Here is a 144,179-nt window from a genome sequence, read left to right on the forward strand (position 1 = left end):
GCTCAAGTACCACTTCACATTTTTCCCTTAAAGAGGTTCCAGATACTAGGCCCATTTCCTCTTTTAATTTTCTTTAAATTAGGACATATTTCAGACCTCGACAAAGGTCTGAAAATGCGACACCCATGCAACCATCAGCCGTCTTAAGAAACATAAGCTTACAAATAAAATTGAAACCCAGTATACCTCTCCCCAACTGAATTCTCCGTCTTTTTCTATAGATTTAACCACTGTCTTAAGTAAGTTTATTGTTCTCATACACACCTTTCTGCATACTACATATGTATGCATTACTCCTATGTATGCCTTTTACTACAAATAGATGTATCTATAATCAACCTAGTAATTTTGCATGTCTTTAAACTTCATATGTGCATGGTATCATAATGCTTTTATCGTTTTGGAACTAGGTTTCTCCTTTATCTATTCGTCCCTTCCACTACTGAATCTTTGCCCCTTGTTATAAGCTGAATTGTGTCCCCGCAAAAGACATGTTGAGGTGTTGACCCCCGCAACCTGTAAATGTGACCTTATTTGGAAAGAGGGTATTTGCAGGTGTAATAAAGATCAGATGAGGTCATACTGGATTAGGGTGGGCCCTTAATCCAATATGACTGGTGTCCTTATAAGAAGAGAAAGAACACAGAAACAGAGACACAGGGGAAAACACTATGTAAAGATGAAGAAAGAGAGTGGAATCGTGCATATACAAGCCAAATGAGGCCAAGGATTGACAGCAACCACCAGCAACTAGGAGAGAGGCATGGAACAGATCCTTCCTCCGAGCCTCCAGAAGGAACCAACCCTGCCGACACCTTGACCTCAGACTTCTGGCCTCCAGAACGGTGAGAGAATAAATTTCGGTTGTTTTAAGCCACCTGCTTTGTGGTAGTTTGTTACGGTAACCCTAGGAAACTAACACATCCCTCCCGGAGGCCTTTGTGTCTCAGGCCCCTGAGAATTCTAGTGTCTTCCTCAGTGCAGATCTCACCATCCTGTTCAGTTTACCTGCAATAGTACCAAGTCAGTGAATTAAGGCTGGTCCTACTGTGGGTGTAGTTAAACGTTTCCCCCATTGCTCTAAAGCAGCAGTTCTGAAACTTTAGTGTGCTTCAGTAGCACTTGGAGGACTTGTAAAAACCTGATGGCTAGCAGCCTACCTTCAGAATATCCAATTCAGCAGGTCTGGAGCAGGGTCTGAGAATTTGCATTTCAAACACGTTCCCAGCAGACGCTGATGCTGCTGCTCCATGGCAGGCCACTAGCACCATCTGGTCTCCAGGCAAGCTAGGTCATCCATCAGTTTCTTTCAGTAACATATACTAGAGGCTGGGCCACCATCTCTATTGCCACACAAGTTGTTTATAATCTAATATTTCAATTTATTTGAGGCTGCTATAAAGGGATGTCAAACAGGCTTACCAAATAGTTGAAAGAAATCCCTTTCAATGACAGTAAGGTGGGCCGAAATAAATAGAACCAAGATACACTGGAGTCTGTATTATTTATATAAAAAAAACCCAACTCTGCAGCTTATTCATGTCAAACAAGCTTTTATTTTCAATGTGAACAATACTGTCAAATTTATCTGTCAAAGGTAAGAATAAAGTCAGATGTCAGTTAATATCATTTTGGGATGTTGAATTTTGAAACAACATTTGTATTGTGGGCTAATGAAAACTAGAATATCCGTGAAGAACAAATTCATCTTTTCTTTCGCTGTCCACTTCTTTTTATGCCTTCCAACTGTAGGGTGGGAGAAGAGTCAATTAACAACTGTACACCAATAACATGCACCAGGGACTTTCTAAATAGGAGTCAATACTATGAACATCTATTGGCTCTCCAAGGAGAAAACAAAACGTTTTCTTCTTGTAACCCAGACCCTTGGTTGTCAGGGTGCACATCATTTCATCACACCAACCTCATCTCTCTCTTGCCCACCACTATAAATGCTAGCTTTTGTTCTTGAAAGGCCACTCTGTGATTTAAATGTCTTTCCCCCTTAAGGGCCTATGCTCCTTACACAAATCATAAATCCCTTATATTCCCAGACCTCTGGTTTCCGTATCTGTAAAATGAGAAAGAGGCTGTTATCAAACATCCGCAGGTGTAAAAATTAAGAAAGGGAGAAAGAAAGAGTGTGATACTGTGAGAGAGAGAGAGAGATGAGAGAGAGAAAGGAAAAGATGAATGGGTAGAGGAAAAAGAAATTTAGATTGAATTACCAACTCAGTGATAGCCAATAATCTTACTATGGCTAATTTTCTTTTCTTTTGAATAAAAAATCTAAATTGAAGTAATATTTGTGAATTACTCATGAAATGCAGTCTTATTTGAAATCCTTAAATTTTTACTACTTTGTAAGTCAAATCCTTGACTTTTTACTTTCACTTTCTCAAAGGCATTGTTATTCCAAGAGACTCCATTTCTGTGGCCACGTGATGAAGGTACAGCTAGAGCACAGCTTGGTCGCTTTAGCTGCTTCTCCTCGTGGCCACTCTCTAAAAATATAGGTCTCTATATTTTAGACCTCTAAAAAAATATAGGTCTCTATTTCCAGGTCTGATAAATTTCCCATCAGTAGTAGTTTTAAGGCTACAGGACAAAGGACTTGTGGCTGTAAATGAAACACATGTCAGAACACACTTCCTTCTATACCATCAAGAATACAAGTACATTAAACTGTATTTCCAAAATTAAACTTCACCAATTTTTTCTTATTTACTTTACAAAAATTATTAAAAACATGATAGATAGCTAGTGAGAAGCAGCTGCATAGCACAGGGAGATCAGCTCGGACCTCTGTGACCACCTAGAGTGGTGGGATAGGGAGGGTGGGAGGGAGATGCAAGAGGGAAGAGAAATGGGGATATAGGTATACTAGAGCTGATTCACTTTGTTATAAAGCAGAAACTAACACACCACTGTAAAGCAATTATACTCCAATAAAGATGTTAAAAAGATAAAAAGTAGATTAAGGATGTAAACAAAACAAAACATAAAGCTGTTAGTAACAGGTATATGTCAGGAATGCTTGCACTATTCAATAATACCTGTATTCTCCAGAGCTGCCCTCTGCTGAGACCATATCCAGTTTGGGTCCTTCTTCTGGTTTCTCATTTCCATCCTCTTTCTCTTCATCAGCGTTTTCATACTGATGTTCACTCTCTCCTTTAGTGTCGAATGATACAGACTTTGGCATCACAAGGTGGTGGACAACATTTCCCGATTTAACATCAGCAGCAGAATCTAGTTCTCTGCCCTCGGGAGGATCTGGAAAAGACAAATATGTCAGAAAATAAATAAAGAAGTAAAAAGAATAGCTGGTCATGTTTCTACTGGTTGATACAACACTTCCATGGCCCTCATACTTCTGCTGCTTGACAGTTTTCACAACATTTTCCCCCTCTTTCCAGTAGATCTCACACACTGTGCTGCTGATTACTTCTGGCCCTTTGGAGAAGGGATCGAAATCATCTGATCCTGAGAGCATGTTTGTATGTTTCTGCCAGAACGTCACTGGAAAATGTTCGCCCGATTTAAAGACAAATTCTACCGCGAAGCTCATTGATTCCTCAACCACTGAAAAGTGCCCCTGTGCCATTTCATCATTTTCTCAGGTCATCCTACTGAGAATCTTTACGTTTTTAGAAGCCCGTCAGCCAAAAGTGAGGTATGCCATTTGTTTGCCCCTCGGGTGGTAGAAGGCAGCATACTTTTTCTCAAGATCCTAAAGGTCTTTAGAGAATTGGGCTTCTACTTGTGCATATCTTGCCTGAAGGTTTTTGAGAGCTTTGACCCGCTGCCTAACCGCCAGAGGCCAGCGCTGAGCTCGGCCTGCCTTTGAGGCCCATGCCCCAGCAGGGGCTGCAAGGGCCTGAGGTCTGGGCCGCCCCTCGCCCGCTTCGGCCCCGTCGTCGGGTCCACATGCCCCAGCCTCCCGGGACTCGGAGGCATCAGCCAGGACCTCGCCCAACCAGAACTCGGCCTCCGCTGCCGCCGCCGCTGGTTCCTCTGCCTTCTGGGATGCCGCCCCCTCTGCAGGTTCCCGCGGCTCCCAGGGCGGGTTGCCCTCTGCCTGGCACTCGCCTTCCAGCATCTGGTCCCCTCTCTCTCCCGCCTCCCTGGGCTCCCAAGAGCAGCGCCTAACCACCGCGTGGCCGGCGTGCGGCCGGCCAGGACTCGGTCGTTATAACGAATACGGGGTCTAGAAGGGAAGGGACCGAAACCGCGCGGTGGGGAACTCACAGATACCGCGACCACTTCTGCGCCCTCCTCACCGTCCTCCTCCTCCTCTTTGTCCACATAATTCTCGTCCTCTTCCTTGTCTCTGTCTCCCTCCTCCGCCTCTTCGTTCTTCTCCTCGTCTTCTTCAGCCTCCTCCGCCTCCTCCACTTTCTCCTTCTCTTCTTCTGCCTCTTCCTGCTCTTCTACCAGCTTTACATCCCAGTCCTCCTGGACTATGGGCTGGGCGCCCTGCTCTTCCCACAGGGCTCGCACTTCCGCCAGTAAAACCCTACGGGCGGCGACCCTGCGACCCCGTTCTGCCGGCACCGCTCCTCCTGGGACTGATCCAGGGATGCTGGCCATCCCACTGCCTGCTCTGTTCTGACCACGTGTGGCTGAGCCCCGCTTTTCTGTGGCAGAGATGGCAGGAAAGACGCACCAGTCCGTGCCTCAACCAGAGAAGCGATCCGGCTGCTAGACCTAGTTGGCAAAAATGGCTGCTGCCGAGCTAAGTCTCGCTGCTGGCAGCAGAGCCTGCTGGGACGGGGCGGGTGAGGGGGGCGGGGGTGGTGGGAGGCAGAGAAGATGGCGGCAGACAGCGGAACAGTCTGTGATGGTGGCCTTTGGAGGACTCGTGAAAGGAAGGGTGGGGGGGTGGGGCCCGAGGAGCAGCCAACCATAAGTGTGCCTGGGAGGCCGTTGGACAAGGCGGGAAAGAATCTGATAGGCAGTTGACAGGAGCCAGAACTTCAAAGGGTCAACAGAGAACTGCTTCCACCCCACCCCCCCATCTCCCCCCCCCTCCGTAGGGAGCTCTAAACTCATTGGCTGTAAGGCGAGGATTGACATGTCTGCGATTCAATGAAGTTTCAAGACCCAGCTTCTAGAGTTTGAGACCTTCCTCCCTTTCCTTCCAGGACCTTGGAGTCCCCAATTACCCTTTATGTCCAAGCATATCCGATACTTTTAATTTTACCACTGCCAGCAAAACTGAAGTGTCCCCATATAGAGGCACTCTGCTGCACAGGGTGAATTGTTCCCTGATTTCCATCTGGAGGTGGCTGGTGCCAATAGGGGCAGAGTCATTAAAAACTGTATAGTTAATATGTCAGCAATAGTAAAAAACCTACCAGAAGAAAGAGAAAAAAAGAATTTGGACATTTTAACATTATTAAAGCTAGTTAGGAAAAAGGTGAGGTGAAATGGATGCACTCAGAACAGAAAGTTGCAGAAGTGTTAACAACAGGAGCTGGAAAGAATTTAATGAACTGCTGCTAAATTAGAAAGGAACAGGACCCTGTAGTTACAGACACCCTTCCACTCCCCACCCCACCTCTTGTTTGTAGAAGAGCTATAGCCTCCCAAGCCTTCCCTGAGTTCCAAAGAGCAAATTTAATCAGAGAATTGAGAAAATGCAGAAAAAAAGGAAAACAGTCAAGCAAGACAAAATAATAATAGTTTGGCCATATGACAAAGTCATGGACCCATAGTTCCTTCTCAAGGGCTATAGATAATAATCTGAGCCATATCCTTGAATTGTTTTGCAGATACTAAAACCTCCACCAGGTGGAAGAAGTTAACTGTGTGCTGAGCACAAGCGAGTAGATCCCAGACAGGTTGAAATCAGAATACTGATGATGTTAATTCCCCAAATACCACCCTGTTACCTCATCACAAACTAATGACAAGGATATCATGTAGGATATCATCACTACCCTCTCCCTCACCCTGCCTTTAAAAATCCTTCCCTGAAAGCCATTTGGGAGTTTGGGACTTTTGAGCATAAGTTGCCCACACTCCTTGCTTGGCACCTTGCAGAAAGTGCTGTACGTTCCTTAACCACAACTGGCTGTCAGATTAGCTTTGCTGCACGTTGGGTGAACAGACCCAAGTTTGGTTCAGTAACATATTCACTTCAACGCTCCAAAGAATGAACAAAGAAAGTGAGAGACTTATTTTAAAGGACCAAGATAAGCATGATAGCCGTGGAAAGGCAGGCTTTCTAGAATGATTTCTGAGTCAACAGTCCAAGACTTTTTGTTGCATTCAGCCCTACTTAGCCAAGATCTCAAGCGTAAACCATTCTTAAGATTATGAAGGAGTCATTAGCTCTTTTATACTGATTCCATTTCCTGTTGTTACTGGGCAAGCACCAAAACAATTCCTGATGAATCCTCTCGGTTCAGACATACTCCTCCCTGTCCCCATTATGTAGGAACAACTCATATCTCTTCATGGTAATCAGGGTCAGCTTGCCCCCTCCAATATAGAAATCTGCTTTATTTGCCTGCTGATCCACTGCCACGAGGAGACTGAAGTGACCAGATGGTCGCTGTAGCTTCAAGTTCAGTAGAATCCAACCTGTATGCCTTACCAGAAACAGTCTGTCTTGAGATCCAGAACATTGAATACGGCAGACCCTGAAGTTTCAGGGATGGGAAGCACACATTCTGCAAGTGTGCTACAGGGAATGATGGTGAGAAGAACTGTTGTAGACACTCCAGAAAGAAAGGATGGACCCCATCCTCCCAGCTAAAATTTGCTTCAGATGTCAAGAGTGCTGACACCAAACATAACACATACTAAGACGGTAGGACAAGGTTTATTCTTTACATAATAAGGCTTTCAGGGAAGAGCAGGGAAGCCTTCCCAGACTGCTCTGAAAACTGCTTGAAAGAGTGGGAAAGGAGACTGATTTCAGGTTTTTGTTTCGGTTAGGGGTGGGGCCAGGGTGAGTGTTCTGGTGCAGAGGTAGGGGCTTGCATGGCTTGAACCTCCTGCTGGCTTCCAAGAAGAGATTACCTGGGATTTCGTGTCAGCTTACCCAGCTGTGGGGTGGAGGGGTAGAGGGAAGGCTGAGTCCTAAAAGTCCTCAGCACTCAAACATCATAAAGGAATCAGACTCATTTTTACGTGAGCCAATCTGATTTTCACTCCTTGGTTCCCAGATTCATATACAGTAGATTTGGCGACATAGTGTCAAATATCAGTTTTTGATTCAGTGCATATACCAGATCCTTGAGGAATGTGTCCCAACTATGCAGAGTGTCGTACCTGCACTGCTGCAATAGCTGAGCTGCTCCACCTGGTGGAATTAAGCCAACCAGAAAGGAGATGTTGTTGATCGGATATACTCCTCCCCCTTGAGCCTGAATGTACCCTAAGGCCAGTCTGTCATCCATTACAAGAGTACAAGGAAGTTTAGACTGATTCTCTTATCTTCCAGACCTTGTGCCACCTCATTGGCTATGAGAGCTAAAGTTACAGGTATGTTTCTGCCATTGTCTCCAGGGCCTGGACACTGATGCCAGGGCTATGGAACCAGGTATCTCCCCAGGTAGAACAGCCCTCTTTGCCTGGTGTCTCTAAAGGTGCTCCAAAGGGTTGCGTCACTTCCAATAACTACAGGGGACAGTGCAGGATTTAAAACATTACCCCTCCTCCCAATGGAAAGACGTTCTGTGGCCCACTCTCCAACACAGACAAGCATATAACCTAAAGGGTCTTCTTACACTTGATTTGGATCACCTTTATATTGGTTTGGTAAAGCCACATGGGCAGTGTTGCTGAATAAATGCAGCTTCAATATCCATACATGCCTCTGGTGCCATGGATGCATCAGGAGAACCATGTGGACTTGTATCAGTAATAATGAAACCAGGTTGTCCTGGTCAGAGTGTTTCTATGAGGGGGTTCGAATTTAATAGCCATGGCCATGGAAGATTTTCTGTTCCCATCTATGTGGATGGAAGGACAAACCTCAGACAATTCAGTCAGCTGCTACCGCCACTTGACTCAAGTGGGCCGTGGGGATATTTGCCAAGCCGTGGTGCTGGATTTAGGGGACACAAACCCGATCCCCATCTCTGCACCTGCCAGCTTACAAGGAGTTCCACTCCAGATACTGAGATTGTTGTTTTCCTTCCATGGCCCCATAGTCTGCCTGTCCTAATTCAGTAGTCAGTACTTCTCCCGTTGACCCAGCCATTTCCCACGTGCATCCAGACCTATCTGGATGTTCCAGGAGTGACATAGGCTGTGGCACAATGGTAGAACTTTCAATGGTCTATTGACCATCACCTACTGCTGCCTGAGGGAGCCACCACAAGGATAATCTAGGTTTCACAGATTCCACCAGTGGATCACTATCCCTGTGATCTGTGACCCACAATGTCCAATGACTGGAGCCAGGTAATAGTAGAAGCAATAAGCTGGAGTCACTTTCACCTCGTTCTCTGACTAAGGTCAGTGAAGGAAGAAAAAAGAAAGAAAGAGGAATGGTTGGGGATTGTCGGTGTGGAATCACTGATAGAGTGAAGTGATCTCCCTGTCCTGACATCCCCCAAGCAACCATTCCCTTTAGAAAGGGAATATTCCTGGGGAATTCCCTGGCAGTCCAGTGGTTAGGACTCAGCGCTTTCACTGCCCAGGCCTGGGTTCCATCCCTGGTTGGGGAACTAAGATCGCACAAGCGTCAAGGCGCAGCCAAAATACAAAAAGAAAGGAAGAAAGAACGAACGAAAGGGAATATTCCCTTGCTGGGAACAGCCTCATATAGTGACCCTATAGTCTGACTGTGATGTCTAGTCTGGCAGTGATTATTCTGGCAGCACGGCCTGTCCAGCAATCTTTTATAGTCAAAGCTTTGAAAATCCACTCTACTTCTTGATCATGCCAGCCACCAGAGCATGAAAAGGGGCGTGGAATACCTATGAGTGTCATGCCCATCTCTGCCTGTTTTTTTAGTCCTTGAAATTTCAGCCGTTATTATTTGATTTATCCTAGAGGTTTTGCTTCCATCCAATATGCTCTTGAGAATGTTGACCAAGGCTGTAAATCGTGAACAGCTCTTGTCTCTCTAACTGTGCTCCTCCAGTTCTGTCTGGCTGCTGGTTCTCTCCATGGAATCAGCTTCTCTCAAGTCATTACGGAGAATAACGGGTTGGTCAAAAAGAGCTGTACTCTGTTTGGAGTGAGAACCAGAAAGGTATTCTTCATTGGCACACACCACGGCACTTCCGGGGTGCTCTGGCGGTCTTGCTTGAGTCTCCTTCATCATGAATGGCTCGCACTGAAAGATTACAAGTGGCCAAAAGCGTGGCGGAACTTAGATTCAAGTGTCGCCCTGGTGCTGCCAGAATCTGCTGCTCACACAGGAATGGCAACTGCGTAGCCAGAATAGGTTTCAAAGGTTATTTGACACCAGAAGTAGCCACCGGATGGCAGCAGAGGGTGGAAGTAGTCTCTTTGCCAGGCGTGGGCAGAGCTCAAAGTCCTGTCACCTGCTGGCAGGTAACCCAGATGGAGGCCTTTTGAGCTCATTCGATTCTGGTAGCAGGGCCACTTGCCCAGTCTGACAATCAATCATCCCCCATGAACTCCAAGAGACAACTAGGCTGTTAGCTAGAGCCCAAGAGCCAGTGAAAATACAGCATGCCTGCCCCTTAGGAGCATTGTCTAGGGCAAGGAGGGCAGCTTTTAATTTAGCCCATGGTGCTGACTGGTCCTCACTGCAGTGGGTCCTTTATGATTGTCATTGAGGCTAAAGGAGTGCTGAAGCCCGGGGACACTGTAAGCTTTTATTGTGGCCAAGACACCAGTAAGCCAACACCAAGCATCCTTGGGGACTTCTTGGAAGTGTGGTCACCAGGTAGCAAAAGACTTCCCTTGTAGTTGAGCAAACAGAGGTGAAATGGCCCCTAAATAGGTAGCCACAGCCTTTTCAAATAAGCAAGACACAGCTATAGGACCAGACCTGCCCCTCTCTCAAATACAACATTTCATTTAATAAGAAAAGATTGTTGTACCTTTCCAACCTTGTTGTGAGGATCTGAGTGGAACAAACTCAAGGTAGGGATGTCTGGACGTGCTGTTCCCTGGCAGTCCTGACTAAGGCTCTCATTCTCCACAAATGTCCAGTAGCAGGTTAGCAGCTGTTGCTCAGAAAGGGTGCAGTGGATGGCCCTCTCAGGGAGGCATCAAGTTCAGGACTCCAAGAGGCACTGCCAGGTGGAGGTGGTCTCCCTTGCTAGAAGCTCAAAATAGCCTAGTTATCAGTAGCAGACACCTACAATTCCAGGGGACCCTTGGGGTTTTACAGGCATCAAACGTAGGGCTGCTGAGATAGCCTGTTGCACTATCCCAGCTGCCTGCTACTCCTGTACCAAGCTACATTTGCTAGATTTTCTCTTCAACATAGACGTAGGGTACAACAAACTGTCTAGGTGAGACATATTGTCTCTTAATAGTCAAACACTCAAATTAAGCGCTGGACTTCTTTTTAGGGAGTAGTGAGCCATAGAGTGAATGACACTTCCTTTCCTATCTTGGAGATTGGTCAGCCCACGTGGATCTCAAGAATTTGACTTGAGTGGCTGGTCTCTATATCTTATCAGGATTAAGGAGCCACCCCTTGGCTTTCATGCAAGTGAGCAAACAACCATTGCCAACTCTTCTTTATTGGGGCCTACCATTATGATAGGATCAACAGAGTGACTTGTTCCATATGTCAGCCTACCCACTGGTGGCAAGTAGCAGGAAAATCTGAGTCCCCCAGGTGCAACATGGTAATTGTGCATTTAAGCCCAAGGTCTGGAATAGCCAGAGCTACAGTGTCAACAGCTAAATTCAGTTGGCAATAATAATTACACCATAAGTCTCCAGATCTCATTAGCCTTTTCCCCTGGATACTCAATACTGTAGTCTTGAGACACAGATGCTCTCAGACCCCTACTACCCTTAAGTCCCTCATCAAGGTTTTGATTACTTTTCCCCCTGGAATTATATATTGCTTCTGCAGTATAATATGGGGAAAAACTGGAAGTCTGTGGGTGGTTTTGGTGTCATCTTCCTACTGTTACAACTCTACAAAGGGCTCTTCACAATTGGGAGAGTCTCTTTTGAGTCTTATGAGCACTCACAACCTGAACACACCCATATAATAGCCCTCAGAATAGGAAGCAGCACATTGCCACATCCTAAAATCCCCTCGTGTCTGCTTCAAGTCACTACATGTCCCGAGAGTGAACACTAATCTGACTTCTATCCTCACAGATTAGTTTTCCCTGTTTTTGAGCTTTACACAAAAGGGCTTTTACTATACACTCTTTTGGGACTGACTTCTTTTGCTTTTGAAAGACTCATCTAATTTTTTGTGTGAGTGGTTGTAGATTGTTCATTTTCATTGCTCCATGTTATTCTCTGATATGAATATACCACCATTTATCTAGCAACTCTAGTTTTCATATGCGTTTGGGGAGTTAAAAAACATTTTGCCTACTGTGAAGAGTGCTGCTGTGAACACTCTTATACAGGTGTTCTGGTGCACATATGTATATAATTCTCTTGGGTAAATAGCTAGGAGTGAAATTGTTGCATCATAGGTTATGCATAAATTCACATATATTGAAGTTGGCAAATAAATTTCCAAAGTGGATGTACCAGTTTTCACTTGCATCAGTTGCTCCACGTCCTCACAAAGACATGATGTTTCTATCAGTTTTCATTTTACCTATTCAGGTGTGAAAGTAAAAGCATCACAATATGGCTTCAATGTTCATTTCCCTGACCTTCATGAATTACGAGGTTGAGACCCCTTCATTTGTTTATTAGTCATTGGTATTAGCCAGTTTTTCTGAAGTACCTGTTTGTCTTTTCCCATTTTTTCTGTTGGGTTGTTTGCCTTTACTTCTTGATTTGTAGGAATTTTTAATGTATTCTGGATACAATTCCTTTACTGGATACATGTATGGCAAACAAATAGTCCCAATCTGTGGACTGCCTTTTCTCTTTCTTAATGGTGCCTTTGGATGAACAAATGCTCTTAAGTTTTACATAGTCTTTTTTCTTTATTGTTAGTATTTTATTTCTGGTGTGACCTGTTAAAAAGAAAATGTTGCCTACTTCAAAATCATGAAGACGTTCCCTATGTTTGCTTTAAATTATTTTTTACCTTTCACATTTATATCTGCAAACCATATCCAATTGATTTTTGTTCCTAGTTTGAAAAAAGGTCGATTCATTTTTTTCAAGTGGATATCCAACTGACAAAAAAAGACCATTGTCTCCTCACTGTACTTAAGTGTCACATTTGTCATAAATCAGGTGACTTATCATATATGTATATGCACACACACACATTTTTTGCCCTGTGTGATGAACCAGTATGTGTATAGATTGATAGATAGATAGATAGATAGATTCTATATTCTCTGTAATATTCCATTGGTTAATTAGTCTCTCCTTGACCAGTACCCCATGGCTTAATTCCTAGAATTTCATAATAAGTTCGAAGTGTGGTAACCTATGTCTTCCTTTTTCAAGATTACTTTTGTATTCTTGCCATTCTGCATTTCCTATACCTGCACTGTCCAGTACGGTGGTGACCTGCCACGAGTAGCTATTTATTTGTTTATTTGCTTGGTTGGTATTTTGGGTTTTTTTCTTTTTTTATTGCAGTATAGTTGATTTACAATATTGTGTTAATTACTGCTGTACTGCAAAGTGATACCGTTATACATATATATGCATTCTTTTTTATATATTCTTTTCCATTATGGTTTATCACAGGATACTGAATATAGTTCTCTGTGCTGTAGAGTAGGACCTTGTTGTGTATCCATTCTATATATAAAAGCTCACATCTGCTCACCCCAACCTCCCACGCCATCCCTCTCCCAATCCCCACCCCCTTGGTAACCACCAATCTGTTCTCTATGTCCGTGATTCTGTTTCAGTTTCTCAGATAGGTTCATTTGTGTCATATTTTAGATTCCACATACAAGTCATATCATATGCTATTTGTCTTTCTGTGTCTGACTTACTTCACTTAGTATGATAATCTCTGGTTGCTTCCACGTTGCTGCAAATGGCATCATTTCGTTCTATTTTATGGCTGAGTAGTATTCCATTGTATATATGTACCATACCTTCTTTATCCATTCATCTGTCGACGGACATTTAGGCTGTTTCAATGTCTTGGCTCTTGTGAATAGTGCTGCTGTGAACGTAAGGTGCATGTATCACAAGTAGCTACTTAATTTGAAATTTAAAATAATTAAAAATTTAGTTTCTCAGTCACTGTAGCCACATTTCAAGTGCTCAATAGCCACATAGTGACTACTGTATTGGGCAGCACAGATACAGAACATTTTCATTATCACAGAAATTGGTATTGTATAATGCTACTACTCAGATCAGTTTATCACTTTCCACACACACTCACACACAAAACCTACTGGGATTGGGATTTGGTTTGGTTTCGATCGCCAGACCAGTTTGGGGAAACCAAACATCTTTATGATAGTGAAACTTCCAATCCCTGTGAAAAGTCCCAATCCCAATTAGTAGCTAAGCTGTGTATGATTAATACTGCGTAATTAAATCCTAATGGAAAGCTCAAATGTGCAAGCACCTCACTATATTGCATCCGTGGAAAACAGAAGTAGCTAGAGCGTGGAGGTCTGAGGTCTGATTGCTACTGCTCCCTTTATGAATTCAATTTGGCTACAGGTTTAATTCTAGTCTATCCTGGACCTTTTCTTATGCATTTCATGGGGTTCGAGATAGCTTCCTCTTGCTGCAGGTTCCCTCAGTATAGATCCTGTATCTACACCCTTTGCCTAAGGACTCAGTAGACGTTCCCACTGAGAGAGGGACTATATTTTCTCATTCACTGACTTTGAGTTTGTCCATTTGATTGCATGGGCCAATGAAATATTAGTGGGGGCGGCACAATCAGAGGCATGAAAAAGCACTTTTGCATTTCAGCCTTAGGTTCTTGTACTTGGGCATCATCATAAGTATATGCGAAGACAACATGGAGTATAAAAGGCAAGTGGACCAGAGTTAAGTAACCCTCAGTTTCTGAAGTGAGGCCTGTCCAATCAGTCAACAGCCAAACAACACACATGCATGCAAGTAAGCCTAGCCAAAATCAGGAAAACTGCCCAGCTCAATCCGGACTAAAATGCTCACCTGAACACTCATGTTCTATATGGTTACTGACATATGCAAAGGAAGCAAATAGAAGAGGAATAAAATGAAAGACAGACAACTAGGCATGCCCATATAGAGGCAGCACTCTCCAGCCTATGGAAAGTTCCATCCTCACCTAAACGTGTGTGTGTGTGTGTGTGTGTGTGTGTGTGTGTAATAAAATAGGATTGGCTATTTTCAGATCCATTTTAGTTAAAAAAACATTGATCAGGACTTCCCTGGTGGTGCAGTGGTTAAGAATCGGCCTGCCCATGCAGGGGACACGGGTTCGAGCCCTGGTCCAGAAAGATCCCACATTCCATGGAGCAACTAAGCCCGTGTGCCACAAATACTGAGCCTGTGCTCTAGAGCCCACAAGCCACAACTACTGAGCCCGTGTGCCACAGCTACTGAAGCCCAGGTGCCTAGAGCCCGTGTTCCACAGCAAGAGAAGCCACTGCAATGAGAAGCCCACGTGCCACAACAAAGAATAGCCCCTGCTCGCCACAACTAGAGAAAGCCTGCGCACAGCAATGAAGACCCAAAATTAAATAAAAATAAAATAAATTTATTAAAAAAACCATTGATCAATAAATAATTTTAAAAGATGTTAAAACTTAAGAAAATACACATCATCAGTGATCACACAAGATAATATTTGGATCTATAAACTTCCAAATTTCAATTTTGAAAGGAAAAATTGTTATTCTTTTAAGCTTAACTCTCTATTTTATAGATTCACCATAATTTGAGTCTCATTTAATAGACTACCTCATGTACTTGGAATCTGCTCTGAAGATAGGAAAGCAGGGAAATGTGTAAAATGAGAATTTTAAATTATCAGGTCTCTTCACTTTATACCCAGCCCAAGGTATCGTCTTTTTTTTTTTTTTTTTTTGCGGTACACGGGCCTCTCACTGTTGTGGCCTCTCCCGTTGTGGAGCACAGGCTCCAGACGCAGAGGCCCAGCAGCCATGGCTCATGGGCCCAGCTGCTCCGCGGCATGTGGAATCTTCCCGGACTGAAGCATGAACCCGTGTCCCCTGCATCGGCAGGCAGACTCTCAACCACTGCGCCACCAGGGAAGCCCCCCAAGGTATCATCTTTATGTACGTTGTACAAATTCTTGTAAACATTGTTCATTTTATATTTTGTACCAACGTGAAAGAAAAAAATTCTCTCTTACTCTCTTTAAATTAATCTCAATGTAGGCATTGATAGATAAAAACCACCAATGACAAAATAACATGTTTATTGAGATGCAATTAACATAAAATTTACATACTTTAGTTGGAAAGTTCAGTGATTTTTGTATTAAAGTTACAACGTTATGCAACCATCACCACAATCTATAACTTCTATTCAATTTCAGAAAATTTCCAACACCTCAAAAAGATCCTCCGGGCCCATTTGCAGTCCATCCCTGCTTCCTACTTCAGACCCAGGCAAACACTAATCTACATTCCATTTCTATGGATTCTCCTTCTCTGGCTATTTCATATCATATGAAGCAAACAATACATGGCCTTTTTCACTAGCTTGTTTTACTTAGCAAAATGTGTTTCATATATATCTATATATAGAGAGATACGTATATATCTACACGTATCTATATATATAGATATATACGTATAGATATAGATATATATGTAAGACCATGTCTTGTGAAAATACAAATAGTTTTATTTCTTCCTTTTCAATATGCATGCCTTTTATTTCTTTTTCTTGGCTAATTGTCCTGACTAAAACCCCCAGTACATTATTAAATAGAAGTGGAAAGAGCAGGCATCCTTGTCTGCTTTCGATTTTTAAGAGGAAAGCTTTCAGTCTTTCAATAGTAAGTATGATGCTAGCTTTGACTTGATTCCAATCTCTCATTTATCATTGTCCTTTGTAGCTTTTTGTCCAGTGTGTTGAAAATCATTGTTTCATAGTCTTTTTTCTGATTATTTTGGTGTTTCACAGGAACTTGTGGTAGGCTGAATTACAGACACCAAAAGACCTCCACATCCTAACCCTCAGAATCTGGGAATATATTACCTTATAATGCGAAAAGGACTTTAAAGATGTGATTAAGTTAAGGGTCTTGAGTGGGGAGATTTTGCGGCATATTGCAGATATCACGCAATATCTGGGTTGGCCCAGTGTAATCAGAAGTGTCCTTGTAAGAGAGAAGGCGATGTGAAGATTGAAATAGAGATTTGAAGATGCTTCCTGGCTGGCTTTAAAGATGGAAGAAGAGGCTCCGAGGAAAGGAAGGTAAAACATGCAGTGCTAGGAGCTAGAAAAGACAAGGAAACAGATTTTTCCTAGAGCCTCTGTAAGGGCATGGCCACCACTGACACCTTGGTTTCATCCCAGAGAAACCCATTTCACACTTGTGACCTCCGGAACTGTGAGACAATAAATGTGTGTGGTTTTAAACCACTGAATTTGTGCTTGTGTTTTATAGCAGCAACAGGACGCTAATAGGTCCTTGTTCCTCCATCATATGTGGACACAGAAGGAAGTTCAATAGTCATTCTACATAAGCTATTCCTGGGGCAAAAGAAGAGGTGGGAACAATTCTCAACTTTTTTTTTTTCCAAGCCACGGCGCGTGGCTGGTGGGATCTTAGTTCCCTGATGAGGGATTGAACCCACACCCCTGGCAATGAAAGCACAGAGTCCTAACAACTGGACTGCCAGGGAATTCCCTGGGGTTTCTCCTCTTTCCCTGCTCACACTCAGGCATACTTAGTGGTCAGTACATCTATCACCGCTTATTCATCTATGCTTATAACACCTTCTGTATCTCCACATCCAGTTATCACCCATAGCCAATCAACTGTTGACTTTCAGTTCTATACACTTCTTCATGTGTTTCCAATACCCCTACCTTAGTCTAGGACTTCAGCATCTCTCACATAAATCACTGCTTTAATGAGCACTCCATTCTTGCTCCTCTCTGATCCTTTCTTCACATTGCTTTCAGAGTGACATGTCTAAAACACAAATTACTTCCCAAATTAGAGCCCCTTGATGGCTTCTTGTAGCCTTAAGAATGAAGTCTCCACTGCAGTCTCTGGGGAAATGCAAATGGCCAATAGACACATGCAAACATGTTCAACATCACTAATCATCAGGGAAATGCAAATCAAAATCACAATGAGACATCACCTCACAAAAGGACACACGTAACAAATTTTGGCGAGGATGTGTAGAAAAGGGAACCATCCCACACAGATTCGCAGGAGTGTAAAGAGTTGCAGCCACTGTGGAAAACAGTATGGATATTTCTCAGGAAACTAAAAATAGTTTTAGTTTGTAGTTGTTAGAACTACCATACGACCCAACAATTCCACTCCTGGGCATCTATCTGTAGAAAACAAAAACATGAATTCAAAAAGATGCATGCACCCCAATGTTCATAGCTGTGTCATTTACAGTTGCCAGTGTATGGAAGCAATCTGTGTCCATCAACAGATGAATGGAGAAAGAAGATGTGATGTATATATAGAATACTAATCAGCCATAAAAAAGGAATTTTGCCATTGGCAGCAACATGGATGGACTTGGAGGGTATTATGTTAAGGGAACTAAGTGAGACAGAGAGAGACAAATACTCAGTAAATTAAAAAGAATTAATAACTGGCTGAATTAATGGACATAGAAATGAATGTAGAAGAGACTTAAGAAAGGGTAAGTCTTCAACAACAGACATGCTGCAGAGAGCAGAGAAAGGGCAGGGCTTATTTGAATACCACCTAATAAGTTGGTATTACTAGGTCTACAGAGCTAGTGGGCCCTTTTGTGTGCGTCTTAAATACCAAGTTTACTGTGTAAGCAGTAGAGACATAAAAATTTTCTTACAGGAATTTGGCATGGCCAGAGTTGGGTTTCAGGAAGGTTGACTTAGCAAGTACATGAAGCATGTATCTGTGGGGAAAAATATGGAGGTAGGAGAAGGTTAGGAGACTAGCGCAAAGTTCAGGCAAGAAGTAATGAAGGTAATGATACTAAGAGTTGGCAAGAATGTGGAACAAATAGAAATCTCATCCTCTGCTGTGGGGAATATGAACTAGTACAACCGTTTTGAAAGATAATTGGTGTTACCTAGTAAGGTTGAACATGGGCAGACCCTATGACCCAGGAATTTCATGTTTAGGCCTATACTGTAGATCAGGGTTTCTCAACTGTTGACATTTTGGAAAAGATAATTCTGGGTTGTAGAGAACTGTCCTGTGCATTGTAGGATGTTTAGCAGTATCCTTGTCCTCCACCCACTATATGTCAGTAGCACACCCTCAGTTACGACAACCAAAAGGTTTCCAGAGGTTATCAAATGTCTCCCTGGTTGAGGCGGAGGGGTAGTGCGTAAAATTGCCCTCAACTGAGAAAGTAGAGAAACTCTTGTATGTGGGCATACGGGGATATAATGAGAAAGTTCGTCGCAAAATAATTTGCAAAAGCATAAACCTGGAAACAAGCCACATGTCCATCAACAGGAAAGAGACACACTGTGGAATTTTCATATGGTGGATAAGTATACAGCAATGAAAAGTGATTACTACAGTTGCACACATCAACATGGATAAAGATCACAAACACAAATTGGGGGGATAGAGAAAGAGTAAGACAAGTAATACATCTAGTAAAACTAGATCTACATGAAGTCCAAAATGGACAAGAAATAACATTATTTAAAGGAACATTCCTCTGCAGTGAATGTATAAAAATGTGAATTATTAACAAAGTTCAGGATCGTGGTTACCTCTGGGAAGGAATGAGGGGAGGAATCTGGAAGGGCACAGGTGGACTTCCAAGGCATTAGCCGTGTTCTAGTTCACAAGCTTGGTGCTGGGTACACAGGTTTCTATATTATTATGATATACCTTACATATATGCTGAATTATCTTCTGTATACATGAAACAGTTCATAATTTGTCAGAAAGTGATGAGGTCTAAAATAAGGCAAGAAAACGGAGAGAAAGGCAGCACAGTAAATAATTGGATGAGAGAAAGAGAAAGACAGGGAGAGAGAGGGAAGAGTCAACTTTTAGGTACCTCTTCGAAACGTTTTAAACTCATTTTCTTCATAGATTTGGGGATGAAATCAATTCCTTATCTATAAACACACATAATTCATTGCTCAGACTTCTAAGAAATGTACATTTTATGCCTCAAAGCCGATCCTACTATATGATGTGATTCACGGGACTGGATAATACCACATTTCACAAAACACCATTGTCTGAGAATCCTGCCCTGTTAGACTTGTAAACGTGTTCTCATTTGTATTCCTTGGAGTTATAAGCATCTGAAACTAGGCGGCTTAGAGTAAAAGTGATTCTTCATCACTAACTTTAGTGTCATTAGCATATCCCTAACTGGGACAGAACACTGTTTCCAACTCCGGCACCCACCCTACCCCTCTGTTTTTCTCCCAATGGTCACCTCTCAGGTAGTGGAATAAAAGGAGAGTTTTTGGATCAAATCCTTTCAGAAGATGGGGCCATAACCAAGGAAAATATCAGAATACCCTAAGCTTTCCTGGACGAGGCAGAGAGGGACAAGACAGGTCTTTTCCTAGAAGAAGCACAAAGTTTTCAAGGCAGAAGGACTCACTGAAAACATATTTTATACATGAGGATACAGGAAAACCCACAAACACCCAGAGAAGCAGGAAATGCAGGATTTGTCCCTGATTGATTTAGGGACCGTCTGTCAGAGACTCAGAGAAGCCTGATATGTTAGAGCTACAGCAAACCCTCAGAGCAGCAAGCCTGAGCTTCCTCCCTCAACATGAGAGGCTTCAGGTGCATCCATGTGGATAACGTAGCCCACTTGTCCTGTTACCTGAATACGCAGCCTTCACCTCGTAGATACCTCTCAGCCCTGAGTATAACACTGACAGTGCCACTCAGCCCTCAGAAGCACAGACGCAGTGAAGAGGAACACACATGTCTCTTGGGGCTTGGGACATGGGGCCACCTGGGGAGTAAATTCAGGGCCCTAGGTAACTGGAGCTCGGTAAGGGCCAGGGACATGGACTCCGAGCATGCACCAAAACAGGCTTATCTCAAAAAGAGGTGTGCATGCGTTTGTCTAAAGTGAACCTCCCGGGACTTCCCTGGCAGTCCAGTGGTTAACACTCTGCTCCCAATGCAGGGGACACGGGTTCCAACCGTGTTCGGGGATCTAATACCCTGCATGCCACACGACGTGGCCAAAAAATAATAATAAATAAATAAAGTGAGCCTCCGAAAATTCTTCAGCCCAGGTAAAGGCCTTTAATATTCACTATTAACTATAGTTAATACGCTAACTATATTAACACAGAAATACACACACACACTCCCTGCTGGCATGGCATGAACCATAAGGAACCAAACCAATTTGAGGACTTTCCAGGGACCCTACATGGATAAATATCTACTTGGACTGTTCTTTCATTAAACAATGGTGACAAAAGGCCTTGTGCCTTTGTTGTTGTTGTTCTAGCCATGAGGAATACTCTGTGTTACTACATGATAACGCATTTTTAAATGTCAACACCAGTGACAGGGGAAAGGGTTGTGGATACCTTACACTCACTTCACTTTAACAGACCTTTATCAAGCATCTACGAAGAAGAAAACACAGTGCTTTAGGAGAGAGAAATCAATAAAAGCCTTTACGTTCCGAACAAGTCAGAAGCTCACACTTTAGGGAGCTGGGGGATACACGCATAAATAAATAATGTTAATCTACTCTCCATACGCGAGGAACTAGCATAGAAAACAGAAAGCGGTATTGATGCTAACTAGCAAGCTCTCAAGCAGCCTTAACTGAATGTAGAAATAAGGCCTTCTACCCTCAAACCCCTGGTCCTCCCCTTCTCTGATCCTCTGCTCTGCTCAAGTACCACTTCACATTTTTCCCTTAAAGAGGTTCCAGATACTAGGCCCATTTCCTCTTTTAATTTTCTTTAAATTAGGACATATTTCAGATCTCGACAAAGGTCTGAAAATGCGACACCCATGCAACCATCAGCCGTCTTAAGAAACATAAGCTTACAAATAAAATTGAAACCCAGTGTACCTCTCCCCAACTGAATTCTCCGTCTTTTTCCATAGATTTAACCACTGTCTTAAATAAGTTTATTGGTCTCATACACACCTTTCTGCATACTACATATGTATGCATTACTCCTATGTATGCCTTTTACTGCAAATAGATGTATCTATAAACAACCTAGTAATTTTGCATGTCTTTAAACTTCATATGTGCATGGTATCATAATGCTTTTATCATTTTAGAATTAGGTTTCTCTTTTACCAATTCGTCCCTTCCACTACTGAATCTTTGCCCCTTGTTATAAGCTGAATTGTGTCCCCGCAAAAGACATGTTGAGGTGTTGACCCCCGCAACCTGTAAATGTGACCTTATTTGGAAAGAGGGTATTTGCAGGTGTAATAAAGATCAGATGAGGTCATACTGGATTAGGGTGGGCCCTTAATCCAATATGACTGGTGTCCTTATAAGAAGAGAAAGAACACAGAAACAGAGACACAGGGGAAAACACTATGTAAAGATGAAGAAAGAGAGTGGAATCGTGCATATACAAGCCAAATGAGGCCAAGGATTGACAGCAACCACCAGCAACTAGGAGAGAGGCATGGAACAGATCCTTCCTCCGAGCCTCCAGAAGGAACCAACCCTGCCGACACCTTGACCTCAGACTTCTGGCCTCCAGAACGGTGAGAGAATAAATTTCGGTTGTTTTAAGCCACCTGCTTTGTGGTAGTTTGTTACGGTAACCCTAGGAAACTAACACATCCCTCCGGGAGGTCTTTGTGTCTCAGGCCCCGGAGAATTCTAGTGTCTTCCTCAGTCCAGATCTCACCATCCTGTTCAGTTTACCTGCAATAGTACCAAGTCAGTGAATTAAGGCTGGTCCTACTGTGGGTGTAGTTAAACGTTTCCCCCATTGCTCTAAAGCAGCAGTTCTGAAACTTTAGTGTGCTTCCGTAGCACTTGGAGGACTTGTAAAAACCTGATGGCTAGCAGCCTACCTTCAGAATATCCAATTCAGCAGGTCTGGAGCAGGGTCTGAGAATTTGCATTTCAAACACGTTCCCAGCAGATGCTGATGCTGCTGCTCCATGGCAGGCCACTAGCACCATCTGGTCTCCAGGCAAGCTAGGTCATCCATCAGTTTCTTTCAGTAACATATACTAGAGGCTGGGCCACCATCTCTATTGCCACACAACTTGTTTATAATCTAATATTTCAATTTATTTGAGGCTGCTATAAAGGGATGTCAAACAGGCTTACCAAATAGTTGAAACAAATCCCTTTCAATGACAGTAAGGTGGGCCGAAATAAATAGAACCAAGATACACTGGAGTCAGTATTATTTAGGTAAAAAAATCCCAACTCTGCAGCTTATCCATGTCAAACAAGCTTTTATTTTCAATGTGAACAATACTGTCAAATTTATCTGTCAAAGGTAAGAATAAAGTCAGATGTCAGTTAATATCATTTTGGGATGTTGAACTTTGAAACAACATTTGTATTGTGGGCTAATGAAAACTAGAATATCCGTGAAGAACAATTTCTTCTTTTCTTTCGCTGTCCACTTCTTTTTATGCCTTCCAACTGTAGGGTGGGAGAAGAGTCAATTAACAATTGAACACCAATAACATGCACCAGGGACTTTCTAACTGGGAGTCAATACTATGAACATCTGTTGGCTCTCCAAGGAGAAAACAAAACGTTTTCTTCATGTAACCCAGACCCTTGGTTGTCAGGGTGCACATCATTTCATCACACCAACCTCATCTCTCTCTTGCCCACCACTATAAATGCTAGCTTTTGTTCTTGAAAGGCCACTCTGTGATTTAAATGTCTTTCCACCTTAAGAGCCTATGCTCCTTACACAAATCATAAATCCCTTATATTCCCAGACCTCTGGTTTCCGTATCTGTAAAATGAGAAAGAGGCTGTTATCAAACATCCGCAGGTGTAAAAATTAAGAAAGGGAGAAAGAAAGAGTGTGATACTGTGAGAGAGAGAGAGATGAGAGAGAGAAAGGAAAAGATGAATGGGTAGAGGAAAGAGAAACTAAGACTGAATTACCAATCAGATAGCCAATAACCTTACTATGGCTAATTTTCTTTTCTTTTGAATAAAAAATCTAAATTGAAGTAATATTTGTGAAATACTCATGAAATGCAGTCTTATTTGAAATCCTTGACTTTTTACTACTTTGTAAGGAGTCACCTTCTCAAAGGCATTGTTATTCCAAGAGACTCCATTTCTGTGGCCAGGTGATGAAGGTACAGCTAGTGCACAGCTTGGTCGCTTTAGCTGCTTCTCCTCGTGGCCACTCTCTAAAAATATAGGTCTCTATATTTTAGACCTCTAAAAAAATATCGGTCTCTATTTCCAGGTCTGATAAATTTCCCATCTGTAGTAGTCTTAAAGCTACAGGACAAAGGACTTGCGCCTGTAAATGAAATACATTTCAGAACACACTGCCTTCTATACCATCTAGAATACAAGTACATTATTAACATTAAACTGTTTTTCCAAAACTAAATTTCATCAATTTTTTCTTATTTACTTTACAAAAATTATTAAAAACATGATAGATAGCTAGTGGGAAGCAGCTGCATAGCACAGGGAGATCAGCTCGGACCTCTGTGACCACCTAGAGTGGTGGGATAGGGAGGGTGGGAGGGAGATGCAAGAGGGAAGAGAAATGGGGATATAGGTATACTAGAGCTGATTCACTTTGTTATAAAGCAGAAACTAACACACCACTGTAAGGCAATTATACTCCAATAAAGATGTTAAAAAGATAAAAAGTAGATTAAGGATGTAAACAAAACAAAACATAAAGCTGTTAGTAACAGGTATATGTCAGGAATGCTTGCACTATTCAATAATACCTGCATTCTCCAGAGCTGCCCTCTGCTGAGACCATATCCAGCTTGGGTCCTTCTTCTGGTTTCTCATTTCCATCATCTTTCTCTTCATCAGCGTTTCCATACTGATGTTCACTCTCTTCTTTAGTGTCGAATGATACGGACTTTGGCATCACAAGGTGGTGGATAACATTTCCCGGTATAAAATCAGCAGCAGAATCTAGTTCTCTGCCCTCGGGAGGATCTGGAGAAGAGAAATATGTCAGAAAATAAAGAAAGAAATGAAAAGAACAGCTGGCCATGCTCCTACTGGTTGATACAACACTTCCATGGCCCTCACACTTCTGCTGCTTGACAGTTTTCACAACATTTTCCCCCTCTTCCCAGTAGATCTCACACACTGTGCTGCTGATTACTTCTGGCCCTTTGGAGAAGGGATCGAAATCATCTGATCCTGAGAGCTTTTTTGTATGTTTCTGCCAGAACGTCACTGGAAAACGTTCACCTGATTTAAAGACAAATTCTACGGCGAAGCTCATTGATTCCTCAACCACTGAAAAGTGCCCCTGTGCCGTTTCATCATTTTCTCAGGTCATCCTACTGAGAATCTTTACGTTTTTAGAAGCCCGTCAGCCAAAAGTGAGGTATGCCATTTGTTTGCCCCTCGGGTGGTAGAAGGCAGCATACTTTTTCTCAAGATCCTAAAGGTCTTTAGAGAATTGGGCTTCTACTTGTGCATATCTTGCCTGAAGGTTTTTGAGAGCTTTGACCCGCTGCCTAACCGCCAGAGGCCAGCGCTGAGCGCGGCCTGCCTTTGAGGCCGATGCCCCAGCAGGGGCTGCAAGGGCCTGAGGCCTGGGCCGCCCCTCGCCAGCTTCGGCCCTGTCGTCAGGTCCACAGGCCCCAGCCTCCCAGGACTTGGAGGCATCAGCCAGGACCTCGCCCAACCAGAACTCGGCCTCCACTGCTGCCGCCGCTGGTTCCTATGCCTTCTGGGATGCCGCCCCCTCTGCAGGTTCCCACGGCTCCCAGATGGGTCGCCCTCTGCCTCGCACTCGCCTTCCAGCATCTGGTCCCCTCTCTCTCCCGCCTCCCTGGGCTCCCAAGAGCAGCGCGTGACCACCGCGTGGGCGGCGTGCGGCCGGGCCAGGACTCGGACGTTATAATGAATACGGGGTCTAGAAGGGACCGAACCCGCGCAGTGGGGAACTCACAGATACCCGCGACCACTTCTGCGCCCTCCTCACCATCCTCCTCCTCCTCTTTGTCCACATAGTTCTCGTCCTCTTCCTTGTCTCTGTCTCCCTCCTTCACCTCTTCGTTCTTCTCGTCCTCTTTAGCCTCCTCTGCCTCCTCCACTCCCTCCTCTTCATCCTCCTCCGCCTCCTCCACTTCCACCTCTTCAGCCTCCTCCACCTCCTCCGCTTCCTCCTCTTCAGCCTCCTCCGCCTCGTCCACTTCCTCCTCTTTAGCCTCCTCTGCCTCCTCCACTTCCTCCTCTTCAGCCTCCTCCACTTCCACCTCTTCAGCCTCCTCCGCCTCCTCCGCTTCCTCCTCTTCAGCCTCCTCCGCCTCGTCCACTTCCTCCTCTTTAGCCTCCTCTGCCTCCTCCACTTCCTCCTCTTCAGCCTCCTCCACTTCCTCCTCTTTAGCCTCCTCCGCCTCCTCCACTTCCACCTCTTCAGCCTCCTCCGCTTCCTCCTCTTCAGCCTCCTCCGCCTCATCCACTTCCTCCTCTTTAGCCTCCTCTGCCTCCTCCACTTCCTCCTCTTCAGCCTCCTCCACTTCCTCCTCTTCAGCCTCCTCCACTTCCTCCTCTTTAGCCTCCTCTGCCTCCTCCACTTCCTCCTCCTCTTCTGCCTCTTCCTCCCCTTCTACCAGCTGTACATCCCAGTACTCCTCGACTATGGGCTGGGCGACCTCCTGCCCACCCTGCTCTTCCCAAAGGGCTCGCACCACCACCTGTAAGTCCCTAGCGGTGGCGACCCCACGGGCCCTGACGTGCCGTTCTGCAAGCACAACTCGTCCTGGGACTGATACAGGGATGTTGCCCATCCCACTGCCTGCTCTGTTCTGACCACCTGTGGCTGAGCCTTGCTTTTCTGTGGCAGAGATGGCAGGAAAGATGCACCAGTCAGTGCCTCAACCAGAGAAGTGATCCAGCTGCTAGACCTAGTTGGCAGAAATGGCTGCTGATGAGCTAAGTGTCGCTGCCGGCAGCAGAGCCTGTTGGGAGGGGGCGGGGGAGAGGGGCCGGGTGGTGGAAAGCAGACAAGATGGCGGCAGACAACGAAACAGTCTGTGATGGTGGCCTGTGGAGGCCTCGTGACAGGAAGGGTGGGGGGAGGGGCCCGAGGAGCAGCCAACCATAACTGTGCCTGGGAGGCCATTGGACAAGGCGGGAAAGAATCTGATAGGCAGTTGACGGGAGCCAGAACTTCGAAGGGTCAACAGAGAACTGCTTCCCCCCCATCTCCCCCCCCCCCTCGTAGGGAGCTCTAAACTCATTGGCTGAAAGGCGAGGATTGACATGCCTGGGATTCAATGAATTTTCAAGACCCAGCTTCTAGAGTTTGAGACCTTCCTCCCTTTCCTTCCAGGACTTTGGAGTCCCCAATTACCCTTTAAGCCCATGCATATCTGGTCCTTTTAATTTTACCAGTGCCAGCAAAACTGAAGTGTCCTCATATAGAGGCACTCTGCTGCACAGGGTGAATTGTTCCCTGATTTCCACCTGGAGATGGCTGGTGCCAATAGGGGCAGAGTCATTAAAAACTGTATAGTTAATATGTCAGCAATAGTAAAAAACCTACCAGAGGAGAAAGAAAAAAGAATTTGGGCATTTTAACATTATTAAAGCTACTTAGAAAAAAGGCAAAGTTGAAATGGATGCAGACAGAACAGAAAGTTGCAGAAGTGTTAACAACAGGAGCTGTAAAGTATTTAATGAACTGCTGCCAAATTTCAAAGGAACAGGACCCTGTGGTTACAGACACCCTACCAATCCCCACGCCACCTCTTGTTTGTAGAAAAGCTGTAGCCTCCTAAGCCTTCTCTGAGTTCCAAAGAGCAAATTTAATCAGAGAATTGAGAAAATGCAGAAAAAAAGGAAAACAGTCAAGCAAGACAAAATAATAATAGTTTGGCCATACGACAAAGTCATGGACCCATAGTTCCTTCTCAAGGGCTATAGATAATAATCTGAGCCATATCCTTGAATTGCTTTGCAGATACTAAAACCTCCACCGGGTGGAAGAAGTTAACTGTGTGCTGAGCACAAGCGAGTAGATCCCAGACAGGTTGAAATCAGAATATTGATGATGTTAATTCCCCAAATACCACCCTGTTACCTCATCACAAACTAATGACAAGGATATCATGTAGGATATCATCACTACCCTCTCCCTCACCCTGCCTTTAAAAATCCTTCCCTGAAAGCCATTTGGGAGTTTGGGACTTTTGAGCATAAGTTGCCCACACTCCTTGCTTGGCACCTTGCAGAAAATGCTGTACGTTCCTTAACCACAACTGGCTGTCAGATTAGCTTTGCTGCACGTTGCGTGAGCAGACCCAAGTTTGGTTCAGTAACATATTCACTTCAACGCTTCAAAGAATGAATAAAGAAAGAGAGGGACTTATTTTAAAGAACCAAGATAAGCATGATAGACGTGAAAAGGCAGGCTTCCTAGAATGATTTCTGAGTCAACAGTCCAAGACTTTTTGTTGCATTCAGCCCTACTTAGCCAAGATCTCAAGCGTAAACCATTCTTAAGATTATGAAGGAGTCATTAGCTCTTTTATACTGATTCAATTTCCTGTTGTTACTGGGCAAGCACCAAAACAATTGCTGATGAATCCTCTCGGTTCAGACATACTCCTCCCTGTCCCCATTATGTAGGAACAACTCATATCTCTTCATGGTAATCAGGGTCAGCTTGCCCCCTCCAATATAGAAATCTGCTTTATTTGCCTGCTGATCCACTGCCACGAGGAGACTGAAGTGACCAGATGGTCGCTGTAGCTTCAAGTTCAGTAGAATCCAACCTGTATGCCTTACCAGAAACAGTCTGTCTTGAGATCCAGAACATTGAATACGGCAGACCCTGAAGTTTCAGGGATGGGAAGCACACATTCTGCAAGTGTGCTACAGGGAATGATGGTGAGAAGAACTGTTGTAGACACTCCAGAAAGAAAGGATGGACCCCATCCTCCCAGCTAAAATTTGCTTCAGATGTCAAGAGTGCTGACACCAAACATAACACATACTAAGACGGTAGGACAAGGTTTATTCTTTACATAATAAGGCTTTCAGGGAAGAGCAAGGAAGCCTTCCCAGACTGCTCTGAAAACTGCTTGAAAGAGTGGGAAAGGAGACTGATTTCAGGTTTTTGTTTCGGTTAGGGGTGGGGCCAGGGTGAGTGTTCTGGTGCAGAGGTAGGGGCTTGCATGGCTTGAACCTCCTGCTGGCTTCCAAGAAGAGATTACCTGGGATTTCGTGTCAGCTTACCCAGCTGTGGGGTGGAGGGGTAGAGGGAAGGCTGAGTCCTAAAAGTCCTCAGCACTCAAACATCATAAAGGAATCAGACTCATTTTTACGTGAGCCAATCTGATTTTCACTCCTTGGTTCCCAGATTCATATACAGTAGATTTGGCGACATAGTGTCAAATATCAGTTTTTGATTCAGTGCATATACCAGATCCTTGAGGAATGTGTCCCAACTATGCAGAGTGTCGTACCTGCACTGCTGCAATAGCTGAGCTGCTCCACCTGGTGGAATTAAGCCAACCAGAAAGGAGATGTTGTTGATCGGATATACTCCTCCCCCTTGAGCCTGAATGTACCCTAAGGCCAGTCTGTCATCCATTACAAGAGTACAAGGAAGTTTAGACTGATTCTCTTATCTTCCAGACCTTGTGCCACCTCATTGGCTATGAGAGCTAAAGTTACAGGTATGTTTCTGCCATTGTCTCCAGGGCCTGGACACTGATGCCAGGGCTATGGAACCAGGTATCTCCCCAGGTAGAACAGCCCTCTTTGCCTGGTGTCTCTAAAGGTGCTCCAAAGGGTTGCGTCACTTCCAATAACTACAGGGGACAGTGCAGGATTTAAAACATTACCCCTCCTCCCAATGGAAAGACGTTCTGTGGCCCACTCTCCAACACAGACAAGCATATAACCTAAAGGGTCTTCTTACACTTGATTTGGATCACCTTTATATTGGTTTGGTAAAGCCACATGGGCAGTGTTGCTGAATAAATGCAGCTTCAATATCCATACATGCCTCTGGTGCCATGGATGCATCAGGAGAACCATGTGGACTTGTATCAGTAATAATGAAACCAGGTTGTCCTGGTCAGAGTGTTTCTATGAGGGGGTTCGAATTTAATAGCCATGGCCATGGAAGATTTTCTGTTCCCATCTATGTGGATGGAAGGACAAACCTCAGACAATTCAGTCAGCTGCTACCGCCACTTGACTCAAGTGGGCCGTGGGGATATTTGCCAAGCTGTGGTGCTGGATTTAGGGGACACAAACCCGATCCCCATCTCTGCACCTGCCAGCTTACAAGGAGTTCCACTCCAGATACTGAGATTGTTGTTTTCCTTCCATGGCCCCATAGTCTGCCTGTCCTAATTCAGTAGTCAGTACTTCTCCCGTTGACCCAGCCATTTCCCACGTGCATCCAGACCTATCTGGATGTTCCAGGAGTGACATAGGCTGTGGCACAATGGTAGAACTTTCAATGGTCTATTGACCATCACCTACTGCTGCCTGAGGGAGCCACCACAAGGGTAATCTAGGTTTCACAGATTCCACCAGTGGATCACTATCCCTGTGATCTGTGACCCACAATGTCCAATGACTGGAGCCAGGTAATAGTAGAAGCAATAAGCTGGAGTCACTTTCACCTCGTTCTCTGACTAAGGTCAGTGAAGGAAGAAAAAAGAAAGAAAGAGGAATGGTTGGGGATTGTCGGTGTGGAATCACTGATAGAGTGAAGTGATCTCCCTGTCCTGACATCCCCCAAGCAACCATTCCCTTTAGAAAGGGAATATTCCTGGGGAATTCCCTGGCAGTCCAGTGGTTAGGACTCAGCGCTTTCACTGCCCAGGCCTGGGTTCCATCCCTGGTTGGGGAACTAAGATCGCACAAGCGTCAAGGCGCAGCCAAAATACAAAAAGAAAGGAAGAAAGAACGAACGAAAGGGAATATTCCCTTGCTGGGAACAGCCTCATATAGTGACCCTATAGTCTGACTGTGATGTCTAGTCTGGCAGTGATTATTCTGGCAGCACGGCCTGTCCAGCAATCTTTTATAGTCAAAGCTTTGAAAATCCACTCTACTTCTTGATCATGCCAGCCACCAGAGCATGAAAAGGGGCGTGGAATACCTATGAGTGTCATGCCCATCTCTGCCTGTTTTTTTAGTCCTTGAAATTTCAGCCGTTATTATTTGATTTATCCTAGAGGTTTTGCTTCCATCCAATATGCTCTTGAGAATGTTGACCAAGGCTGTAAATCGTGAACAGCTCTTGTCTCTCTAACTGTGCTCCTCCAGTTCTGTCTGGCTGCTGGTTCTCTCCATGGAATCAGCTTCTCTCAAGTCATTACGGAGAATAACGGGTTGGTCAAAAAGAGCTGTACTCTGTTTGGAGTGAGAACCAGAAAGGTATTCTTCATTGGCACACACCACGGCACTTCCGGGGTGCTCTGGCGGTCTTGCTTGAGTCTCCTTCATCATGAATGGCTCGCACTGAAAGATTACAAGTGGCCAAAAGCGTGGCGGAACTTAGATTCAAGTGTCGCCCTGGTGCTGCCAGAATCTGCTGCTCACACAGGAATGGCAACTGCGTAGCCAGAATAGGTTTCAAAGGTTATTTGACACCAGAAGTAGCCACCGGATGGCAGCAGAGGGTGGAAGTAGTCTCTTTGCCAGGCGTGGGCAGAGCTCAAAGTCCTGTCACCTGCTGGCAGGTAACCCAGATGGAGGCCTTTTGAGCTCATTCGATTCTGGTAGCAGGGCCACTTGCCCAGTCTGACAATCAATCATCCCCCATGAACTCCAAGAGACAACTAGGCTGTTAGCTAGAGCCCAAGAGCCAGTGAAAATACAGCATGCCTGCCCCTTAGGAGCATTGTCTAGGGCAAGGAGGGCAGCTTTTAATTTAGCCCATGGTGCTGACTGGTCCTCACTGCAGTGGGTCCTTTATGATTGTCATTGAGGCTAAAGGAGTGCTGAAGCCCGGGGACACTGTAAGCTTTTATTGTGGCCAAGACACCAGTAAGCCAACACCAAGCATCCTTGGGGACTTCTTGGAAGTGTGGTCACCAGGTAGCAAAAGACTTCCCTTGTAGTTGAGCAAACAGAGGTGAAATGGCCCCTAAATAGGTAGCCACAGCCTTTTCAAATAAGCAAGACACAGCTATAGGACCAGACCTGCCCCTCTCTCAAATACAACATTTCATTTAATAAGAAAAGATTGTTGTACCTTTCCAACCTTGTTGTGAGGATCTGAGTGGAACAAACTCAAGGTAGGGATGTCTGGACGTGCTGTTCCCTGGCAGTCCTGACTAAGGCTCTCATTCTCCACAAATGTCCAGTAGCAGGTTAGCAGCTGTTGCTCAGAAAGGGTGCAGTGGATGGCCCTCTCAGGGAGGCATCAAGTTCAGGACTCCAAGAGGCACTGCCAGGTGGAGGTGGTCTCCCTTGCTAGAAGCTCAAAATAGCCTAGTTATCAGTAGCAGACACCTACAATTCCAGGGGACCCTTGGGGTTTTACAGGCATCAAACGTAGGGCTGCTGAGATAGCCTGTTGCACTATCCCAGCTGCCTGCTACTCCTGTACCAAGCTACATTTGCTAGATTTTCTCTTCAACATAGACGTAGGGTACAACAAACTGTCTAGGTGAGACATATTGTCTCTTAATAGTCAAACACTCAAATTAAGCGCTGGACTTCTTTTTAGGGAGTAGTGAGCCATAGAGTGAATGACACTTCCTTTCCTATCTTGGAGATTGGTCAGCCCACGTGGATCTCAAGAATTTGACTTGAGTGGCTGGTCTCTATATCTTATCAGGATTAAGGAGCCACCCCTTGGCTTTCATGCAAGTGAGCAAACAACCATTGCCAACTCTTCTTTATTGGGGCCTACCATTATGATAGGATCAACAGAGTGACTTGTTCCATATGTCAGCCTACCCACTGGTGGCAAGTAGCAGGAAAATCTGAGTCCCCCAGGTGCAACATGGTAATTGTGCATTTAAGCCCAAGGTCTGGAATAGCCAGAGCTACAGTGTCAACAGCTAAATTCAGTTGGCAATAATAATTACACCATAAGTCTCCAGATCTCATTAGCCTTTTCCCCTGGATACTCAATACTGTAGTCTTGAGACACAGATGCTCTCAGACCCCTACTACCCTTAAGTCCCTCATCAAGGTTTTGATTACTTTTCCCCCTGGAATTATATATTGCTTCTGCAGTATAATATGGGGAAAAACTGGAAGTCTGTGGGTGGTTTTGGTGTCATCTTCCTACTGTTACAACTCTACAAAGGGCTCTTCACAATTGGGAGAGTCTCTTTTGAGTCTTATGAGCACTCACAACCTGAACACACCCATATAATAGCCCTCAGAATAGGAAGCAGCACATTGCCACATCCTAAAATCCCCTCGTGTCTGCTTCAAGTCACTACATGTCCCGAGAGTGAACACTAATCTGACTTCTATCCTCACAGATTAGTTTTCCCTGTTTTTGAGCTTTACACAAAAGGGCTTTTACTATACACTCTTTTGGGACTGACTTCTTTTGCTTTTGAAAGACTCATCTAATTTTTTGTGTGAGTGGTTGTAGATTGTTCATTTTCATTGCTCCATGTTATTCTCTGATATGAATATACCACCATTTATCTAGCAACTCTAGTTTTCATATGCGTTTGGGGAGTTAAAAAACATTTTGCCTACTGTGAAGAGTGCTGCTGTGAACACTCTTATACAGGTGTTCTGGTGCACATATGTATATAATTCTCTTGGGTAAATAGCTAGGAGTGAAATTGTTGCATCATAGGTTATGCATAAATTCACATATATTGAAGTTGGCAAATAAATTTCCAAAGTGGATGTACCAGTTTTCACTTGCATCAGTTGCTCCACGTCCTCACAAAGACATGATGTTTCTATCAGTTTTCATTTTACCTATTCAGGTGTGAAAGTAAAAGCATCACAATATGGCTTCAATGTTCATTTCCCTGACCTTCATGAATTACGAGGTTGAGACCCCTTCATTTGTTTATTAGTCATTGGTATTAGCCAGTTTTTCTGAAGTACCTGTTTGTCTTTTCCCATTTTTTCTGTTGGGTTGTTTGCCTTTACTTCTTGATTTGTAGGAATTTTTAATGTATTCTGGATACAATTCCTTTACTGGATACATGTATGGCAAACAAATAGTCCCAATCTGTGGACTGCCTTTTCTCTTTCTTAATGGTGCCTTTGGATGAACAAATGCTCTTAAGTTTTACATAGTCTTTTTTCTTTATTGTTAGTATTTTATTTCTGGTGTGACCTGTTAAAAAGAAAATGTTGCCTACTTCAAAATCATGAAGACGTTCCCTATGTTTGCTTTAAATTATTTTTTACCTTTCACATTTATATCTGCAAACCATATCCAATTGATTTTTGTTCCTAGTTTGAAAAAAGGTCGATTCATTTTTTTCAAGTGGATATCCAACTGACAAAAAAAGACCATTGTCTCCTCACTGTACTTAAGTGTCACATTTGTCATAAATCAGGTGACTTATCATATATGTATATGCACACACACACATTTTTTGCCCTGTGTGATGAACCAGTATGTGTATAGATTGATAGATAGATAGATAGATAGATTCTATATTCTCTGTAATATTCCATTGGTTAATTAGTCTCTCCTTGACCAGTACCCCATGGCTTAATTCCTAGAATTTCATAATAAGTTCGAAGTGTGGTAACCTATGTCTTCCTTTTTCAAGATTACTTTTGTATTCTTGCCATTCTGCATTTCCTATACCTGCACTGTCCAGTACGGTGGTGACCTGCCACGAGTAGCTATTTATTTGTTTATTTGCTTGGTTGGTATTTTGGGTTTTTTTCTTTTTTTATTGCAGTATAGTTGATTTACAATATTGTGTTAATTACTGCTGTACTGCAAAGTGATACCGTTATACATATATATGCATTCTTTTTTATATATTCTTTTCCATTATGGTTTATCACAGGATACTGAATATAGTTCTCTGTGCTGTAGAGTAGGACCTTGTTGTGTATCCATTCTATATATAAAAGCTCACATCTGCTCACCCCAACCTCCCACGCCATCCCTCTCCCAATCCCCACCCCCTTGGTAACCACCAATCTGTTCTCTATGTCCGTGATTCTGTTTCAGTTTCTCAGATAGGTTCATTTGTGTCATATTTTAGATTCCACATACAAGTCATATCATATGCTATTTGTCTTTCTGTGTCTGACTTACTTCACTTAGTATGATAATCTCTGGTTGCTTCCACGTTGCTGCAAATGGCATCATTTCGTTCTATTTTATGGCTGAGTAGTATTCCATTGTATATATGTACCATACCTTCTTTATCCATTCATCTGTCGACGGACATTTAGGCTGTTTCAATGTCTTGGCTCTTGTGAATAGTGCTGCTGTGAACGTAAGGTGCATGTATCACAAGTAGCTACTTAATTTGAAATTTAAAATAATTAAAAATTTAGTTTCTCAGTCACTGTAGCCACATTTCAAGTGCTCAATAGCCACATAGTGACTACTGTATTGGGCAGCACAGATACAGAACATTTTCATTATCACAGAAATTGGTATTGTATAATGCTACTACTCAGATCAGTTTATCACTTTCCACACACACTCACACACAAAACCTACTGGGATTGGGATTTGGTTTGGTTTCGATCGCCAGACCAGTTTGGGGAAACCAAACATCTTTATGATAGTGAAACTTCCAATCCCTGTGAAAAGTCCCAATCCCAATTAGTAGCTAAGCTGTGTATGATTAATACTGCGTAATTAAATCCTAATGGAAAGCTCAAATGTGCAAGCACCTCACTATATTGCATCCGTGGAAAACAGAAGTAGCTAGAGCGTGGAGGTCTGAGGTCTGATTGCTACTGCTCCCTTTATGAATTCAATTTGGCTACAGGTTTAATTCTAGTCTATCCTGGACCTTTTCTTATGCATTTCATGGGGTTCGAGATAGCTTCCTCTTGCTGCAGGTTCCCTCAGTATAGATCCTGTATCTACACCCTTTGCCTAAGGACTCAGTAGACGTTCCCACTGAGAGAGGGACTATATTTTCTCATTCACTGACTTTGAGTTTGTCCATTTGATTGCATGGGCCAATGAAATATTAGTGGGGGCGGCACAATCAGAGGCATGAAAAAGCACTTTTGCATTTCAGCCTTAGGTTCTTGTACTTGGGCATCATCATAAGTATATGCGAAGACAACATGGAGTATAAAAGGCAAGTGGACCAGAGTTAAGTAACCCTCAGTTTCTGAAGTGAGGCCTGTCCAATCAGTCAACAGCCAAACAACACACATGCATGCAAGTAAGCCTAGCCAAAATCAGGAAAACTGCCCAGCTCAATCCGGACTAAAATGCTCACCTGAACACTCATGTTCTATATGGTTACTGACATATGCAAAGGAAGCAAATAGAAGAGGAATAAAATGAAAGACAGACAACTAGGCATGCCCATATAGAGGCAGCACTCTCCAGCCTATGGAAAGTTCCATCCTCACCTAAACGTGTGTGTGTGTGTGTGTGTGTGTGTGTGTGTAATAAAATAGGATTGGCTATTTTCAGATCCATTTTAGTTAAAAAAACATTGATCAGGACTTCCCTGGTGGTGCAGTGGTTAAGAATCGGCCTGCCCATGCAGGGGACACGGGTTCGAGCCCTGGTCCAGAAAGATCCCACATTCCATGGAGCAACTAAGCCCGTGTGCCACAAATACTGAGCCTGTGCTCTAGAGCCCACAAGCCACAACTACTGAGCCCGTGTGCCACAGCTACTGAAGCCCAGGTGCCTAGAGCCCGTGTTCCACAGCAAGAGAAGCCACTGCAATGAGAAGCCCACGTGCCACAACAAAGAATAGCCCCTGCTCGCCACAACTAGAGAAAGCCTGCGCACAGCAATGAAGACCCAAAATTAAATAAAAATAAAATAAATTTATTAAAAAAACCATTGATCAATAAATAATTTTAAAAGATGTTAAAACTTAAGAAAATACACATCATCAGTGATCACACAAGATAATATTTGGATCTATAAACTTCCAAATTTCAATTTTGAAAGGAAAAATTGTTATTCTTTTAAGCTTAACTCTCTATTTTATAGATTCACCATAATTTGAGTCTCATTTAATAGACTACCTCATGTACTTGGAATCTGCTCTGAAGATAGGAAAGCAGGGAAATGTGTAAAATGAGAATTTTAAATTATCAGGTCTCTTCACTTTATACCCAGCCCAAGGTATCGTCTTTTTTTTTTTTTTTTTTTGCGGTACACGGGCCTCTCACTGTTGTGGCCTCTCCCGTTGTGGAGCACAGGCTCCAGACGCAGAGGCCCAGCAGCCATGGCTCATGGGCCCAGCTGCTCCGCGGCATGTGGAATCTTCCCGGACTGAAGCATGAACCCGTGTCCCCTGCATCGGCAGGCAGACTCTCAACCACTGCGCCACCAGGGAAGCCCCCCAAGGTATCATCTTTATGTACGTTGTACAAATTCTTGTAAACATTGTTCATTTTATATTTTGTACCAACGTGAAAGAAAAAAATTCTCTCTTACTCTCTTTAAATTAATCTCAATGTAGGCATTGATAGATAAAAACCACCAATGACAAAATAACATGTTTATTGAGATGCAATTAACATAAAATTTACATACTTTAGTTGGAAAGTTCAGTGATTTTTGTATTAAAGTTACAACGTTATGCAACCATCACCACAATCTATAACTTCTATTCAATTTCAGAAAATTTCCAACACCTCAAAAAGATCCTCCGGGCCCATTTGCAGTCCATCCCTGCTTCCTACTTCAGACCCAGGCAAACACTAATCTACATTCCATTTCTATGGATTCTCCTTCTCTGGCTATTTCATATCATATGAAGCAAACAATACATGGCCTTTTTCACTAGCTTGTTTTACTTAGCAAAATGTGTTTCATATATATCTATATATAGAGAGATACGTATATATCTACACGTATCTATATATATAGATATATACGTATAGATATAGATATATATGTAAGACCATGTCTTGTGAAAATACAAATAGTTTTATTTCTTCCTTTTCAATATGCATGCCTTTTATTTCTTTTTCTTGGCTAATTGTCCTGACTAAAACCCCCAGTACATTATTAAATAGAAGTGGAAAGAGCAGGCATCCTTGTCTGCTTTCGATTTTTAAGAGGAAAGCTTTCAGTCTTTCAATAGTAAGTATGATGCTAGCTTTGACTTGATTCCAATCTCTCATTTATCATTGTCCTTTGTAGCTTTTTGTCCAGTGTGTTGAAAATCATTGTTTCATAGTCTTTTTTCTGATTATTTTGGTGTTTCACAGGAACTTGTGGTAGGCTGAATTACAGACACCAAAAGACCTCCACATCCTAACCCTCAGAATCTGGGAATATATTACCTTATAATGCGAAAAGGACTTTAAAGATGTGATTAAGTTAAGGGTCTTGAGTGGGGAGATTTTGCGGCATATTGCAGATATCACGCAATATCTGGGTTGGCCCAGTGTAATCAGAAGTGTCCTTGTAAGAGAGAAGGCGATGTGAAGATTGAAATAGAGATTTGAAGATGCTTCCTGGCTGGCTTTAAAGATGGAAGAAGAGGCTCCGAGGAAAGGAAGGTAAAACATGCAGTGCTAGGAGCTAGAAAAGACAAGGAAACAGATTTTTCCTAGAGCCTCTGTAAGGGCATGGCCACCACTGACACCTTGGTTTCATCCCAGAGAAACCCATTTCACACTTGTGACCTCCGGAACTGTGAGACAATAAATGTGTGTGGTTTTAAACCACTGAATTTGTGCTTGTGTTTTATAGCAGCAACAGGACGCTAATAGGTCCTTGTTCCTCCATCATATGTGGACACAGAAGGAAGTTCAATAGTCATTCTACATAAGCTATTCCTGGGGCAAAAGAAGAGGTGGGAACAATTCTCAACTTTTTTTTTTTCCAAGCCACGGCGCGTGGCTGGTGGGATCTTAGTTCCCTGATGAGGGATTGAACCCACACCCCTGGCAATGAAAGCACAGAGTCCTAACAACTGGACTGCCAGGGAATTCCCTGGGGTTTCTCCTCTTTCCCTGCTCACACTCAGGCATACTTAGTGGTCAGTACATCTATCACCGCTTATTCATCTATGCTTATAACACCTTCTGTATCTCCACATCCAGTTATCACCCATAGCCAATCAACTGTTGACTTTCAGTTCTATACACTTCTTCATGTGTTTCCAATACCCCTACCTTAGTCTAGGACTTCAGCATCTCTCACATAAATCACTGCTTTAATGAGCACTCCATTCTTGCTCCTCTCTGATCCTTTCTTCACATTGCTTTCAGAGTGACATGTCTAAAACACAAATTACTTCCCAAATTAGAGCCCCTTGATGGCTTCTTGTAGCCTTAAGAATGAAGTCTCCACTGCAGTCTCTGGGGAAATGCAAATGGCCAATAGACACATGCAAACATGTTCAACATCACTAATCATCAGGGAAATGCAAATCAAAATCACAATGAGACATCACCTCACAAAAGGACACACGTAACAAATTTTGGCGAGGATGTGTAGAAAAGGGAACCATCCCACACAGATTCGCAGGAGTGTAAAGAGTTGCAGCCACTGTGGAAAACAGTATGGATATTTCTCAGGAAACTAAAAATAGTTTTAGTTTGTAGTTGTTAGAACTACCATACGACCCAACAATTCCACTCCTGGGCATCTATCTGTAGAAAACAAAAACATGAATTCAAAAAGATGCATGCACCCCAATGTTCATAGCTGTGTCATTTACAGTTGCCAGTGTATGGAAGCAATCTGTGTCCATCAACAGATGAATGGAGAAAGAAGATGTGATGTATATATAGAATACTAATCAGCCATAAAAAAGGAATTTTGCCATTGGCAGCAACATGGATGGACTTGGAGGGTATTATGTTAAGGGAACTAAGTGAGACAGAGAGAGACAAATACTCAGTAAATTAAAAAGAATTAATAACTGGCTGAATTAATGGACATAGAAATGAATGTAGAAGAGACTTAAGAAAGGGTAAGTCTTCAACAACAGACATGCTGCAGAGAGCAGAGAAAGGGCAGGGCTTATTTGAATACCACCTAATAAGTTGGTATTACTAGGTCTACAGAGCTAGTGGGCCCTTTTGTGTGCGTCTTAAATACCAAGTTTACTGTGTAAGCAGTAGAGACATAAAAATTTTCTTACAGGAATTTGGCATGGCCAGAGTTGGGTTTCAGGAAGGTTGACTTAGCAAGTACATGAAGCATGTATCTGTGGGGAAAAATATGGAGGTAGGAGAAGGTTAGGAGACTAGCGCAAAGTTCAGGCAAGAAGTAATGAAGGTAATGATACTAAGAGTTGGCAAGAATGTGGAACAAATAGAAATCTCATCCTCTGCTGTGGGGAATATGAACTAGTACAACCGTTTTGAAAGATAATTGGTGTTACCTAGTAAGGTTGAACATGGGCAGACCCTATGACCCAGGAATTTCATGTTTAGGCCTATACTGTAGATCAGGGTTTCTCAATGGTTGACATTTTGGAAAAGATAATTCTGGGTTGTAGAGAACTGTCCTGTGCATTGTAGGATGTTTAGCAGTATCCTTGTCCTCCACCCACTATATGTCAGTAGCACACCCTCAGTTACGACAACCAAAAGGTTTCCAGAGGTTATCAAATGTCTCCCTGGTTGAGGCGGAGGGGTAGTGCGTAAAATTGCCCTCAACTGAGAAAGTAGAGAAACTCTTGTATGTGGGCATACGGGGATATAATGAGAAAGTTCGTCGCAAAATAATTTGCAAAAGCATAAACCTGGAAACAAGCCACATGTCCATCAACAGGAAAGAGACACACTGTGGAATTTTCATATGGTGGATAAGTATACAGCAATGAAAAGTGATTACTACAGTTGCACACATCAACATGGATAAAGATCACAAACACAAATTGGGGGGATAGAGAAAGAGTAAGACAAGTAATACATCTAGTAAAACTAGATCTACATGAAGTCCAAAATGGACAAGAAATAACATTATTTAAAGGAACATTCCTCTGCAGTGAATGTATAAAAATGTGAATTATTAACAAAGTTCAGGATCGTGGTTACCTCTGGGAAGGAATGAGGGGAGGAATCTGGAAGGGCACAGGTGGACTTCCAAGGCATTAGCCGTGTTCTAGTTCACAAGCTTGGTGCTGGGTACACAGGTTTCTATATTATTATGATATACCTTACATATATGCTGAATTATCTTCTGTATACATGAAACAGTTCATAATTTGTCAGAAAGTGATGAGGTCTAAAATAAGGCAAGAAAACGGAGAGAAAGGCAGCACAGTAAATAATTGGATGAGAGAAAGAGAAAGACAGGGAGAGAGAGGGAAGAGTCAACTTTTAGGTACCTCTTCGAAACGTTTTAAACTCATTTTCTTCATAGATTTGGGGATGAAATCAATTCCTTATCTATAAACACACATAATTCATTGCTCAGACTTCTAAGAAATGTACATTTTATGCCTCAAAGCCGATCCTACTATATGATGTGATTCACGGGACTGGATAATACCACATTTCACAAAACACCATTGTCTGAGAATCCTGCCCTGTTAGACTTGTAAACGTGTTCTCATTTGTATTCCTTGGAGTTATAAGCATCTGAAACTAGGCGGCTTAGAGTAAAAGTGATTCTTCATCACTAACTTTAGTGTCATTAGCATATCCCTAACTGGGACAGAACACTGTTTCCAACTCCGGCACCCACCCTACCCCTCTGTTTTTCTCCCAATGGTCACCTCTCAGGTAGTGGAATAAAAGGAGAGTTTTTGGATCAAATCCTTTCAGAAGATGGGGCCATAACCAAGGAAAATATCAGAATACCCTAAGCTTTCCTGGACGAGGCAGAGAGGGACAAGACAGGTCTTTTCCTAGAAGAAGCACAAAGTTTTCAAGGCAGAAGGACTCACTGAAAACATATTTTATACATGAGGATACAGGAAAACCCACAAACACCCAGAGAAGCAGGAAATGCAGGATTTGTCCCTGATTGATTTAGGGACCGTCTGTCAGAGACTCAGAGAAGCCTGATATGTTAGAGCTACAGCAAACCCTCAGAGCAGCAAGCCTGAGCTTCCTCCCTCAACATGAGAGGCTTCAGGTGCATCCATGTGGATAACGTAGCCCACTTGTCCTGTTACCTGAATACGCAGCCTTCACCTCGTAGATACCTCTCAGCCCTGAGTATAACACTGACAGTGCCACTCAGCCCTCAGAAGCACAGACGCAGTGAAGAGGAACACACATGTCTCTTGGGGCTTGGGACATGGGGCCACCTGGGGAGTAAATTCAGGGCCCTAGGTAACTGGAGCTCGGTAAGGGCCAGGGACATGGACTCCGAGCATGCACCAAAACAGGCTTATCTCAAAAAGAGGTGTGCATGCGTTTGTCTAAAGTGAACCTCCCGGGACTTCCCTGGCAGTCCAGTGGTTAACACTCTGCTCCCAATGCAGGGGACACGGGTTCCAACCGTGTTCGGGGATCTAATACCCTGCATGCCACACGACGTGGCCAAAAAATAATAATAAATAAATAAAGTGAGCCTCCGAAAATTCTTCAGCCCAGGTAAAGGCCTTTAATATTCACTATTAACTAAAGTTAATACGCTAACTATATTAACACAGAAATACACACACACACTCCCTGCCGGCATGGCATGAACCATAAGGAACCAAACCAATTTGAGGACTTTCCAGGGACCCTACATGGATAAATTTCTACTTGGACTGTTCTTTCATTAAACAATGGTGACAAAAGGCCTTGTGCCTTTGTTGTTGTTGTTCTAGCCATGAGGAATACTCTGTGTTACTACATGATAACGCATTTTTAAATGTCAACACCAGTGACAGGGGAAAGGGTTGTGGATACCTTACACTCACTTCACTTTAACAGACCTTTATCAAACATCTACGAAGAAGAAAACACAGTGCTTTAGGAGAGAGAAATCAATAAAAGCCTTTACGTTCCGAACAAGTCAGAAGCTCACACTTTAGGGAGCTGGGGGATACACGCATAAATAAATAATGTTAATCTACTCTCCATACGCGAGGAACTAGCATAGAAAACAGAAAGCGGTATTGATGCTAACTAGCAAGCTCTCAAGCAGCCTTAACTGAATGTAGAAATAAGGCCTTCTACCCTCAAACCCCTGGTCCTCCCCTTCTCTGATCCTCTGCTCTGCTCAAGTACCACTTCACATTTTTCCCTTAAAGAGGTTCCAGATACTAGGCCCATTTCCTCTTTTAATTTTCTTTAAATTAGGACATATTTCAGACCTCGACAAAGGTCTGAAAATGCGACACCCATGCAACCATCAGCCGTCTTAAGAAACATAAGCTTACAAATAAAATTGAAACCCAGTGTACCTCTCCCCAACTGAATTCTCTGTCTTTTTCTATAGATTTAACCACTGCCTTAAATAAGTTTATTGTTCTCATACACACCTTTCTGCATACTACATATGTATGCATTACTCCTATGTATGCCTTTTACTACAAATAGATGTATCTATAATCAACCTAGTAATTTTGCATGTCTTTAACCTTCATATGTGCATGGTATCATAATGCTTTTATCATTTTAGAATTAGGTTTCTCCTTTACCAATTCGTCCCTTCCACTACTGAATCTTTGCCCCTTGTTATAAGCTGAATTGTGTCCCCGCAAAAGACATGTTGAGGTCTTGACCCCCGCAACCTGTAAATGTGACCTTATTTGGAAAGAGGGTATTTGCAGGTGTAATAAAAGATCAGATGAGGTCATACTGGATTAGGGTGGGCACTTAATCCAATATGACTGGTGTCCTTATAAGAAGAGAAAGAACACAGAAACAGAGACACAGGGGAAAACACTATGTAAAGATGAAGAAAGAGAGTGGAATCGTGCATATACAAGCCAAATGAGGCCAAGGATTGACAGCAACCACCAGCAACTAGGAGAGAGGCATGGAACAGATCCTTCCTCCGAGCCTCCAGAAGGAACCAACCCTGCCGACACCTTGACCTCAGACTTCTGGCCTCCAGAACGGTGAGAGAATAAATTTCGGTTGTTTTAAGCCACCTGCTTTGTGGTAGTTTGTTACGGTAACCCTAGGAAACTAACACATCCCTCCGGGAGGTCTTTGTGTCTCAGGCCCCGGAGAATTCTAGTGTCTTCCTCAGTCCAGATCTCACCATCCTGTTCAGTTTACCTGCAATAGTACCAAGTCAGTGAATTAAGGCTGGTCCTACTGTGGGTGTAGTTAAACGTTTCCCCCATTGCTCTAAAGCAGCAGTTCTGAAACTTTAGTGTGCTTCAGTAGCACTTGGAGGACTTGTAAAAACCTGATGGCTAGCAGCCTACCTTCAGAATATCCAATTCAGCAGGTCTGGAGCAGGGTCTGAGAATTTGCATTTCAAACACGTTCCCAGCAGACGCTGATGCTGCTGCTCCATGGCAGGCCACTAGCACCATCTGGTCTCCAGGCAAGCTAGGTCATCCATCAGTTTCTTTCAGTAACATATACTAGAGGCTGGGCCACCATCTCTATTGCCACACAACTTGTTTATAATCTAATATTTCAATTTATTTGAGGCTGCTATAAAGGGATGTCAAACAGGCTTACCAAATAGTTGAAACAAATCCCTTTCAATGACAGTAAGGTGGGCCGAAATAAATAGAACCAAGATACACTGGAGTCAGTATTATTTACGTAAAAAAAACCCAACTCTGCAGCTTATTCATGTCAAACAAGCTTTTATTTTCAATGTGAACAATACTGTCAAATTTATCTGTCAAAGGTAAGAATAAAGTCAGATGTCAGTTAATATCATTTTGGGATGTTGAAGTTTGAAACAACATTTGTATTGTGGGCTAATGAAAACTAGAATATCCGTGAAGAACAATTTCTTCTTTTCTTTCGCTGTCCACTTCTTTTTATGCCTTCCAACTGTAGGGTGGGAGAAGAGTCAATTAACAATTGTACACCAATAACATGCACCAGGGACTTTCTAAATAGGAGTCAATACTATGAACATCTGTTGGCTCTCCAAGGAGAAAACAAAACGTTTTCTTCTTGTAACCCAGACCCTTGGTTGTCAGGGTGCACATCATTTCATCACACCAACCTCATCTCTCTCTTGCCCACCACTATAAATGCTAGCTTTTGTTCTTGAAAGGCCACTCTGTGATTTAAATGTCTTTCCACCTTAAGAGCCTATGCTCCTTACACAAATCATAAATCCCTTATATTCCCAGACCTCTGGTATCCGTAACTGTAAAGTGAGAAAGAGGCTATTATCAAACATCCGCAGGTGTAAAAATTAAGAAAGGGAGAAAGAAAGAGTGTGATATTGCGAGAGAGCGAGAGAGATGAGAGAGAGAAAGGAAAAGATGAATGGGTAGAGGAAAGAGAAACTAAGACTGAATTACCAACTCAGTGATAGCCAATAATCTTACTATGGCTAATTTTTCTTTTGAATAAAAAATCTAAATTGAAGTAATATTTGTGAATTACTCATCAAATGCAGTCTTATTTGAAATCCTTAACTTTTTAGTACTTTGTAAGCAGTCACCTTCTCAAAGGCATTTTTATTCCAAGAGACTCCATTTCTGTGGGCAGGTGATGAAGGTACAGCTAGTGCACAGCTTGGTCGCTTTAGCTGCTTCTCCTGGTGGCCACTCTCTAAAAATATAGGTCTCTATATTTTAGACCTCTAAAAAAATATAGGTCTCTATTTCCAGGTCTGATAAATTTCCCATCTGTAGTAGTCTTAAAGCTACAGGACAAACGACTTGTGGCTGTAAATGAAATACATTTCAGAACACACTGCCTTCTATACCATCTAGAATACAAGTACATTATTAACATTAAACTGTTCTTCCAAAACTAAATTTCATCAATTTTTTCTTATTTACTTTACAAAAATTATTAAAAACATGATAGATAGCTAGTGGGAAGCAGCTGCATAGCACAGGGAGATCAGCTCGGACCTCTGTGACCACCTAGAGTGGTGGGATAGGGAGGGTGGGAGGGAGATGCAAGAGGGAAGAGAAATGGGGATATAGGTATACTAGAGCTGACTCACTTTGTTATAAAGCAGAAACTAACACACCACTGTAAGGCAATTATACTCCAGTAAAGATGTTAAAAAGATAAACAAAAAGTAGATTAAGGATGTAAACAAAACAAAACATAAAGCTGTTAGTAACAGGTATATGTCAGGAATGCTTGCACTATTCAATAATACCTGTATTCTCCAGAGCTGCCCTCTGCTGAGACCATATCCAGCTTGGATCCTTCTTCTGGTTTCTCATTTCCATCCTCTTCCTCTTCATCAGCATTTTCATACCGATGTTCACTCTCTTCTTTAGTGTCGAATGATACGGACTTTGGCATCACAAGGTGGTGGACAACATTTCCCGATTTAACATCAGCAGCAGAATCTAGTTCTCTGCCCTCGGGAGGATCTGGAGAAGACAAATATGTCAGAAAATAAAGAAAGAAATGAAAAGAATAGCTGGCCATGCTCCTACTGGTTGATACAACACTTCCATGGCCCTCACACTTCTGCTGCTTGACAGTTTTCACAACATTTTCCCCCTCTTCCCAGTAGATCTCACACACTGTGCTGCTGATTACTTCTCGCCCTTTGGAGAAGGGATCGAAATCATCTGATCCTGAGAGCTTTTTTGTATGTTTCTGCCAGAACGTCACTGGAAAATGTTCGCCCGATTTAAAGACAAATTCTACGGCGAAGCTCATTGATTCCTCAACCACTGAAAAGTGCCCCTGTGCCATTTCATCATTTTCTCAGGTCATCCTACTGAGAATCTTTACGTTTTTAGAAGCCCGTCAGCCAAAAGTGAGGTATGCCATTTGTTTGCCCCTCGGGTGGTAGAAGGCAGCATAATTTTTCTCAAGATCCTAAAGGTCTTTAGAGAATTGGGCTTCAACTTGTGCATAACGTGCCTGACGGTTTTTGAGAGCTTTGACCCGCTGCCTAACCGCCAGAGGCCAGCGCTGAGCGCGGCCTGCCTTTGAGGCCGATGCCACAGCAGGGGCTGCAAGGGCCTGAGGTCTGGGCCGCCCCTCGCCAGCTTCGGCCCCGTCGTCGGGTCCTCAGGCCCCAGCCTCCCAGGACTCGGAGTTATCAGCCAGGACCTCGCCCAACCAGAACTCGGCCTCCACTGCTGCCGCCGCTGGTTCCTCTGCCTTCTAGGATGCCGCCCCCTCTGCAGGTTCCCGCGGCTCCCAGGGCGGGTTGCCCTCTGCCTGGCACTCGCCTTCCAGCATCTGGTCCCCTCTCTCTCCCGGCTCCCTGGGCTCCCAAGTGCAGCGCCTGACCACCGCGTGGCCGGCGTGCGGCCGGGCCAGGATACGGCCTTTATAACGAATACGGGGTCTAGAAGGGAAGGGACCGAAACCGCGCGGTGGGGAACTCACAGATACCCGCGACCACTTCTGCGCCCTCCTCACCGTCCTCCTCCTCCTCCTCTTTGTCCACATAATTCTTGTCCTCTTCCTTGTGTCTGTCTCCCTCCTCCGCCTCTTCTTTCTTCTCCTCGTCCTCTTCAGCCTCCTCCGCCTCCTCCACTTCCTCCTCCTCCTCCTCTTCCTCTTCCTGCTCTTCTACCAACTTTACACCCCAGTCCTCCTGGACTATGGGCTGGGCGCCCTGCTCTTCCCAAAGGGCTCGCACTACCGCCTGTAAATCCCTATGGGCGGCGACACTGCGACCCCTGCCACGCCGTTCTTCCCGCACCGCTCCTCCTGGGACTGGGCCAGGGATGCTGGCCATGCCACTGCCTGCTCTGTTCTGACCACCTGTGGCTGAGCCCCGCATTTCTGTGGCAGAGATGGCAGGAAAGACGCACCAGTCCGTGCCTCAACCAGAGAAGCGATCCGGCTGCTAGACCTAGTTGGCAAAAATGGCTGCTGCTGAGCTAAGTCTCGCTGCTGGCAGCAGAGCCTGCTGGGACGGGGCGGGTGAGGGGGGTGGGGGTGGTGGGAGGCAGAGAAGATGGCGGCAGACAGCGGAACAGTCTGTGATGGTGGCCTTTGGAGGACTCGTGACAGGAAGGGTCGGGGGGAGGGGCCCGAGGAGCAGCCAACCATAAGTGTGCCTGGGAGGCCATTGGACAAGGCGGGAAAGAATCTGATAGGCAGTTGACGGGAGCCACAACTTCGAAGGGTAAACAGAGAACTGCTTTCCCCCCATCCCCCCCCACCCCGCATAGGGAGCTCTAAACTCATTGGCTGAAAGGCGAGGATTGACATGCCTGCGATTCAATGAAGTTTCAAGACCCAGCTTCTAGAGTTTGAGACCTTCCCCCCTTTCCTTCCAGGACCTTGGAGTCCCCAATTACCCTTTAAGTCCAAGCATATCCGATACTTTTAATTTTACCACTGCCAGCAAAACTAAAATGTCCCCATATAGAGGCACTCTGCTGCACAGGGTGAATTGTTCCCTGATTTCCATCTGGAGGTGGCTGGTGCCAATAGGGGCAGAGTCATTAAAAACTGTATAGTTAATATGTCAGCAATAGTAAAAAACCTACCAGTAGAGAGAGAAAAAAAGAATTTGGACATTTTAACAGGTTAGTGTTTGTGCATGTGAGGGTGTGAACATGTTAAGGATGAGTAGGCTGATGCACGTAAGTAAATACATGAGTGACACCGTATACGTGAGGCATATTCGGGTGGGTGAGTGAATGCATAACCACGTTAAATTGAGTATATTTGTATTGGAACGAATGTGTGCATATGTCAGTCTATCTAGGAATGGGAGTAAGTCTGTGAGCACGTTCATATGAGTGAACGTGTAACTTGTGGATGTATGTGATCATGTCTGTGTGTAAGAGTGAATGGAGCCTGTTCACATGTCAGTGTGGTAATGTGTGTTTCTGTGTTCACGTGTATGAGTGAATCTGTAAGCATGTGCATGATGGTAGCATGTTCATCTGTGAGTGAATGTGTAACCGTGTTCATTTTTGTGAGCTTGTTAATGTGTGCATCTATTTCTGAGTCAATGCATGAGTGTATGTGTATGTGAGAATGTTGATCACATGCATGTACATGACTGTGTTAATGAGGGTACCTGTGAGTTTATGAGCAGGTTCACTGTGTGCATATGTGAACATGTTCATGTTTGTGTGCAAATGACTGTGTAAGTATATACATGTGATCATGTTCCCGTGTTTGAATGAATGTGGAAGCATATCAGGTATGTTCAGGAATGTGAGTGAATGCATGCTTTGTATTTGTCTTTTTGTACATTTGTGTCGGAGTAAATGTACAAAAATGTTTATGTCAGTAAATGCATGAGCATATATATATATATATATACACACACACACACACATATATATGGGGCATATTATTAAATGCAAGTTTAAGTGAATACAGGAACATGTGTGTGTTAATGAATATGTAAACATACTTTTGTGTAGGGGCATGTTAATGTGTGTATTCTTTTCTGTGAGTCAATGTGATTATGTTTGTGATTAAAAGTGCATTCATTTGTGTGGAAGTGATAATGTGAGCATGTCTATGTGCAACTATGAGTGTGTGAGTGTATGTGAGTTTGAATGTGAGAGATTGTGTGTGTGAATATGATCCTGTCTATATGTGAAAGTCTGATCGTGTCCATGTCTGTGCATGAGTGTTTTTGGGGTGTGCGTGAATGCTGTTTTTTAAATAAACGTGAGAGCATGTGTGTTTATGAGCACGTAGCTGTGTGAATATGTGAACGTGTTCATGTGTGTGAACTTGTTCATGCATGAGTGATGTGTATGTGTGAATGTTATTTTTTAAATAAAGGTGAAAGCATGTCCATGTGTGAATGTGTGTGAGTGCCCGTAGGGAGTGACTGTGTGTGAGTGTGCAGTCATGTCTGTATGTAAGTCCATGAGAATGTGTGTGTGTGTTTATGTGCGAATGTGAGTGAAAGTGGGAGTGTCCACTTGTTAGTGAGATAATGTGAGCACGTTTGTGTGTCTGGGAATGTTAATGTTTAGGTATGTTTATGTGTGGGTGAATGTCTGAGTATACTTGTGTGTTTGAGCATGAACATATGTAAATGAAAGTCTGAACACGTTTGTGTTTTGGGCATGTTAATGTGCAAGTGTGAAAGTTTTTGTGTGTGTTTAAATGAATTTGTGTGCTCATTCATATAGAGGTGTGTGAGCATGTGCATGTAAGGGAGCATATTCACATGAACTAATTAAGGTATGAAAAAGCTGGTGTGTGTGAAGGTATTGATGTATAATTATTTTTCCTGTGTGCAACTGAACGTGTAAGCAAGTTTATGTATGTGAGCACGATGTATAATTTTAAGTGAAGTTGTAAGTGTATGTGGGGTGTGTCTGTATATGCGAATTAATCTCTGAACAAGTTCATGTGAGTGAATATGTCAATATGTTTGTTTGATCAAGTTAATGTCTGCTTGTGCTCATGAGTGTCTGAGCAGCTTTGTGTGTGTGATCGAATATAAGGATGTGCATTTATGTGAACATTTTCCTTTGTGTCAATAAATGTGTAAGGTTTTTCTGTGTTTGAGTATGTTAAAGTGTGAATATGTTCATTCAGTGAATGTGTGAATATGGGTATCTGTGGGAATGAACATGTTAGTATATGTGTAATTGTACTGAAATGTGTGTTAATATGTGTACATTCAGAATGTGACTATGTGACTGTATTCATGTGTGGATTAACATATGAACATTTTCGTGTGTGAGTAAATGGAGGAGCAGTTTTGTGTGTGAGAACACGTTCATGTTGGTGACAATGTTAACATCTTAGTTTGCATGAAAGTGTGAGTGTCCTGTGATTGGACATGAGTGCATCTACGTGTGAGTTAATGTGTGAGCATGTTTGCGCATATACGCATGTTAATGTGACTGTGCTCATTCGTGTGAAGGAGTGTGAGAATGTGCTCCTATGGGTGACTGAATGTGTGAGTGTGTTCGTGTGGGAATGACTGTGAGTCGATAGGTGTATGTTCATGTGCAAGTGTGAATGAACGTATGATTTTATGTGTGTGAGTGGATGTGTGAGTATGAGTGTACGTGAGCATGTCTGTTTGCGAGTGACTATCAGTTTGTGAGTGGATGATATTGTGTCTGTCAGGGTGTGAGCACATTCTTGTGTGTGACTGAGTTAATATGCACGTACGTGTGAGCATGTTCATTTGTGTGAACGTGTGAACCTGTTCACGTGTGAGTGATCTGTGAGTGTGTATGCGTTTGAGCACATTTGTTTCAGTAGCTATGCAGGTACGTCCGTGTGCGAGCATGTTCACGTGTGAGTGAATGCGAGTGTAGGAGTCTACGTGTGACTGCACCCGCATGTTCCTGTGTGAAAAATGGGTGAGCATGTCCACGTGTGTGAACATGTTGATGTGAAAATGTTAAGAGCATGTGTAACTATATTTGTGTGTGAATGGGTCAGCATGTGAGTGTTTGTGTAAGTGAATGTGTGAGAATGCTTATATGCGTTACAGATTTAATGTGTAAGTGTGAGTGAATGTGTGAGCATGCGTTTGAGTGTGTTTCTTTTTTCTCAGAACCCCAGGTCCATATAGTGAACTGTAAGGCACCGTGCACAAAGAAGTTTTCATTTTCTATTGGCTCAAAGCTGTCTTTAACCAGCTCTACAGCTAGGCCATATTATTCTCTGTGTATTACATCACACTGCTGCTATAGAAACCTGTGTGACTCTTGTGATTCAACCTGCTGGCTTCCCTGAAGGATAACTGCCCAGAAGCTGAGCTGCAAAGACAGAAATGTGTTACTCCAAGCCTAATGCTTCAGAAAGCAAAGTTCTACTGGGAATAATTGTCTGAATGACAACTGAGAAGTAAATGGGTTTCTGTGTTAGGGCAAATCCCAGACTCCAGCATTTAGGGTTACTCTGAACAAGCCCCAGCAATGTGCTATGTAGGGACAGGGGTTCCTATAAACACAGTCCTTTATTACAACCTTTTGCACCCCTCACATGCCTTTAGAGAATGGAAGCTGTGTAAGACAGTTAACAAAACCCAGCAGGGCCGGGGAGCCAGGGACCCCACCAATCCCAGGGTCGTACTTCTCATTCTAGACCATTCAGTGCCACTCAGGCAATTCCATCCCTTTCGGTGGAATCCTGAGGACCCTAAAGGGCCAGCACAGAGCCCTGTCCAAGGGCTCCCAGCTAAAAGAGCAAACGCGAGCTGAAATGCAGTCCACATTCCCCTCATCAAGCCATGTGTCCTGGCACAGAAATGCAGCCCAGAAGAAGGGAAACTTGTTCTACTTATCTGCCCAGAGGGGCCGCCTTATGTGCTAGCAGTGATCAGTGTGCGAACTTAGCTAAAGTATCCATACATCTCTAACAGGAAAATTCAAAGTGTTACGGACTGGGCTTCCCTGGTGGTGCAGTGGTTACGAATCCGCCTGCCAATGCAGGGGACACGGGTTTGAGCCCTGGTCCGGGAAGGTCCCACATGCCGTGGAGCAACTAAGCCCGTGCGCCACAACTACTGAGCCTGTGATCTAGAGCCCGCGAGCCACAACGACTGAATCCGTGTGCCACAACTACCGGAGCCCATGCGCCTAGAGCCCGGGCTCCGCAACAAGAGAAGCCACTGCAGTGAGAAGCCCGCGCACCTCAATGGAGAGTAGCCCCCGTTCGCCACAACCACAGACAGCCCACGCGCAGGAAACGAAGACCAAACACAGCCAAAAACTAAAATAAATTAAAAAAACATGTGTTACGGACTGCATGTTTGTGTACCCTCCAAAATCCATGTTGAAAGCCTAACAGTGTGATGGTATCTGGGAGGTAATTAGGCTCAGGTGAGGTCATGGGGGGGGGCTCCCCATGATGGGATTAGTGCCCTTACAAGAAGAGGAAGAGATGCCAGAACTCTCTCTCTTTCCACAGTGTGAGCACACAGCCAGAAGGCAGTCATCAGCAAGCCAGGAAGAGCGCTCTCACCGGAAACCAAAATGCCCAGCACCTTGGTTTTGGACTTCCCAGCCTCCAGAAGGATAAGAAATAAATTTCTGTTGTTGCCACTCAGTCTATGGGATATTTGCTATAGTGGCCAGAACTAAGACAAGAAGCCTCCAGATAAGGTGCCTAAATCCCATCTTTGCAGTGATGACCTCAGCTCCATAACCTATCACTGTCCTCTCTGATGAGCTCAGGAAGGCAAGAAAAGTTGTGCGGGTAACCACTTCCCTTCCTCTTTGAACTTCACTGCTCCAACGTCTCTCTCTCCCTAGTGTCTATCACAGGTTCAGGGTTCAAAGGAAAGGCGAAGGGAGGAAGAATAAAAAATGTCTCATTTATTCCTTCACTCCACAATATGGGAGTGCCTGTGTCATAGGAGGTGCTGGGCTGGGCGACGCCCTCAGGCAGCTGCTTTTCACAACACTGTGGCTTCCAGTTCTCTTGCCCAGAGGGAAGCTGCTTTGCTAGCTTTCCCTCGCTCCTCCTCCTCCTCTTCTCACTGCCCCTTCCTTCTCGAGGGAAAATAAAGCTCCTCTTTGAACCTGAACAGGACAAAGTTCCCAAGGCTTCTGCTTGCGAACTTGTGGGGGAAGAGGAAGAACGGGTTAAACCCTGAGGCTCTCCTCCACCTCACACACAAAGAGAGGTTCGACTCAATCTAGTGGGAGGCCTCACAGGGAGATCTAGGGGTCCCTAAACTCTGAAGCCCTTGGCCCATTCTCCCCGAAGCCCTGCTTGAGAAGAGGAACAGGTGTGATGGCAGGTGACTCTCCCAGGGTAGGTGCCACCGCCTGGATCCTGCTTGCCGCTGATAACCTCACAGACCTGGGGATGGGCTCGGCTCAACTTGCCCGTGGAGCAGGCAATGGTTCGAATGGGTTTTGAGTGCTCTTGAGACTACCACTTATCTCTAGGCAGTGTTCTCCTTCCTGTCCTCACTGTTCTTGACCCTCATCCCTCATCCTCTCTGTCCTGACGTCTCTACTCAACTCTGTCCAGTGTCAGCTCTCATTCTCCTGCTGCCTCTTTCTTCCTTCAATTAAAGCAATTCAAAATGTAAGCCGGTATGTTCACTCCTTGATTGCTAGAGTCTCACTCTCTTCCAGAATCAAGTTGCAAATCTCTATCCAGGTGCTCTTTTCTCCCAGCGAGACACCCCCAGCAACTTTAACCTTGCTCCCGTGGTACCTATGGGCCCCTGGCAGATGCTCACCTTCCTCTTCTCCTGCCCCCCCGGGCTGAGCTTCCTTCCTCTCCAGAGCATGCTGCAGTTGCAGGCCAGGCAGGGAAGTTACCTCCTAGGACACACACCTTGCCCCGAAGTGTTTGGCTTTGTTCTCCGCTTCCCCCAGCCCTGCCACGCACTCCATTCAGAGAGCAACTACCCCACCTACTGTCCTCCCTGCTCCCCAAGTACACACACTCACACGCGTGCGTGCACACACGTGCACACACATACACACACACACGACATCCCCAGACTTAGCACCTGCGGTGCCCCCTTCTGTATAAAGAAAGTCTAAAGTTGTTCTTGCACTCCCCTCTTCATCGAATATTTGGCCAAATCTATCCAGGGACCTCGTTTGTCTCATATGTCCCAGGTTTGCATTCCAAAAAAGTAATGTAACCCACCCCCTCCCACCTTAGGCAGCAGGTGTAAACAGATCAGAGTCTGAAAGATGGTGATGAGGTGCCTCAGCGATAATGCAGATTCTCCACACCTGACAATCCCCAGAGCTTGGCCCTCGGCCCTGTTCCCTCCTTCTGGCCCTGGATGCCTGCTGAGATGCTATCTTGCTTAAAACAATGGGAGAATGTGCTTGGTGTTTTTAAATTGTGGTTGTTAAGTCTCTGCTGAGATATAGGAGAACATAGAAAGGAGGAAAGGAGGCAGCTACTCCCTGACACCGACCAGTGTTTGGGCCCACTGCCCCAAACGATATCATACAAGGGGCAGGGGCTGTGCTCTAACACCTGAATTCCCCTATACCCAGCCCTCTAGCCCTCGCTCTCCTCCCTAAGGTCCCCACCTAGAGCCACTGCTGTCCTTCTAACGTAAGGCTACTGAAGGAGCTTGCTTTCTGCCTTCTCCACCCCAGCCTCCCAGCCCCTAGGTACACACACACTCACCTTGGAACATGCGCGCTACACCTTATCCCCTCACACGCTGGAGGGAACAATGCAGCAAAGGGAAAGCAACAGTCAGGGGACCCACCTCCAAAGCTCAGGGCCCAGGGCAATGGCCTTGGTTTTCCAGGTAGCTCCCAGGGCAAATGGTGCCCTCACTGGTCCACCCCCAAGTGCCAAATCCTCACAGCCGTGTGCTCTCTAGGGTGGAGGCACCGCATATTCAGAAGGCTTGTATTCATTTCCACAAATATGAACTATGAGCGTTCATTAGCTCCTCAGAGTTGGTATCTAGTTCAACCTCCCATAGAACCTCTAATTAATGTACCCTTCCTTTTCTCTGTCACTGGCTTAGGGATCCTGGGTGTCCCCTGGGCCAAAGAATACTACTCCTGTTCTGTGGGCTTAGGGCAGGTTTCCTGTCACTTCAAGCTGTGTGGCCCAGGCTAGCTGCCCTTTCTAAGGGGAAGGCTAGGAGGGAATACAGAAAGAAACTGACTCATTGGCTTCGTGGTGGTTTCTATTTCTCTTTCTTTGCCAGTTCTCACCTCTGCTCTAGAAATCTGAATGCTAGGCTAAAGGGTTTGGGTTTTATTGGACAGCTGAAGTCATCAGATGTTCCTGACATAATCAGGCTTGATTTATAAAGACCATGCTGACTGCAGTGTGCTGAATGGATTAGAGGGACCAACACTAATATTAGGGCGACGAGAGGCTGGGAAGTTGTTGCAGAAATTCAGTAGGAAGATGCCCAAGGCCTGATCTGGGGGTGGCTCATGATCAACAGAGAGATAAGAAGGGACTTGGGATGTTTTCCGGAGGTAGAACCAATACAACCAACCTGGTGGGAGTTGAAGGCTTGCGGGACAGAGGGGCAAGCACCTGGGTCCCGGGTAGGTGACGTAGACTAGACAGAGATCACATGCTCAGTTTTGAAGAAACTCTATATGGTGAGTACCCAGGGTGCACAGAAGGTGTGCTCAACTGCCCTCCCCATAGAGCCTGACAGATGGAGCAGAAAATTCTACCTTGAGCACCATAGCGCCCTCTGGCCTGCACACCCATTCTGTGGGTAGTGCTCCTCCACTCACACCAGGGAGTGTACTTCACGTGTGGGACCTTCTCAAGGGAGTGTGGAGCGAGCAGAAGGCCTCGTGCATGTGAAGCCAGAGAAGTGGGAGAAATTCCAGGGTCAGAGCAAAAGGCCTGGAGGTTGGGAGCCCAGAAGCACCCCGACTGCAGGTCTCTGCAAGTCAGGAAGGTGGGATCTCGAGAGGCAAAGCTGTAGAGCCTGGGAGAGGGCCACTGGTATGCTTACGTGGTGGGCTGCCTTCCTGTGTTTCAGCTCTCCTCAACAGAAAAACCCCAGGTGTCTACACATGAATTTATCTACAAAACAGGAACAGACTTACACACATAGAGAACAGACTTGGGGTTGCTAAGGTGGTGGGGGGCGTGGTGTAGGGGAGGGAAGGATTGGGAGCTGGGGACTAGCACATGCAAACTGTTATATATACAATGGATAAACAACAAGGTGCTACTGTATAGAACAGGGAACTATATTCAATATCCTGTGATAAACCATCATGGAAAACAATATGAAAAAGGAGATATATATACACATATATATATATATATGTGTGTGTGTGTGTGTATATATATATATATATATATATGTATATATATATATATGAATCACTTTGCTGTGTGCCCAAAATTAACACAACACTGTAAATCAACTATACTTCACCAAAAAAACCAAAAAGCCCTCAACATCTATAAGCGGTTTACCTCCAATATGTGGAGTCAGATGGATACCATATCCCATCAGCATCCTGTCCAAAACCTTCTGGACCACTTTCATTTGCATAGTTTTTGCTGAAACAGAGAAGTCACTGGTCATCAGTAAAGGCCACATTGTTTCCCAGAGGACAAGCAGCAGAGAAGAGCGCAGCTGTCACCTTTCCAGGGCTTTCCCTTCTCCTGCACACATGTAGACATGTATAGTCGTATGGGTACACGTTCTCTCCCCCACCCCCTTCTCTCCCCACCCCCTTCTCTCCCCACGGTGAGTCAGCCAGAAGCACGCAGTGAGGCAGACTCCTCCTCCCCCGCCCCAGCTTTTATCCAGAGGATGGGGCACAAAGACTGGGTCCACGTTACCAAGCAGGATGAGGGGCTGCGGGAGCGGGGGCAGGCATTCTGGGAAGTGGAGAGGAGAGGAAGCAGGCAGGGGGCAGCCCTCAGAAAAATGCATTACCTCAACCCCCTAAAGAGCCCCAGTTTGTAATCAGCAATGGACACAGCTCTCCAGGTCGGTGGCTGTCCTTCCAGGGGCAGCTGACTGCCCCAGGAAAAGTACTCTTCCACCCTCAGTGCCCTCCTGAGCTGAGCTAACAAGTCTACGGCCTCTAGCACAAAGTCACATTTCCCCACCTGGGCATTTTCTTGTCATACCCATGTCAACCTTGCTCTTGTACACCTCTGATTTTAGAACTGGGCATATGGCTTGACACAGAGAGACAACCTTCTGGCCCTCGCCCAACAAAGTCATTTCACACTCTTTGGCTTCAAGGCTGTCTTCTCAAAGACATTCATTCTGGGAGCTGGCGTTTCTCTCACTAATCATGTATTTCCAGCCTGGAGGTGTCTTGGCTGAGTATACGCAAGTAGCCAGCCAGAGCCCTGCAGACAGCTGGGCTTTCCAAAGCTCTCTGATGTGCTCACCCAACACACCTGAGACCTTCAGCAGGGCTCTTTCCTGCTGAAGGCATGGGAGAGGGCATGGGAATGGGAACCAGGCCCTGAGCATCACTGTCATCCTAATGTACTCCCACACGTTGACCAAGGAACATCAGTTCCTGCAATGTGTGTGTGTGTTCACTATATGTCCTACAAAGTCACCACAAGTAATGAATCAGTGACTACTAAACCACTGCTCCTAGGGGAAATACAGGGTTAGGTTCCTGCGAGCCTCTGGTTACAACATTTTCATCAACCAATCAATATATAAACTCGTTTTATGTCTGTTTCTGTTTCAATTTATAATTTAATCCAATTAGAAATCAAGAATTTACTAAAAGAATGTATATTAACAAAACGCTAAAAGCGTCTTCCAACAAAAAACTCTAGAATCTGTCCAAGTCTAAATCACTGGACACTCCCAGTAGTGTCTCCAGAGGCTCCTTCATTGTTGAGGCTTTAGTAACCTCTGTTCATGCCCCATGGCATCTCTGGACCACACATGATGGCTGTAAGGTGCCCACGGGGTACTGAGGCAAGAAACTGCCCTTCTTGGCCTTGTATTATAAACCATTAGAGTGGCAACTGTCAGCCACATACTGGGCCATCCTCAAAATAGAGGTTCTCACAGACCCTGGGCCTGTGACCCTCTGTACCCAGGTGCCCAGGATGCCTTAGATCATGGAACCAGCACCCCAAAACCTCAGCATGCTTACTGAGGCCTCCTTGATACCAGATAGCTTTCTGGCATATCTTTCTTGCAAGAGGGCATGGCCTCAGCTGTCCTTAGTCCCTTGCCAGATGAGATAGTGGTAGAAGGAGACACCCCTCTCCCAGACTTCTTGGCTACCTGCGGAGCCCCTTGGAATCAACTGAGTGGGCAATATTGGGCATTGTACACTACATATGGTATGGTCACCATCATCCATATTACTGCTTTCGATCCCTTAACCAAGATGCCTATGATAAAGGACAGGACCAAAGAGTCAGCACAATTGACCAAACTTCAGTCATTTTAGTACTCGATGCCCCGGCTAACAAATGGGCCCATCTTCACATTTTTATAAACTCTTGGGTCATTGCCTAAATGTTGTCCCCTTTGACGTAAAGAACTCTGGGAATCACTTGCCTCACAGATACCCAAAATATGGATCAAGATGTTAGGGACTGACAGAATGGCCATCATCAAAAAATCTACGAACAATAAATGCTGGAGAGGGTGTGGAGAAAAGGGAAGCCTCCTGCGCTGTTGGTGGGAATGTAAATTGATACAGCCACTATGGAGAACAGTATGGAGGTTCCTTAAGGAGCTAAAAATAGAACTACCAAACGACCCAGCAATCCCACTACTGGGCATATACCCTGAGAAACCCATAATTCAAAAAGAGTCATGTACCACAATGTTCACTGCAGCTCTATTTACAATAGCCAGGACATGGAAGAAACCTAAGCGTCCATCGACAGATGAATAGATAAAGAAGATGTGGCATATATATACAATGGAATATTACTCAGCCATAAAAAGAGATGAAATTGACTTATTTCTAGTCAGGTGGGTGGACCTAGAGTCTGTCACAGAGAGTGAAGTAAGTCAGAAAGAGAAAAACAAATACCGTAATGCTAACACATATATATGGAATCTCAAAAGCAGAAAAAACCCAAAATGGTCATAAAGAACCTAGGGGCAGGACGGGAATAAAGACGCACACCTAACAGAGAATGGACTTGAGGACACGGGGAGGGGGAAGGGTGAGCTGGGACAAAATGAGACAGTGGCATGGACTTATATACACTACCAAATGTAAAACCGAAAGCTACTGGGAAGGAGCCGCAGAGCACAGGGAGATCAGCTTGGTGCTTTGTGACCACCTGGAGGGGTGGGATAGGGAGGGTGGGAGGGAGGGAGACACAAGAGGGAAGAGATATGGGGATATATGTATATGTATAGCTGATTCACTTTGTTATAAAGCAGAAAGTAACACACCAGTGTAAAGCAATTAAACTGCCATAAACATTTTATAAAAAAAGAAAAAAAAGATGTTATGGAATGGGGCTTCCCTGGTGCTGCAGTGGTTAAGAACCCGTCTGCCAATGCAGGGGACATGGGTTCGAGCCCTGGTCCGGGAAGATGCCACATGCCGCGGAGCAACTAAGCCTGTGTGCCACAACTACTGAGCCTGAGTTCTAGAGCCCGCGAACCACGACTACTGAGCCCGCGAGCCAGAACTACTGAAGCCTGCGCACCCACAACAAGAGAAGCCACCGCGGTGAGAAGCCCGTGTACCTCAACGAAGAGGAGCCCCCATTCACCGCAACTAGAGAAAGCCCACGCGCAGCAACGAAGACCCAACAGAGCCAAAAGTAAAAATACAAACAAAAAAAAGATGTTATGCACTGAACTCTGTTCCCCTCAAATTGGTATGTTGAACCCCTAACCCCCAATGTGACTATAGTTGGAGATATGACCTTCAAGGTTAAACAAGGTCATGAGCTTGGAGCTCTAATCCAATAGGGGGGTATCCTTATAAGAAGACGAACAGAAGCCACAGAGCTCTCTCTCTCCCCACACTGAACAAAGAAAAGGCCATATGAAGACACAGTGAGAAGACAGCTGTCTGCCAAGGACAAAGGTCTCACCAGGCTATAAATTCTTTTAGCAAATTCTAGATTTCCAACTGGATTAAACTGTGGACCTTTGTATCAACTTAAATTGTTTCCTCCCTCTGTGTACAAGTTTTCTGATTTCTTTCTCTCTGATTCTTTTTGCTTGTTTGTTTGTCACTGGATATACTTTGTGTGTGTGTGTGTGTGTGTGAGGGCAGTGTCCTCTCTAATCTGCTCATATTTATAGATTTCTTCCTTCAGAGAGCATCAGATCAGTTTCATTAGGGTTAGGGGCCTCCCCTATGGCAATGGTTGCTTAATAAGTTTTAAGGACTCTGGCTTAAGTTGCGTTTAATTTCATCACTGCGTCCCAAAAGTGCCATGGTTGCTTTTCCCTATCATTAGGATGATCAGGATTTCTACTGCAACAGAAGCATATGCAATAGAATGGCACAGCAGATTACTGGGCCCCCAAGCCAGAGGTGGGTGGACTGAAGCCATCTTCTGCTATGGTGCTGCCACTTGTGCTGCATGGAATTATTATTATCATCATTTTGTCGTTTCTGTCTGTACAAATTCTGTCAGAATAGTTTAGATTTCTAGCAGTGCAAATTTACAGCTGTGGGTTTTATCTCCATCTAATCATGAGTGGTCCAGACCTTCTGGGTGGTTATAGGGACAGGTTCGGAGGCCCACTGACCCACCTCTTGGGCAGCCCAGGAGAGGAGGACATCGCAGGCCATGCAGGACACGTGGGGGTTGCATTCTGGAACAGCGTGAACCAGAAGGGTCTGTGGGAAGCGGGCTTTGCAGTACTAAGAGGGTGAGGTACACCCGGGTGCCTAAGCAAGGATGTGACTGGCTTGTTTGAATCCTTCTGCTGGCTGACAAGGAAACACTATTCAGGGATAATAAGCAGGAATGCATCCGGTGCATTTAATAACAAGGGTTGTTGCTAGAGGACCCTATCTGGCGGAGCAGAGTGGGCAGCAGAATCTGGGATTAGGCCGCTCGAGGCACTCCCAGTTTCACCAGCCGTCTACTCAGCACGGCGGAATACTGACTTGGGCCCTCACCGCACCATCACCCCCTCCCCGCGCACTCACACACAGGGGTCAGTACACCTGGCTGAGGAGAATTCAGTCCCTGGAGATGGAGGGGTGGACCCTGGGGCGGTAGCTCCCCGACCCCCGCCATTTCAGCGCTATTAGGTACCACGGCAACACAGGGCCTGAAACAAGGGGGCTCCATCGCAGCTGGACGTGCCCAGCCCCACCACCAACTCCCCTGGGACTGGCCAGCAGGCAGCGCGCGTGGGCAGCCGATCAAAAGCCCAGGCCCACGTCTACTCCAGCCGTCTCCTTCTAAGAGGTCGCCCACTCACCCACCGCCCTCCCAGCTCATGGCAGCCTGGCGACCCCGCTTACCAATCAAAGAAGTCCAGAACGACGTCAGGAACATCAGGCGAGGAGAGGTTAGAAGCCAAAGTGGAATTTCCGGCTGGGATGGGGGTCGTCGCCCTCCAAGGGCAGGGTCCTGATGAGGAGTAGGCAAACAGCGGCCCGCCGCAGGTCGGGACGCCATAGCTCCCACCGTCCAAGAACCCTGGAGACCGCTGCGGACCGGGAGGAAGAGAGACGAGGGGGGGGCGCGGGATAACCAAGAGGAGCGGGGCGAGGAGCTCGTGCTTCTGCAAAGAGCTGCCCGTAAGGTGAGAACATCGAGGCCAAGGGGAGCGCGGAGGGTGGGGGTCGACCAGCGGCCCTGAGCCTGGCAGCGGCAAGAAGAGCAGCAGCCCAGCAGCTTCACTCCACGTACCAAACCGACTACTCACCCGGCCACTGCGGACAGTGCGGGGTCTGAAGCACTTCCGGCTGCCGCTGGGCGGGCCCGAGGCCCGGCGCACAACTGACTCCGCCCACTCTGATGGCAAGCGAGCTTAGCCAATCCGGCAGGCGCCAGGAGCTTTTCAAATAGATGCGCGTTCCCACCTCCTAGCACAGGCTGTGTGCCGCCCAGCCCTGTGCTCCTTCTGGCGTCTGCAGTCATTCCTCGGTCAGCAGCAGCTCCAGCTCCTTGGCAGCTGGAGAGCTGGGCCGGGGGTCGGCGGCGTGCGGCACCCTGCCCTGCGCCTCCCCTCTGCAAATACGCAAAATATGCTTTTCACTTGAAACAGCGTATGCCCACGAGTTTGCTTTTTGTGGTGAAAGAAGTAATTTGACGACCCAGGCTCTATGTGCAGTTTGAAAGTACTGAACACCTTTAGGAATCAGGACATAGTTGACTGGTGGTCATTCCCAGACCCTCGGGCCTCCAGTGAACCAGAGTGCCTGTCCTCTGGAAGGCATAGAGGAGGTGCAACCAGTGCGTTTTGTGACACGGCTCTGACGCATCATCAGGACAGAAATTGGGCTCCAGGAGCCCCCCTCCCATAGCTAAGGGATGCACAGTTGAAGTGAGGGTTCTTGGCTGACAGCATTGAAGGGGAAAAGAAGGCAACGGTCAGTGTATCGGATCTTCAAGGCAGTGAGTCCCTGGAGAGCAGGTCACTCTAACACTCCAGCATTCTGGCCCAGCATGGGGGGGAAAAAAGCCTTACATTTTTGCTAGAGGTTTTCTATTCTTTCCGCTACCCTGAACATTGCCACGTAGAATAGAAATATCTCAGAGAAAGAGGAAATGCTTCCACTCATTCACTACCCTTCGTCCTTCCCATCTCAGGTAACTTGATGAAGCAAGGTCAGAAAGAGGCTTCTTCAGAGCACATAAGCCAGATGGGCAATGAGCAGATAAAACTCAGTCATATTCACCAGCGCTGGACCTCGTGAGGCATGCCATGTAAAAGTGGTGAAATCAAAATGGATTTCAGGTTCACTCTTGGTGAACTGGAATATTCAAACAAACATTCTCCCCCTTCGCCTTTCCTTCAGTATTTGGTGAAAAGAGTTGGGACTGCTTGTGCCCAGAATGTTGCAAAGCATTAGTTGCATGGAACTTCCTGGGGTGGCTGAGTGTTTTGTACAGCTAAAAACTTAACTCTTTACCCCACCTTGACCCCTTCTCCAGCACCCCCTTTCTTTTTCTTTTGTTTTTTTTTTTACCATTTTAGAATCACACATTTTTAAAATGTCTCTTATTTTCCTTCCTTCTCTTCACCAGCAGAGCATCTTCACACCTTCGTTTCCCCTCTCCTTTCCCCCTCATTTTCCTTCTATTGCAGTAAGTGCTTTCTTCTCACTTACGTGGCGGATCCGCATGGAACTAACCCACTTACTTACGTGGGGGATCCCTCTATAACTAACCATCACAACAGCAGTGGGTCAGGTGAGCTCAGCCCTACTGCTCTTAGTCCTGCACCCCTTGTCTCTGGTCACTAAGGCATCCTCGTAGAGACAATACTTGCTTGTCAAAAATGAAAAGGCCATTTCAGATCCGTTTGTCCAAGCATCTGAATTGTATATGGGCGGGGAGGGGTGGGGACTGAAGCCTAGAGGAGGGTGGATGGGCCCAAGGTTACACAGTGGCAAAATGCAAAACTAGAACTGTATTTCCAGGTTGGCCTACTTCCAGATAAGTGTGTTTTTCCAGTGAAAGTCAGCTTTGACTGTTATTTCAGGCAGCCACCGGCATGTGGGAATGGTTTTGTTTGGAAGCAGGTTATTCCTACTCGTGGAATCAAATTCTGCAATCAGTGTCTCAACTGACAGGAAAAGGAAGCCTCTGTTTTTTTCTTTTTTTCCTAGGCGTCCTTGTGACTATGGAGATGGCCAAAAACTTGATGGCAAAAATGAATTGATTTCCAAAGCTTACGTCCCACACTCACATGACAAAGAGCCCCAAAGGCAGCAAGGAATATGAAAAAGCCAGTACAATTTGTAGTTGTTGAGTTTTTGTCTAGTTCATTTATTAGAATGTACATAAATATCCACATTGAATGGTATTAAACATGAATATGGGATCAGGGTGTAGAGGACAGGTCACTGACCTAGGAGTTAGCCCATCTGTGTTCTGACCCAGCTCTGACACATGACTGCAAATATTCCAGTTTGTCTAGAGTATGAGGTGGATTGGGAGGTAAGGCAAGAGGCCAAATAGGTAAGAAGCAAAAGAATAGGTGGCACCTGGCCTAATGTGGGCCACACATTCAGTGCACAGAAAATACCTCCTCGGTGAATAACTGAAGCTAAGAAGGAGAGTTTCACTGTATTTTTTTTTTTACTTATAAACAGCAAACATTTATTTTTCACAGTCCTAGACGCTGGTTAGTCCAAGATCAAGGCACCAGCAGCTTTGGTGTCTGGTGAAGGCCACTTCCTGGATCATAGATGGCAACTTGTCAAGATGTCCTCACATGGTGGAAGGGGCAAAGTATCTCTCTGGACCCTCTTAAATAAGGCACTAATCTCATTCATCAGGGTTCCACCCTTTTGACCTTGGCACCTCCCAGAGACCCCACCTTCTAATCCCGTTATCTTGGGGATTAGCATTTCAACACATAGATTTGGGGGGAATGCAAACATTCTCTTTAGGACACCTACCCAATTTCCATACTGCCCAAAATGTGCCATGTGTAAACCCAAATAAAATCACATCATTTTCTCACTTTAAAAAGTTCAAAGTTTTCTGATTGACTGGCAGAGAACTTTTCATCTTCAACCTTTCTCTCCATAACCTATTCCACATACTCCATTTTTCATTTCCATCTCTTCTTTTTTTTAAGTTAATTTTTATTGCAGTATAGTTCCTTTACAATGTTGTCTTAGTTTCTGCTTTACAGCAACATGAATCGGTTATATGTATACACACATCCCATCTTTTTTAGATTTCCTTTGCATTTAGGTCACCACGGAGTACTGAGTAGAGTTCCCTGTGCTATACAGTAGTTTCTCAGAAAGAGAGTTTTAGATCTGATTGTCCAAAGTAAGGAATTTGATTTCTATCTTATATTCAACAGTAAGCTTTTGGAGGCTTTGTGCAGGAAAATGACACCATCAGGAAGAAACTTTCAGTTACTTTCTGGAGGAAGAACTGGAGGAAAGAGAGACTGGGGACAAGGAGAGAAGTTAGGAGGGTGGTGCACACTTCTGCTCCGAGTAATGGCAGGCTAAGTCATTTGCACTCACCATCGCAATGAGGACAACTAAAAAATACTGGGTGAAATGTGAAAAGAAATTATCTTCATTAAGCGCTAAGAAACTCTGAGGCTAAAATCTAGAAGAAAGCAAAAACCCAAATAGGAAAGCCCAGCACTCAAAGCCACTTTTGCCTGAGGGCATTAGGTGGATCCAGAAGGAAGAAGTGTGACACTGAGCTGTGGTTTTGGCGGCCTGATGGGAAAAGAGACCAAAAGTTGAAGTCCTCACCCCCATTGAGTAGATCTGATAAGCCCTCCAGCCACTCTAAGCTGAAAAGAAGTGGCTACCCCTTTGGGATAATGGTGAACCAGAAGCAACAAGCCCTGGCATGGACTTGCAGTCTAGGTATCCATCACCAGAGTGATCCGAGGAACTTCAAGCCCTGAACTTGGATTAAAGTGGTCTTGGACAGGTAGTGACCCCAGGCATTTAGCAGAAGCAGGTGAAAATGCTCTCTGCAGGAAGGTTCTGTCTTCCCATTCCTGATATCAATCCGATAAATAATTTTTCAATAATATATTGGCACATAGTCAAAGATAAGTGGACACATAAGCAAAAAAAAAAATACATTGTAAGTGACAGCCCAAAGAAAAAATAGACAATGAAAACAAATTCACAGATATTTCAGATATCAGAATTATGAGACCCAGACTATAATCACTATGGCCTACTTTAGTTCAAAAAATTAAGAAATAAGCTTTAAAATATTTTCAGGGAACAGAAAATCCTAAATTGTGGCATAGCCAATTTGAAAAAGAATCAAATAGGACATCTAGGACTAAAAAACTATAACGATTGAGGGTTCAATGGATGCGTTCAACACAACGCTAAACATAATCATTAGGTGATGATAAATGTGATGAAGAGAAATAAACCTAAGAGAGAATTATTGAATTAGAAGACAGATCAAAAGAAATCATCCAGAATTCTGCCTGGAGAAGTGAATTTTATGAAAAGAAATGTAGGATAAGAGACACAATGAATAGAGTGAAGAAGTCTAATATACATTTAATTTAAATCCTAGAAGGACACGAGTGAGAAATGGGAAAGATGATGGCCAAACATTTTCCCGAGCAGATGAAATGCACCAATCCACAGATACTAGAAGCTCATTGAATTCTCATCAGCATAGAAAACAGAAATTCACTCCTAGATGCATCATAATGAGAGTGCAGGACATCAGAAAGAATGAAGGCTATGTTAAGGATCCAAGTGAGAGATAATGAATCTTGACCTTGGGCAGGAGCAGAAGAAATAAAGACAAGGGGATGGGCCTCTGGACGCTGGTCTTTAGAATACCTTTCTCTCAGACTTAGCATGAAAGACTATTTTATAAACATTATCCATTCCATCCTTCATTAATAAAAAACATTTGCTACCAAATCTATTTCTTAGAGCACCCTGACACCTAGGAGCTGTTCAAATTGTCTTAGTCATACATGGAAGGTCGTCACCCTATAAGTATGTCATCTCATGGGCTATGACAGGGGTGAGTATTCTCCATAGGAATTATGAAGGTTAACTTTATGTGTCACCTTGACTGGGCTAAGGAAGAATTTCAAGTGCATGAACCTATTCCAGGAGCTATTAGGTCTGGAAAAGCTTCTCTGTGGACCTGCAGATCCTATTTAGGAGTCAGCTATGGAAATGAAGTCAGAGTGACCCTTCTTGTGTTCCATTTAATGCAAACATGAAGAGAGCTTCTTTCCACTGAAATGCACTGTTATGGCACCTTGCTTATACACAACTTCACTTTGAATTTATTAAAAGTAAATGGAAACGCTTATTTCACCTTGAGGATTATGTGTGGATCTTAATTGACAAAATGTACTCTCTACCCCATCCCACTGATCAGAAAACGGCCAACCTCCTCCAGAGGACTAATAATAATAATTTAATCCTTACTTCAGCTCTGTAAGGTAGGTATTATTCTTCCCGTTTTCCAGCCAGGAGGGGAGATGATATAGTAGAAGTCAGAGCTTAGACTCTGAAGCCAGACTGCCTGGGTTTGAATTTCACCTGTGTCACTCACTCGCCGTGGAATCTTAAGCAACTTACATAGCTGCTCTGTGCCTCACTTTCTTCATCTCTAGAGTAAGATAATAATAGGACTTCCTTGGAGGCTACAATGAGTTAATTCATGGAAAGCACCTAAATTATTATGGCCAATCATACAATCAGTGCTCAAAACATGGAAACTCTTCTTCTAGAGTTACGTGGCCATTTATTTTCTGGCCACTTAATACGACGAACGAGAAGGAAAAATACGGATCACTGAAGCCGACTAGAAGAAGAAACATGGGTCATAGGCGCAGCCTGGCCCTATTATCCATAGCTCCTGAGATGAGCTGTGTGACCCTGACTAGGGGCAGGGGGAGGTGTCTACAAGGGTTCTCCAACCCTTGCACTCCAGGGGGAGCCAGTGCCTAAGATATGTCCCAAATGAGTCTGCCCCAGCTAGAAGCTCCTGGAATCCCGGAGATGAGAAAAGGCCCTTTCCCACACAGGCTCCAGGAAGCGTTTAGAACCCCAAAGAATATACAAATTACTAAGCTCAATGAGTCACAATAAATTCACTTTAAAAGTACTACTTTACCCTCTTAATTTACAAGTGGCAAGGGATGAAGCATCTGACTGTTCATCATAGTTTTTCTTTGGGAGACCTGAAGCAGTTTCTGGCTCACCCAGTAGGGGTGTCAAACCCCTGAGTGACATGGAACCACCGTATCACCTTACCTTATCACTTCTAATGGCTGGACTTTGTGTTCCGTTGTCATCACAGAATGTAAGTGGTTTCAACTATAACTTTGTTCAAAGCTCTTAGTCCATTTCAAACCAACTAATGTTTCCCCTTTACTTTTCAGTTAAGACTCTCAAGTAGCTCCTAGAGCAGCTTCAGCATTTATACCTTTCCGTCAGCAGCTTTGTCTCAGATATTCATGTGGATACAGTCTTGTTCACAGTGGAGCACAGGGCAAAATGCAGAATGTCTTTGTCTTTCTGATTTACTATAATGAGGGATAAGTGTGCTTAGGGCAATCACTCCCATGAAGAGCAAAGTGGAAGTTTAGCGGAACATAATGTGTGTTGACTTGAGTAAGCCTCAGTCCCGTGCCCCTCCCTTGGGGTTGGATTCCAGTTTCTGACTACCCAAATGTGTTCACAATGCACACGGTCTGCCCCTAGGGAAATGACTCTTTAGTAGAAATATAAATGATGAGCCAAGGAATTCCAAAACACATGGTGCAGTGATATACGTAAGAGGGGCTCCTGAACCAGGCTGGAGGGTTTGCAAAGAAAACTGGATGTCTGGGGCAGGAGTGAAAGGAAGTATTAATCTTCACACTTTTATGTCTTTCCCTCAACCCGGCCATAATTTATAGACAAGTCCTATTTTCTGAGTAAAATATAAATCCAACCACTTTCTAACACCTTTGCTTTTGTCACTCTGGTCCAAGTCCCCATCGTCTCTCAGGTGGACCACTCCAATAGCCTCCTAATTGGCTTCCCCACTTCCAGTTTTATATCCTGTGGCAAATATCGTAGATTAGCTCACTTGACTCCATTACAATCCCAATCACAGCAGGTAAGGCTTGATCGACGTTGCAAGCCAAGTCTACATTTCCTGAACTCCCGCCCTTATGGCCTGGATTGCACACATAACTTAGCCTCTGCCAAGCAGATAATAAACCCCCATGAGAGTTGGTAGGAGCAGGAAGGTGGAGTCTATGCTGCTTCTGGGGTTTCTGGTTTCTCTCAGTGAGCATGGGCTCAGAAACTTTCGCATCTCCTGCAGCAGTAACAATAGAGGTCCCAGGGTACAGTTCCTAGTTTTGTGGGTATCAAAAGGCAAGGCATGGGACATCAACTTTGTATAGACGGAGGAAGGAGGCAATGTGGCCTCAAAGCCAAAATTTGTGATGCTCTCAGCAGAAACAGAGTGGTCCAACGGCTTCCTCACGTTCCACCCTCCTGATTGTACCAGTTCTGTGGTATTATTCAGGAAAACAGTTTTGGAAATTATAACTACTACTTGAGTTAAACCAAACACGACCACCCCCCCGTGCAAAAGTCTCTCGTGCTTTTCCCTCATACACCCAGGTATTTTGTAGGCTCTTGTAATTTATTTATGCATGCCTGTTTTTGTGCTTTGTAAAAGTGGCCTCCTATAGAATATATTCCTGTGTGTGTCTGTTCTTTTCTATTTTTTTTGGCTTGATACCTTGATTCATAAGATTCATCCAACTTGTATGTAGCCAAGTTTGTTCGTTTCCTTTGCTGTATGACATTCCACTGATGGACATATCACTGCATATACCTACCCAACTAGTTTCTGAACTTGGGTTGTGTCCACTTTTGGACTATTACAAACAATGCAGCTCTGGGCATCCTTGGCCTTGTCATCTGGTTTGCACGGGCATGGGGTTCTCTAGGCGAAGCGCCTAGTGGTAGTATTACTGGGTCTAGGGTAAATATATCTTAAACTTTGAGGGATACTGAATATTCCCGTTATTCAGTTCTAAATATTTCTTGATTTCCTTCAATCCAAGGATTAGTTAGTAGTATGCTATTTTGTTTCCAAACATTTGGGTGTTTTAAAGCTATCTCTGTGTTATTAACCTCTGCGTTAAGCATTATGAGCAGAGAGCCTAGATTTCACACTAGTGATCCTTTGCAGTTTATTGAGGCTTCCTTTTTCTTCTTAAGGTCTATTTCTGTATACAGTCAATAGCTCAAAAGAATTTATGTTCTCTGTTTGTTGGGTATGAAGTTTTATATTATCTAATAGCTCAAATTTATTATTGTGTTTAGGCCTTTGATATCACTGCTTATTTCTGTTTGCTTGGACATGTTCTGAGAGTGGTGGGTTAAAATCTCCAGCTCTCATTGTTAACGTATCTATCAGTCCCTACGGTCATAACATTTATCCTTGAGGTTTAAGCTATCCTGCTACGCCACCTTCTGTAACTCCCTCACGCTATCATCCACTGGCCCTAGCCATCGACTGCTCTCTGCCCCAACCTACCACCGTCCAGAGGACTCCAACTTCCACGTCAATCACTCAACAATTGGACGTTCTCATTTCCAGTGAACATCTGTACAACATACTAGCCAAACTCTCTCACGGACACACTCTGGTTTATTCTTCACCCTAAACTACTCTACCTCTCACATCTAAAATGAAAATATCCCAGTGTTGGACCGCAAGCCCCTAGACATGCTGCTCTCTCATTCTTCTACACTCTCTACACGTGCTCTTTTATCTCACTGAGCCCTCCTATTCCTTGGCCTCTCTATTTTCTGCACATCTGCACTCTCCCTCTTCTGTCTCTCCCTCCTGTCACCATTGACTTGGTTTGGGGTTTCTCCCTATTTTTTTTTTTATGGCCGTGCCACGCATCTTGCTGGGATCTTAGTTCCCCGACCCGGGATGGAACCCGGGCTCCCGGCCACTGCTGAATCCTAACCACTGGACCGCCAGGGAATTCCCTGGGGTTTCTCCTCTTTTCCTTCTTCTCCTGCTCACACTCAGGCATACTTAGTGGTCAGTACATCTATCACCGCTTATTCATCTATGCTTATAACACCTTCTGTATCTCCACATCCAGTTATCACCCATAGCCAATCAACTGTTGACTTTCAGTTCTATACACTTCTTCATGTGTTTCCAATACCCCTACCTTAGTCTAGGACTTCAGCATCTCTCACATAAATCACTGCTTTAATGAGCACTCCATTCTTGCTCCTCTCTGATCCTTTCTTCACATTGCTTTCAGAGTGACATGTCTAAAACACAAATTACTTCCCAAATTAGAGCCCCTTGATGGCTTCTTGTAGCCTTAAGAATGAAGTCTCCACTGCAGTCTCTGGGGAAATGCAAATGGCCAATAGACACATGCAAACATGTTCAACATCACTAATCATCAGGGAAATGCAAATCAAAATCACAATGAGACATCACCTCACAAAAGGACACACGTAACAAATTTTGGCGAGGATGTGTAGAAAAGGGAACCATCCCACACAGATTCGCAGGAGTGTAAAGAGTTGCAGCCACTGTGGAAAACAGTATGGATATTTCTCAGGAAACTAAAAATAGTTTTAGTTTGTAGTTGTTAGAGCTACCATACGACCCAACAATTCCACTCCTGGGCATCTATCTGTAGAAAACAAAAACACGAATTCAAAAAGATGCATGCACCCCAATGTTCATAGCTGTGTCATTTACAGTTGCCAGTGTATGGAAGCAATCTGTGTCCATCAACAGATGAATGGAGAAAGAAGATGTGATGTATATATAGAATACTAATCAGCCATAAAAAAGGAATTTTGCCATTGGCAGCAACATGGATGGACTTGGAGGGTATTATGTTAAGGGAACTAAGTGAGACAGAGAGAGACAAATACTCAGTAAATTAAAAAGAATTAATAACTGGCTGAATTAATGGACATAGAAATGAATGTAGAAGAGACTTAAGAAAGGGTAAGTCTTCAACAACAGACATGCTGCAGAGAGCAGAGAAAGGGCAGGGCTTATTTGAATACCACCTAATAAGTTGGTATTACTAGGTCTACAGAGCTAGTGGGCCCTTTTGTGTGCGTCTTAAATGCCAAGTTTATTGTGTATGCAGTAGAGTCATCAAAATTTTCTTACAGGAATCTGGCATGGCCAGAGTTGGGTTTTAGGAAGGTTGACTTAGCAAGTACATGAAGCATGTATCTGTGGGGAAAAATATGGACGTAGGAGGTTAGGAGACTAGGGCAAAGTTCAGGCAAGAAGTAATGAAGGTAATGATACTAAGAGTTGGCAAGAATGTGGAACAAATAGAAATCTCATCCTGTGCTGAGGGGAATATGAACTAGTACAACCGTTTTGAAAGATAATTGGTGTTACCTAGTAAGGTTGAACGTGGGCAGACCCTACGACCCAGGAATTTCATGTTTAGGCCTATACTGTAGATCAGGGTTTCTCAACTGTTGACATTTTGGAAAAGATAATTCTGGGCTGTAGAGAACTGTCCTGTGCATTGTAGGATGTTTAGCAGTATCCTTGTCCTCCACCCACTATATGCCAGTAGCACACCCTCAGTTATGACAACCAAAAGGTTTCCAGAGGTTATCAAATGTCTCCCTGGTTGGGGCGGAGGGGTAGTGCGTAAAATTGCCCTCAACTGAGAAAGTAGAGAAACTCTTGTATGTGGGCATACGGGGATATAATGAGAAACTTCGTCGCAAAATAATTTGCAAAAGCATAAACATGGAAACAAGCCACAGGTCCATCAACAGGAAGGAGACACACTGGAATTTTCATATGGTGGATAAGTATACAGCAATGAAAAGTGATTACTACAGTTGCACAAATCAACATGGATAAAGATCACAAACACAAAACTGGGGAGGTAGAGAAAGAGCAAGACAAGTAATACATCTAGTATAATTAGATCTACATAAAGTCCAAAATGGACAAGAAATAACATTATTTAAAGGAACATTCCTCTGCAGTGAATGTATAAAAATGTGAATTATTAACAAAGTTCAGGATCGTGGTTACCTCTGGGAAGGAATGAGGGGAGGAATCTGGAAGGGCACAGGTGGACTTCCAAGGCATTAGCCGTGTTCTAGTTCACAAGCTTGGTGCTGGGTACACAGGTTTCTATATTATTATGATATACCTTACATATATGCTGTATTATCTTCTGTATACATGAAACAGTTCATAATTTGTCAGGAAGTGATGAGGTCTAAAATAAGGCAGGAAAACGGAGAGAAAGGCAGCAGAATAAATAATTGGATGAGAGAAAGAGAAAGACAGGGAGAGAGAGGGAAGAGTCAACTTTTAGGTACCTCTTCGAAACGTTTTAAACTCATTTTCTTCATAGATTTGGGGATGAAATCAATTCCTTATCTATAAACACACATAATTCATTGCTCAGACTTCTACGAAATGGACATTTTATGCCTCAAAGCCGATCCTACTATATGATGTGATTCACGGGACTGGATAATACCACATTGCACAAAACACCATTGTCTGAGAATCCTGCCCTGTTAGACTTGTAAACGTGTTCTCATTTGTATTCCTTGGAGTTATAAGCATCTGAAACTAGGCGGCTTAGAGTAAAAGTGATTCTTCATCACTAACTTTAGTGTCATTAGCATATCCCTAACTGGGACAGAACACTGTTTCCAACTCCGGCACCCACCCTACCCCTCTGTTTTTCTCCCAATGGTCACCTCTCAGGTAGTGGAATAAAAGGAGAGTTTTTGGATCAAATCCTTTCAGATGATGGGGCCATAACCAAGGAAAATATCAGAATACCCTAAGCTTTCCTGGACGAGGCAGAGGGGGACAAGACAGATCTTTTCCTAGAAGAAGCACAAAGTTTTCAAGGCAGAAGGACTCACTGAAAACATATTTTATACATGAGGATACAGGAAAACCCACAAACACCCAGAGAAGCAGGAAATGCAGGATTTGTCCCTGATTGATTTAGGGACCGTCTGTCAGAGACTCAGAGAAGCCTGATATGTTAGAGCTACAGCAAACCCTCAGAGCAGCAAGCCTGAGCTTCCTCCCTCAACATGAGAGGCTTCAGGTGCATCCATGTGGATAACGTAGCCCACTTGTCCTGTTACCTGGATACGCAGCCTTCACCTCGTAGATACCTCTCAGCCCTGAGAGTATAACACTGACAGTGCCACTCAGCCCTCAGAAGCACAGACGCAGTGAAGAGGAACACACATGTCTCTTGGGGCTTGGGACATGGGGCCACCTGGGGAGTAAATTCAGGGCCCTAGGTAACTGGAGCTCGGTAAGGGCCAGGGACATGGACTCCGAGCATGCACCAAAACAGGCTTATCTCAAAAAGAGGTGTGCATGCGTTTGTCTAAAGTGAACCTCCCGGGACTTCCCTGGCAGTCCAGTGGTTAACACTCTGCTCCCAATGCAGGGGACACGGGTTCCAACCGTGTTCGGGAATCTAATACCCTGCATGCCACACGACGTGGCCAAAAAATAATAATAAATAAATAAAGTGAGCCTCTGAAAATTCTTCAGCCCAGGTAAAGGCCTTTAATATTAACTGTTAACTATAGTTAATACGCTAACTATATTAACACAGAAATACACACACACACTCCCTGCCGGCATGGCATGAACCATAAGGAACCAAACCAATTTGAGGACTTTCCAGGGACCCTACATGGATAAATTTCTACTTGGACTGTTCTTTCATTAAACAATGGTGACAAAAGGCCTTGTGCCTTTGTTGTTGTTGTTCTAGCCATGAGGAATACTCTGTGTTACTACATGATAACGCATTTTTAAATGTCAACACCAGTGACAGGGGAAAGGGTTGTGGATACCTTACACTCACTTCACTTTAACAGACCTTTATCAAGCATCTACGAAGAAGAAAACACAGTGCTTTAGGAGAGAGAAATCAATAAAAGCCTTTACGTTCCGAACAAGTCAGAAGCTCACACTTTAGGGAGCTGGGGGATACACGCATAAATAAATAATGTTAATCTACTCTCCATACGTGAGAAACTAGCATAGAAAACAGAAAGCGGTATTGATGCTAACTAGCAAGCTCTCAAGCAGCCTTAACTGAATGTAGAAATAAGGCCTTCTACCCTCAAACCCCTGGTCCTCCCCTTCTCTGATCCTCTGCTCTGCTCAAGTACCACTTCACATTTTTCCCTTAAAGAGGTTCCAGATACTAGGTCCATTTCCTCTTTTAATTTTCTTTAAATTAGGACATATTTCAGACCTCGACAAAGGTCTGAAAATGCGACACCCATGCAACCATCAGCCGTCTTAAGAACCATAAGCTTACAAATAAAATTGAAACCCAGTGTACCTCTCCCCAACTGAATTCTCTGTCTTTTTCTATAGATTTAACCACTGCCTTAAATAAGTTTATTGTTCTCATACACACCTTTCTGCATACTACATATGTATGCATTACTCCTATGTATGCCTTTTACTACAAATAGATGTATCTATAATCAACCTAGTAATTTTGCATGTCTTTAACCTTCATATGTGCATGGTATCATAATGCTTTTATCATTTTAGAATTAGGTTTCTCCTTTACCAATTCGTCCCTTCCACTACTGAATCTTTGCCCCTTGTTATAAGCTGAATTGTGTCCCCGCAAAAGACATGTTGAGGTCTTGACCCCCGCAACCTGTAAATGTGACCTTATTTGGAAAGAGGGTATTTGCAGGTGTAATAAAGATCAGATGAGGTCATACTGGATTAGGGTGGGCCCTTAATCCAATATGACTGGTGTCCTTATAAGAAGAGAAAGAACACAGAAACAGAGACACAGGGGAAAACACTATGTAAAGATGAAGAAAGAGAGTGGAATCGTGCATATACAAGCCAAATGATGCCAAGGATTGACAGCAACCACCAGCAACTAGGAGAGAGGCATGGAACAGATCCTTCCTCCGAGCCTCCAGAAGGAACCAACCCTGCCGACACCTTGACCTCAGACTTCTGGCCTCCAGAACGGTGAGAGAATAAATTTCGGTTGTTTTAAGCCACCTGCTTTGTGGTAATTTGTTACGGTAACCCTAGAAAACTAACACATCCCTCCCGGAGGTCTTTGTGTCTCAGGGCCCTGAGAATTCTAGTGTCTTCCTCAGTCCAGATCTTACCATCCTGTTCAGTTTACCTGCAATAGTACCAAGTCAGTGAATTAAGGCTGGTCCTACTGTGGGTGTAGTTAAACGTTTCCCCCATTGCTCTAAAGCAGCAGTTCTGAAACTTTAGTGTGCTTCAGTAGCACTTGGAGGACTTGTAAAAACCTGATGGCTAGCAGCCTACCTTCAGAATATCCAATTCAGCAGGTCTGGAGCAGGGTCTGAGAATTTGCATTTCAAACACGTTCCCAGCAGACGCTGATGCTGCTGCTCCATGGCAGGCCACTAGCACCATCTGGTCTCCAGGCAAGCTAGGTCATCCATCAGTTTCTTTCAGTAACATATACTAGAGGCTGGGCCACCATCTCTATTGCCACACAACTTGTTTATAATCTAATATTTCAATTTATTTGAGGCTGCTATAAAAGAATGTCAAACAGGCTTACCAAATAGTTGAAAGGAATCCCTTTCAATGACAGTAAGGTGGGCCAAAATAAATAGAACCAAGATACACTGGAGTCAGTATTATTTAGGTAAAAAAAACCCAACTCTGCAGCTTATTCATGTCAAACAAGCTTTTATTTTCAATGTGAACAATACTGTCAAATTTATCTGTCAGAGGTAAGAATAAAGTCAGATGTCAGTTAATATCATTTTGGGATGTTGAATTTTGAAACAACATTTGTATTGTGGGCTAATGAAAACTAGAATATCCGTAAAGAACCAATTCTTCTTTTCTTTCGCTGTCCACTTCTTTTTATGCCTTCCAACTGTAGGGTGGGAGAAGAGTCAATTAACAATTGTACACCAATAACATACACCAGGGACTTCCTAAATAGGAGTCAATACTATGAACATCTGTTGGCTCTCCAAGGAGAAAACAAAACGTTTTCTTCTTGTAACCCAGACCCTTGGTTGTCAGGGTGCACATCATTTCATCACACCAACCTCATCTCTCTCTTGCCCACCACTATAAATGCTAGCTTTTGTTCTTGAACGGCCACTCTGTGATTTAAATGTCTTTCCACCTTAAGAGCCTATGCTCCTTACACAAATCATAAATCTCTTATATTCCCAGACCTCTGGTTTCCGTAACTGTAAAGTGAGAAAGAGGCTGTTATCAAACATCCGCAGGTGTAAAAATTAAGAAAGGGAGAAAGAAAGAGTGTGATACTGCGAGAGAGAGAGAGAGATGAGAGAGAGAAAGGAAAAGATGAATGGGTAGAGGAAAGAGAAACTAAGACTGAATTACCAACTCAGTGATAGCCAATAATCTTACTATGGCTAATTTTCTTTTCTTTTGAATAAAAAATCTAAATTGAAGTAATATTTGTGAATTACTCATGAAATGCAGTCTTATTTGAAATTCTTAACTTTTTACCACTTTGTAAGCAGTCACCTTCTCAAAGGCATTGTTATGCCAAGAGACTCCATTTCTGTGGCCAGGTGATGAAGGTACAGCTAGTGCACAGCTTGGTCGCTTTAGCTGCTTCTCCTGGTGGCCACTCTCTAAAAATATAGGTCTCTATATTTTAGACCTCTAAAAAAATATAGGTCTCTATTTCCAGGTCTGATAAATTTCCCATCTGTAGTAGTCTTAAAGCTACAGGACAAACGACTTGTGGCTGTAAATGAAATACATTTCAGAACACACTGCCTTCTATACCATCTAGAATACAAGTACATTATTAACATTAAACTGTTCTTCCAAAACTAAATTTCATCAATTTTTTCTTATTTACTTTACAAAAATTATTAAAAACATGATAGATAGCTAGTGGGAAGCAGCTGCATAGCACAGGGAGATCAGCTCGGACCTCTGTGACCACCTAGAGTGGTGGGATAGGGAGGGTGGGAGGGAGATGCAAGAGGGAAGAGAAATGGGGATATAGGTATACTAGAGCTGATTCACTTTGTTATAAAGCAGAAACTAACACACCACTGTAAGGCAATTATACTCCAATAAAGATGTTAAAAAGATAAAAAGTAGATTAAGGATGTAAACAAAACAAAACATAAAGCTGTTAGTAACAGGTATATGTCAGGAATGCTTGCACTATTCAATAATACCTGTATTCTCCAGAGCTGCCCTCTGCTGAGACCATATCCAGCTTGGGTCCTTCTTCTGGTTTCTCATTTCCATCCTCTTCCTCTTCATCAGCATTTTCATACCGATGTTCACTCTCTTCTTTAGTGTCGAATGATACAGACTTTGGCATCACAAGGTGGTGGACAACATTTCCCGATTTAACATCAGCAGCAGAATCTAGTTCTCTGCCCTCGGGAGGATCTGGAGAAAACAAATATGTCAGAAAACAAATAAAGAAATGAAAAGAATAGCTGGTCATGTTTCTACTGGTTGATACAACACTTCCATGGCCCTCACACTTCTGCTGCTTGACAGTTTTCACAACATTTTCCCCCTCTTTCCAGTAGATCTCACACACTGTGCTGCTGATTACTTCTGGCCCTTTGGAGAAGGGATCGAAATCATCTGATCCTGAGAGCATGTTTGTATGTTTCTTCCAGAACGTCACTGGAAAACGTTCACCCGATTTAAAGACAAATTCTACCGCGAAGCTCATTGATTCCTCAACCACTGAAAAGTGCCCCTGTCCCGTTTCATCATTTTCTCAGGTCATCCTACTGAGAATCTTTACGTTTTTAGAAGCCCGTCAGCCAAAAGTGAGGTATGCCATTTGTTTGCCCCTCGGGTGGTAGAAGGCAGCATAATTTTTCTCAAGATCCTAAAGGTCTTTAGAGAATTGGGCTTCAACTTGTGCATAACGTGCCTGACGGTTTTTGAGAGCTTTGACCTGCTGCCTAACCGCCAGAGGCCAGTGATGAGCGAGGCCTGCCTTTGAGGCCGATGCCCCAGCAGGGGCTGCAAGGGCCTGAGGCCTGGGCCGCCCCTCGCCCGCTTCGGCCCCGTCGTAGGGTCCACAGGCCCCAGCCTCCCAGGACTTGGAGGCATCAGCCAGGACCTCGCCCGCCCAGAACTCGGCCTCCGCTGCCGCCGCCGCTGGTTCCTCTGCCTTCTGGGATGCCGCCCCCTCTGCAGGTTCCCGCGGCTCCCAGGGCGGGTTGCCCTCTGCCTGGCACTCGCCTTCCAGCATCTGGTCCCCTCTCTCTCCCGCCTCCCTGGGCTCCCAAGAGCAGCGCCTAACCACCGCGTGGCCGGCGTGCGGCCGGGCCAGGATACGGCCTTTATAACGAATACGGGGTCTAGAAGGGAAGGGACCGAAACCGCGCGGTGGGGAACTCACAGATACCGCGACCACTTCTGCGCCCTCCTCACCGTCCTCCTCCTCCTCTTTGTCCACATAATTCTCGTCCTCTTCCTTGTGTCTGTCTCCCTCCTCCGCCTCTTCTTTCTTCTCCTCGTCCTCTTCAGCCTCCTCCGCCTCCTCCACTTCCTCCTCCTCCTCCTCTTCCTGCTCTTCTACCAGCTTTACACCCCAGTCCTCCTGGACTATGGGCTGGGCGCCCTGCTCTTCCCAAAGGGCTCGCACTACCGCCTGTAAATCCCTATGGGCGGCGACACTGCGACCCCTGCCACGCCATTCTGCCCGCACCGCTCCTCCTGGGACTGAACCAGGGATGCTGGCCATCCCACTGCCTGCTCTGTTCTGACCACCTGTGGCTGAGCCCCGCATTTCTGTGGCAGAGATGGCAGGAAAGACGCACCAGTCCGTGCCTCAACCAGAGAAGCGATCCGGCTGCTAGACCTAGTTGGCAAAAATGGCTGCTGCCGAGCTAAGCATCGCTGCTGGCAGCAGAGCCTGCTGGGACGGGGCGGGTGAGGGGGGCGGGGGTGGTGGGAGGCAGAGAAGATGGCGGCAGACAGCGGAACAGTCTGTGATGGTGGCCTTTGGAGGACTCGTGACAGGAAGGGTCGGGGGGAGGGGCCCGAGGAGCAGCCAACCATAAGTGTGCCTGGGAGGCCATTGGACAAGGCGGGAAAGAATCTGATAGGCAGTTGACGGGAGCCACAACTTCGAAGGGTCAACAGCGAACTGTTTCCCCCCCCATCCCCCCCCACCCCGCATAGGGAGCACTAAACTCATTGGCTGAAAGGCGAGGATTGACATGCCTGCGATTCAATGAAGTTTCAAGACCCAGCTTCTAGCATTTGAGACCTTCCTCCCTTTCCTTCCAGGACCTTGGAGTCCCCAATTACCCTTTAAGTCCAAGCATATCCGATACTTTTAATTTTACCACTGCCAGCAAAACTAAAATGTCCCCATATAGAGGCACTCTGCTGCACAGGGTGAATTGTTCCCTGATTTCCATCTGGAGGTGGCTGGTGCCAATAGGGGCAGAGTCATTAAAAACTGTATAGTTAATATGTCAGCAATAGTAAAAAACCTACCAGTAGAGAGAGAAAAAAAGAATTTGGACATTTTAACAGGTTAGTGTTTGTGCATGTGAGGGTGTGAACATGTTAAGGATGAGTAGGCTGATGCACGTAAGTAAATACATGAGTGACACCGTATACGTGAGGCATATTCGGGTGGGTGAGTGAATGCATAACCACGTTAGATTGAGTATATTTGTATTGGAACGAATGTGTGCATATGTCAGTCTATCTAGGAATGGGAGTAAGTCTGTGAGCACGTTCATATGAGTGAACGTGTAACTTGTGGATGTATGTGATCATGTCTGTGTGTAAGAGTGAATGGAGCCTGTTCACATGTCAGTGTGGTAATGTGTGTTTCTGTGTGTTCACGTGTATGAGTGAATTTGTAAGCATGTGCATGATGGTAGCATGTTCATCTGTGAGTGAATGTGTAACCGTGTTCATTTTTGTGAGCTTGTTAATGTGTGCATCTATTTCTGAGTCAATGCATGAGTGTATGTGTATGTGTGAATGTTGATCACATGCATGTACATGACTGTTAATGAGGGTACCTGTGAGTTTATGAGCAGGTTCACTGTGTGCATATGTGAACATGTTCATGTTTGTGTGCAAATGACTGTGTAAGTATATACATGTGATCATGTTCCCGTGTTTGAATGAATGTGGAAGCATATCAGGTATGTTCAGGAATGTGAGTGAATGCATGCTTTGTATTTGTCTTTTTGTACATTTGTGTCGGAGTAAATGTACAAAAATGTTTATGTCAGTAAATGCATGAGCATATATATATATACACACACACACACACACACACACATATATATGGGGCATATTATTAAAATGCAAGTTTAAGTGAATACAGGAACATGTGTGTGTTAATGAATATGTAAACATACTTTTGTGTAGGGGCATGTTAATGTGTGTGTTCTTTTCTGTGAGTCAATGCGATTATGTTTGTGATTAAAAGTGCATTCATTTGTGTGGAAGTGATAATGTGAGCATGTCTATGTGCAACTGTGTGTGTGTGAGTGTATGTGAGTTTGAATGTGAGAGATTGTGTATGTGAATATGATCCTGTCTATATGTGAAAGTCTGATCGTGTCCATGTCTGTGCATGAGTGTTTTTGGGGTGTGCGTGAATGCTGTTTTTTAAATAAACATGAGAGCATGTGTGTTTATGAGCACGTAGCTGTGTGAATATGTGAACGTGTTCATGTGTGTGAACTTGTTCATGCATGAGTGATGTGTGTGTGTGTGCCTGTTATTTTTTAAATAAAGGTGAAAGCATGTCCATGTGTGAATGTGTGTGAGTGGCCGTAGGGAGTGTGTGTGAGTGTGCAGTCATGTGTGTATGTAAGTCCATGAGAATGTGTGTGTGTGTTTATGTGCGAATGTGAGTGAAAGTGGGAGTGTCCACTTGTTAGTGAGATAACGTGAGCACGTTTGTGTGTCTGGGAATGTTAATGTTTAGGTATGTTCATGTGTGGGTGAATGTCTGAGTATACTTGTGTGTTTGAGCATGAACATGTGTAAATGAAAGTTTGAACACGTTTGTGTTTTGGGCATGTTAATGTGCAAGTGTGAAAGTTTTTGTGTGTTTAAATGAATTTGTGTGTTCATTCATATCTAGGTGTGTGAGCATGTGCGTGTAAGGGAGCATGTTCACATGAACTAATTAAGGTATGAAAAAGCTGGTGTGTGTGAAGGTATTGATGTATAATTATTTTTCCTGTGTGCAACTGAACGTGTAAGCAAGTTTACGTATGTGAGCACGATGTATAATTTTAAGTGAAGTTGTAAGTGTATGTGGGGTGTGTCTGTACATGCGAATTGATCTGTGAGCAAGTTCATGTGAGTGAATATGTCAATATGTTTGTTTGATCATGTTAAAGTCTGCTTGTGCTCATGAGTATCTGAGCAGCTTTGTGCGTGTGATCGAATATAAGGATGTGCATTTATGTGAACATTTTCCTTTGTGTCAATAAGGGTGTAAGGTTTTTCTGTGTTTGAGTATGTTAAAGTGTGAATATGTTCATTCAGTGAATGTGTGAATATGGGTATCTGTGTGAATGAACATGTTAGTATATGAGTAATTGTATTGAAATGTGTGTTAATATGTGTACATTCATGAATGTGACTATGTGACTGTATTCATGTGTGGATTAACATATGAACATGTTCATGTGTGAGTAAATGGAGGAGCAGTTTAGTGTGTGAGAACACGTTCACGTTCGTGACAATGTTAACATCTTAGTTTGCATGACTGTGTGAGTGTCCCGTGATTGGACATGAGTGCATCTACGTGTGAGTGAATGTGTCAGCATGTTTCCGCATATACGCATGTTAATGTGAGTGTGCTCATTCGTGTGAAGGAATGTGAGAATGTGCTCCTATGGGTGACTGAAAGTGTGAGTGTGTTCGTGTGGGAATGACTGTGAGTCTATAGGTGTATGTTCATGTGCAAGTGTGAATGAATGTATGATTTTATGTGTGTGAGACAGCATCAGTGTGTTCATGTGTGTGAGTGGATGTGTGAGTATGAGTGTATGTGAGCATGTCTGTGTGTGAGTGACTATCAGTTTGTGAGTGGATGTTATTGTGTCTGTCAGGGTGTGAGCACGTTCTTGTGTGTGACTGAGTTAATATGCACGTACATGTGAGCATGTTCATTTGTGTGAACGTGTGAACCTGTTCACGTGTGAGTGATCTGTGAGTGTGTATGCGTTTGAGCACATTTGTTTCAGTAGCTATGCAGGTACGTCCGTGTGCGAGCATGTTCACGTGAGTGAATGCGAGTGTAGGAGTCTACGTGTGACTGCACCCGCATGTTCCTGTGTGAAAAATGGGTGAGCATGTCCACGTGTGTGAACATGTTGATGTGAAAATGTTAAGAGCATGTGTAACTATATTTGTGCGTGAATGGGTCAGCATGTGAGTGTTTGTGTAAGTGAATGTGTGAGAATGCTTATACGCATTACAGATTTAATGTGTAAGTGTGAGTGAATGTGTGAGCATGCATTTGAGTGTTTCTTTTTTCTCAGAACCCCAGGTCCATATAGTGAACTGTAAGGCACTGTGCACAAAGAAGTTTTCATTTTCTATTGGCTCAAAGCTGTCTTTAACCAGCTCTACAGCTAGGCCATATTATTCTCTGTGTATTACATCACACTGCTGCTATAGAAACCTGTGTGACTCTTGTGATTCAACCTGCTGGCTTCCCTGAAGGATAACTGCCCAGAAGCTGAGCTGCAAAGACAGAAATGTGTTACTCCAAGCCTAATGCGTCAGAAAGCAAAGTTCTACTGGGAATAATTGTCTGAATGACAACTGAGAAGTAAATGGGTTTCTGTGTTAGGGCAAATCCCAGACTCCAGCATTTAGGGTTACTCTGAACAAGCCCCAGCAATGTGCTATGTAGGGACAGGGGTTCCTATACACAGTCCTTTATTACAACCTTTTGCACCCCTCACATGCCTTTAGAGAATGGAAGCTGTGTAAGACAGTTAACAAAACCCAGCAGGGCCGGGGAGCCAGGGACCCCACCAATCCCAGGGTCGTACTTCTCATTCTAGACCATTCAGTGCCACTCAGGCAATTCCATCCCTTTCGGTGGAATCCTGAGGACCCTAAAGGGCCAGCACAGAGCCCTGTCCAAGGGCTCCCAGCTAAAAGAGCAAACGCGAGCTGAAATGCAGTCCACATTCCCCTCATCAAGCCATGTGTCCTGGCACAGAAATGCAGCCCAGAAGAAGGGAAACTTGTTCTACTTATCTGCCCAGAGGGGCCGCCTTATGTGCTAGCAGTGATCAGTGTGCGAACTTAGCTAAAGTATCCATACATCTCTAACAGGAAAATTCAAAGTGTTACGGACTGGGCTTCCCTGGTGGTGCAGTGGTTACGAATCCGCCTGCCAATGCAGGGGACACGGGTTTGAGCCCTGGTCCGGGAAGGTCCCACATGCCGTGGAGCAACTAAGCCCGTGCGCCACAACTACTGAGCCTGTGATCTAGAGCCCGCGAGCCACAACGACTGAATCCGTGTGCCACAACTACCGGAGCCCATGCGCCTAGAGCCCGGGCTCCGCAACAAGAGAAGCCACTGCAGTGAGAAGCCCGCGCACCTCAATGGAGAGTAGCCCCCATTCGCCGCAACCGCAGACAGCCCACGCGCAGGAAACGAAGACCAAACACAGCCAAAAACTAAAATAAATTAAAAAAACAAGTGTTACGGACTGCATATTTGTGTACCTTCCAAAATCCATGTTGAAAGCCTAACAGTGTGATGGTATCTGGGAGGTAATTAGGCTCAGGTGAGGTCATGGGGGGGGGCTCCCCATGATGGGATTAGTGCCCTTACAAGAAGAGGAAGAGATGCCAGAACTCTCTCTCTTTCCACCATGTGAGCACACAGCCAGAAGGCAGTCATCAGCAAGCCAGGAAGAGCGCTCTCACCGGAAACCAAAATGCCCAGCACCTTGGTTTTGGACTTTCCAGCCTCCAGAAGGATAAGAAATAAATGTCTGTTGTTGCCACTCAGTCTATGGGATATTTACTATAGTGGCCAGAACTAAGACAAGAAGCCTCCAGATAAGGTGCCTAAATCCCATCTTTGCAGTGATGACCTCAGCTCCATAACCTATCACTGTCCTCTCTGATGAGCTCAGGAAGGCAAGAAAAGTTGTGCGGGTAACCACTTCCCTTCCTCTTTGAACTTCACTGCTCCAACGTCTCTCTCTCCCTAGTGTCTATCACAGGTTCAGGGTTCAAAGGAAAGGCGAAGGGAGGAAGAATAAAAAATGTCTCATTTATTCCTTCACTCCACAATATGGGAGTGCCTGTGTCATAGGAGGTGCTGGGCTGGGCGAAGCCCTCAGGCAGCTGCTTTTCACAACACTGTGGCTTCCAGTTCTCTTGCCCAGAGGGAAGCCGCTTTGCTAGCTCTCCCTGGCTCCTCCTCCTCCTCTTCTCACTGCCCCTTCCTTTTCGAGGGAAAATAAAGCTCCTCTTTGAACCTGAACAGGACAAAGTTCCCAAGGCTTCTGCTTGCGAACTTGTGGGGGAAGAGGAAGAACGGGTTAAACCCTGAGGCTCTCCTCCACCTCACACACAAAGAGAGGTTCGACTCAATCTAGTGGGAGGCCTCACAGGGAGATCTAGGGGTCCCTAAACTCTGAAGCCCTTGGCCCATTCTCCCCGAAGCCCTGCTTGAGAAGAGGAACAGGTGTGATGGCAGGTGACTCTCCCAGGGTAGGTGCCACCGCCTGGATCCTGCTTGCCGCTGATAACCTCACAGACCTGGGGATGGGCTCGGCTCAACTTGCCCGTGGAGCAGGCAATGGTTCGAATGGGTTTTGAGTGCTCTTGAGACTACCACTTATCTCTAGGCAGTGTTCTCCTTCCTGTCCTCACTGTTCTTGACCCTCATCCCTCATCCTCTCTGTCCTGACGTCTCTACTCAACTCTGTCCAGTGTCAGCTCTCATTCTCCTGCTGCCTCTTTCTTCCTTCAATTAAAGCAATTCAAAACGTAAGCCGGTATGTTCACTCCTTGATTGCTAGAGTCTCACTCTCTTCCAGAATCAAGTTGCAAATCTCTATCCAGGTGCTCTTTTCTCCCAGCGAGACACCCCCAGCAACTTTAACCTTGCTCCCGTGGTACCTATGGGCCCCTGGCAGATGCTCACCTTCCTCTTCTCCTGCCCCCCCGGGCTGAGCTTCCTTCCTCTCCAGAGCATGCTGCAGTTGCAGGCCAGGCAGGGAAGTTACCTCCTAGGACACACACCTTGCCCCGAAGTGTTTGGCTTTGTTCTCCGCTTCCCCCAGCCCTGCCACGCACTCCATTCAGAGAGCAACTACCCCACCTACTGTCCTCCCTGCTCCCCAAGTACACACACTCACACGCGTGCGTGCACACACGTGCACACACATACACACACACACGACATCCCCAGACTTAGCACCTGCGGTGCCCCCTTCTGTATAAAGAAAGTCTAAAGTTGTTCTTGCACTCCCCTCTTCATCGAATATTTGGCCAAATCTATCCAGGGACCTCGTTTGTCTCATATGTCCCAGGTTTGCATTCCAAAAAAGTAATGTAACCCACCCCCTCCCACCTTAGGCAGCAGGTGTAAACAGATCAGAGTCTGAAAGATGGTGATGAGGTGCCTCAGCGATAATGCAGATTCTCCACACCTGACAATCCCCAGAGCTTGGCCCTCGGCCCTGTTCCCTCCTTCTGGCCCTGGATGCCTGCTGAGATGCTATCTTGCTTAAAACAATGGGAGAATGTGCTTGGTGTTTTTAAATTGTGGTTGTTAAGTCTCTGCTGAGATATAGGAGAACATGGAAAGGAGGAAAGGAGGCAGCTACTCCCTGACACCGACCAGTGTTTGGGCCCACTGCCCCAAACGATATCATACAAGGGGCAGGGGCTGTGCTCTAACACCTGAATTCCCCTATACCCAGCCCTCTAGCCCTCGCTCTCCTCCCTAAGGTCCCCACCTAGAGCCACTGCTGTCCTTCTAACGTAAGGCTACTGAAGGAGCTTGCTTTCTGCCTTCTCCACCCCAGCCTCCCAGCCCCTAGGTACACACACACTCACCTTGGAACATGCGCGCTACACCTTATCCCCTCACACGCTGGAGGGAACAATGCAGCAAAGGGAAAGCAACAGTCAGGGGACCCACCTCCAAAGCTCAGGGCCCAGGGCAATGGCCTTGGTTTTCCAGGTAGCTCCCAGGGCAAATGGTGCCCTCACTGGTCCACCCCCAAGTGCCAAATCCTCACAGCCGTGTGCTCTCTAGGGTGGAGGCACCGCATATTCAGAAGGCTTGTATTCATTTCCACAAATATGAACTATGAGCGTTCATTAGCTCCTCAGAGTTGGTATCTAGTTCAACCTCCCATAGAACCTCTAATTAATGTACCCTTCCTTTTCTCTGTCACTGGCTTAGGGATCCTGGGTGTCCCCTGGGCCAAAGAATACTACTCCTGTTCTGTGGGCTTAGGGCAGGTTTCCTGTCACTTCAAGCTGTGTGGCCCAGGCTAGCTGCCCTTTCTAAGGGGAAGGCTAGGAGGGAATACAGAAAGAAACTGACTCATTGGCTTCGTGGTGGTTTCTATTTCTCTTTCTTTGCCAGTTCTCACCTCTGCTCTAGAAATCTGAATGCTAGGCTAAAGGGTTTGGGTTTTATTGGACAGCTGAAGTCATCAGATGTTCCTGACATAATCAGGCTTGATTTATAAAGACCATGCTGACTGCAGTGTGCTGAATGGATTAGAGGGACCAACACTAATATTAGGGCGACGAGAGGCTGGGAAGTTGTTGCAGAAATTCAGTAGGAAGATGCCCAAGGCCTGATCTGGGGGTGGCTCATGATCAACAGAGAGATAAGAAGGGACTTGGGATGTTTTCCGGAGGTAGAACCAATACAACCAACCTGGTGGGAGTTGAAGGCTTGCGGGACAGAGGGGCAAGCACCTGGGTCCCGGGTAGGTGACGTAGACTAGACAGAGATCACATGCTCAGTTTTGAAGAAACTCTATATGGTGAGTACCCAGGGTGCACAGAAGGTGTGCTCAACTGCCCTCCCCATAGAGCCTGACAGATGGAGCAGAAAATTCTACCTTGAGCACCATAGCGCCCTCTGGCCTGCACACCCATTCTGTGGGTAGTGCTCCTCCACTCACACCAGGGAGTGTACTTCACGTGTGGGACCTTCTCAAGGGAGTGTGGAGCGAGCAGAAGGCCTCGTGCATGTGAAGCCAGAGAAGTGGGAGAAATTCCAGGGTCAGAGCAAAAGGCCTGGAGGTTGGGAGCCCAGGAGCACCCCGACTGCAGGTCTCTGCAAGTCAGGAAGGTGGGATCTCGAGAGGCAAAGCTGTAGAGCCTGGGAGAGGGCCACTGGTATGCTTACGTGGTGGGCTGCCTTCCTGTGTTTCAGCTCTCCTCAACAGAAAAACCTCAGGTGTCTACACATGAATTTACCTACAAAACAGGAACAGACTTACACACATAGAGAACAGACTTGGGGTTGCCAAGGCGGTGGGGGGTGTGGTGTAGGGGAGGGAAGGATTGGGAGTTGGGGACTAGCACATGCAAACTGTTATATATACAATGGATAAACAACAAGGTGCTACTGTATAGAACAGGGAACTATATTCAATATCCTGTGATAAACCATCATGGAAAACAATATGAAAAAGGAGATATATATACACATATATATATATATATGTGTGTGTGTGTGTATATATATATATATATATATGTATATATATATATATGAATCACTTTGCTGTGTGCCCAAAATTAACACAACACTGTAAATCAACTATACTTCACCAAAAAAACCAAAAAGCCCTCAACATCTATAAGCGGTTTACCTCCAATATGTGGAGTCAGATGGATACCATATCCCATCAGCATCCTGTCCAAAACCTTCTGGACCACTTTCATTTGCATAGTTTTTGCTGAAACAGAGAAGTCACTGGTCATCAGTAAAGGCCACATTGTTTCCCAGAGGACAAGCAGCAGAGAAGAGCGCAGCTGTCACCTTTCCAGGGCTTTCCCTTCTCCTGCACACATGTAGACATGTATAGTCGTATGGGTACACGTTCTCTCCCCCACCCCCTTCTCTCCCCACCCCCTTCTCTCCCCACGGTGAGTCAGCCAGAAGCACGCAGTGAGGCAGACTCCTCCTCCCCCGCCCCAGCTTTTATCCAGAGGATGGGGCACAAAGACTGGGTCCACGTTACCAAGCAGGATGAGGGGCTGCGGGAGCGGGGGCAGGCATTCTGGGAAGTGGAGAGGAGAGGAAGCAGGCAGGGGGCAGCCCTCAGAAAAATGCATTACCTCAACCCCCTAAAGAGCCCCAGTTTGTAATCAGCAATGGACACAGCTCTCCAGGTCGGTGGCTGTCCTTCCAGGGGCAGCTGACTGCCCCAGGAAAAGTACTCTTCCACCCTCAGTGCCCTCCTGAGCTGAGCTAACAAGTCTACGGCCTCTAGCACAAAGTCACATTTCCCCACCTGGGCATTTTCTTGTCATACCCATGTCAACCTTGCTCTTGTACACCTCTGATTTTAGAACTGGGCATACGGCTTGACACAGAGAGAGACAACCTTCTGGCCCTCACCCAACAAAGTCATTTCACACTCTTAGGCCTCAAGGCTGTCTTCTCAAAGACATTCATTCTGGGAGCTGGCGTTTCTCTCACTAATCATGTATTTCCAGCCTGGAGGTGTCTTGGCTGAGTATACGCAAGTAGCCAGCCAGAGCCCTGCAGACAGCTGGGCTTTCCAAAGCTCTCTGATGTGCTCACCCAACACACCTGAGACCTTCAGCAGGGCTCTTTCCTCCCAGAGGGCATGGGAATGGGAACCAGGCCCTGAGCATCACTGTCATCCTAATGTACTCCCACACGTTGACCAAGGAACATCAGTTCCTGCAATGTGTGTGTGTGTTCACTATATGTCCTACAAAGTCACCACAAGTAATGAATCAGTGACTACTAAACCACTGCTCCTAGGGGAAATACAGGGTTAGGTTCCTGCGAGCCTCTGGTTACAACACTTTCATCAACCAATCAATATATAAACTCGTTTTATGTCTGTTTCTGTTTCAATTTATAATTTAATCCAATTAGAAATCAAGAATTTACTAAAAGAATGTATATTAACAAAACGCTAAAAGCGTCTTCCAACAAAAAACTCTAGAATCTGTCCAAGTCTAAATCACTGGACACTCCCAGTAGTGTCTCCAGAGGCTCCTTCATTGTTGAGGCTTTAGTAACCTCTGTTCATGCCCCATGGCATCTCTGGACCACACATGATGGCTGTAAGGTGCCCACGGGGTACTGAGGCAAGAAACTGCCCTTCTTGGCCTTGTATTATAAACCATTAGAGTGGCAACTGTCAGCCACATACTGGGCCATCCTCAAAATAGAGGTTCTCACAGACCCTGGGCCTGTGACCCTCTGTACCCAGGTGCCCAGGATGCCTTAGATCATGGAACCAGCACCCCAAAACCTCAGCATGCTTACTGAGGCCTCCTTGATACCAGATAGCTTTCTGGCATATCTTTCTTGCAAGAGGGCATGGCCTCAGCTGTCCTTAGTCCCTTGCCAGATGAGATAGTGGTAGAAGGAGACACCCCTCTCCCAGACTTCTTGGCTACCTGCGGAGCCCCTTGGAATCAACTGAGTGGGCAATATTGGGCATTGTACACTACATATGGTATGGTCACCATCATCCATATTACTGCTTTCGATCCCTTAACCAAGATGCCTATGATAAAGGACAGGACCAAAGAGTCAGCACAATTGACCAAACTTCAGTCATTTTAGTACTCGATGCCCCGGCTAACAAATGGGCCCATCTTCACATTTTTATAAACTCTTGGGTCATTGCCTAAATGTTGTCCCCTTTGACGTAAAGAACTCTGGGAATCACTTGCCTCACAGATACCCAAAATATAGATCAAGATGTTAGGGACTGACAGAATGGCCATCATCAAAAAGTCTACAAACAATAAATGCTGGAGAGGGTGTGGAGAAAAGGGAAGCCTCCTGCACTGTTGGTGGGAATGTGAATTGATACAGCCACTATGGAGAACAGTATGGAGGTTCCTTAAGGAGCCAAAAATAGAACTACCAAACGACCCAGCAATCCCACTACTGGGCATATACCCTGAGAAACCCATAATTCAAAAAGAGTCATGTACCACAATGTTCACCGCAGCTCTATTTACAATAGCCAGGACATGGAAGAAACCTAAGCGTCCATCGACAGATGAATAGATAAAGAAGATGTGGCATATATACAATGGAATATTACTCAGCCATAAAAAGAAACGAAATTGACTTATTTCTAGTCAGGTGGGTGGACCTAGAGTCTGTCACAGAGAGTGAAGTAAGTCAGAAAGAGAAAAACAAATACCGTAATGCTAACACATATATATGGAATCTCAAAAACAGAAAAAACCCAAAATGGTCATAAAGAACCTAGGGGCAGAACGGGAATAACGATGCACACCTAACAGAGAATGGACTTGAGGACACGGGGAGGGGGAAGGGTAAGCTGGGACAAAATGAGACAGTGGCATGGACTTATATACACTACCAAATGTAAAACCGAAAGCTACTGGGAAGGAGCCGCAGAGCACAGGGAGATCAGCTTGGTGCTTTGTGACCACCTGGAGGGGTGGGATAGGGAGGGTGGGAGGGAGGGAGACACAAGAGGGAAGAGATATGGGGATATATGTATATGTATAGCTGATTCACTTTGTTATAAAGCAGAAAGTAACACACCAGTGTAAAGCAATTAAACTCCCATAAACATGTTATTAAAAAAAGAAAAAAAAGATGTTATGGAATGGGGCTTCCCTGGTGGCGCAGTGGTTAAGAACCCGTCTGCCAATGCAGGGGACATGGGTTCGAGCCCTGGTCCGGGAAGATGCCACATGCCGCGGAGCAACTAAGCCTGTGTGCCACAACTACTGAGCCTGAGTTCTAGAGCCCGCGAACCACGACTACTGAGCCCGCGGGCCAGAACTACTGAAGCCTGCGCACCCACAACAAGAGAAGCCACCGCGGTGAGAAGCCCGTGTACCTCAACGAAGAGGAGCCCCCATTCACCGCAACTAGAGAAAGCCCACGCGCAGCAACGAAGACCCAAAACAGCCAAAAGTAAAAAAAAAAAAAAGAAAGATGTTATGCACTGAACTCTGTTCCCCTCAAATTGCTATGTTGAACCCCTAATCCCCAATGTGACTATATTTGGAGATATGACCTTCAAGGTTAAACAAGGTCATGAGCTTGGAGCTCTAATCCAATAGGGGTGTATCCTTATAAGAAGACGAACAGAAGCCACAGAGCTCTCTCTCTCCCCACATTGAACAAAGAAAAGGCCATATGAAGACACAGTGAGAAGACAGCTGTCTGCCAAGGACAAAGGTCTCACCAGGCTATAAATTCTTTTAGCAAATTCTAGATTTCCAACTGGATTAAATTGTGGACCTTTGTATCAACTTAAATTGTTTCCTCCCTCTATGTACAAGTTTTCTGATTGCTTTCTCTCTGATTCTTTTTGCTTGTTTGTTTGTCACTGGATATACTTTGTGTGTGTGTGTGTGTGTGTGTGTGTGTGTGTGTGTGTGTGTGTGGGCAGTGTCCTCTCTAATCTGCTCATATTTATAGATTTCTTCCTTCAGAGAGCATCAGATCAGTTTCATTAGGGTTAGGGGCCTCCCCTATGGCAATGGTTGCTTAATAAGTTTTAAGGACTCTGGCTTAAGTTGCGTTTAATTTCATCACTGCGTCCCAAAAGTGCCATGGTTGCTTTTCCCTATCATTAGGATGATCAGGATTTCTACTGCAACAGAAGCATATGCAATAGAATGGCACAGCAGATTACTGGGCCCCCAAGCCAGAGGTGGGTGGACTGAAGCCATCTTCTGCTATGGTGCTGCCACTTGTGCTGCATGGAATTATTATTATCATCATTTTGTCTTTTCTGTCTGTACAAATTCTGTCAGAATAGTTTAGATTTCTAGCAGTGCAAATTTACAGCTGTGGGTTTTATCTCCATCTAATCATGAGTGGTCCAGACCTTCTGGGTGGTTATAGGGACAGGTTCGGAGGCCCACTGACCCACCTCTTGGGCAGCCCAGGAGAGGAGGACATCGCAGGCCATGCAGGACACGTGGGGGTTGCATTCTGGAACAGCGTGAACCAGAAGGGTCTGTGGGAAGCGGGCTTTGCAGTACTAAGAGGGCGAGGTACACCCGGGTGCCTAAGCAAGGATGTGACTGGCTTGTTTGAATCCTTCTGCTGGCTGACAAGGAAACACTATTCAGGGATAATAAGCAGGAATGCATCCGGTGCATTTAATAACAAGGGTTGTTGCTAGAGGACCCTATCTGGCGGAGCAGAGTGGGCAGCAGAATCTGGGATTAGGCCGCTCGAGGCACTCCCAGTTTCACCAGCCGTCTACTCAGCACGGCGGAATACTGACTTGGGCCCTCACCGCACCATCACCCCCTCCCCGCGCACTCACACACAGGGGTCAGTACACCTGGCTGAGGAGAACTCAGTCCCTGGAGATGGAGGGGTGGACCCTGGGGCGGTAGCTCCCCGACCCCCGCCATTTCAGCGCTATTAGGTACCACGGCAACACAGGGCCTGAAACAAGGGGGCTCCATCGCAGCTGGACGTGCCCAGCCCCACCACCAACTTCTCTAGGGACTGGCCAGCAGGCAGCGCGCGTGGGCAGCCGTTCAAAAGCCCAGGCCCACGTCTGCTCCAGCCGTCTCCTTCTAAGAGGTCGCCCACTCACCCACCGCCCTCCCAGCTCATGGCAGCCTGGCGACCCCGCTTACCAATCAAAGAAGTCCAGAACGACGTCAGGAACATCAGGCGAGGAGAGGTTAGAAGCCAAAGTGGAATTTCCGGCTGGGATGGGGGTCGTCGCCCTCCAAGGGCAGGGTCCTGATGAGGAGTAGGCAAACAGCGGCCCGCTGCATGTCGGGACGCCATAGCTCCGACCATCCAAGAACCCTGGAGACCACTGCGGACCGGGAGGAAGAGAGACGAGGGGGGGCGCGGGATAACCAAGAGGAGCGGGGCGAGGAGCTCGTGCTTCTGCAAAGAGCCGCCCGTAAGGTGAGAACATCGAGGCCAAAGGGAGCGCGGAGGGTGGGGGTCGACCAGCGGCCCTGAGCCTGGCAGCGGCAAGAAGAGCAGCAGCCCAGCAGCTTCACTCCACGTACCAACCCAACCACTCACCCGGCCGCTGCAGACAGCGCGGGGTCTAAAGCACTTCCGGCTGCCGCTGGGCGGGCCCGAGGCCCGGCGCACAACTGACTCCGCCCACTCTGATGGCAAGCGAACTTAGCCAATCCGGCAGGCGCCAGGAGCTTTTCAAATAGATGCCCGGTCCCGCCTCCTAGCACAGGCTGTGTGCCGCCCAGCCCTGTGCTCCTTCTGGCGTCTGCAGTCATTCCTCGGTCAGCAGCAGCTCCAGCTCCTTGGCAGTTGGAGAGCTGGGCCGGGGGTCGGCGGCGTGGGGGACCCCGCCCTGCGCCTCCCCTCTGCAAATACGCAAAATATGCTTTTCACTTGAAACAGCGTATGCCCACGAGTTTGCTTTTTGTGGTGAAAGAAGTAATTTGACGACCCAGGCTCTATGTGCAGTTTGAAAGTACTGAACACCTTTAGGAATCAGGACATAGTTGACTGGTGGTCATTCCCAGACCCTCGGGCCTCCAGTGAACCAGAGTGCCTGTCCTCTGGAAGGCATAGAGGAGGTGCAACCAGTGCGTTTTGTGACGCGGCTCTGGCCCATCATCAGGACAGAAATTGGGCTCCAGGAGCCCCCCTCCCATAGCTAAGGGATGCACAGTTGAAGTGAGGGTTCTTGGCTGACAGCATTGAAGGGGAAAAGAAGGCAACGGTCAGTGTATCGGATCTTCAAGGCAGTGAGTCCCTGGAGAGCAGGTCACTCTAACGCTCCAGCATTCTGGCCCAGCATGGGGGGGAAAAAAGCCTTACATTTTTGCTAGAGGTTTTCTATTCTTTCCGCTACCCTGAACATTGCCACGTAGAATAGAAATATCTCAGAGAAAGAGGAAATGCTTCCACTCATTCACTACCCTTCGTCCTTCCCATCTCAGGTAACTTGCTGAAGCAAGGTCAGAAAGAGGCTTCTTCAGAGCACATAAGCCAGATGGGCAATGAGCAGATAAACCTCAGTCATATTCACCAGCGCTGGACCTCGTGAGGCATGCCATGTAAAAGTGTTGAAATCAAAATGGATTTCAGGTTCACTCTTGGTCAACTAGAATATTCAAACAAACATTCTCCCCCTTCGCCTTTCCTTCAGTATTTGGTGAAAAGAGTTGGGACTGCTTGTGCCCAGAATGTTGCAAAGCATTAGTTGCATGGAACTTCCTGGGGTGGCTGACTGTTTTGTACAGCTAAAAATTTAACTCTTTACCCCACCTTGACCCCTTCTCCAGCACCCCCTTTCTTTTTCTTTTATTTCTTTTTACCATTTTAGAATCACACATTTTTAAAATGTCTCTTATTTTCCTTCCTTCTCTTCACCAGCAGAGCATCTTCACACCTTCGTTTCCCCTCTCCTTTCCCCCTCTTTTTCCTTCTATTGCAGTAAGTGCTTTCTTCTCACTTACGTGGCGGATCCGCATGGAACTAACCCACTTACTTACGTGGGGGATCCCTCTATAACTAACCATCACAACAGCAGTGGGTCAAGTGAGCTCAGCCCTACTGCTCTTAGTCCTGCACCCCTTGTCTCTGGTCACTAAGGCATACTCGTAGAGACAATACTTGCTTGTCAAAAATGAAAAGGCCATTTCAGATCCGTTTGTCCAAGCATCTGAATTGTATATGGGCGGGGAGGGGTGGGGACTGAAGCCTAGAGGAGGGTGGATGGGCCCAAGGTTACACAGTGGCAAAATGCAAAACTAGAACCCTATCTCCAGGTTGGCCAACTTCCAGAAAAGTGTGTTTTTCTAGTGAAAGTCAGCTTTGACTGTTATCTCATGCAGCCACTGGCATGTGGGAATTGTTTTGTTTGGAAGCAGGTTATTCCTATTCCTGGAATCAAATTCTGCAATCAGTGTCTCAACTGACAGGGAAAGCAAGCCTCAAGTTTTTTTTTTTTTCCTAGGCGTCCTTGTGACTATGGAGATGGCCAAAAACTTGATGGCAAAAATGAATTGATTTCCAAAGCTTACGTCCCACACTCACATGACAAAGAGCCCCAAAGGCAGCAAGGAATACGAAAAAGCTAGTACAATTTGTAGTTGTTGAGTTTTTGTCTAGTTCATTTATTAGAATGTACATAAATATCCACATTGAATGGAATTAAACATGAATATGGGATCAGGGTGTAGAGGACAGGTCACTGACCTAGGAGTTAGCCCATCTGTGTTCTGACCCAGCTCTGACACATGACTGCGAATATTCCAGTTTGTCTAGAGTATGAGGTGGATTGGGAGGTAAGGCAAGAGGCCAAATAGGTAAGAAGCAAAAGAATAGGTGGCACCTGGCCTAATGTGGGCCACACATTCAGTGCACAGAAAATACCTCCTCGGTGAATAACTGAAGCTAAGAAGGAGAGTTTCACTGTATTTTTTTTTTACTTATAAACAGCAAACATTTATTTTTCACAGTCCTAGACGCTGGTTAGTCCAAGATCAAGGCACCAGCAGCTTTGGTGTCTGGTGAAGGCCACTTCCTGGATCATAGATGGCAACTTGTCACGATGTCCTCACATGGTGGAAGGGGCAAAGTATCTCTCTGGACCCTCTTAAATAAGGCACTAATCTCATTCATCAGGGTTCCACCCTTTTGACCTTGGCACCTCCCAGAGACCCCACCTTCTAATCCCGTTACCTTGGGAATTAGGATTTCAACACATAGATTTGGGGGGAATGCAAACATTCTCTTTAGGACACCTACCCAATTTCCATACTGCCCACAAAGTGCCATGTGTAAACCCAAATAAAATCACATCATTTTCTCACTTTAAAAAGTTCAAAGTTTTCTGATTGACTGGCAGAGAACTTTTCATCTTCAACCTTTCTCTCCATAACCTATTCCACATACTCCATTTTTCATTTCCATCTCTTCTTTTTTTTAAGTTAATTTTTATTGAAGTATAGCTGCTTTACAATGTTGTCTTAGTTTCTGCTTTACAGCAACATGAATCGGTTATATGTATACACATATCCCATCTTTTTTAGATTTCCTTTGCATTTAGGTCACCACGGAGTACTGAGTAGAGTTCCCTGTGCTATACAGTAGTTTCTCAGAAAGAGAGTTTTAGATCTGATTGTCCAAAGTAAGGAATTTGATTTCTATCTTATATTCAACAGTAAGCTTTTGGAGGCTTTGTGCAGGAAAATGACACCATCAGGAAGAAACTTTCAGTTACTTTCTGGAGGAAGAATTGGAAGAAAGAGAGACTGGGGACAAGGAGAGAAGTTAGGAGGGTGGTGCGCACTTCTGCTCCAAGTAATGGCAGGCTAAGTCATTTGCACTCACCATCGCAATGAGGACAACTAAAAAATACTGGGTGAAATGTGAAAAGAAATTATCTTCATTAAGTGCTAAGAAACTCTGAGGCTAAAATCTAGAAGAAAGCAAAAACCCAAATAGGAAAGCCCAGCACTCAAAGCCACTTTTGCCTGAGGGCATTAGGTGGATCCAGAAGAAAGAAGTGTGACACTGAGCTGTGGTTTTGGCGGCCTGATGGGAAAAGAGACCAAAAGTTGAAGTCCTCACCCCCATTGAGTAGATCTGATAAGCCCTCCAGCCACTCTAAGCTGAAAAGAAGTGGCTACCCCTTTGGGATAATGGTGAACCAGAAGCAACAAGCCCTGGCATGGACTTGCAGTCTAGGTATCCATCACCAGAGTGATCCGAGGAACTTCAAGCCCTGAACTTGGATTAAAGTGGTCTTGGACAGGTAGTGACCCCAGGCATTTAGCAGAAGCAGGTGAAAATGCTCTCTGCAGGAAGGTTCTGTCTTCCCATGCCTGAAATCAGTCTGATAAATAATTTTTCTATAATATATTGGCACATAGTCAAAGATAAGTGGACACATAAGCAAAAACAATACATTGTAAGTGACAGCCCAAAGAAAAAATAGACAATGAAAACAAGTTCACAGATATTTCAGATATCAGAATTATGAGATCCAGACTATAATCACTATGGCCTACTATAGTTCAAAAAATTAAGAAATAAGCTTTAAAATATTTTCAGGGAACAGAAAATCCTAAAATGTGGCATAGCCAATTGAAAAAGAATCAAATAGGACATCTAGGACTAAAAAACTATAACGATTGAGGGTTCAATGGATGCGTTCAACACAACGCTAAACATAATCATTAGATGATGATAAATGTGATGAAGAGAAATAAACCTAAGAGAGAATTATTGAATTAGAAGACAGATCAAAAGAAATCATCCAGAATTCTGCCTGGAGAAGTGAATTTTATGAAAAGAAATGTAGGATAAGAGACACAATGAATAGAGTGAAGAAGTCTAATATACATTTAATTTAAATCCTAGAAGGACACGAGTGAGAAATGGGAAAGAAGATGATGGCCAAACATTTTCCCAAGCAGATGAAATGCACCAATCCACAGATACTAGAAGCTCATTGAATTCTCATCAGCATAGAAAACAGAAATTCACTCCTGGACGCATCATCATGAGAGTGCAGGACATCAGAAAGAATGAAGGCTATGTTAAGGATCCAAGTGAGAGATAATGAATCTTGACCTTGGGCAGGAGCAGAAGAAATAAAGACAAGGGGATGGGCCTCTGGACGCTGGTCTTTAGAATACCTTTCTCTCAGACTTAGCATGAAAGACTATTTTATAAACGTTATCCATTCCATCCTTCATTAATAAAAATCATTTGCTACCAAATCTATTTCTTAGAGCACCCTGACACCTAGGAGCTGTTCAAATTGTCTTAGTCATACATGGAAGGTCGTCACCCTATAAGTATGTCATCTTATGGGCTATGACAGGGGTGAGTATTCTCCATAGGAATTATGAAGGTTAACTTTATGTGTCACCTTGACTGGGCTAAGGAAGAATTTCAAGTGCATGAACCTATTCCAGGAGCTATTAGGTCTGGAAAAGCTTCTCTGTGGACCTGCAGATCCTATTTAGGAGTCAGCTATGGAAATGAAGTCAGAGTGACCCTTCTTGTGTTCCATTTAATGCAAACATGAAGAGAGCTTCTTTCCACTGAAATGCACTGTTATGGCACCTTGCTTAGACACAACTTCACTTTGAATTTATTAAAAGTAAATGGAAACGCTTATTTCACCTTGAGGATTATGTGTGGATCTTAATTGACAAAATGTACTCTCTACCCCATCCCACTGATCAGAAAACGGCCAACCTCCTCCAGAGGACTAATAATAATAATTTAATCCTCACTTCAGCTCTGTAAGGTAGGTATTATTCTTCCCGTTTTCCAGCCAGGAGGGGAGATGATATAGTAGAAGTCAGAGCTTAGACTCTGAAGCCAGACTGCCTGGGTTTGAATTTCACCTGTGTCACTCACTCGCCGTGGAATCTTAAGCAACTTACATAGCTGCTCTGTGCCTCACTTTCTTCATCTCTAGAGTAAGATAATAATAGGACTTCTTTAGAGGCTACAATGAGTCAATTCATGGAAAGCACCTAAATTATTATGGCCAATCATACAATCAGTGCTCAAAACATGGAAACTCTTCTTCTTCTAGAGTTACGTGGCCATTTATTTTCTGGCCACTTAATACGACGAACGAGAAGGAAAAATATGGATCACTGAAGCCGACTAGAAGAAGAAACGTGGGTCATGGGCGCAGCCTGGCCTTATTATCCATAGCTCCTGAGATGAGCTGTGTGACCCTGACTAGGGGCAGGGGGAGGTGTCTACAAGGGTTCTCCAACCCTTGCACTCCAGGGGGAGCCAGTGCCTAAGATATGTCCCAAATGAGTCTGCCCCAGCTAGAAGCTCCTGGAATCCTGGAGATGAGAAAAGGCCCTTTCCCACACAGGCTCCAGGAAGCGTTTAGAACCCCAAAGAATATACAAATTACTAAGCTCAATGAGTCACAATAAATTCACTTTAAAAGTACTACTTTACCCTCTTAATTTACAAGTGGCAAGGGATGAAGCATCTGACTGTTCATCATAGTTTTTCTTTGGGAGACCTGAAGCAGTTTCTGGCTCACCCAGTAGGGGTGTCAAACCCCTGAGTGACATGGAACCACCGTATCACCTTACCTTATCACTTCTAATGGCTGGACTTTGTGTTCCGTTGTCATCACAGAATGTAAGTGGTTTCAACTATAACTTTGTTCAAAGCTCTTAGTCCATTTCAAACCAACTAATGTTTCCCCTTTACTTTTCAGTTAAGACTCTCAAGTAGCTCCTAGAGCAGCTTCAGCATTTATACCTTTCCGTCAGCAGCTTTGTCTCAGATATTCATGTGGATACAGCCTTGTTCACAGTGGAGCACAGGGCAAAATGCAGAATGTCTTTGTCTTTCTGATTTACTATAATGAGGGATAAGTGTGCTTAGGGCAATCACTCCCATGAAGAGCAAAGTGGAAGTTTAGCGGAACATAATGTGTGTTGACTTGAGTAAGCCTCAGTCCCGTGCCCCTCCCTTGGGGTTGGATTCCAGTTTCTGACTACCCAAATGTGTTCACAATGCACACGGTCTGCCCCTAGGGAAACGACTCTTTAGTAGAAATATAAATGATGAGCCAAGGAATTCCAAAACACATGGTGCAGTGATATACGTAAGAGGGGCTCCTGAACCAGGCTGGAGGGTTTGCAAAGAAAACTGGATGTCTGGGGCAGGAGTGAAAGGAAGTATTAATCTTCACACTTTTATGTCTTTCCCTCAACCCGGCCATAATTTATAGACAAGTCCTATTTTCTGAGTAAAATATAAATCCAACCACTTTCTAACACCTTTGCTTTTGTCACTCTGGTCCAAGTCCCCATCGTCTCTCAGGTGGACCACTCCAATAGCCTCCTAATTGGCTTCCCCACTTCCAGTTTTATATCCTGTGGCAAATATCGTAGATTAGCTCACTTGACTCCATTACAATCCCAATCACAGCAGGTAAGGCTTGATCGACGTTGCAAGCCAAGTCTACATTTCCTGAACTCCTGCCCTTATGGCCTGGATTGCACACATAACTTAGCCTCTGCCAAGCAGATAATAAACCCCCATGAGAGTTGGTAGGAGCAGGAAGGTGGAGTCTATGCTGCTTCTGGGGTTTCTGGTTTCTCTCAGTGAGCATGGGCTCAGAAACTTTCGCATCTCCTGCAGCAGTAACAATAGAGGTCCCAGGGTACAGTTCCTAGTTTTGTGGGTATCAAAAGGCAAGGCATGGGACATCAACTTTGTATAGACGGAGGAAGGAGGCAATGTGGCCTCAAAGCCAAAATTTGTGATGCTCTCAGCAGAAACAGAGTGGTCCAACGGCTTCCTCACGTTCCACCCTCCTGATTGTACCAGTTCTGTGGTATTATTCAGGAAAACAGTTTTGGATTTTACAGACAAGTCCTATTTTCTGTGTAAAATATAAATCCAACCATAATGCTTTTATCATTTTGGAACTAGGTTTTTCCTTCATCTCTTTGTCCCTTCCACTACTGAATCTTTGCCCCTTGTTATAAGCTGAATTGTGTCCCCGCAAAAGACATGTTGACGTCTTGACCCCCGGAACCTGTAAATGTGACCTTATTTGGAAAGAGGGTATTTGCAGGTGTAATAAAGATCATATGAGGTCATACTGGATTAGGGTGGGCCCTTAATCCAATATGACTGGTGTCCTTATAAGAAGAGAAAGAACACAGAAACAGAGACACAGGGGAAAACACTATGTAAAGATGAAGAAAGAGAGTGGAATCGTGCATATACAAGCCGAATGATGCCAAGGACTGACAGCAACCAGCAGCACCTAGGAGAGAGGCATGGAACAGATCCTTCCTCCGAGCCTCCAGAAGGAACCAACCCTGCCGACACCTTGACCTCAGACTTCTGGCCTCCAGAACGGTGAGAGAATAAATTTCGGTTGTTTTAAGCCACCTGCTTTGTGGTAATTTGTTACGGTAACCCTAGAAAACTAACACATCCCTCCCGGAGGTCTTTGTGTCTCAGGGCCCTGAGAATTCTAGTGTCTTCCTCAGTCCAGATCTTACCATCCTGTTCAGTTTACCTGCAATAGTACCAAGTCAGTGAATTAAGGCTGGTCCTACTGTGGGTGTAGTTAAACGTTTCCCCCATTGCTCTAAAGCAGCAGTTCTGAAACTTTAGTGTGCTTCAGTAGCACTTGGAGGACTTGTAAAAACCTGATGGCTAGCAGCCTACCTTCAGAATATCCAATTCAGCAGGTCTGGAGCAGGGTCTGAGAATTTGCATTTCAAACACGTTCCCAGCAGACGCTGATGCTGCTGCTCCATGGCAGGCCACTAGCACCATCTGGTCTCCAGGCAAGCTAGGTCATCCATCAGTTTCTTTCAGTAACATATACTAGAGGCTGGGCCACCATCTCTATTGCCACACAACTTGTTTATAATCTAATATTTCAATTTATTTGAGGCTGCTATAAAGGGATGTCAAACAGGCTTACCAAATAGTTGAAAGAAATCCCTTTCAATGACAGTAAGGTGGGCCGAAATAAATAGAACCAAGATACATTGGAGTCAGTATTATTTATGTAAAAAAACCCCAACTCTGCAGCTTATTCATGTCAAACAAGCTTTTATTTTCAATGTGAACAATACTGTCAAATTTATCTGTCAAAGGTAAGAATAAAGTCAGATGTCAGTTAATATCATTTTGGGATGTTGAATTTTGAAACAACATTTGTATTGTGGGCTAATGAAAACTAGAATATCCGTAAAGAACCAATTCTTCTTTTCTTTCGCTGTCCACTTCTTTTTATGCCTTCCAACTGTAGGGTGGGAGAAGAGTCAATTAACAATTGTACACCAATAACATGCACCAGGGACTTCCTAAATAGGAGTCAATATATGAACATCTGTTGGCTCTCCAAGGAGAAAACAAAACGTTTTCTTCTTGTAACCCAGACCCTTGGTTGTCAGGGTGCACATCATTTCATCACACCAACCTCATCTCTCTCTTGCCCACCACTATAAATGCTAGCTTTTGTTCTTAAAAGGCCACTCTGTGATTTAAATGTCTTTCCACCTTAAGAGCCTATGCTCCTTACACAAATCATAAATCCCTTATATTCCCAGACCTCTGGTATCCGTAACTGTAAAGTGAGAAAGAGGCTATTATCAAACATCCGCAGGTATAAAAATTAAGAAAGGGAGAAAGAAAGAGTGTGATAGTGCGAGAGAGCGAGAGAGATGAGAGAGAGAAAGGAAAAGATGAATGGGTAGAGGAAAGAGAAACTAAGACTGAATTACCAACTCAGTGATAGCCAATAATCTTACTATGGCTAATTTTCTTTTCTTTTGAATAAAAAATCTAAATTGAAGTAATATTTGTGAATTACTCATCAAATGCAGTCTTATTTGAAATCCTTGACTTTTTACTACTTTGTAAGGAGTCACCTTCTCAAAGGCATTTTTATTCCAAGAGACTCCATTTCTGTGGCCAGGTGATGAAGGTACAGCTAGTGCACAGCTTGGTCGCTTTAGCTGCTTCTCCTGGTGGCCACTCTCTAAAAATATAGGTCTCTATATTTTAGACCTCTAAAAAAATATAGGTCTCTATTTCCAGGTCTGATAAATTTCCCATCTGTAGTAGTCTTAAAGCTACAGGACAAACGACTTGTGGCTGTAAATGAAATACATTTCAGAACACACTGCCTTCTATACCATCTAGAATACAAGTACATTATTAACATTAAACTGTTTTTCCAAAACTAAATTTCATCAATTTTTTCTTATTTACTTTACAAAAATTATTAAAAACATGATAGATAGCTAGTGGGAAGCAGCTGCATAGCACAGGGTGATCAGCTTGGACCTCTGTGACCACCTAGAGTGGTGGGATAGGGAGGGTGGGAGGGAGATGCAAGAGGGAGGAGATATGGGGATATAGGTATACGTATAGCTGATTTACTTTGTTATAAAGCAGAAACTAACACACCATTGTAAACCAATTATTCCCCAATAAACACATTAAAAAAAAAAGAACCACAGTAGTGGCAGTCATACCTGTAATTTCTGTTCACAAAAATCACAGTATATATTACAAAAATCACAATGCATATTACAAAATCACACACAATCTCAAGGAACATTATAGTTGTTGTAGAGATTTCAAAATATCATTTATACTTCCTATGACTTCGGAAGTACATTATTTATTATACCTGCTGAATGATGTTTTTAGTATAGAACACATATCTTACTATACGCAGTGTTGAGTGTCTGACATTAAGCTTTTGATTGCTAAGTCATCAAGTTCAAAGATATCCATCTCGAATAAACACATTGCTAGCTGTATGGCAGCTACACAACTAGATAAGCACCCAGGTACGCCCACCCATGATACCCATTAAGTTCTTCTTTTAGAAAGCTCTGGGTAACCTAGATAACTGACCAGGTGAGTGACCTCATTTTTCCCTTCCTGTGCCTAAATCCCCTCTGATGTTTTAAAATTTATTTATTTACTTATTTTTGGCTGCGTTGGGTCTTTTTTTTTTTTTACATTTAACCTAATTTTATTCATGCTTGACTTGGGATGGGGACTAGATCATTCAGTAAACACATGAAGTAAAAACAAAATATGTCTTGACATGTACAACTTTTAAAATACAATAATGATGTACCTTAATTACTTCCATGCACACAAGTCTAGCATTACAGTTTTTTTTAAAAAAATAAACACAGTTAAGACTTCTACGAGCATTTTACAATAAAGTAATTCTTAATTTTTCTGTGTACATAGATCAAGCACCTCCAAAATACAAACTCCTATACACAGTGAGCGCTTCACTTAAAATGAATACTTAAGTAAATTAAGTATGTAGACAGCCTTAGGATAGCTGACATTATAATATTCAGCTAAGTAGGCAACAAAGCATAGTGCCAAATGTAAAAAAGTGTATTTTCAAATAAATTTCAAAAACTAAGTTAACTTTTTATAATTAATTACAGAAAATATAATGATTTGCTAAAATAAATAAGATGTGATGTAGTAACACTTCACTATAAAGAATGCATACCAGGGCCTTCCCTGGTGGCGCAGTGGTTAAGAATGCACTTGCCAATGCAGGGGACACAGGTTCGAGCCCTGGTCCGGGAAGATCCCACATGCCACGGAGCAACTAAGCCTGTGCGCCACAACTACTGAGCCTGAGCTCTATAGAGCCCGCAAGCCACAACTACTGAGCCTGCATGCCACAACTACTGAAGCCCACGTGCCTAGAGCCGGTGCTCCATAACAAGAGAAGCCACCACAATGAGAAGTCTGTGCACTGCAATGAAGAGTAGCCCCTGCTTGCTGCAACTAGAGAAAGCCCGCGCGTGGCACAAAGACCCATCACAGCCATAAATAAATAAATTTATTTTTAAAAAACCCAAAAACAAAGAATGCATACTAGAAGATTTATAAATGGTGAGGGAATCTTATAAAGAATAGTTTGCTACAATTAACAATGGCTAAATAGAAGTGCATATTGTGAAGCACCATGGGTGGTATATGTTTTGCCACATACTTTTGTTACCTTGAGGTAGATAATAGATGTATACCAAATTTGGCATTCATTTTCAGTTGCTCCTGGTATCATGTGTTTTTAAAAAATGTGTACAGTACGAAAAACTTGAAAATACTCATGAATGAAAAATATTTTAGGAAAAAAATAGATATTTTCATCTAATTATGTACAGTCTCACTGTGTAGACTTCAAGGCAAGATTTTCGTTTCCTGTAAAACAGATCATTGTTCCATGAGAGAATGATTTTTACTTGTCTTAGTGCATTTCTTTTGTCTCCTCCTGCATTGCATTATTTTGCTCTATTCTTTATTTTTGTCTGCAAACGACATGCCAGTTAAAGTGAAAACCATCTCATATGTAGAAAAAAAGTCTGGATTTTAAAAACCAAGAAAAAATCCTTTCTAAATGACACCATCTGATTCAAGTAAAAAAATGACTTAAACACTAGTAATAAAAAAGACAAAACACATTTCATGAAGAATACAAAAAGAAATGTCTGCTGAGTGTTGTAGTTCAGATGTTTCAGAATGCTGCTGTATGTTTTATGAGGAATCTGAGGGGAAGATTTCATAGCAGAAGGTGTTAATGCGGCCTGTATTGACTTAAGTGGTGACCCAACTGGACTGTGAAACTGTGGAATGCCTATGGGTTCAAGCTGCTTGTTAAAGAGGAACTTCCCACTGTTGTTCAGAAATCCTTCCTCATTTCCTCTCTCCCCAAGCTTCCCATCCTCTACTGGCCCAGTTTCTATTGCTGCATTGGATCTTCATTGCTGTGTGCGGGCTTTCTCTAGCTGCTGTGAGCGGGGCCTACTCTTCGTTGTGGTGCACAGGCTTCTCATTGTGGTGGCTTCTCTTGTTGCGGAGCGCCGGGCTCTAGGTGCACGGGCTTCAGTAGTTGTGGCACACAGACTCAGTAGTTGTGGAGCGTGGGCTCTAGAGCGCAGGCTCAATAGTTGTGGTGCACTGTGGCATGTGGGATCTTCCTGAACCAGTGATTAAACAGGTAGATCCACAGGCAGATTCTTAACCACTGTGCCACCAGGGAAGACCCACCTCTTATGTTTTAAATTCACCAATAAAGAGAGAACCTAGCCACCTTGCCCTTGGACCTAATAAATGCAAACCTCAAGTTCATTTCTCTCTGTCTCTGTCTCTCTTTGTCTCTCTTTCTCTCTCCATGACCTTGCTATGTGTCCCTCAGCTGCGCCATATACCCTCCATGACCAGCAAGTAATTAACTTTGCTTTTTCAAAGTTTCCTGATGGTTGTTCCTGAGGTGCATGTTACAACCATAATAAGAACCACAAGGGCCGGTCCAGCTACAACATTGGCTCTGGTTGGGGAAATGTCTGTGGGAGTCTCCTCACAGGTAGTACCACTGGGTAAGTGCCTCAGGCAGTCTTAGCCAATAGGACTACTATTGATGGGATGAGACTGACACAACAGTATATCACTAATTTGTCATTGTAGTATTTTTATAATTATACTTCAACTTTATTGGTGCCCTTTGTTATCCTAAATTTTTTTTTTGGCATTTAAAAGTTTATTCTGAAAAGAAATGCATAGTTTTCACCAGACTGCCAAATAATTCTTCACTTAGTTGGCAGTTAAAGCTGGATCCATGGTGTAAGTCTGTGATCTAGCTCAAAGGAGGCAGAAAGAGAGTGGAGAAGGGACTCAACAATTGTTATGCCCTGGCCAGTAAATGTCACACATCACTTACACTCCTATTCCACTGATGAGAACTTAGTCTCATGGGCACCTTTAATTGTGAGAGGCTAAGAAATGTAATATATCAGGGGAGCCATGTGGCTATTATTTACAGTGGAGAAAGGAAAACAGAGTTGATAACTTCCATGCTCCATACCACTACTCTTTTTTAAAAACTGAAGTATAGTTGATTTACAATATTATATTAGTTTCAGGTGTACAGCAAAGTGATTCAGTATTTTTGCAGATTATACTCCATTACAGGTTACTACAAGGTAATGGCTGTAAGTTCTGTGCTATACAGTATATTCTTGTGGCTTATCTATTTTATATATACCACTACTTTTTTGTATCTTCTTCCCCAACAAGTTTTATCCTTTTAGTTCTAAGAGTTTACCCATAGATTTTTCTTCATTTTTCTGTGTAGGAAGATTTGTTTCCTCCTTTCCACACCATCTTTTATAATGTTTATTTCTTTTTCTTATCTAGCTGCATTGACTAAGACCTCCAGTATAATATTTAATAGAAACAATGATAGAGAAAATACTTGTCTTTTTCCCCAATTTAGTAGAAATTCTGCTGTAAACTTTCACTATTGAGATATTAGTATAGGTATTTAATGATTAACCCTTATGAAGTTAAGGAACTTATCTTCTATTCCTGGTTTGCTAGGATGAGCTGAGATTTACAAGGTGAATAATGGTAGTCCTTCATGATCTGACCACAGGAATGAATGATTTGAATGAGGTTTAGTCTTTTTTCTTTTTTTTTACATCGTTATTGGAGTATAATTGCTTTACAATGGTGTGTTAGTTTCTGCTTTATAACAAAGTGAATCAGTTATACATATACATACGTTCCCATATCTCTTCCCTCTTGTGTCTCCCTCCCTCCCACCCTCCCTATCCCACCCCTCTAGGTGGTCACAAAGCACTGAGCCGATCTCCCTGTGCTATGCGGCTGCTTCCCACTACCTATCTACTTTACGTTTGGTAGTGTATATATGTCCATGCCACTCTCTCACTTTGTCACAGCTTACCCTTCCCCCTCCCCATATCCTCAAGTCCATTCTCTAGTAGGTCTGCGTCTTTATTCCTGTCTTACCCCTAGATTCTTCATGACATTTTTTTCCTTAAATTCCATATATATGTGTTAGCATACGGTATTTGTCTTTCTCTTTCTGACTTACTTCACTCTGTATGACAGACTCTAGGTCCATCCACCTCATTACAAATAGCTCAATTTCGTTTCTTTTTATGGCTGAGTAACATTCCATTGTATATACGTGCCACATCTTCTTTATCCATTCATCCGATGATGGACACTTAGGTTGTTTCCATTTCCTGGCTATTGTAAATAGAGCTGCAATGAACATTTTGGTACATGACTCTTTTTGAATTATGGTTTTCTCAGGGTATATGCCCAGTAGTCAGATTGCTGGGTCGTATGGTACTTCTATTTTCAGTTTTTTAAGGAACCTCCATACTGTTCTCCATAGTGGCTGTACCAATTCACATTCCCACAAGCAGTGCAAGAGGGTTCCCTTTTCTCTACACCCTCTCCAGGATTTATCATTTCTAGATTTTTTGATGATGGCCATTCTGACTGGTGTGAGATGATATCTCATTGTAGTTTTGATTTGCATTTCTCTAATGATTAATGATGTTGAGCATTCTTTCATGTGTTTGTTGGCAGTCTGTATATCTTCTTTGGAGAAATGTCTATTTAGGTCTTCTGCCCATTTTTGGATTGGGTTGTTTGTTTTTTTGTTATTGAGCTGGATGAGCTGGTTGTAAATTTTGGAGATTAACCCTTTGTCAGTTGCTTCATTTGCAAATATTTTCTCCCATTCTGAGGGTTGTCTTTTGGTCTTGTTTATGGTTTCCTTTGCTGTGCAAAAGCTTTTAAGTTTCATTAGGTCCCATTTGTTTATTTTTGTTTTTATTTCCATTTCTCTAGGAGGTGGGTCAAAAAGGATCTTGCTGTGATTTATGTCATAGAGTGTTCTGCCTATGTTTTCCTCTAAGAGTTTGATAGTTTCTGGCCTTACATTTAGGTCTTTATCCATTTTGAGCTTATTTTTGTGTATGGTGTTAGGGAGTATATTTAGGTCTTCTGATGTTGGGCATATGTATTTACAGTAGTTAAATCTTCTTGATGAGTTGACCTCTTTATCATTATATAATGATATTCTTTGTCTCTTGTTAATCATTTTTGGCATAAAGTCTATTTTGTCTGGTGTTGTATAGCTACCCACACTTTCTTTTGGTTTCCACTTACATGGAATATCATTTTCTATCCATTCCTTTTTAGTCTATGATTGTCCATAGAGCTGACATGAGTCTTTTGTAGGCAGCATATAGTTGGGTCTTGTTTTTTTTATCCATCCTGCCACTCTATGCCTTAGGACTGAAGAATTCAGTCTGTTTACATTTAGAGTAATTATTGATATGTAAGCACTTACTAATGCCATGTTATTGTTTTCTGGCTATTTTGTAGTTCCATTGTTCCTTTTTTCCTCTCTTTCTGTCTACTTTTGTGAGTTGGTGCTTTTCATAGTAGCTATTTCTGATTCACTTCTCTTTATCATTTGTGAAGTTATGATGGGTTTTTGCTTTGTCGTTACTATAAGGCTTACATAAAACGTCTTATATTTTTAACAGTCTACTTTAAGCTGATAGCAACTTACTTTGATCACATACAAAAGCTCTCCCCTTTTACTCCCCCCTTTTATGTTTTTGATGTCACAATTTACCTCTTTTTATATGGTACATTCATTAAAAAATTATAGTCACTATATTCCTTATATTATTTACCTTTAAACTTTATACTATAGTTAAGTGGTTAATACACCATCATATCACTGAATTAGAATTTTTGGAATCTGACTCTATGTCACTCTTTATCACTGTGTTGTATATTTTCATATGTTTTCCTGTTAACAATTAGTGTTTTTAATTTCAGGTTGAAGAACTCCTTTCAGCATTTCTTGTAAGGCAGGTCTCATGGTGATGAGCTCCCTCAGCTTTGTTTGTCTAGGAAAGTTTTTATTTCTCCTTCATTCCTGAAGGACAATGTTGACAGGTAGAGTATTCTTGGCTGGCAATTTTTTTCTTTCAACACTTTGAATATATCATTCCACTCTCTACTGGCCTATACAGTTCCTCCTGAGAAGCTTAGTGATTCTTTAATGGATGTTCCTTTGTAGGTTACAATCTTTTTACTTTCTGCTTTTAGGATTCTCTATTTGCCTTTGATTTTTGACAGTTTTATTATAATGTGCATTTTCTGAGCATACTCCCTGTCTACCAGGACTTGCTCATGCTTCTGCCCTTGAGAAGTACGGACAAGGAGCTGGTTTCGGACTGAGATAGGTATGGGTTTGGCACTCAGGGCATTGGGAGTGCTCATGGGCCAGGTTGGGGGATCCTCCAGAGGTTTTCCCAACAATAAACCTGTATATTTATGGTTGATTGATTTTCAAACAGAATACCAAGAATGTCAATGTTGTCACCAAAGGTAGGTTTCATTCTGAGGCCTCTTCTCTTGGCAGCCGTCTCACTGTGTGCTCACATGACCTCTTCATTGTGCATACACAGTGAAGGAGGAAGAGAGCAAGCTCTTTGGTCTCTCTTCTTATAAGGACACTAATCTCATCAGAATAGGGACTGCCCTCATTAGCTCATCTATCTGTAACTACTTCCCAAAGGCCCCATCTCCAAGTACCATTACATTGGGGGTTAGGGCTTCAGCATATGAATTTGGGGGAGGGGACAAATATTCAGTCCATAACGCTAGGCAATATTTAGGTAAGTATCACATGAAGTCTTTACAGAATGACAACCTCCTAGATTTACCTCTAAAAGGAGCTTGCTAAGGAGCATTGGCAGTAGCAGGCACCAAAGTATATAATGGGTCTGTTGTACATACTTTTTAAATGGCGTTGGTTAAAGAAATGATGAAGAGCACAGTGGAACAAAATGAAAAGGTTAATTTGAATCTCACATTAAAGAATCAAGATTCTGGGCTTCTCTGGTGGCGCAGTGGCTGAGAGTCCGCCTGCTGATGCAGAGGACACAGGTTCGTGCCCCGGTCTGGGAAGATCCCACATGCCGCGGAGCGGCTGGGCCCGTGAGCCATGACCGCTGAGCCTGTGCGTCCGGAGCCTGTGCTCCGCAATGGGAGAGGCCACAACAGTGAGAGGTCCGCGTACTGCAAAAAAAAAAAAAAAAAATCAAGATTCCAATTAGCAACAATTAACTCTTCCCACAAGTCGTTGCTTACAGTTTCCAGAAGTAAAATTTAAAATCAACTGTCTAGATCTATATTTTTACTTATCTGTCTAGCAATATATTCATCTTGGTATGCATGCCTTACAGAGTGTTCTCAAGATTAAACTAGTTGCATAATCATGGATTGGAATGGCTTATTTTTAAAAACAAAATGTTGATACCTAAAAACTTAACATTAAACATCAGTTGCAGCTAAGTCAATGAGCCCCATCTCAAGTAACCTCCAAATAAAGAGACTTCAGAGGAGCACTAATAATAGAAATAAATAAAATATTGATCAACTGACAATGAAATCATTTTAATGGTGCCATGAAGAGTCCAATGGAGAAAAGGAATAAGTACAATTTTGCTATGTAAAGCGAAATCTTAAATTTAAAATAATCAAGTAAGATTCTAAAGTGCAACAATTTACCCTTTGCACAACATATGTGTGTCTGCCTTGGTTCACCCTTTGCACTACTCAGATACACTCATACCCTATGTTAAGTATACTCTGACATCAAAATTTTCAGGGACGTACAGGCCATAGTCTCTAAAATTAAATAATACAGGAGAGTTAATTGAACAAGCTATGGTTCCCCTGCTTCAATTGGTCTTGAAGCCATAGTCTATACATTCTCTTCTATCATTCATTCTAGATTACCCTTGCTCTTGACCAACACTGCAGCTGGTTTAAGTCATTTACCTTTTGGGACAACCCAACATTTTATCTCTGAGGGGTTAGAGCCCTTTGTTGCCTTGCCATTATTAGGTCATTGTTACTATAACTGTCCATTCACTGTTATCATCAGGCATGGAAGCACTAAAAGACACCCCAGTGGATCATCTGAGTGACAAACATATTCTTCCCTGCCTCCATTAGGTAACAGAAACCCTAACTTCTTATGATAATCAGAGACAGTTATGCCCACTAGTATAGTAATTCCCTTCTTTGCCTTCTGCTCTACCAAAATGAGAAGCCTAAAGTGACCAGGTAGTAATTGTAGTTTCGGGTTAGGAGGAACCCTTAAAGTGTTTCCTGGTGGAAGCATCACTCTTGAGAAGCAGACATGAGTATGCAGAAACAAGAAACACAAATTCTGTAAGTGGGTCACTGAGTTGGTCCCCGGACATGTATTCTAGCTATTAGAAATACAATACCGCATATCATTTGTTGATATGTAGGTATATATTATTTGCTCTGAAGGACAATATTCCAACACTGCGGTGTCTTCCTCTGTCTGGTGCCTTAGCTGTGCCTTGAACAGGCCATTCAATCAGCTTACTGGACCAGCTAATACTGAGTTCTATGTTATATTATAGGACCAGTGGATCCTTGTGGTCGTGTACCCATTGCCACACCTCCTTCACCATAAAATGGATCCCTTGAATCAGGCATTTTGTAAACTTCAAATTGTGATGCCAGCAGAGAAAGCAAGCTACACTCATATTGGGAGAAGATGTTGATTCTGTTAAGAGCAAATCACATCATCCTCCATGGTAGAAAGGTCTGAAATAATCAACTTGCCACCAAGATGGTAGCTGGTGTTGGTGAGTACTCCATGCTTTTGAGCCCGTGTATAGCCTCCATCCTTACCATCATGGCTACTCCACTCATAGGCCCATTGTGCAAATGCTGGGGTGGCCAAGGATGGAGGCTGGCTGACATGCACAGGACAAGTCAGAGATAAGGTTGTGCAAAAGCAGTATTAGGCACCAAATGTGTCTGCCACACCTGGACCCAAAGTAGTCTTTGCTAAATGGGGTCCCTATTCTCTTATCCATGACATTGCCCTCAGCAACAGCAGCAGAATATGTCCTCCATCTCACTTACACATATTACAAATATCCAACAAGTCAATCTTATTGGCAGAACTGAATTTACTATGAGAAATCTAACTGCAATTAGTAAGGTAGAATGGAGGTTGAGTTAATCAATCCACAATATCTCTACATTTATTAGAAATTTATGTACTTTTATTCATAAATGCAATTAGTCTACTATTCTGAGTTATCTTTACAAAGTTTGTGTTAAGGTTATCCTCGTTTCATAAAATTAATTGAATCTCTATACACGTTTGTGTGTATGTTATATCTGAAGTGAGCATTATGGAATATGTCTTCCTTGGGGGTTATGCCTGCTTCTTGTCTATAGAATTTTGGCAGCCTAAGGGTTGTTTTAAGTCTTATGGCCTAAATTGAGTCTGATAACCTAGATTATTTTAATCCTGGTGGCCCAAGCATTGGTTTAAGTCTTTTTCACAGGCTTTCTTAGTTCAGGCTTATGGTTTGTTTAACAGTTCCATTGTCTCAAAAGCAGGCTTGGCTTCAGTCAGCCATATGTGCCAATAACCACACCTGCACTTCTTATGCAGGCGTAGTTTTCAGATTTGCTATAGCTTTTTTTCTTTCTTTCTTGCTCCCGTATCTCCCTGTTTCTTTAATGTGGATTAACTTGAGGTTGTCAGTCTTCTGTGGAAAAACCACAACAGTAAGGTAATCTTTGACCTGAGCATTTTATTTATATGAAAAGTTTTATATGGTGTCACACCGTTAGTCTAATTTTCCCATGATACATTTTAATAATTTGAAACATTTCATTGAGCATTTGTCCTTCCAAAGAGCTCTCAGTCTTATTTTTTACAATTTGAGGTTGAAACCCAGTTGGGTTTTCCAACCATAAAATGTTTGAAATTCTTGTATTCTCTATTCTCCTTTATTTCTGTTTGCAAACCAGCTAATTCTTTCTTGAGCAATTCTTGCAAATTGTATTAATCAAGGTTCTCCAGAGAAACAGAACGAATTATATACATAGATAGATAGGGACAGAGAGAGAGACAGAGACAGAAAGAGAGATATTTATTACAGGAACTGGCTTATGCTATTATGGAGGCCAAGAAGTCCCTCCATTTGCCATCTGCAAGCTGGAAAACCAGGAAAGCCAGTGGTGTAACTCAGTCTGAGTCTGAAGGCCTAAGAATCAAGGGGCTGATGGTGTAATTCCCAGTCTGAATCCAAAAGCCTGAGAACCAGGAGCGCTGATATCCAAGGGCAGGGGAAAATGAGTGTTTCACCAAAGCAGAGAGAATGAACTGCCATTTCTCCATCTTTTTGTTCTATCCAAGCCTTCAACAGATTGATAGATGCCCACCTACATTGGTGAGGCTGATCTTTACTCATTCTACTGATTCAAATGCTAATCTCTTCTGGAGACTCCCTCACAGACACACCCAGAAATATGTTATATCAGCTATCTGGGCATCCCTTAGCCCAATCAAGTTGACACATAAAATTAACCATCACACCAGTCAAAGCCAGCAGCTATTGCCAAACACTATCATCACTATTAAAAACAGTACTAACATTTTGTTTTCTAGCTTCTTCCCCTATATTTCCCCACTAACATTGCTTTCCAATCTCTTCTCTTAGAGTTACAAATTCCCTAATTATATATGCTGAGTCTATTGCAAGTTACAGTTTCACCAAATTTTTTTTCACTGAATTTTTGCCACTGAAAAATCCTACCACAAAACCACTTAGCCAATGTCATAGTTCAGGTTTTTGTTGTGGTAATACTCGAAGTACCAGTCTTCTGTATTAATCAGGACATGTTAAACTAAGCTATGGTAACAGTCCTATAATCTCAGTAGCTTAACATAACAAAAGCATGCTTCTGACTCACACAAATTATGCTATGGATTCAGATAGCTCTCCAGAGTATCTTCCCTCTCTATGGTGACTGAGTAATCAGGCTTCTTCAAATTTGAGAAGCTCTAGCATCTCAGCACAAGGCATCTTCAGTTACTGCAGCTAGGAAAGAGAGGTGGCAAGAGTTGCACATTAGTAATTAAGTGTTTTCACCTGGAAACAAAAGCTCTCACAGCCCCTTGGCCAGAACTAGTTAGGTAGCCCTTACCAATTACAAGAACACTAGGAAATATACCCTTTCAATGCACATAAAATGGAAGAAAACCAGATATTTTTGAACTTTAGTAATGTATACCTCAGATACTACTGGAAGTAGCATAGCTTATAGGTAAAGAGCACACCTGGAGTCACACACCTTAAATTCAAGGCTTAGCTTTGCTATTTGCCACCTGACAAATGGCTTAAATCCTGAGCCTTAGTATGGATAATAATACCTATCCAATTAAATAATTATTTATCTTAAATGATATTATGTTTGTACAATGCTTAGCACAGTTCCTGGCACACAGGAAGCATTCAATTAATTATTTTATATGCTGCATGGTGCATAATGACACTGTGATCCACTAAGCTGTGATTATGACCAGTAAAATCTGCTGCAGATAATCTCAGGGACATCATAGCAGTACCACTTGTAACATATGGATAACTACAGTTCTCCGTCATTTACCAGTATTTGACAGACTGGGAAAATGTTGACACTGTTGTAGTCCCCACAGTAGATTAGAGTGAAGACCATGATGATAGTAATGTGTTGACAGGAAGAAAATTAATGTGACAGAGATTATTTCATTTTGCTAAAACGTCATAAATTTTGTAGAACAGTGCTCATTTACTATAATCAGGAGCTACTTCAAAATTACAAGCTGAAATAGAAATTTAAAAAGGAAACACATAGCAAAAGCAAGTAAATGACCCTGAAGAGCCTCTCAAAAGAGCTGTTTGTAACATCCTTTTATCTGGCTTCTGCAAATGCTATATTACCATATCTCCTAAGTAATTTTATCCAACCTTTATCTGTCACCAATTAGGATTTTTTAGTAAATAAAATTTCATAACTCATATTATTGGAATGATGTTTGGCCCTTCTAGAGAAAGAAGTGTATATTACAAATAGAAATTTTTCTGTGAAATGACTCTAAATTAAACATGTTTTATGTTCATGGCACTAAATACTCAGAGTTTATGCAATACCTTATTTTTTCTACTTTTAGGTGATAAGTTTATTATAAGTATTAAGCTTCTGATAAATGAAAATAAAATATATTTTTCAACTGATATAGTCATATTAAATTAAAAGTTTTCAAATTTGTATATTTTTTCAATCTGTGATCAAATTTTCTTCCAGAACTATAAAATTAGCATGTGTTCACTGAAAACAATGAAATGAAATAATATAATGATATTATTAAAAATATATATAATTTCACCCCCACCCCCACCCCCACCCCTTTCCTTCTTCACCTGCAAACCCCAAATAACCTTCTATGTATTATTCCACACTTTTCTCATATTCTGTGTGTGTGTGTTTGTGTGTGTGTATTTCGCTTAATACATCATGAATATTTCTTCATCATTAATATAGATAAAACTTATCCTTCCTTTAAAAGCTGAAAAATGCTCTATTATGAATATACAACAATTTGTTCAAGCTTCTACCCATTGGTGGACATTTGATTAGTTTCTAGCATTTTGCCATTATAGGCAAGGCTTCAATAAGCATTCTTTGCTGATATACTATATCAGTAAATCACATGCATCTCACAGTGAGAGAGGGAGGGAGAGAATAAGAGAATTACATTTCTCTTGATACTGAATCTGAATCTGAAGTGAAAAATACCTGGAATAATATACACCAAAGCTATTTATAGAGAATATCTTAGAAAGGGCCCTAGGAGTAGGATCACAGGGCAATTAAATCTTATTTTACAGATTTCCCCTACTATTTTCTAATCTAAAACATATACTATCTTTGTAGTCAGAAAAGTAAATGAAATTTAAAATTTGAAGATATGCAGAAATTATTTCTTCTGTAACTTATTAACAAAATAATGATGTAGACAGTACAAGCATGGAAGGATGTTAAATATGCTGTGGAGTTTTAAAATTATTTTCAAATAGTTTATTAAAAATGTATCAATAGTGTATTAGGTACCTAGGGCTGCCATAACAAAACACCACAGACTAGGTGACTTAGAACAAGAGAAATTTATTCTCTCATAGTTATGGAGGCTAGACATTCAAAATCAAATTGCTGGTAGGTCCATGCTCTCTCTAAAGGTTCTGGGGGAGGAATTCTTCCTTGCTTTTTCTAGCTTCTGGTGGTTACTGGCAATTCTTGGCATTCCTTGGCTTGTAAATGCATCACTCCAATCTATGCCTCTGTCTTCACATGGCATTCTCTCCCCTCTGTGTCTGTGTCTTCCCATGTTATCCTCCTCTCTTTCTCTGTCTCTGCATCTCTTCTCTTCTCTTCTTATAAGGACACTGGTCATATTGGATTAGGGCCTGTCCTAGTCCGGTTTGATCTCATCTTTCCAGACAAGGTAAGAACCTTACAACACTTCAACTCCATTTACACCCTCCTACCTTATGTGCTGTTATCACGTATTTTAATTGCACATATATTTTAAACTCCAAAAGATATTATTGCTGTTGTTTTGAATAGCCAATATTCATGTAGATTTACACATATTAACTCTTTTTAGTGTTCTTCATTCCTTCTTGAATTACCTTGTTTCCATTTGGGATCATTTTCCTTTTGCCTAAATAACTCGCTTTAGTATTTCTTTTAGTGCATGTCTGATGGTTATAAATTCTCTCAATTTTTGTTTCTCTTAAACCATTTTGGTTGGAACTTTTTTTTTCAACACTTTAAATATGTCAGACCATTGTCTTCATTATTTCCTTGGAAAATTCAGTTGTCAAGGTAATTGATGTTCCTGCAAGATAATGTGTCTTTGTTTTCTAGTTTCTTTAAACTTCTTCTTTGTTTCCACTATCCATCAGTTTTGCTTTGATGCACCTATGTCTGGTTTTCTTTCTCACTGTATTTTCTATCATTGTCATAAAAAGTTACTACAAACTTAATGACTTAAAACAACACAAATTCATTATCTTTTAGTTTCATAAGTCAGAAGTCCAGTATATATCTTACTGGCCAATATCAAAGTGTCAGCAGGGATGAGATCTGTTCTGGAAGCTCTAAGGGAAAATCCATTTTTTTGCTCATTCAAGTTGTTGACAGAATTCAATTCCCTGTGCTTGCAGGACTGAGGTCCCAGTTTTCTTGCTGGCTGTAAGCTGAGGGCCATTTCCAGCTTCTAGAAGCCACCTGCATTACTTGACTCATGACCTCCTTCCTCCATCTTTAAAGCCAGCAATAGTTCAAGTCTTCATGCCACATCTTTCACTAACCAAAATTGCTGCTTTCCTCGTCCACCTTTAAAGGCCCTGGATCCAGGAAAACACCTTAAATTCTATCTGCAACCTTAATTCCTTTCTACCATGTAACGTAACATATTCATAGTTCTGAGGATTAGGATGTGGACATCTTTGGGGGTTCAGTATTCTGCCTGAAACAGTCATTATACTGCTTGAGATTCATATCGCATCTAGAACATACAGCTTGAGACCATTCTTCAGTTTGTGAAAAATCCTCAACAAGTATTTCTTAAATACTGCTTTTGCGCTCTTTTTCTTTTCTTCTCAGATTCCAATTACATACACGTTAGACCTTTTCACCCTGTTATCTGTGTCTCATTCTTTTTTCTGTATTCTCTGATGTTTTTCTCTCTGAGCTTTAGTTTGGATTTTGTCTACTGTCCTATTATCCCATCCACTAATCTCTAATTGTTGCTTTTTGTTTGTCCTTTAAGCCACACATTCTATGAATTGAAAAATTCTTTGAGGAGAGAAAAGTAGCAGCAAATGGAAGACTCATCTCAATGTTTTCCATACACTACAATGTGTCCTCTCATGTCCTGGCTGCCTTGGCTCTCTCTAATGTCTCCAAACAGCTTTGTAAAACTTTTGTCAAGCACTTATAGTTATTGTTAGCAGTAGAATTAGTTCGATACCAGCTGCTCCACTGTAGCTGAAAATAAAAGCCTGATGCATGATTTCCAAGTTATAATTTTTATATTTAAAAATATGTCACTGTGTTAGAGACACCTTCCTATAGTACAGAGAAGAAAAGAGATATCTCCTGGCCTTGTCACGGTGTTGAGAGTTTAGATCAGTCCCATAGTATGGGAGGAGGAAATGCATAAAAGATACATGAGCAGTCTGGCCATATTCCAGTGAAGCTCAGTATCCTTGAGACTGGCACCTTCCCTACAGTTCAGTTAGTATGAACTTCTTCCTCCTGTTCCTCTGGCGTAACTAGCATCCAACTTGGAGGTTAGACAAAATGGCAGCCAACGAATAACCGATTATGATGCTTCAAAAAATTTTTTGGCAGTTTTGTAAGTAATTTTAATGGGCATTTTCTTGACTACTAAAGAAGTTAGGATACTTTTCTTATGATTCTTTCTTTCTTTTTTTTTGGCTGCGCCATGCGGCATGTGGGATCTTTGGTTCCCCAACCAGGGATTGAATCTGTGCCCCCTGCAGTGGAAGCGTTGGAGTCTTAACCACTGCACCGCCAGGGAAGTCCCTCATTTATTTCTTAACACATCTTCTAGCTTGTGTTATATACTGCACATTAAATTATGAAACATCTTTTTACTGACTATTTGCTCTTTAAGAATTATTATCTGTACCATGTAAATAGTATAAACTTTCTAACAGGCTACATCCCAGACCTTCTAGGTAAACTATGTTTTAAATCTCATAACAACCATGTGAGGTAGGTGTTCCACTCCATTTTTATTTTTATTTATTTTTTTTGGCCGCACTGCACAGCTTGTGAGATCTTAGCTCCCTGACCAGGGATTGAACCCAGGCCCTTGGCAGTGAGAGTGAGGAGTTGTAACCACTGGACCACCAAGGAATTCCCTCCACCCCATTTTTAAAAGGAGGAATCAGGTTTAGAGAGTTTAGGTAACTTGGTCAAGATCAAACAACTAGTAAATAGGAGAATGAGAATTCAAATTTGTATTAGTCTAATTAAAAGCTAGCTTTCCATTTCTAGTAGTTAAACTAGGAGCAAACTATAGATAAAGAACATACATATATTGTTGCTGATGCCTGTCTTCTGAGATCTGGTAGGGAAGAAGGTGAAAGATCCCCAACCAAAATAAAATTATGAGTTATAATTTCTCATCATTCTCCAGAATATAGGCTACTTTGAAAAAGGATAAGGGTACATGAAATAATTTCAACAGCCTAGGGATACCACCAAAGAAACTGGGTCCTCCAGAAAACTGTGTCTAGTCAGAGAGGGAACAGCATGACCTTAACCATGTGTCAGATGTTACAACAGCACCAGCACAGACTAGTGATATGAATTTTTTCCAAGCTGTTTAAGAGAGAAATCCATTAAGGCTTCTATCTTATGAAGCCAGCCAAGTCCTGGTTTTTATGAAAATTAGCAAAACATTCAAGGTCCAGGCTATCCAAGCACATGGAGGACCACCAGATATCCAGGATCTGAACAACTTAACTACATCAAAAATGACCAGACAGGGCTTCCCTGGTGGCGCAGTGGTTGAGCGTCCGCCTGCCGATGCAGGAGACGTGGGTTCGTGCCCCGGTCCGGGAAGATCCCACATAACACGGAGCGGCTGCGCCCGTGAGCCATGGCCGCTGAGCCTGCGCGTCCGGAGCCTGTGCTCCGCAACGGGAGAGGCCACAACAGTGAGAGGCCCGCATACCACAAAAAAAAAAAAAAAAAAGCTTAAAAAAAAAAATGACCAGACAGGGCTTCCCTGGTGGCGTAGTGGTTGGGAGTCTGCCTGCCGATGCAGGGAACACGGGTTCGTGCCCTGGTCCGGGAGGATCCCACATGCCGCGGAGCGGCTGGGCCCGTGAGCCATGGCCGCTGAGCCTGCGCGTCCGGAGCCTGTGCTCTGCGGCGGGAGAGGCCACAGCGGTGAGAGGCCCCAGCGGTGAGAGGCCCACGTACCACAAAAAAAAAAAAAAAGAAAAGAAAAAAGACCAGACATTCAAAGACTGGTTTGTTAAGGCATAGTAATCCACCTTATAAATCGTATAGCTAGAAGCCAACTTACACTTTAATTTCAAAAATAAGAGCAGCACCTAAATTCAGAATGCTACATCATAATGAAATTGCCTCAGCCAGCATTATGTCTAAGTCCTACACATTTCATATATTTTAGGGAACAACCTAGTGATTAAAGGGGAAAAAAATCTCATTAAAATACCACATTTGTTTAATGGGGTCCTTACCAAAGACCAGGGGTCATTTCCAAGTCACATTAATTTTCAAACCCATATTTTTTAGAGACTGGAAAAAAAGAGTGGCTAAACAAGATAGAAAGATTATTTTACTCTTAAATTAAAAAGCCTGGATATAAGCAAGTGAGGGCTGGTATGCTGGCATCATGAGGTTATCAGGGTATTCCATTGTGTGATTACACCACAATTTATTTATTCATTCTCTTATTATAAATATTTGGGCTGTTTCCAGTTAGGAGTTACTATGAATAATGCTACTGAACATTCTTTTACATATGTACTAGTGCAGCTATTAAAGTTTCTCTAGGCCAGTGGTTCTCACCTGGGAAGTGCTGATGGTCACAGTGACTGGGGAGTACAATTGGCATTCAGAGGGTTAGGGCCAGATGTTAAACATCCTATACTGTTTGGTACTACCCAGTACAAGTAAAAATCATTCCCCCACGAAATGTTAATACCATCTTCTCCTTTGACAAACACTAGTCTTGGGTATATACAAAGGAGAATTTATGGATCATATGGTATGCGCATGTTCAACTTTACAACTAGTTGAACAAATTTTCACTCCCACCAGTGGTTTATTGCTTGACATCCTTTACAACACTTGGCATTCGTAGGCTTTTTAATTTTTGCCAGTCAAGTGGGTATATAATGATTCCTTCTTTAATTGCTTTTGTCCTCTTGAAGTTCCCAAGGAAGGGTCCCTAAATGCTGCTGCTGAAGCTATCCTTACTGCAGATGAAGTGGAGCACATTTTCTATGAGTCCCAGGATCAGTAGAACATCACTCAAGAGAAGCTATCAGAGATGATAATGATGCCTTAAATGAACAGGTTCAATATTCTAAGATGAAAATGGCAAAGAATAAGATGAGGAAAATGAATAAGGAGGATAAGGAAAAGCAGATTCTTCAAAGGACACATTCAAGAAAATTAACATACAATCCACATCTTCAAAGAAAATGTTTGTAAATCATATATCTGATAAGGGACTTGTATCTAGAACATACAAAATACATAAAGACCTCAGGACTCAATAATCAAGAGACAACTCAATTTAAAAATAGGCAAAGGAAAAAGAAAAAAAATTTAAATAAGTATATAAAAAATAAAAATAGGCAAAGGATCTGAATTGACATTCCTCCAAAGAAGATATAAAAATGGCCAATAAACACAATGAAAAGAAGCTAAAAATCATTAGTCATTACAGAAATACAAATCAATACCACAATGAGATATCACTTCACATCCACTAAGATAAACTAAGGTAAACAAAGACGGACAATAGCAAATGTTGGCAAAGTTGTGGAAAAATTGAAACTCTTGTACGTTGCTGGTGGGAATATAAAATAACACAACACTTTGGAATACAGTTTGACAGTTCCTCAAGAAGTTAAACATAGAATTGCCATATAAGCCAGCAATTTCAGTCCTAGGTATCTATACCAGAGGTTTGAAAACATATGTCCACACAAAATCTCATACACTAATATCATAGCAGCCTATTCATAGTAGCAAAAGGTGAACACAACCCAAATGTCCATCAGTTGATGAACTGATGCACATAATGTGGTATATCCATAAAATGAAATATTATTCAGCAAACAAAAAAATAAATGAAGTATGCTACAACATGGATGAAACTTGAAACCATTATGCTAAATGAAAGTACTCAGACACAATGTATGTTTCCATTCATATGAAATGTCTAGAATAGGCAAATCCATAGTGACAGAAAGTAGATAACTGGTTCCTGGTGGCTGGGGCAGGGAGCTGGAATTGGGTGTAGCTGCTAATATGTATAGAGTTCCTTTATGGCATGATAGAATGTACTAAAATTAGATTGTGGCCATGGATGTACAACTCTTTGAGTATACGTAAGCAATCAAATTCTCCAGTTTCAATGAATGAATTGTGTGTTTTGTGAGTTATATTCCAATAAAGCTGTTATTTTAATAATAAACTAACACAAACATCTTTAGATAAATAGCCTACTGAGAACCAACTTTCTGACCCAGTTCTATTTCATGTAAGGCAACCCAGCATAAACACTGGTGTTTGGATTTCCAAAATGTCATCAAATTGTAGCCACACATTTCAACAAACAGAAATTCTTGAGAGGAGGAATGTAAACATTGAAGCATGCTAGATATATGATGCTAGCATGACCAATGAAGACAAATGGGAATAAATTAATCTGTAGAATACTGAGAGTTTACAGTCAGTCCCCCTTCATCTAATAATCAGAGAAACAGAGACCTAATAAATTGAAAATGATCAAATCAGGGACTTCCCTTGTGGCTCAGTGGTTAAGACTCCGCGCTCCCAATGCAGGGGGCCAGGGTTTGATCGCTGGTCAGGGAACTAGATCCCACGTGCATGCCGCAACTAAGAGTTCACATGCCGCAACTAAGGAGCCCACCTGCTGCAACTAAGGAGCCTTCGAGCCGCAACTAACAGCTGGCGCAACCAAATAAATAAATATTTTAAAAAAAGAAAATGATCAAATCCATATTCTAAAATCCAACTCTCTTACAGATATATAATATTGAGACTCAGAAGAAAAGCTAACACACTGAGATATTCATGGAAAATAGTAGGATTTGAATGAACAGAAGAGAAGGGAGGACAGCAGCAATCATTTATCGTGCATCTAATATGTGCTCAGGATAAGCAAAGGAATGCAGACAAATAGGAACATTTGTTTGAGATACTGAGGGGCAAAAGGAGTCTGGAACCATTGTTATGGTGAGCCTGTGTTAGAGACTTCTGTTTAAGTACATTCAACAAGTAAATCAAAACAGATTTGCCATCTGATAGAAAGGTAACATAGGAACATCCTTGATTCCAATGAGGTAGGGAGTATTATAAGCTGTGCAGATACATCCTTGTATATAGAGGCAATTTAGTTAATAAAATCATCAAAAGCAGCATTAAAAGGGAAAGATGTTGGAAAAGGGCAGCATTATGCTGAAGGCTGTAGTGCTCTGGTTGCCAGGCAGCCACTCTGGGGCCCTCTTTTGTTACCGTGGTGATGTTTGGAGAGCTTACCTAAATACTCTTTGAGATAGCATCTGAACTCTCCACATCCTTTTAGCACCAACTAGTCATGACACTTGTTTTTCCTCCTCCCCCACATCTCTACTCATACTGTTATAATCTTATGAATTTGATGAACCTACAAGTGTACCTCCAATGCCCAATGCACTTGGCCAGAGAATGATGCTGATTTGTCTACCCAAGGCAAATAAATGAAAGAACAGTTAAATGAATGAGAAGATCAACCAAGATTATTCAAATAAAAATAACCAAAACAAGATTATTCAATAAAAAACTGATATATCAGGGGGATAATCCAGGATCTGTGCAACCTTATGTCGTGGAAAGGACATTGGCTTAATAAGCAGGAGTCTTGGCTAATAGTTCTGATGCTCTGTCACTTACCACTGTGTGATCTTGGTCACAAGAGTCCCGTTTTCTGGGCCTCAGTTCCTTCACTGTAGTAAAAGAGGGTTGAATTATGGCAGTCGTGTTTTAAAATTTTCTGGTCACAATCTATAGTAAGAAAAACATTTTACATCATGATGCAGTATACACATATACATACCAACAAATCTAAAATAAAAATTTTATGAAGCGATCTTTACGATTACTATGTATGTGTGAGGTACTCTGACATTTTCTGTTCTAAACTTTTTCATATTTTTAGTTGCTGGTTGTAACCCAATAAATTGACTTCATGACATCATTAATGTCTCACCACCCACAGTATGAAGAACACTGAACTAGTTAGTGGGTATATAATGGCTCCTGTAGTTCTAGAATTCTATGATCTTATGTTATGCCTGTATCTTCTTTTTAGAATAATAATAACAATTGCTAGCATTTACTGAACTCTTAGTATGTGCCAAACACAGTTTTAAGCACTTTATCTATATGAACTAACTTAATTTTTCAACTACTGTGAATACTTTCATTAGTCCAATTTTAAAGATGAGGAAAATCGATGTGGCAGATAATCTGCACCAAATTTAATGGACTACCAAAATAAATTTCATGTTGTATTTGAAGTGTTTTGAATATCTCAGAACATCACCGTTTCATGAAATAAAAGTAGTGTAGCACCTGCTTTTACTATTTTAAGCTTTGGAGGGCACTAAAACAAATTGTCCAGATCTCAGGGGAGAGAAAAACTCAATAACCTAAATGATACCTATTATTGGCTCTAAAAGTCTTATTCTATTATTGTGTAATTAATCCCAAAACAGGTGCTTATAATGCCTTCAGAGAACATTCATACATAGGTGTGATAACTATTCAAGTAGACACCTTAATTCTCAGGGAGATGCACTATCAGCAGATTGTCAGTAGAACAATACAAAAGACTTCAACTGTGTTCTCATAGTTAGTGTATATCTTTATTGTGTGTGGTATTGTAAAAACAAACATGGGTGCTATTTCTTCCCAATTTCAGTAATTATTCAACTACTGAGCACCATTGCCAATATTCATCTTTTATGAATTAGATAGACTCAGAATATGATGATACAATACTATTATGTATAAATTCCACTGAGTATATAGTTTAGGGGGTGCTGATGGAATGGATTTGAAAGATTTAAAACCAGTTCTTCTTGGATAAACAATAGAGATGGCTGATATTTAATGGCTCCTGCAGTAAATCCAATAAAACCCCATAATTTCATTTATTCATTCAACAATTACTATTGAGCACATGCTATCTGCTGGAATACTGATTTTTGCACTGGAGATGCAGCAGCGAACATAACAAAGTACCTACACTCGGGGAGCTTACTTATTTTGTGTTTTGTAAGTTTGGATTTTTGTTTATTATATTTGTTTACAGAGAGGCACACATATATATTCCCTTTGGTGGAGAGGTAGTGGGAATTACATGTTTCATTTATTTAAAATATTTGAATGCCTTTTACTTATAGCAATAGTGAAAGAACTATAGGAAACAATAAAGAAAAAATCAATTTCTACTCTCAAAAGGCTTATAGTCTAGCTAAACTAGTGGCTCCTAACAAGGGGTGATTTTGCCCCCCAGGGGACATTTGTCATGTCTAGAGATATTTTTGGTTGTTACAACTGGGAGGGAAGAGTAGTGCTACAGGTATCTAGGGGGTAGTGGCCAGGAATGTTTCTAAACATCCTCCAGTGCACAAGACATTCTCACAACAAATAATTTTCTGACCCTAAATGTCAACAGTGTCCAGGTTGAGAAACCCTAAGTTAGGGAGATGAGCTACATACATTAGAAGTTTTGTTTTTAATTACAAGGTATTAAATGATAAATGTTAAATGAGTGATACATACAAGGTGATACAGATAAGAGAAAGATCATTCTAGAATAAATTGATTATGGGAGGCTTCATGAAGGAAGTGGGGCTCAAGCTGAAGTGTTAGGTCACTCTTCTGCTCAAAACAGAGGAAAGCCTAAAGGGCCCTTCTACCTCTCTGACTTTATCTCCTACCACTCTTCCTCTCACGTCTCCACTCCAGTCAACTGGCTTTTTGCATTTCCTTTAAAATATCAAGCATGCTTCTGTCTCACGGAACATATTCTTGCTGTTCCCTCTGATTTAAGTGTCCTTTCCCAAGAAGTCCACACACTCCCTCACTTCCTGCAGAACTCTGCTCTATTCAATCTCTTAATAGAGAACCCTTCCCTAATCGTATTGTATATAAAATATTAACTCCTGCCCCCTCCCCTCCCTTTCCCCTTAACATGTTTTTTGGTTTCCAAAGCAAGAGTGTACCAGGCCTAGAGCAGACACTCAAGAAATATATGTAGAATTAGTGAATTAGTTAAATATTAATAATGGCAGTGAGAAGAAGCTTGAGTAAAGGAGCCTGACTACTGTTATCCATAATGGCCTAGAACAGTGCCTGCCTCATGGTAGGGACTTCATAAATAGTGAATAATGAATGATGAAAAGAACAGCCAAGGGAGATTAATATAATCAAAACACGACTGTTTCTATCTTTGAAAAGTATTCTTAGGACAATTACTATGTTCTTTGTATACTGGCACATCTGGGTACATGGAATAAATGTTTTATTTTTAATTCTGACTATTCTTATCAGCTTTTTCACATTACATTCATTCCGTATACAATCCTTGTAGTTTAGAAATGCAGCTTCTGAAATTCTATATCCTACCTGTATGTTAAGCCAGGTATTGTATAAAACATAAGTATATATATATATTTTTTGTTTGTTTGTTTGTTTTTGTGGTATGCGGGCCTCTCCCTGTTGTGGCCTCTCCCATTGCGGAGCATAGGCTCCGGACGAGCAGGCTCAGCGGCCATGGCTCACGGGCCCAGCCACTCCGCGGCATGTGGGATCTTCCCGTACCGGGGCACGAACCCGTGTCACCCTGCATCGGCAGGTGGACTCTCAACCACTGCGCCACCAGGGAAGCCCCATAAGTATATTTTAAGAAGTGTAATCTAAAGGCAGCTCTCCACCAAGCCAGTTCTATAATTTTATGGCTTCATTTGCATTTAATCACGATTTAACCCACCCTGCACTCAGTGAGCCACTACAATTACGCGAATGCTAATAACAATAACAACTAATGTTTATGGAGGACTTTTTGTGCTAGGAACTGTCCAGAAGGCTGTGCATACATTATCTAGTTTTGTTCATACTACAGGAGACCCATATTATCACATTCACGTATATCAAACTCTAATTTACCTTCTGTGGCTGGCCCAAGGCCAAAAGCCTGGAACTCCTGAGCTATGACTACTTGCCTCCCGCTTCCAGCCACATTCTCTTTTCTTGCCTCTCTGCACCCTCCTTTCCAGAAGAGCCACGAGGCCTCCTCCCCCTCCCTCTTGCTACTTTGTTTTGGAAACCATGGCGACCAACGCTTTTCCCGCTTCTATCCTGGCAAATGGGCGGGCACTAGGTTGGACGACCCAGTACGTATGCCCGGAAGTGACTGACTAGTAACAGTGCGGGGAGACAGAAACGTGCAGAGCGAGGAGCGGAGCCAGAGAGCTGACACGTGCAGAGCGAGGGGCGGAGCCAGAGAGCTGACGCACGCCCTCCTATAGGCTTCGTAGCTCCTCGACTGGGCGGAGCTTTACCAGTCAGCCCGGGCAGAGAGCAACCGTCGCGCAAGCGCGCGCTCTCATTCTCTCAGCCTCTGACGGGGGAAGTTAGGTTTTGGGAGCGAAGAGGGTACGCAGTCACCCCGCCATGTCTGGTGAGTTAGGTCAGCCGCAGGAAGGCCCGTCACATTCTGGGCTCTATCTGCCGAACCCTGAGGGAAATGAGGCTGAGGTCCAGAGAAGTGTGAACCAAAGGGTCGGTGCCCCAAGGCGCAGGTCCTGGATCCAAAACGTTCTTGAGCAAATAACGAACTCACCTCGCCGGTGTAGCACCCCGTCGGAGGTGGTGCCTGTCGCTGTTTTGGCCGTCCAGAGGTACCTGTTAGAGGGTGAGCCACGCGACATGGAACATAAACCTCCGCTTTATTGCTATGATGTGACGATCTCGGACGGGGTGTTCCGTGAGAAGTGCTACCTGGACCCCAGGCTGAATTTTCTCGTATATAAAAATATTCTCAAAGTTGGCATAGAAGTGAAAATTTCCAGAGTCTCGTGTATTTACAACGAGAAAAGATTAGGCCAGGGGATCCTGTGCATAGATAACGTCCACTGTGGGGAGCCCCTGGACTCTATTTCTTTAGAAATTCCCTTCAGAAATAGAGCGCACCGGGAAATCCCGGAGAGGCCGTTAAGAGGCGGAAAGAGCCATTACCTGGCCCTGTGGAATAACGAAGATCCATATGGAGATATCTGGTTAAGCAACAAGCGACCTGAAGAGCACAATTTTAACGGTAAGTAATTGGAGGGAACGACGGAGGGGTTAAGGTTTTCGGGAGCTTGCTTTAATGGGAAAGGAAACGAAGGTGCTTTGGTATTGTTAATTATAAGCCGGGAGTGGTAAGAGACAAGCTTTGATGGGTGACGGGGTTCCAGCTCGCGTCTTGCTTTGATTGTAAAAGTGGTCATTCAGGAAATGTCCGAATACATCTTAAATTTAATCTGACGAACGTAGTGATGTTGCAGTCAGTATTCCTCATGTGTTCGTTATACGTTTGACTACAGTGGAATTCATCCTAGTTTTAGTCCCATTCCAGTCATGGAAGTAGTACTTTCTGTGTTGGTTGGAAAGTGTATAGATTTGAATTCGGCATAAGCGTTGTAAATATTTGTGGTTTTGCCTGTTTTAACTGTCGTTCAAAAAAGGATGTTCCGTGATTTATTCCTTAATAATTCACATTTAATGAAACGCCATTTTCTATACCTTTGAGTGTGGCAGTTATGTAAATGTTGTTTTTTGAATGTGTGATTTTGTGGGAAAGCTTGGAATTCTCATTTTTATGTTTCTTATTACTTACCACGAACAATACTAACCTGAGAAGTTCAGTTCTTCTGTTTCAGAAGTAGGAAGTTAACCTGATAATGCTAGCTCGTCCGTCATCAGCAAATGCTCTAAAATATATTTTTATCTGTAAGAGATGGAATAAGGGGAATGATAGTACTACAGTGAGAGGCCCGCGTACCGCAAAAAAAAAAAAAAAAGTGTAAGACCCAAGTACAGTAAAGTGTTGATGACAAAATATAGAAGTGGGTATATTGGTGTTCTTCTCAGGTTTGCTGTATGTTTGAAATTTTTAATAATAAAATGGGTGGAGTAAGAGACCCTTTTTGCCTTCTCGTATGCCTTCAACTTTTCTCTTAAGATGGGGAAAAATGAATTATATTACATTGCATGATTTGTTATTTCCACTTCTCTCAAACATCTTTAACGTACATCTTTTTATACACTTTTCCATAGTATGGATGTACCATGATTTTAATAACCATGCCCACATTAATGGGTAATTTATAATTTTAGGCAGTTATTGGTTTTTCAGTTTTAAATCCAGTGCTGAGCATCATTAAGATATACCTGTATTTGTTAACTATGTGCAAGTATTTCTGTTGAATGGTTGGCTTCCTAGAACTGAAATTGCTGGGTTAAAGACTATTTGACTTTTTTAATTAAATGGATATTGACAAAGCAGCTTCTTAAAAGGTTGTGCTAATTTACATTACCACTAACATATATAAGACAGTGCCCAATTCCCTGTACTATTATTTTAAATTATATGTTTTGACTTTTTCTAATTAATTTGTAGGATTTCTTTGCTAATGGGTATTAAGTTTTGTCTGCCGTATTTTGCAAATTATTTTCTCCCACTCTGTTCCTCTTAGTTTTGTGGTGCGATTTTGTGCTTTTAAAACTTTTCTATTAGGTGTAGTGTGTACACAGTAAAATAGAAGAGTCTTAAAAATACAGCTATCTATATATATATCTGTGTAACCACCCTCCTAGATCAAGATATAGAGCATTTCAAGAACCCCAAAAGGCTCCCTCTCCTCGTTCAATATCCTATTCTAAAGGTACCAATACGATCTCAGAGGCAGCGGTTTAAAAGGGAAGTTAGGGGAATTCCCTGGCAGTCCGAGTTAGGACTCCGCGCTTCCAGTGCTGGCGGCCAGGGTTCGATCCTTAGTGGAGGAGCTAAGATCCCGCAAAGCTGAGGGCGCAGCCAAAGAAGTAAAATAAAGTAAAAAGGAAGTTAGACTGTGCCACTCTCCTGCCTAAATCATTACAGTAGCTCCGCACTGCAAGAAAATCTAGACCTACCCAGGTCCACGTGGTGCTACGGCGGTTGGCAAACTGTCTGTAAAAAGCCGGATAGTAAATCTTTTTGTCTTTGCGAGACCTATGGTCTCTGCTGTAGCTGTTAAACTTTGCCATTGTTTATGGAAAGCAGCCACAGAAAATATGTAATTACATGGGTTTGGTTGTGTTAAAACTAGAACTTTATTAACAAAACCGGGCAGCAGCCTGGATTTGGCCTGAGGGCCGCAGTTTGCGGAGACCTGACCTACAAGGTGCCCTTACGCGCCTTTCTAACCGCTCTCCTCCGCCATTTTGTTTTGGCCACGCCAGCCGCCTTTTAAATCTTTAAACCTCCAAGGTCTGTCCTGCCCTCAGGTACTTTGCTCCTGCTTTTTCCTCTTTCTGGAAAGTTCCTTCCCATCCTCAGGTTTCAACTCAGATATATAAAATATATTAGAAAAGGGCTCTCTAAAATATGCATTCCTTCCGCATTTGTTGTTATTACATCACCGTGCAAATGCCTTTCATAGAAGTGGTAACACACTGAAATTATTTTCTTTTCTTTCTTCTCCCACTAGTTTGTAAGATCCAGGAGGGCAAGCACTCTTTTTTTTTTCTCCCTCACTGCTGTGGCCTGTTTCTCCTATACCCAGAACAATGTCTGGAACATAGTAGACATCCAATACAGGTTCATTGAATAAAGGAATGAATGAAATAAATTACATTCCTGGATTTTCTAATGTTGAACCACTTTTGTTTCTACTTGGTCATGCTTGTTATTGTTATATTTGTATATTCAAGTGAATTTGGTCCATAAGTTTTGTTATTTTTTAGGAGAGTACTATTTCAGTTCGATTTTGATATCAGGTTAATTAATATTAACCTAGTAGGATGAGTTACCTGTTTTTCTGTACTTAGCAGAAATCATGTGTTCATTGAAAGTTTGGTAGATTTTACCCCTAAAACGATTTGAACCTGGGACCTTGGGCCGGGATTGGGAATTGGGAGAATGATTCCTTTTCAGTTTTTTGAAAAAGTGGTAAAACCAATAATGCTTTTAGTGCGTTAAAAGCATTAAAAAAGCACTCCCTGGTGGGCTTCCCCACCAGGGAAGCCCAGTAGTCTACATTTTTAAATCTCTGTCTTGTCAGTTACATCCCCTGATGCATTCCTAATGTTTGTGTCTTCACCCTTTTTTATGGTCAGCCTTGCCAGAAGTTTGTCTACTTTCTTGGTATTCAAAACTAACAAAAGACTTTTAGGGCTTCCCTGGTGGCGCAGTGGTTGGGAGTCCGCCTGCCGATGCAGGGGACACAGGTTCGTGCCCCGGTCCGGGAAGATCCCACATGCCGCAGAGCAGCTGGGCCCGTGAGCCATGGCCGCTGAGCCTATGCGTCCAGAGCCTGTGCTCCGCAACGGGAGAGGCCACAACAGTGAGAGGCCTGCGTACCGCAAGTCTATATTGGGGAGATGTTTCTACTTTATTTTTGCTGTCCTCTTTAATTCTTTTTACTTCCTTTGTTCTTTTTTTGGCGGGGGAGGGAGGGGTTCTACCTTCTTGAGTCCAGTGCTTGGTTCATTTATTTCCTTGTTTATTTCTTCCAAAAGCTTTAACAGTTCTGAAGTTTCCCATGAGTACTGCTTTGGCTGTATCCCCCAGGTTTTGAAGTATAGAAATTTCATTATTACTCCTTACTCATATTTTCTGATTTTAAATTTGAGTTCCTCTTTACCCCCAAAAGTTTAGAAAAAGCTTACTTATTAGACATGAAGTTACTTATTATATGAAGTTTTTAAATTAAAGTATTCCATATCCTTATTTTATAATCTATTTTATTTGCCCATTCCTTTGAGAGGAATATTGGCTTCTCTTTATGTTGGTGGTTTTGTTCATTTCTCAACATCTAAGTTTTAGATGTTGCTGTAATGTGTAAAGTTTCATAGCTTGTTAATACCTTGGTCGATTTTACTCTATCAATATAGAATGTATCTCTTAGTCCCCCTTTTTTTTGGCGGCACAGCACCGCATGGGGCATCTTAGTTCCCCCACCAGGAATGGAACTCATGCCCCTTGCCGTGGAAGCACAGAGTTTTAACCACTGGACCGCCAGGGAAGTCCCTCTTAGTCCCTTTTTGCCTCAAATTATATTTTGTATATTTTGATAGTACTGTTTACCACTTCCACTGTCTTTTAGTTAGCATTTAGGGCAGTGATTTTCAAACATGACTGGGCATCCATATCGCCTCAAAAGTGTTTTAAAATTCAGATTGCTGCACCCCATCACCAGTTTCTGATTCAGTACATCTGCCCTAGAGTTTACATTTCTTTTTTTTTTTTTTTGCGGTACGCGGGCCTCTGCCCCACCAGGGAAGCCCTAGAGTTTACATTTCTAACACATTGATGCTACTGGTGCAAAGGCCACACTTTGATAACCACTAGCCTAGTGTATGTATCTTTGTTCATCACTTTATTTCCATTTTGTTTTAGGTTTCTTTCTACAGCCAAGATTTTGCTTTTTGACCCAAACCAATTCTTTTTCTTTCAAGAGATGAATTTAATCCAATTAAATTTAATGTAATTAATGATTATACCTGTTCTTGCAGTCCTGCTTTGTTTAGTGTATGCCATGCTTTATTTTTTTTAACTATTTTTTTTGCTTTCACAGGATTAAAAATTTTTTTCTTCTAGTGCTTTAGATGTAATATATTATATTTTTATTCTCTTTAATGTTTTAACAAAATCATTTGAACTTACATTTTATGTCAAGCTCCAGAATTATTTAGAATTTATAATATTCTCCTCCTGAACAAGACAAGAGGTTTAGGACTCTACTTGATCATGATGTAATTTGGCATACTGCTACATTGGATTTGCAGGTATTTGATTTAGGATTTTTGCCATCATAAATGTTTTGGGTTTATAGTTTTCTCTTTCGTACTATTTCTGTCAGAATTTTTCAGGATTTATCTAAGTTTATAAAATGAATTGGTATAATTTCTATATTTTATTGTGCTCTAGAACAACTTATAGTTAAGAGAAAGAGCTATTCTTTGAAAATTATTAAAATGAAAATTGTTAAAAACCATATAAACCTGGTGCAATTTTGGGAGGTCATTATTTGTGAACTTTTTCATTTTCTTGCATGGTTATTGACCTGTTCCAGTGTTCTTCTGTTCCTTAGGGCAACAATATTGGTAATTCATATTTTTCTAGAAGATTATCTATTTCACTGATAGTTTCACATTTAGTGATATATAATTATATATAGTAATCTTTAAGATGATTTTCTCTATGTTAATAGTTGATCACATTCCAAGCATTATTTTTTTGTTTGCTTTCTTCATGGTTGCACTTATTAAAGTTTTACCTTTTTATTAATTTTTCCAGGGAATTGGATTTGCCAGTTATACTGTTTTCTAATTCATTAGTTTCAGTTTTTAATCTTTATATTCCTTTCTATATTCCTTAGATTTATTCTTTTGCAGTGGTTTTCACTGTACGGTCCAAGGACCCCTAGGTGTTTCCCCAAGATCTTTTCAGGGGATTTGCAATGTTAAAAGTATTTTCATAATAATAATATTAAGGCTTTATTTATCTTTTTTTACTCTCATTCTCTCAGAAGTATAGAGTGGAGTTTTCCAGAGGGTACATGTCATGTGACATTGAAACAGACTGAATAAATGCCAAAGAAAATATGATTTATCCAGTTGTCTTCTACTAAGATAGACACTGAAGAGATTTGCAAAAATGTAAAACAATGCCACTCTTTCCACTACATTTTTGGTTTTGGAAAATATAGTCATTTTTCAAAAATATACCTTTTTATTATACATTAACAGGTTTATTATTGTTGTTTTAAAGGAATTAATGAATATTTTAATTTCTTAGTTTTACTTTATAGTATGGTAAATATGATAAATATTACCCACATAAACAAAAGCTTTTTGAGGTCTTCAGTAATTTTTAAGACTGTAAAGGGGTCCTGGGACCACAAAGTTTGAGAAACACTATTGTATTGCTTACTAACTTTTTATATTGAATATGTAGTTTATTATTATTTTCATTCTTTCTTTTGATAATGAACCCACTTATTTCTATGAATTTACACAGATTCCTCATTGTCTATGTATAACCTGTAATTTTTTTTTAGATTTCAGAGAGATGTATATTCTATGAAGTTAATGAGTTTTTTTGTTTGTTTGTTTGTTTGTTTTTACCCAATCTGGGAAAATGTTAACCAAGCACGTATCTGATCATGGCTAACTGTCTGGACTCAATTGTAGCAGAAACAGTGGCTCTTACAACTGTGGTTTTATAAAATGATGTAGCTGTTGAATTTATTCCGGCTGGTAAAGGTGGTATATGTGCCTTCATTGATGAAGAGTGTTCCACATACCTTCTAGATAATTCAGAGGTGATCTACAATTTGTTTGACCATATTTAAAAGGAAATCACTTAATTACGTCACATCAAATATTAGGATCTGTGATCCTGGGCTAGTAATGTATTGGGAGAATCTGGAGGGAAATTTACACAAGATACCCTAATACTGAAAATAGTGTAGGGGGGGCAGTGTTAATGGTATAATTGTAGTTATAAAAGGCCATTTAAACTTTTATTGAAAAGAAATTACAAGAATGGTTTTCATGCCAAAGTTGAGTAGGTGATACATTATATAAATAAAAATGGAAGTGGAGGATGCCTTAAAGAAATAAATATTGGAAAAAATACAAATACACATTTTAAAAGTTGGGACTGTGGGCTATGAGAGAGCAAAATGTGGAGAAAATTGCAGATGGAACCCCTCTTAACCAAGGAAGAATAAAATTAGAAATACAAGTTAATCTTTTAAAGATGGTGAATAGCTTTTAAGCAGTTTTGGCACTTGCTAGCAGGTTTGGAGATTAAAACATTTCAAAGTAAATTATATGGCGTATGAGAAGGTAATATGTGCTATGTAGAAAAATAAAATGGGATGGAAGATAAGTAAGGGGATCAGTTTTCTATAGGGTGGTTATGGCTAACATCACTGAGAAAGTGACCTTTGAGCAAAACTTGAAGGAGAAGAGAAAGTCACTCGGCTATCTAAGAGGAAATCACTTGGGTATCTAAGAGGAAGACATTCCAGACCCAGGGAACAGCAAGTGCAAAGGCCCTGTTACAGGACCATGTCTGGAATGTTTGGGAAATTTCGAACTTATACATATGAGACTAAGGTGAGGGCAGTAAAGAAATATATCATGAAACAATTCTATAAGTTAAATATATAAGTGCCATGGAAAATATTCCATGGCATTGAGTTTTTTCTTAAGGGAGGTAAGTTTCGATCCAAGTCTTCCAGGAAGTAATTACACAGTTTGATGAGGTAGAGGGCATTCCAGATGGAACATTCCATCTAGATGTGTTAGTTAACATAGGTGTTTACCTATATTCTAGTCACATAGTAAGTCATATATATATTTTAGCTATTATTATTAGGGATAATATTTATTACTAAGTTTTATATGTGAGAAGTATACAGACTGGTTTAGCTGGTGAGAAGGAGTTGCTTTGGGTATGATCTGGCTACCATTTTTAACCAATAAAATAGAATTTTGAAATTACCATGGCATATTTAGTAGGATGTTTTTTCTTTTTTGTATTCTAGATACCAGAATAATTTCCCTTTCTCACCTTGAAATGACCTGGTCTAACATAAGGAATTTTCCTGCATTGCTTGTGAGAATCTTGCATAAATCAAAACTGCGATACTATGGAAAACCCAATAAAAAGATGATTGAGCCATACCAGGTATAAGTAGTGATAAGATATTATATGTTAATTTAGCACTCATAAATTATAACTTACAGACCTGACTCTTTATTAGGATAATTTATGTTTAAATAACATATTTTAAAGTGCAACTTAATAATTTTAAAAATGAACAAATATATATTTCAAGGTATTTTTCTATGTAGTTTCTTATAGAAAAAGAAGTTCTTTCTGTATTAGTGCCCTTTAGTTCCCTTGATCCAGCTGGTCTCCTTCACACCTTTTTCTGTATCTTCAACTTCTTCTTTACTGTGCTTTCTACACCAGCATATAAATATAGTCTAGTCTTCCATTTTAAAAAAGGAAAAAAATCTCCTTTGACATCAGGACTCCTGTATTCCCTCTGTCCTTCTCTTCAGGCAAGCTCCTTGAAGTAGTCTACACTATATGTTTTCACTTTCTTGCCTCCCTTTTACTTCTCAACACAATTAGTTTGACTTTTTGCTTCAGCTGGTAACTCACCAGAGACCTTCTAATTGTCCAATCTATCTGACACTTTTCTGTTATCTTGACACTCTATGCCATATGGTGCTGATTTCTGTCCTGTGTTTTTTTTTAAACTTAACATTTTACTGTATTTCCACATGTTATCAAGAATTATTTTAGGTGCTTTATTAAGCTTTTATAGTAAAAGTTATACATATTTACAGGGAATTTGGAAAATGTATAAAGATATATGAAGTTGATAAATAATATCAAGCCAAATCTTACCACTCAGAGAGAACCACTGTTAATATTAAAGTGTATTTTATTCCCCTTTTTTATATGTGTATATCATATATATACACATATCTTTGATATCATATGTATGTCATAGATAGCACATCTATGCATATATGTATGCCTATCATATATTACATATAACTATGGCATATATCATAGTAAGTTATCTTACAAAATGGGAATCATATTGTATATAAAATTTTGTATCATTTAACATTTTCTTAAGTATTTTCTCATATTACTAAAAATTCTTCATTTATAACTTTTCATCATTACAGAGTCTCTCATATCATAAATTATTCAGTGATTCTTCTATAGTTTTGCTTCCTCATTCTTAAAATAAAATTTGAACACCCTGTAGATTAAAGTAACAAATATGCATGTGCTTTTTTTTTTTTTCCTTGAATGCTTAAATTCTTTTTTTTTTTTAACATCTTTATTGGGGTATAATTGCTTTACAATGGTGTGTTAGTTTCTGCTTTATAACAAAGTGAATCAGTTATACATATACATATGTTCCCATATCTCTTCCCTCTTGCTATGCATGTGCTTTTACTCTTTTTTAACTAGACCTTTTTGGAAGTTGCTGACAGTTCAGGCGCTGTGTCAGTGATTATGTGGAATGCCCTGTGTCCTGAGTGGTATAAAAGTTTGCACGTTGGTTTAGTTCTTCTGCTTCAAGATTATTCTATTAAAAAGAGTCACCCCCTCAGGATGCAGCCTCTCCCTGTGGATCCACAGATCAAACTAATTTCTACAATGGGTTAAGTATTCAATGAATTTGTTATTTTATCGCTATTTTGTTTGTATAAATTTGCAAAGTACCATATCAGTCAAAAGCCCTTAAAAATTACTGAAGCTGTTAGAACCTGACAGACTTTAAATTCTTTTGTCCATAAAAATTTTTGAGCAATCACTTAATAAATATGTTTATTTATTATTGCATTTTTTAAGAAAAATCATCTGAGATATGTATTGTTGATTAATGAATGAGTGCCGCTTGGGATGTACTTATTTTCTTTCATTTTTTGTATTAAAATATTAAATTAATGACTTGAAGATAATTTTTGGTACTACGAGGTGCTATTTGAAAAGGCTTTTGTCAAAATTTTATTTTGAAATAATTTCAAACTTACATAAAAGTTGAAAGGATAGTATGAAGAACTCTCATATACCTTTCACACAGATTCAACAATTGGTAACATTTACCTTTGCTTTGTCATTCCTCCACTACATACATATACACACATACACACACACATATGTATTTATCACCTCTGAACCGTTTGACAGTAAGTGGCAGCCATCATACATACCCCTTTACCTCTAAACACTTCAGTAATATTTCACTCTATATTTCCTAAGAACGAGAACATTCTATTATGTAATCACAGTATAGTTATCAAAATCAGGAAATTTAAAATTGATATAATACTATTATCTAACCTATGGTCAATATTCAAATGTTGCCAATTGCTACAATCTTGAAAGGGCTCTTCCTGATTAGTATTGAAATCACAGTACTGACATCTTGGCATCATCCTAAATATTTTGGGAGCATTAGAATTAATATAGTAAGTGATTGCTTTAAGATGTGGATGTGGTTTTTTTTGCATTTCCCTTTTTCAAAATTGTAGGACACATCATTCAACAATTTTAAGCATTGTTTTTGGCTTGTCATAGTTTTATACTAGACCTTTATTTCTGTGTATTCTGAACTCTCTAGCTGACCCATTAAGCTTAATTATGTAAAGAATGTTCAAATAATGAAGCCTTTGTTCACTGTTTACTGAAATATATGTTTAGGAAAATCTCATATGATTCTCTATTAAAATCTTAAGCATTTGGTAGACATCAATCTTGCTGGATGAACAGGTCATTACTTAGATAGTTTGGTACAACCAGTCCATAATCTCATTACTCTTTATTACAGGAGAAATTAAACTCATATTGCTATTGAGACTTAATTAAGAAAATGTAGTAAAATTTGGCGAGAGGAAGCTAATTCAAAATGTGTATTATTGTGTCTGCCAATTTATAAATTCTTTCCCACAACCAAGCATCTCCAGGTGACAAAATTGCTTTAGTAAAAATTGAGACATTCTTTGTCAATAACAGATAAAGTAAGTAACTTTGTCAATGTCACATAATAAATCACTGGCGTAGTGAAAATTGAAACCTAGTTTTCCTGATACCTAATCTAGTGTTCTTTTTACTAAATACAGTGTTTTCTGGTGTAAAGAAAATTAATTTCTATCACAGTTTTTATGTGTCTGTGGACAAATCTAGAAATGTGTCTGTACTAATAGCTGCTTCTAAACCTTAAAAACATATGGAAAGTGGGACAATAGACAGCATGTGACAAGTAGATACAGCCATTAGAATGTAGCAGTGAAACTGATTGAGCTGTATGCTACCTCTGCTACATAGAATTATAGGGCCAGATTTTCATAATGGAAACTCTCTTTTTAGGATATGAGAAGCTATTTACATTTTCAAGTGAATAATTGCAAATATAGAAATCGTTTTTAAAGTGAGAGCCTTGATGAGAATATATTGAAAACGTTCCTTTTAGCCTTTACAACAGTCTTACTTATTAGTGTTAGCATCAGTCTCTGTTATCCCATACCTTTTTGATAAGTAATAGGACTTTGTTCCTCTTTATCAGGGGTCAGCAAACTATTTCTATAAAGAACCAGACAGTGGGCTTCCCTGGTGGCGCAGTGGTTGAGAATCTGCCTGCTAATGCAGGGGACACGGGTTCGAGCCCTGGTCTGGGAAGATCCCACATGCCAAGGAGCAACTAGGCCCGTGAGCCACAAGTACTGAGCCTGCGCATCTGGAGCCTGTGCTCTGCAACAAGAGAGGCCGTGATAGTGAGAGGCCCGCGTACCGCGATGAAGAGTAGCCCCCGCTTGCCACAACTAGAGAAAGCCCTCGCACAGAAACGAAGACCCAACACAGCAAAAATAAATTAATTAATAAACTCCTACCCCCAACATCTTCTTAAAAAAAAAAAAAAAAGAACCAGACAGTGAGTACTATAAGCTGTGCAGGCAGTATAGTCTTCTTCACAACAACTCAGCTCTGCCTTTATAGAGTGAAAGCAGCCAGAGATAATATGTAAACGAATGGGCTTGGCTGTGTTACCGTAAAACTCTATTTGCAAAACACAGGCATCCATCTACAGGCCGTAGTTTGCCAAGTCTATGTGTATAAGTAGATGTCAATACTGGCTGTACATTAGTATCACTTGGGGAGCTTTAAAGAATCATGAGCACCCCACCCTCAGAGATTCTGAATTAATTACTCTGAAGAGGGGACCAAGACATTGGTGTGTCTCTAAAACTCCTCAGGTGATTCTAATGTACAGCCAGGGTTGAAAACTATTGATATATGATCTTTTAAAACCTCAGTATGATTAATGATCTTTTGAAGGGAAAAAAAGTTTTGTAAACCATGCTAGGCACAAGGGACACAAAGATAAGTAATATAGAATTCTACCCTTAAAATTAGTCTAACAGGGTAACATATGTAAAATGAACAAATTACAGTAAAATGAAAGACTGCTGACAGTAAACAGTAAGAAAAAAGAATGAATGGAAGGGGAGAGGAAATGAACAGAAATTGAGGAAAGAATGAATGGTCTGGAGAGTGGGAGAATGGGTTGAATTGGAGAAAGTATAAGTGAGGGTTAGGAATAATAGCAGGGTAGTTTAAATGTTATGAGAGGAAAAATGAGAAAGCGTATGTAGTTGGGGCCGGTTTGGTCAGTTAAGGAATAAAGATCTGATAGCATCACTGCCCTCTAGGTGTCGATGTTGGAAGACAAATTATTGGGGTAATTTAGCTTGGTTTATTTTTTCATACTTACACATATAGTTCCAAGTTATACAAACTAAGATGCAATTTTTTAAAAAACTAAATAAATGGAAGCTTATAAAGATGAAAATTCTATTGCAAAAAAAAAAAGGACATATTTGCTGGTAATGTATGCTTTGTATATTGCCATTTTGTATATCATTCTGTCCCCGTATACAAAATAGTATTCAGTTGGCATACACAAATAATAAACCTTTTAAAGTCTTGAGATTTTCAGACTGTATGGCATAATACATATTGAGATAATAGCATCAAGTGTTTTTGGTTTGGGGCAAAGGAGGTTTTTAATTGATTCAAAATCCTAGCATTTTAGAGCTGGGGGTGACCTTGAATATAACTGAGTAACTATGGCTATGAAAGTGCTTTGTAAAATGCAAACCATTTTCTAGGTGCAAGGTGTAATACAAACCTTCCTCACTCATATATGAAAAGGTAAAAGTGAATTTTCTAGTCACATGGATGGTAATAGGCAAAAAAAGAAAGAATTATTTTCATCCTGGTTTAATCTTTGTTTGCTACATAGCAAATTCTTAGAAAAATATTACTGCCATTAAAGAAATAGAAAGCCCAGATAGTTCTATAACTGTTAAAGAAAATGAACCAGAGGTTTAAAATCATCTCACAAAGAAAATACCAGGCAGGTACCATTTTACAGGCAAATTCTAGCAAACATTGAAGGAATGTACCATTCCAAAACTATTCCAGATAATAGAATAAGAGGGCATACTCTGTAACTCATTCTTTGCTACCAGTATAACTTTGATAATCAAAACCAAACAAGAATATTATTAATGAGGAAAATTAAAGACTAGCTTCCACTATGAACATATGTACAGATATTCAAAATTGAAGATTAGCAAACTGAATTAAGTTATATGTGGAAAATGATCACACGCTGTGACTAAGTTGCATTGTTCTCCAGCAATGTGAAGTTGATTTTACATATGAAAATCTATAAGTGTCACTCACCACACAGATTAAAGAAGGTCATCCTAATAGAGGCACAAAACACATTTGCTAAAATTTTACACACATTCATAAATTTTAAAAAGAAAATAGCGAGAAAAGGAACCTTCCATAATTGATAAAGGATGTTTGCAAAGTCAAAACATAACAAGCACAACTTTTTTTAATAAATTTTTAAATTTTATTATTTTATTTTATTAATTTATTTATTTTGGCCGTGTTAGGTCTTCATTGCTGTGCGTGTGCTTTTTCTCTGATTGCGGCAAGTGGGGGGCTACTCTTCGTTGGGTGCGCAGGCTTCTCACCACGGTGACTTCTCTTGTTGCAGAGCACGGGCTCTAGGTGCGTGGGCTTCAGTAGTTGTGGCATGTGGGCTCAGTAGTTGTGGCTTATGGGCTCTAGAGTGCAGGCTCAGTAGTTGCGGCGCACGGGCTTAGCTGCTCCACGGCATGTGGGATCTTCCCGGACCAGGGCTTGAACCTGTGCCCCCTGCATTGGCAGGCGGATTCTTAACCACTGCACCACCAGGGAAGCCCAACAAACACAACTTTTAATGGGGAAAATTTAGAAATGCTCCTTTTTTAAACGGGGAACATTGATGGTCTCCTATTACTATTTCTGTTTAATGTTGTACGGGCTCTCCTAGCCAATGTGAGAAGATAAAATCCATTAAAAGCATAAGAATTTTTTATTGAAATATAGTTGACATAGTGCTGTACAATACTATGTTAGTTTCAGGTGTCCTACATAGTGATTTGACATTTGCATACATTATGAAATGATCACCATGATAAGTCTAGTAACCATCTGTCCCCAAAGAAAGTTATTATAATGTTATTGACCATATTTCTTTTATTGTATATTACATTCCCTTGGCTTACTTGTTTTATAACTGGAGGTTTGTACCTCTTAATTCCCATCACCTATATCATCCCCCCTCCCCTGGCAACAGCCAGTTTATTGTGTATCTGTGAGTCTGTTTTTCATTTTGTTTGTTTGATTGTTTTGTTTTTAAGATTCCACATATAAGTAAGACCATATGGTATTTATCTTTCTCTGTCTGACTTATTTCACTTAGCATAATACCCTCTAGATCCATCCATGTTGTCGCAAAGGCAAGATTTCATTATTTTTAATGGCTGGGTAATATTCCATTGTATGTATATATAGACTACATCGTCTTTATCCGTTCATCTATCAGTGGACACTTAGGTTGCTTCCATATCTCGGCTATTGTAAATGACACTTCAGTGAACATTGGTGTGCATATACCTTTTCAAATTAGTGTTTTTGTTTTCCTCAGGTAAATACCCAGAAGTGAAATTTCTGGATCATATGGTAGTTCTATTTTTAATTTTTTGAGGAACCTCCATATTGTTTTCCATAGTGGCTTCATCTATTTATAATCCCACCAACAGTGCACAGGGTTCCCTTTCCTCTACATCCTCTCCAACATTTGTTATTTGTTGTCTTTGATGATAGCCATTCTGACAGGTGTGAGGTGGTAGCTCATTGTAGTTTTGATTTGCATTTCCCTAATGATTAGTGATGTTGTGCATCTTTTCATGTGTCTGTTGGCTATCTGTGTGTCTTCTGTGGAAAAAATGTCTATTCAAGTCCTCTGCCCATTTTTTAATTTGGTTGTTCTTTTTCTTTGATGTTTGTTGGAGTTCTTTATCTATTTTGGATATTAACCCCTTGTTGGATTATCATTTACAAATGTCTTCTCCCATTCAGTGAAC

At 42.6% G+C, this 144,179-nt stretch overlaps 4 protein-coding genes across 7 annotated transcripts in view; 1 reads left to right on the forward strand and 3 right to left on the reverse strand.

The window, feature by feature from the left end:
- Nucleotides 1-22,676: 22,676 nt before the first annotated feature.
- On the reverse strand, nucleotides 22,677-79,676 carry LOC309839348 (uncharacterized protein). 2 transcript variants are annotated; one of them, XM_082681092.1, is made up of 3 exons: nucleotides 78,981-79,676; nucleotides 24,122-24,341; nucleotides 22,677-22,826 (listed from the first exon to the last, which is right to left on the reverse strand). In XM_082681092.1, exons 1-3 carry the CDS (start codon nucleotides 79,336-79,338, stop codon nucleotides 22,814-22,816), a joined length of 591 nt encoding a protein of 196 aa, XP_082537218.1. In that variant the 5' UTR covers nucleotides 79,339-79,676; the 3' UTR covers nucleotides 22,677-22,813. The 2 variants fall into 2 exon arrangements, with proteins under 2 accessions (XP_082537218.1, XP_082537217.1); XM_082681091.1 differs by lacking the exons at nucleotides 22,677-22,826; nucleotides 24,122-24,341 and adding exons at nucleotides 76,290-76,452; nucleotides 77,753-77,972.
- LOC309839347 (uncharacterized protein) lies at nucleotides 44,226-61,707 on the reverse strand. 3 transcript variants are annotated; one of them, XM_082681089.1, is made up of 6 exons: nucleotides 61,322-61,369; nucleotides 56,340-56,426; nucleotides 55,867-55,937; nucleotides 46,905-47,343; nucleotides 45,676-45,895; nucleotides 44,226-44,375 (listed from the first exon to the last, which is right to left on the reverse strand). In XM_082681089.1, the coding sequence occupies exons 4-6, from the start codon at nucleotides 47,269-47,271 to the stop codon at nucleotides 44,363-44,365; spliced, it is 600 nt and encodes a 199-aa protein (XP_082537215.1). In that variant the 5' UTR covers nucleotides 47,272-47,343; nucleotides 55,867-55,937; nucleotides 56,340-56,426; nucleotides 61,322-61,369; the 3' UTR covers nucleotides 44,226-44,362. The 3 variants fall into 3 exon arrangements, with proteins under 3 accessions (XP_082537215.1, XP_082537214.1, XP_082537216.1); XM_082681088.1 differs by having other exon boundaries at nucleotides 46,872-47,343; XM_082681090.1 differs by lacking the exons at nucleotides 46,905-47,343; nucleotides 55,867-55,937 and having other exon boundaries at nucleotides 61,322-61,707.
- Nucleotides 79,675-94,039, reverse strand: LOC309817591 (uncharacterized protein; the record flags this gene model as incomplete). The annotated part of the gene is made up of 5 exons (XM_082646873.1): nucleotides 79,675-84,241; nucleotides 87,957-88,027; nucleotides 88,426-88,512; nucleotides 93,419-93,606; nucleotides 93,825-94,039. The coding sequence occupies 4 exons, from the start codon at nucleotides 94,037-94,039 to the stop codon at nucleotides 87,990-87,992; spliced, it is 528 nt and encodes a 175-aa protein (XP_082502999.1). The 3' UTR covers nucleotides 79,675-84,241; nucleotides 87,957-87,989.
- A 34,534-nt stretch (nucleotides 94,040-128,573) lies between these two features.
- RADX (RPA1 related single stranded DNA binding protein, X-linked) overlaps nucleotides 128,574-144,179 on the forward strand; it is a gene marked incomplete at its 5' end in the record, with an annotated part of 62,538 nt that continues 46,932 nt past the window's right edge. Inside the window, 3 exons of the mRNA XM_082681332.1 lie at nucleotides 128,574-129,216; nucleotides 136,703-136,845; nucleotides 138,160-138,352. Coding sequence (XP_082537458.1) covers nucleotides 128,574-129,216; nucleotides 136,703-136,845; nucleotides 138,160-138,352 — 979 coding nt within the window. The remainder of the gene's footprint in view (nucleotides 129,217-136,702; nucleotides 136,846-138,159; nucleotides 138,353-144,179) is intronic.

This window comes from Grampus griseus, assembly GCF_964374135.1.
Source record: "Grampus griseus genome assembly, chromosome: X".
NCBI lineage: Eukaryota > Metazoa > Chordata > Mammalia > Artiodactyla > Delphinidae > Grampus > Grampus griseus.

Bases quoted from the DNA above. Each gene is read 5' to 3' on its own strand.
- LOC309839347 (XM_082681088.1), bottom strand. From the start codon at position 47,271: ATGCGGGGCTCAGCCACAGGTGGTCAGAACAGAGCAGGCAGTGGCATG. The intron at 45,896-46,871 runs GTGAGTTCCCCA...TGTCTTCTCCAG, and splicing joins AGAAGTGGTCGCGGGTATCT to ATCCTCCCGAGGGCAGAGAA.
- LOC309839348 (XM_082681092.1), bottom strand. From the start codon at position 79,338: ATGCGGGGCTCAGCCACAGGTGGTCAGAACAGAGCAGGCAGTGGGATG. The intron at 24,342-78,980 runs GTGAGGAGGGCG...TCTCTTCTCCAG, and splicing joins CAAAGAGGAGGAGGAGGACG to ATCCTCCCGAGGGCAGAGAA.